The sequence below is a fragment of the Eubalaena glacialis genome, chromosome 15 (assembly GCF_028564815.1).
Source record: "Eubalaena glacialis isolate mEubGla1 chromosome 15, mEubGla1.1.hap2.+ XY, whole genome shotgun sequence".
Classification (NCBI taxonomy): domain Eukaryota; kingdom Metazoa; phylum Chordata; class Mammalia; order Artiodactyla; family Balaenidae; genus Eubalaena; species Eubalaena glacialis.
In genome coordinates this window covers 63,484,580-63,628,758 of record NC_083730.1, presented here as the reverse complement: position 1 = coordinate 63,628,758, position 144,179 = coordinate 63,484,580, and the positions used below count along the sequence as shown (strand labels likewise).

At 45.8% G+C, this 144,179-nt stretch overlaps 1 protein-coding gene across 2 annotated transcripts; it reads right to left on the bottom strand.

Moving 5' to 3' along the window:
• Positions 1-91,824: 91,824 nt before the first annotated feature.
• On the bottom strand, positions 91,825-130,345 carry VAPA (VAMP associated protein A). Of its 2 annotated transcripts, XM_061169634.1 has the most exons (7): positions 129,986-130,345; positions 111,657-111,809; positions 108,727-108,830; positions 108,128-108,208; positions 100,027-100,161; positions 95,733-95,906; positions 91,825-92,674 (listed from the first exon to the last, which is right to left on the bottom strand). In XM_061169634.1, exons 1-7 carry the CDS (start codon positions 130,062-130,064, stop codon positions 92,516-92,518), a joined length of 885 nt encoding a protein of 294 aa, XP_061025617.1. In that variant the 5' UTR covers positions 130,065-130,345; the 3' UTR covers positions 91,825-92,515. The 2 variants fall into 2 exon arrangements, with proteins under 2 accessions (XP_061025617.1, XP_061025616.1); XM_061169633.1 differs by lacking the exon at positions 100,027-100,161 and having other exon boundaries at positions 91,835-92,674; positions 129,986-130,337.
• Positions 130,346-144,179: the final 13,834 nt, after the last annotated feature.

Sequence of the window (144,179 nt, the reverse complement as noted above, 5' to 3'; positions counted from 1 at the left end):
CAAACTCACCGCATACAACTCTTCAGGGCAGCGCGGTGGGTGCATGGGGCCAACTCTTCGGGGCCTGTGGTTGTGTCGGCTTAAAGAAACCCGCAGGGTGAACACTAGCCCTCAACAGTAACCCACGAAACTGGGTAGGGGGAGGGGAGACAGATTAAATTAAGCGCACGAATTCCTTGACATGCGCCTTATGAGTTTTGACACTTTGATAGGAAGAATCTGTTACAGGGCTTGAAAGTTCCAAGCCTCACCCCGCAGGGTACGGGGGGAAAAGAGCAAGGAGTTCAAAGTGAATAATTACCTGTTATGGATGTATTACATTTAAAGACCCTGGCTAAGGATTAAAGACGCTCTCAAGGCCGTTAACAGCCTGCAGTAAGCAAATCAAGTTTCAGATGGGAGGAGGAGAAAAGAATTTCACAAGCATTTCCTCCGCCAACCTGGAACCCTCTGTAGGTAAGGCCAAGTGTACACGTGTGCATTACACGGACGGGCATATTTAGACCAGAAAAAAAAAAAAAATCACCAAACACGCCGGAGCTTCATCTTGGTCCCTGGAGTCGAGTCCTGTGAGTTTTACTCTCTTTCAAGGACTTTGTCTTATTAACAGATTCCTGGCACCACAGAGGGCTGAGCAGCCAGTAGGTGCCCAACGAACACGGCTGCTTGGTTGGTTGGTTGGCTGGTTGAACCCAATTTCTCTGTTCTTCATGCTTTCAGTAAAAAAAGAAAGATTTTCACACTGAAGTCCCTGGTCACGCACCAGACCCAGCATCATTTCCCCCGGAACCAGCATGGAGAAGGGACAGTTTCTCTGGCCAAGTCACCCGGAAGTCCCCCGGGGAGCACTTGACGATGCCCTGTTTCTGTTTCTGTTTCCCCTTTTGGGGTATCGGACCCTCTGATCTCTCAGCTGAGGACCATTATTCTAATGAAAAACACTTCCAGGAACTCAGTCCAAGACAGGCTTAATTTGACGTGGAAAAGAATTTCAAACGCACATTATGTCCATCGGAAATTACGATCAGCCTTAGCTTTCAAGTACCCAGATCTGAAGATGCCACAGTGCTTTGAGGGAAATGAGGAGGAGTACTTTTTTGTTTTTTGGTTTTTTTAATTTCTTTTAGAAAAAAAAATGAAGAAGCCAGGGTGGAAAAGACAGTCCTGCTCAACGTAATTACAACCCGTGGATGGGCAGCGCCTGGCTCCGCACTGAAGCCACGAGGCCGTGTGTACCTCCGCGAGGCTGTCGGGAGAGTCCAGCCTGCAGAGGAAGCGCCCATCTGGTCCCCGGGGGGCCGGCTCCCTCCGTCCACGCTCCCCACGGCACCGCCCTGCGCAGGAACCTTCAGTCTCTCAGGCTCAACTCTCTGAACTAAGCGTCAGGGCCTCCCTTCACTTCACTTGCTTTTCCACGTCCAGCTTCCACGTGTGTCCTCCACACCGTGTCCTGCAGCCAGGCTGGTCCCAAAGCTTGTCGCCAGGGAACACTCACCCAGTGCATGCCAGCCTTTATCTCTGCCCCTTCCACAAAGAGGGAATAAAATCCCACATTTTTTAGAGCGAAAAGGGACTAACCAACTCTGCACCTGAGTTCCAGAGTAATAAAATAAAAAGATCTCTCCATGTAATAAGATACCACTGCCTTTCAGGGCTCAGCTTTGAGACCCAGCTTCCAAACTCTCTCACTGGTCCCTCCTCTGGGCTGGACTTGGAAGCTACAGTGAAACCAGGCCTGGCTCCTGCCCCAGAAACTTCCCCCTCACAGGTGTGCACTAAGAACCACTGTGGTAAGTGTCATCCCTCCAATTGCGTTTTTGGTTGTTTTTTTAAAAACAGAAGATCTACAGCACGTGGATTTTTTTTTTTTTTTTTTTTTTTGGCTGCGTTGGGTCTTCATTGCTGTGCGCGGGCTTCTTATTGTGATGGCTTCTCTTGCTGCGGAGCAAGAGCTCTAGGCGTGCGGGCTTCAGTAGTTGTGGCGCGCGGGCTCTAGAGCGCAGGCTCAGTAGTTGTGGCGCACGGGCTTAGTTGCTCCGCGGCATGTGGGATCTTCCCGGACCAGGGCTCCAACCCATGTCCCCTGTGCTGGTAGGCGAATTCTTAACCACTGCGCCACCTGGGAAGCCCCCCAATTACGTATTTTTTTATTCTGGTGAAATATATTTATAAAATTTGCCATTTTAACCACTTTGACCTTAATTACATTCACAATGTCGTGCAACCATCAGCACGATGTGTTTCCAAAATTTTCATCATCCCCAAACAGAAACTCTGTACCCATTAAGCAATAACTTCCTACTCTTCCCTCCCCCCAGCCCCTGGGGACCTCTAATCTATTTTCTGCCTCTATGAATTTGCCTATTCTGAATATTTCATATAAGTGGACTGGTACAGTATTTGTCCCTCTGTTTCTGGCTTATTTCACGGAGCATAATGTTTTTAAAGTTTATCCGTTTTGTACACATATTGTGTTTTCATTACTTGTATGGCAGAATTATATCCCGTTGCATATTTATCCCATATTTTATTTACCCACTCTTCCGTTGATGGGCACCTGGGTTGCTTCCGTCTTCCGGCTACTGTGAATAGTGCTGCTATGAACACGGCTGTATCGGTACCTGTTGGAGTCCCTGGTTTCAGTTCTTTCAGGTAAATACCTAGGACTGGCATTGCCGGGTCATCCCTTCATTTATATTTGTTGGATGGATGGATGAGGGTTTCCAGCAGCCGCAGGAATTTGGGCACAGACACCGGGACACAGCACAGCCCGGGTTACTCTGTACCCAGAAGCTGTGTGGACCGGCTGCTCTGGGGACCCAGAGCTGAGGCCACAGGGTAGGAACTCTCCTGAAACCCCACCATCTCCATCTTCTGAATGTGCCTGACAAACTCCCAAGAACAGGACAAGATGTGATCGGTTCCCAAACTTTCCTCGTCCTTGACACCCAGGACAGGTCACTCGACGAAGCAAACTGCCCAGTGGCCTGCCAAAAAAGTGGCGTTAATGCCACCCTTTCTCGGTCACTCCAGAAAGATCTCAAACTAAGGTGATTCATGTTTTTCAGGAAAAATCATTCTAATATATTAGACCAACCTTCAGTGTTTGATATTGGATGGCTTTGTCACCCCCTCATGATCAACACTGACACAGCTCCTGGAGGTGGGTCGGTTTTCTGCGGCCTCTGTCTCACGGAAGGATCCACGGTGGATCAACTGACACTGGTGACCAGGGGATGGAGAACCTGGGAAGAGAACCTGGCCAGAGATGACATCATTCTCAGAGAAAGGCTGAGAGGCATCCCCGGGGGTGGGGTGGGGGCAGAGGTCAGGTCTCCAGGGCAACGTCAGCCTTGAGAGAAAGATGCAGGAGTCATCAGCATATAGGACGAGGTGACCCAGCCAGGGCGACAGCTTCAGAGGAAAAGACCAAGAGCAGAGTGGTGAAGAATTCTGACATTTAAGACATAAGTCGGCAGAGAGTTAGAAGAACAGCAAAATGTCACAGCGGTCAAGGGAAGCAGTTCAAGGAGGTGATAACCAGTGCCTGGTACCCCCGAGTCCTGGGCAGATTGAGGACCCCACTGGGTCTGACAACTGCTTGGACCAAGAGGTCTCAGCGCGTCTCAGGGAGCAGTGTTCACGTGTGAACTGGATTAGGAGTGAGAGGCCACACACAATAGACACTCAAATGTTTATTGCATAGGTAAATGCAGCAATAAACGCTTGGGGAAAAGCAATTAGAACCATCTATCTCTGCTGAGTATACGACTGACTGTACTGAGATTGGGAGATGGACATATTCACAACTGCTAACCAGTTACAGGAAAGACTTGAGTTGTTTTAAATTGGATAAACACTATTGATATAACTGTGAAGTCGCCCATGACTGTAATAAATGCAATAAATCAGATCATTAAATACACTAGAAGGTGATTACAAGATATTCTCGTAATATTTCTCTTTCTCACCTAAAGCTAAAGGCAGAGCCAGGAGTCTCAATACTTTGGGGTTACCTTAAATGTCTCAGAATATGGCTAACATCAAACAGAAAAGATGATGACGATACAGAGGTCGCTCAGAGAACCTCAGGAACTAGGGGCTGGTTCACTGCGGGGTAGTAAACCCAGAGCCCTCCTTCAACCCGCTCGGTGGCCAGGAGCTGTGATGGACTCCACTCCGAGCGCGGAGGTCGGGAGAAATGAAAAAAATGAAAAGAAATCGCCTACGTAATAAGACACAAATCCTCACATGCTACGTCCTGCTTTAGTTCAGAGTGGCTCCTGCCGATAACCTGTGGGCATCACTGGGAACCCTGGACAGACGGACCCACTGTGGGGTCCTGCACACCTGTCATTTCAGAAGAAGTGGGAGAGCAGGAAATAGACCCTCCAAACTGTGCCCAGGCACTCTGCCCACCCTACCCACACAGCCATCTACAGCCAGGGGTTATTTTAATGGCACACAGCAGAAGAAAATACTCCCGAACAGTGAAATGGCCTGGTCATCAGCAGCCTTTTTAAGGATCTCTGTGCAGCACGTTTCCATGTCCTCCCCGCGGCAGGACCACCAGTCCTGCCCAGAGTCACTTGGCAAAGGTAAGGGACTTGGACACTTGCCAACAACAAAGCATTTCCAACCTGAATTCTAGAGGGGACACAAGGTTATCTGTGGCCTTCCCCTGTCCTGGTCTACGCCCGGGGCTATTTTTTGAGTCAAGCATGTGGTTTGGTGCTGCCTGGTACCCACAAGCATCCTTGACTGATGGAACAGACATGTCTCCTGCATGATTTCTTTTTTGCTTGTGACCTAAAGACACCTGACCAGACTCTTCATGGTCGTGGATCTTAATCTCCCTTGTTTTAGAAACTGCACCCAAAACTGCAAGAAATCCTAACTGCACAGCATCTTGCTTTATGTGGCATTTTCCACTGACGTCTGTAAAATTCAAATCCAAAATTTAGTTTCCATCTTCAGGATCATTAAGCGTTTTCATCCGAGTTTTTTTTGTTTTTTTGTTTTTTTACTTAGTGCTTTTAAGAAAACAAAGTTTTTTAAGTGTGCTTGTGTGCAAGGGCGAGGGATCTGAATGATGTTTCTGGTGATTATCCCACTGAATCAACAAGCCCAAATGTCACCCCAGAGCATCTCACGCATTGCTAAGCCACGTGTTTGCAATCGGCAGTGGCTCTTTAAGCCCAGGCAGCATATGTTTTTGGCTTTTGAATTCAGTTTCAGCAACCTTGAGAAGGCACAGCAGAGCTGGGCTGGAATGTGAATAGTATTCGCTTAATTTGGGTCCCATGGAAGCCAGATGACCGTCCACTGTGTCTGCTCCAGGATGTTCACTTGCACATGTGCAGCCGTCGCTCACTTGGTTCTCGGTCTCCGAGGCGTGTGTGTGTAAAATGCAGGGGACGGAAAGGTCCACAGCCGTTTGACTGAAGGCCTTGGCAGCACGAAAACAAGCCAGTGAGGGCCCTGCTGGGCTGCGGCGTTTAATTGGTCCGAGTTTGATAAATTTCTCCCCATTGGGCTGTCTTCTCACATCCTCAGACATCTGGAGGAAAACTGGAAGGGAGATGTTCCGCTGGTCCCGGAGCGCCAGATGTGTGCCATCACGCAGAAGGAATGTCCAGATGCCGGACGTCCCCCGCGTTCCTGCAAGAGAGCTTTTCCCGGAGCCTTTTTGAAAGTCAGATGAAGAATTCTAACGAAGGCTTCCTCACCGTGCTACAGGGCGCTTCCTGCCACCGCAACCCTTTAGAAGAGGTAGGGGTACCAGCAAGGAAACATTTTATTGTGAGACTGAGGAGTTCTTTCTCTTTCAAATTACACTTCTGTTTTTAAATAGACTTTATTACAGAGATGCAAATGTGGGAGAGTGTTTACCCAAGTATGTGAGTGTATAAGTGTGTGTGTGTGTGTGTGCACGTGTGTGTTGGTAAGAGCCTAGATTTCAAAACAAGGCTACCAGTCATCATGAACCTGAAAAACTTTCCAGAAATACAGATCCCTGTTCCCAAACTGGACCTATTGAAGCAAAATCTCCGGTTTTGGAATTGGGAATCACTATTTCTAAAATGCACACAGTTGGTTCTGCCATCAGAGCACAGGGTGGCACCTGGGAACCAGGAAGTAGGGAATAAATAATATGAACACTGGGGCTTCCCTGGTGGCGCAGTGGTTGAGAATCTGCCTGCCAATGCAGGGGACACGGGTTCGAGCCCTGGTCTGGGAAGATCCCACATGCCGCGGAGCAACTAGGCCCGTGAGCCACAGCTACTGAGCCTGCGCGTCTGGAGCCTGTGCTCCACAACAAGAGAGGCCGCGATAGAGAGAGGCCCGCGCACCGCGATGAAGAGTGGCCCCCACTTGCCGCAACTAGAGAAAGCCCTCGCACAGAAACGAAGACCCAACACAGCCAAAAATAAAAAAAATTAAAAAAATAAAAATATGAACACTATCACTAACACTAATACTAACGGTTAACATTCCTTGAACTCCGACCAGGTGCCAGGCACTCTTCTCGGTATCTGATAGACACATGATTTAGCCATCACCAGCACTATGTCATGGAGGTACTACAGTATTTCCAGTTTAAAATTGAGGGCACTGAAGCTCGAACACAGAGCTGGCGAGTGGTGGAGCTGAGCCTCAAAGATCCTGGTCTGAAGAGTTGGTTCTCGTTAAACCACAAGCTCCAGGCAGATGTCTCTTCCAGCCCCAGCCCAGCCCAGCCCAAAGTCTCCAGTTGATTCGAGCTGCATCGGGAGATTAATTTATCCTCTGATCTAGCCCAGCCTATTTGTTTTAGAGATGAAGAAACTTTACCTAAAGAGAGTAAGTAACTCTCCTGGGAACACCCAGATGAGAACTTAGATTTTCTGGTTTTACCAGAGTTCTTAGGAAAGCGCCACGCTTCTGGTGTAGTGACTAAATTCTCTCCATGATTTAAACACTAAAAGTCCCCTTGCCCTGCAAAGAGGGACAAACTTAATGGTGCTCAATTTATTTTCTGAAAGTTCCAGACTTAAGGATCTCTGGAACTAAGACGTTCTAGAATACCACAGTGACCCTTATAAGGCCCTTGGGTTGGCTGGCTGGTTTGTTTGTTTGTTTGGGGGTTCAGGTAAGAAATATTTCCAAATTCATCTTAGAAGTCTGTTTTTACAATCCCAGCTCCATGAACATGTGCTTGGGGAGTCAAAATAGAAAAACGGTTACCTTGAGGCCTTTAGAGACGGCAAACACATTCTAACAATTTTCCCCAAGGCTCCCACTGCTGTGCTATTGGCTGCTAAACTTCCAGTTAAAGGGGCTGCTGGAGATCTGGGCCTCACGACCCGCCCACTGACGTACTCCGGAGCATCCTCTCTGCATGCATCCCACACACAGACTTTCCTGCGACCTTATTTCCTAACCGTCCTCGCACTCAGACAGGGCTGCTGCCTGGCGGAGTCTGGATCACAGCTGCCTCTCCATCCACAAGTGCACGTTGAAGGCCGGGTCACTGAGATGAAAACTCCACAGTGAAGACTGAGATTCGAGCCCACGGGGCGGCCAACAGGTGGGTCACCTCGTTCCTGAAGGGCTCCCGTTAGAAGGGCCACATCTGCTGTCCTTTCTGCAAGGATCTGGCGACTTTCTCCCTCCCAAGCTCTGGGTGTCAACAATTCTTAGTGATTATAGAAATCAAAAATAGGGAATAAGGACCCCAGAGAGGGAGTGGATAACTGCCCCTCCGGCCCCCGTGGACGAGGTCACACTGGCCAGAGTGGCCGAGTCCCCGCACGTCCACGTACGGGGCAGGGGGGATGGCAGGGAAGAGCTGGCGGAAGGCGGGCCTGGGTCACTGCTGGCCACGTCAGGAAGACAACTGGACATGGCGTGGGGCAGAGCAAGCATGGTGGACACCCCAGCGGCTCTGACTGGCGCTCACCGAGGAGGAGAGCAGCCGGGAGACCCTGTGTCTCTCACCACATGGACCCCGACCGTCCTCGGGGGCTCTGGCCTCTGCTTCCCTCCTCCCCGACCTTCCACACATCACACCCTCTCCTCCTCACGTGGGTCTACAGTTCCAGCTGAGCCCAGTGACACAGGACGAAACCACCGCAGTCCACCCCTTTGCACTAGACAGCCGTGTACACTTTTCAGCCATTTTTAATTCCCAAGTAAAGACAATAGTAAAACTATGTTTTCATCTCATGTAATGCAAGCATCCCTCATACAAACGAAGACGTGCTAAGTCTCTCCCCGAAGTAGCAGCAGAGTCCCACGCATTACTGCACCCATCGTTGGGTGACCACGTCATGCAGAATGGAGGTGAAGTTTCTCCTTCTCAGTAAACCGTCGTAGGGAATCCCTGATGAGGCCGTGGGCGGTGGAGAGAGGAGACAGATGGGGGCACCAGGGCCTGAGAGAACGGGAGGCACCTACTTGGGCATCACCTGTGCCTTCAGGACCTGCTCCAGTCCGACAGCGCACGTCTCGCTTGCACCCAGTGATGGAACCTGTGCGCCCAGCGTGGCGGTGGGATGAGCAGAAAACACCCAGTTCACGAAGGGTGGGGTGGCGTGCACGGTGGCCCATGGCCCAGTGTTCAGTCTCGTCTCTACGTGGGCTTAGAGACTCCGTCTCCGCGGCCCTGTAACCAGCCGGAAGCTGTTTCTCAAAGGAACAGTTACCTACACAATGGCGTGGCTGTACTCCAGACTCCTAGAGACATATTCTCTGATTCATCTGCAGGGGGGTGACAAAGTCTCCCGTGTCAGAGACACACCAAGCTTCACGGAACACGCTTTATCACGGGGCTGAAGGGGCAGCAAAGCGCGAACAGCTGTCTGCTGCAGACCCTTCTTTTGCTGAGAGACCCACCCAAACGGGTAGCCTTTGGGGTCACTCAGCAAACAGGTCAGAGTGACGTGGCCAAGGGAAGTATTTGTTGCCTTCGAGCTCCAAAAAGGCCCACTTGACTTTGTGTTTCCTTCTTAGTGGAGGAGGTACAAGATGTAGAAACTTACCTTCTGGCACAGTTTGGAGCACTGGACGCCTCGAAATGCTCCCTGAGATAAATGGCCCCCGAGTTTCTGTGGGATCGATTTCCACCCTCCGTCACACACAGGTCTTATCAGTCTGGGTTGTTTCTCTCCAGCTCAGTCCCTGCTCACAAGTCTGATCAGCATGGTGTCACCACGATGTCATAGGTCAGTGCGCTGTCCCTCGCGGCACAGAGACCAGCAGGAGCCCCGTGGCTCAGACTGTGGCAGAGGGATAGAGGGTGACGTTTCCCTGGGTCAGGTCAGCGAAGGTGTGTCACCAGGCCTGCTGGGAGGGCAAACTGCTTCTCGTGGTCGTTACCAACAGGTATGGAGGGAAAAGCATCTGCCAGCCTGATGGCTGCGTACCAGACGCTAGAGGATGCGGAGAGAATACACACCTGGAATAGCAACCACACTGGAGTCACCACCCGACTGGGTTTACAATAATCCACTGTTGGTTCCTAAAACCCATCCGTCTTCTGCACGGGCCGAACGGGCAAGTTAAGTGGAAATACGGCAGGATGCACGAACTCTGACTTTCAAGTCCTTGATAGTGGCACCAATCCCTGCAGGCCCCCCAGGGATGCCCCGATGCTTCTGAGGCTGTTCTAGAGTCTTCCACTCGGCCTTTCCCACCTAATAGCCTTTGGGTCATTCCATGCGTCAGAGAAACAACGTGGGGATTCTGCTGAGTGTCTCTGTCCCAGTGACGGATTCCAGAACTGGGCTACGTGTGGGGTGGGCTCAGAGACGCACCTGGCCCGCTGGGGGGGGTGACCTGAGTCAGACCCATTAATCACCCAACCCCAACAATCCCCCACCCTGGCTGACGCATCATAGTAGCGTGTGAGCCTCAGGAAGTGGTGTCATTTCACAACCAGAATCTGATAATCCCCCGCAGTCTCATCATTCCCCCTCCCCTGGTGCACAGTCACCGGGGAAATGGCCAAGAGGGAGGTTACAGGGCATGGTTACAGCCGTGTTTTGGGGTCGCCTCGCTGCAGAGTCGCTCTCAGCGACCAAGGGGGGTGGTCACCCCCTCACCCTCTGGGCTCTTCTCCAAATGTCCCCACCTCTCAGCAAAGGGCCCCCTCCTCCGGGCCTCGTGCAGCCTTACAACCCCTGAGGTGCCCCTTATTTGGGGAATCTGAGTCTCTGTGGCTCTCCAGAGACGAATAGGCTGCAGGGGCTCCGCTCCCCTCGCTTGAGGGTCTTTGGATATAAATCTGTTTGCACCTTAGAAAAAGAGGCCGCATGAGTCAGGTATTATAGATGCCCTCGGTACTCATTTCCTGGGGCCACTGGAACAAATGACCACAAACGAGGGGGCTCACACAATAGACATTTATTCTCTCACAGTCCTGGAGCCCCGAAGTTAGAAATCGAAGCGTCAGCAGGGCCGTGCCCGCTCTGAAGTCTACAGGGAGGATCCTTCCTGCCTCTTCCAGCCTTTGGCGACCCAGGCGGCCCTTGGCTCCTGGTGGCATCACGCGATCTCTCCCTCTGTCTGCCAGGCCCCCTCCTCCACGTGCATCTCTGAGTTCTCTCCTGCTCTCACCAGGATGCCAGCCATCGGACTCGGGGCTCACACTACTCTCGTGTGAACTCAACCCTTGACCTGTACGGACCCTGATTGCAAATAAGGTCACATCTGCCAGTTCTGGGGGCACGTGAACTGGGGGAACATGGCCTCTCACGGTATTTCTCAGCCCCTAACTCACCTGGCGGTCCCCTTGAAACACGAGCTGCCTGGGTCCCCCTCCCACCTCCTGAGACTCTGCTGTATTTTAGTCCTGCTGGGATGGCATCCGGGCATCAGCGCTTTTAGAGCTCCCCAGGTGACTTTTAGTAGCTGTAGCCCAGTGGTCCCCATGGTGTGGGACACTCTCCACCCAGTCTAGGTCCCGGGAGAACCCAGGTCTCTGCCTTCCTAAGCTCTGGTTCCCAATCATTGCCGACAGTCACCTGTCTAGTCCACAGGGATTCTGTAAGATCTACAGTCACAACCCTAACTTTTTGCCCTAATGGAACGCAGGACGTTGCATCCACACGGCCAGAGTGCGGTCCTACACACAGTAAGCACTGCTCAGCCCGGCTCTGCTCCATCCTTTGGGCATCTATTCTGTGTCGTCCAACAACCTCCAGGCAGTGCCTTTCTGGGAGCCTTTGTCATCTTGCCTCCCACACGTCCTAGGTACAGTAACCTCAGAAAACGCAGCGCCCCCCCCCTTACCCCTCGTGCTCCCTCGGCAGAGTATGTCTCAGGATAGGGTGTATGCTGGAGGGCAGGGCAGGCCCCGTCTGCATTCTTTCCCCTCCCAATCCACAGCGCCCAGACCTTCCCTCCTCTATCCCAGCTGTGCCCACGTACGTGAGGGTCCTCCAACATCGCCTGAGCCACGGCTCCACTTTCCCGCCTCGCCCAGTGTTTACACAACCCCCATCCCACCTTTATGGGCTTAAACTCGAACACACACACACACAAAGCCATGTGACAGGTGCCACTGAGGATAAACTCACCTGCTGCTTTCAAAGTTTTCACTCAGGATAAAAGCAAAGACTGGCGCCCCCAAAACTAAAGCATTGGTAGTAAAGCATTGGTAGTGAAGCATTGGTAGCTTTCCTGACTAGCTTAATTAAAAAAGGAAAGTCTCCTTTGTTCCATGTTAGTTAGATTTTCCAGTTATGCAATAAAGGCTGTGTTTTTCACTTTGTGCCTTGGCTTCCTAGATGAAATAAATCTACATTTATTTCAACCCTGAATGCTCACAGAACCAGGGATTTTCCATTGTGGAGTTGCCCCCCGATTGTCTTCCTAAAATAGTGCCTTGCTCACTATTTTAGGGACAAGGGACGGCTCAGCGTCTGCACGGCCTGATCACTGAGGTTCGGTCTCGTGTCCTCTTGATGCCACGATGGTGAGTTAGCAGCAGGGAGGTGGGGTCACCTTGCCGGGTGACTGGCAAACGACTGCTAACTATTCCCAACATGCTTCCTAGAATTACCAGTGAATTCTGATATGTTTAGTATCAGATAATAATATATAAAATTATAACATTTTATAAAATACAATAATCAGAAGCTACTTTTCATGTCACCTCGTGGGCCATGGAAAATCCTGGGATTATACGCTGCTTATGAAACAGACCATCGCAATCCACAGCAAAGTGCCCTGGCTTGTCTACGTTCATACTTCCCTTCTTGGCAGTGAATCCCTCTCTCTCTCTCTCTCTCTCGCTCTCTCTCTCGCTCTCCTCTTGCTCCCTCCCCACCTGATGGTTCCACCCTGGTGGTTGTTTTCCTTCGAGTGCTTTGCTTGGGGTATTAATATCTTGGTGGTGAGAAGCATATCTGCCTATTCCTGGAAAACTATATATAAAGCAGAGGAAGCTAATCAACTGCCCTGAAAAGGACACAAAGCAACTTGCCTTTGAAACAAAGTGTGTTTCCCCAAGGCTATTGAAAGCTTTCCTGCTGCTTCCTCTGGTGCCACAGGGAAGGCAGGGTGACAAGAGGCTCTAGCTCCCTCCTGGAAACAGGGCACGAACTGCCCTCACTTCTTCTAGCTCAGCTTCCAGCAAAGGCCCCAGCCTCCCGGGGCCTCACTGACAACACTGGCAGGGGGCTCCCTGATCCAGCAGGACTGCAGCCCCAGAGGAAGCCCAGGTTTGGGGCGGGGAGTCAGGGGACTCCTGCCGGATGCTGTATTTGAGGACGTGTTCCCCTCCCCTGGGCCTCGGTCACCCCATAGCTAACGGTAAAGGGTTAGATCTAATGATGTCTCCGTACATACCCTTCCAGATCCCATGATCTGACCTGCTGGGGCAATGCCAGCTGCTAACACACATCAGTAGGCCCGGCCTCTGGTCTGGCCATTTAACTCAAATTGCTGACATATGTTTAGTTTACAAAAAGGGGGCTCAGTGATTTGCACACAAATCTATAAGATTTGCACAAACAGGGAGTCTGGGCCAATTCACCAAGTTCCGCTCCCTGCCCTCCCCCAGGGCCCACATCGAAGGAACTGTCTCATTCCACTCCCTACTCCTAGGACCGTCTCAGCTTTCATCCATCCGGGAGCCAGTTCCTGGCACTACTCACGTTATTAGAAACAAGGTCGCCTCTAGGAGCTAAACTACGACATAAACGTGCATGACCCGCAGTGGAGACCAGGGGTCAGGGAAATGCCGTTCCCCATCCCACCTCCCTGCCCAGAGGGGAGGAAGACGCCTTTCTCAGCCTCCCTGAAGTTGGTGAGCGGTGGGCAGCGTCCCAAGGCTCCTCCTATCCGCGCAGCTGGCTGCAGAGTTGAGGCTGGAATCGCTGTTGTCTCCCCGCCCCAATCTGAGAAGGGCTCTAAGAGAGATGCCTGACCACCCGGGACTATGGTGTGAGCCGGAAACACACCTGATGTGCTCGACCCTGGGACGTCAGGGTTGGTGACTGTAGCAGAGGCCCTGGTACTTGGCAGGCTGGTCATAAAAGCACGGAGAAGGAGTCTCCCAAAGACGGAGTCAGCCACTGCCCGCCAAGCTCCGGTTCCCACTGGCAGAGTCTTCCAGGAGATAGAAACTGATAAGGTTAATAACAACTTGTTCAATTACCTGAAACCATTAAGTTACCAGTTCACCTAGTACCTCTTGATCTTACTCACTACTCACCAAAGAACCTGTGATTATGCTCCGGCATCCACTGTAGGCTCGACGGCAGGGAGAAGATGTCAGAGCAGAAGCGTTTGGAGTTACAGCATTCCCGTGACGGTGCTTCCTTAGACGGAGTGGGTTATGGTGTCGGCACAGGCACAGTCCCGGCAAGGAATGTTCCCACCCGGAGGCCAGGCTGAGGACCCACCTTGGACAGCCATGCTCTGGACCACAGGGTTCCCAAGCCGCATCTAGCTGTTGATTCATTAGCTCACTTATCCATTCATTCATTCAACACACATTTATGGAGCATCTCGTGTGCACCTATGACCAGCACTGGGCAAGCAGCAGTGAAGAAGCAAACTCCCTGTTCTCATGAATATTTCATTCTGGAGGGTGGAAGGCAGCTGATAAATAAGAAAATAGGTAAATCGATAACGTATCAGATGGAGATAAGTCCTCAGCAGAAAAATAACGTACGGAAAGGGGATAAGGAGTGTGAAATGGGGCGAGGCAGGGATTCACTATTTTCTAAGCCTCACGGGAAAGGCTCCTCTGGTGAGAAGATATTTGGGCAGGTTCCTGAAGAAATGAATGAGGCGGCTGTGCAGATATTCCCCAGAACAGGGGAAAGTGTGGTCCAGTGGGAGGAACAATGGTGGCAAAGATCCTGAATCGGGGAGACCGTTTGGTCAAGAAGACGCAGGCAGCCAGGGGGAGACAATGATGTGAACTGAGATCTGGGGAGACAGGGGCCTGGTGGGCACGCTGGGCTGAGTGGGATGGGACGTCATTTAAGGTTTGGAGCATTGTAAAGCAGCTATGCTCCAATAAAAATTAATTAAAAAAAAACACAAATTGTTAATGATTATAATCAGTAGATGGCAAAATTTTCAGCTGCTTTTAATTTTTTGTATATCTGTATTTTTCTTTTTTTCTGAAATAACCATGAATTACTGGAGTAATGAGAAAATGAAGACAGAAAAATTTACAGATAATGTTACCAGGGGAAACATTGATAGATAAGTCCTAACATCAAAGATTAAAACTCTCCCACACTACTATATATAAAATAGATAACTAATAAGGACCTACTGTATAGCACGGGGAAATCTACTCAATACTCTGTAATGGCCTATATGAGAAAAGAATCTAAAAAAGAGTAGATACACATATATGTATAACTGATTCACTTTGCTGTACAGCAGAAACTAACACAACACTGTAAATCAACTATACGCCAATAAAAATTTGTTTACAAGGTTGGAGCAGAGGAGTGGCATGATCTGACTTAGATTTTAGGTTTTCTTCATGGCCACCTATGAGAAGCACCCAGAGAGACTTTTAAATCTTGATGCCCAGGCCACCATCCAAACCGTTTAGGTCAGAAGCCTTGGGGGCAGGACGAGCCACAGGTAAAATTTTAAGCTCCCGTGATCCCCACGTGCAGCCAGGGCTTAGCACAGTGTCAGAGGATGGTGACACCGTGACACCTGCAAGACAGACGCGGGTGCCAATGAGTCGGGGTGGAATTCAATGCCACTGCCACGGACACTGCAGCTTCTTAGAATGAACAAACAATCTAGAAGATGGAAAACAGACCCTCCCAACCGTGTTGTGAAAGCAGGGGCTTAGTTGTCAGCACATCACAGCTGGGTCCCTCACTAACCCACACGGGACCCATTTAGTCATGAGTCACCGGGAGGCCACGGGCCCTCGGAAGGACATGTCCACAGGCAGCAGGAGGGCAGGTGGCAGCGGGTCCAGTCTGCGGGCCCCGTGAAGACAGGCCCCATCCATCGCAGGAGGTGGCACATCTCGAGTTGTGCGGGATGAAAGGAGAGGAACGCACGGGAATCTAGGCCCCGCCAGCAATTCCGTTCTGGGCTTGGGAGCAGGTGCACGGGGCCTGGCAAAAGGGGAGCCCTGCTTTTGTCTGCCTGTGTGTTGATTTTGATTGTTTGGAGAGAAAGAAAATTCATGGTGTGCTAACTTTTTTCAGAGCTGGAAACATCGAGGCACGCCCTCCACGGCCTCCCCACACCACTCGTGCGCATCCGCCCGCTCCTCTGTGTTCTTGCCTGTTCCCTCCTCTTTGCTCCCTCCTTCCTTTCCCCGCCCCCTCCTTCTTCATCCTGCCCCGCCCCGGCCCCCGCCGCCCCCTGGGATGTGAGGCAGGGGTGCCGGTCAGCTGTGGGATCCGGGTGGAAAGGGAAACCCCCCAACTCCTCTTCCTCCACCTCAGACCTGTGTTCAGATCCATCTGCAATAGGCTACGTAATTTCACCCCATTTATCGTGCATCCTTGGACACGAGCCTCCTTAAACTGAACTTGTGAACCTATTTTTTAAATTATAAAGTGAAATGTGTCTTGAGTGACTGAAGAGAATCGGGGAACCTGGTAACCATGTGCATTCCTGTCACAAGAAGTAAATTCCAATCCACTGGGCTGGCCCGGGGTGAGCTAGGACACCCCTCACTGTCGGAGTAAACAGATCAGATTGGTAGATATCTACTAAGACCCTCTCGTAAGCCAAGTATGGGGGTCTTCAGAGTTTCTGCCTCGGGCTGGCCTGGATTTGATGTCCCTGAGGAACTTCTCAGCAGGAGAGCTTGAGACAGAAGGGGAAACTGGTGCCTCCTCAGGGCCACGACCCCGCCTGGGCCGCAGTCCACCTGCCTGACCCTCCATCACCCAGGCCCACACCGGTCAGGTCTCCTCCCTGTGGGAGGAGTGGCCGCAGCAGCTTCTGGGCCCCGTGTGGCCCCACAGACTATAGTTCTGACAGGGTGGGTGCCAGCTGGCACAGGTGGGACGGGTCTGCTCCAGGGAGCCTCCCACCAGGGCCCCGGCACCCCGCCTTCTCCCAGAACCTTTGGAGCCATTGCTCCCACCCCGTGCCGCCTCTCCCTCCACCCTCTCCCCTGCCCACAGCCTTCTGCAAACCAGCCCATCCTGCGATTGTCATGCCACCTGGGACACCATCGTGCCTGCCCTCAAAGGCAAAAAGTGCTCCCACCCCACACAGATGGGCCTTTAAGAATACGAGTGATTTTTACTGGAACTTGTCTGCAAATATATAGTCACCAGAAGAATTCCATGCTCCAGGGTGCTGACTTAAGTCTTCAGATCACAGCCCTCCCGCTACACGTCAGCCTTTTCCCAGAACACCTCTGAAATGAGAGGAGTTCAATGCTGCACAGTAAGTTTTTATGAATTCAGCTATTTTGAAATGGTAATGAGAAGGGGTCTTTGAGAAATACAGCCTGGTAGAAATTTCCAGGCAGCATCCTGCTTGAGTTTGGTCTTTAAATCTTTCGAGAGATTTTTAAAAGAACCAGTCCCATTCTTTCTGCCTTGGGCGTAGGGCAGGCTGTGCGGTTGTGGCTTCTCTGGCTTTGAGATGGGAAATATCTCTCCGTCTACAAGACGATGTATGTATGCTCGTCCCTGCCTACTGCTTTCTGCAGATTCGTGCTGGCACCAGGCCTGGCCTGGCTGGGATGGGACAGAGGCAAGCCTGGTGCCCACCCCAGCCGTTTCTTACTGGACCAGCCCCCAGAGCACACTCTTGCCCCCGTTGTCACCTCTGGGGCGGAGAAGAGCCGGCCGCCGTCCTCCCCAGAGCCCTCTTCTCAGAAACAGCTAAGGTGTGTTCCAGCCGCAGACCACGCGGAGTGATGTGGAATTCAGGGTTAATTACAGGGAGGGGCCCTTCCCCCGTCGTGAGACCTGGGTGAGCCCCCTCTGGGGCTGGTACTCGGCCAGAGGTCTGTAGGGTCGGCTCCCAGGAAGGGAAGGGAGCCGTGCCAGGGAGACAGACAGGAACAGCATCACGGTCTCTCCAGCCGTGACCACCTGGGTGACCCGCAGGAGACCTGACTACAAGGAGGAGATGCCTGGGAACCGGAGCCCAGGTCTGACAGCTGCCCCTCCAACAAGGCAGCCAGCAGGTGACGGCTTTGGGCTTGACCTGCAGCAGACCGGCCCTACTCCAATCGATGAGCGTAAAAGCAGCCACCACTTCACTCCTCCTTCCAAGTCACACAGGGATTTATCCTGCAGTGAAACATGCGTACGGGTGCGTCACCCAGCACCCCAGGGACCTAGTCTGTCCACAGTTCATACCCCACAGACAGAGCCTAAAAGGATGCCCTGATTGAAGGAGGGCTGATGCCAGCCTTGGGTTAAGGTCCAAGTCTGGGCACCACAGCCTGTTTTGAAAGACTTCTTTAACACTCTCTACGATGTCCTATTTCACACCTACTTTCATGAAATTTTTCAGAAACACGCATACGTGAATAAAATAACCCTTATTTCTTGCCCAGTCAGCAAATCTTGCCCCAAAACACACTTAAAATACTGACAAACTGCAATTCACATCTTGTCGCTGATCTAGCAAACTGTGGACAGGCTTTCAAAGCAAAGGGGCTTTTACTATTCCAAAGTGTGGCTTTAAGTTTTTAAACTAATGTCACTTCTGACAGGTCCAGCCTCGGCGAGTTCATCCGTGGCATCAGAATGGTGGTCCATCCCACTCTGTACTAACGAGGGCTGCCTCGTGCCCAGATCAAAGGCAGTGCACACCAGGTTTTCTCCTAAAAGAAACAAGGCATCTCATGTGTTCCTTAAAGACTCTGCTTAATGAAACCTGGCAAGTCTTTCTTCTGTGCACACGTGTGACACACACACACTGATGAATAAAACCTGTCCAGACGGGTGAAAACTTTCTGATCTGTTATGAATAACAAATGGACCCAGAATTCAATAGATCCCCTAAGAGTGTGGTGATGATTATTTCCATTAGTCAATTGAAGTGTCCAGGCCATCCTGACTGATGGAGCTGCAGCTTCATCATGAGAGAGGAGGGGAAGTCCAGGAAACGCGTCATCCCAGGAAATGCCTGCAAGATTCCATGTCTGGTTGACTGGGCTTTCTTATGAGTTCAATATTCACCAGAACAATTTTACTGTCATCGTTTAAAATTTCAATAGAATATATTGGTCCATTTTCCTCCTTAGCGCTCTATAGCACTGGCCTAGCACAAGCTAAGTAAAAAAAAATAATAAAGTAATTAATTTTTTCATTGTTGATTCCATATCTTAAAGGCTTCAAATTCACATTCTGTATGCCACAATTTTTTTTCAATATCATAAAAACAGATGCTAGGTATAAATTATTGGCTGGCTCTCTAGCAACTTAAGAATATATCTCACGAGATTATTTTAAATAAATTCCTACTTTGAATTCGTCTTCTTAACCATTGCCTTTTTGAAGAGGGATTTCCTGCCAGAGGATATTCTGGTAAATTGAGGAAATCCATTGATTTATGAATTCAATAAATTTCTAACACCTCCTTTATTATGGACTCTGTGCTAGGCCCTGAAAAAAAAAATACAAAATCCAGCCTCTAGCCTAAAAATAATATGGTCTAATAGTTGATGTAGAGAAATAAGCCAGAAATTACAAGACAGTGGTGTAAGTTGCTGTGAGAAATGTTTTGAGTAGAGGACAGACTACAATGGACAAGGTCCACCATGGTGGGAAGGAGGATTCTATTTCTGCCCTTGTTTAGAAGTGCCAGGGCAAGGTTAGGATAAAAGGCAGCCTGACCTCTGGTTGCTTCTATCATTGTGCTGCAGACCATGCGCCCCATACTGCTCCCACCTCTCCCAGGCCACCCCCTCCTCGGTGGCCCCTGACTGGAGGGGGCCAGGTGAGTTGCCCCACCGGGCAGGGAGAAGAACACGGGCAAACCTGAGCCACAGGGGGTCAGAGATCACCCCCGGGGAGAGCTGAGGAGGACCCCAGGACAGCTGAGTTTCTGGTTCAGAGCCATCGCAATCGGGCCACAATTTGGGCATGAATCTTAATGTGAGGTTGTCTGCAGCCAGGCTGGTGGGTCATGGTGCTTTGCTGCTCAGGTAGCAAGACGGGGGTCTCCACATGGCTCAGAGGGGTCCAGAGAGACAACCTCTGTCCTGTGGTGGGTGAGGCCTCAGTAAGGACTCTGAGAAGACCGAGGTCTGTGTTACCAGGAGGTGGGTGGAGAAGGGGGTCTCTGGGCAGATGAAGAAGGCTGAGGTAAGCATGGAGCAGCCTGGAACACCAGGGGACACCTGTTGGCATAGATGGAGCTTGCGGTGGGGATGATGAGGGTCTGGGAGACAAAGAGCTTTGTACTGTCCCAGTGGATTAGGACAAAAATTTGGAATGTCCCTTGTGCTCCTCTGTCCTCCTGGACACCTCTTCAGACTTCATGTTAAGTCTCAGCACATCAGAAAGCATTTTGGGTGAAGACAGTCAAAAGCTACAAACTCCCAGTTATAAAATAAGTAAGTCCTGGCAATGGAACGTACAGCAAGGTGACTATAGTGGATAATAGTTACTGTATATTTGAAAGTTGCCAAAAGAGTAGGTCTTAAAAGTTCTCATCACAAGAAAAAAAATTGTAATTATGTGAGGGGATGAATATTAACTAGACTTGTAGTGTTGATCATTTTGCGATAGATACCAATATGGAATCATTATGTTGTACACCAGAAACAAGTATAATGTTATATGTCAATTATATCTCAATTTTAAAAATGAATTGCCATGGTCCAAAAAAAAAAAAGCTTTAAACAGTTTTTCTAATAAATCAGCACCAGGGAGTTCCCTGGCGGTCCAATGGTTAGGATTCCGAGCTCTCACTGCCGAGGACCCAGTTCGAGCCCTGGTCAGGGAACTAAGATCCTACAAGCCAGGCAGCACGGCCAAAAAGATAAATAAATAAATCAGCACCACCGGAGGGTGTTAAGCAGGGAAGAGCTATCGGGTTGCATTCTGGACTCCTCACTCTGGCTGCACCTGCCGATTCAAAGCTCTTGGAGTAAAGAGAAGCCATAGGATAGACGGGGCCACGAGGGAGGGGGGCCCTAGTTTGGGCCTGGTTTCCATCAGGAACGGTGATGGCACAGTTCACAGGGAGAGGTCCATGACTCTGAGGCCAGGGGATGGGACGAACGGGAGCAGGCGGAGTCTGAGATGCCCCAGCACGTTCTGCTGGAATCGTCTGTGGAGGTGCTCAGGTGACTGTGAGGGGCCGTCCACATTCCAGCAAAGGGGAAGGAGGACCGCATCGTGTGACCAGAGACCAGGACAGAGGACAGACTCCAGGAAGCCCCGACGTCGAGGAGTGACTGCAGAGCCCAACTGCACCCGGAAAGACGGCGGAGGGAACAAGCAGGAGCTGGCACTCAGAAGTCGAGGGAGGAGAGAGTTTCCAGGAGCAGACAGCCCCCAGCACTGCCGTCCCGATGGAAATAAGATGCCAGCTACTAAGGTTCTGCTTAGTAGCCACATTAAAAAGAAAATCAAAACAGGTGAAATCAATGTTAATAATAGTGTGTTTAACCCCACGCAGCCAAAATATTATGATTTCAAAATGTAATCAAGGTAAAAGATATTGAGAGATTCTACGCTCTTCTTTTCAAAACGGATCTCAGAAACCTAGCGTGTATTTTACCCTGCAGCACATCTCCATTCAGATGCTAAACTTTCATCAGAAATGCTTGCTCTGTATTTAGATTTCATAGCATTTACAGTTGAAAAAACTGGGTACACAGACCCAAGTTGTTGCAGTTATACTGAAAACTTTTTCAGTAACTGCTTTCAAATTTAAATTTTAAATAAAGTTAAATGAATCATGCACCTGCCTGGTGCACTGGCACCATTCAAGTGTTCAGTAACTGCCTGCCCAGTGGTCACCCTTCTGGACGGCGCGGTGGACAGCACAGACAGAGCCACGGAGGCACGTGATCCAGAGCGGCGAGGAAGCCATGGTTTCAGGGGCTGTTGGTGTCCTAGCAGTGGAGGGTCAAAGGTTGAAGGAAAGCAAGGAAAAGTCAACAGAGCAAACTTCTCGGATATTGACTGTAGGGAAGTAGAGCCATTGTATGGTAGCCACAGTGGGTGCAGAGTTTTTGTTGGTAAGACAAGAGAGCTTTAGGAATATTGACTCAGGGGGAGAACAGTCCTGGATGAGATTGCATAGAGGAGAATCACAGGTGCCATCTCGGAGGCTGTTTTTCTCTGAAATCCCTGTTTAAGCCACGTGTGATCATGAGTGTCATAGCAATAAAGTTTGCTGAGCGCCTCCTATGTGTTGGTCGTACTTGCTCCATGTATTGTCACCTGTAATCGACATGTAATTACAGAATCATAGGTTTTGCTCTGAGAAGGAAAGCAGAGGCCTGAACGATCATTCTTCAGTCGAAGTTGGACTGGCCCGTAACCACGATGGGAACTGAATCCCCAGGGCAGATGCTGCCGTTTGGGTCTTGGGCTGACACGGAGGCGTCTGCACGCTCTTTTGTGCTGGGGGCCTTGCTTCCTCGGATGTATAACTGATGCAAAGCAGCTTCTGACACAGAAGCAGTGTTGGAAACAACAGGGTGGAGGGCAGTGCGGAGCCTGTCGGCTCAGGGCGGTGAGTCCCGGGGTCACAGACCCTGCCGGAAAACGCTGCCCGCAGTGGCCTGAAGACCACTGCTCCCGGGGGGCTGAGGATCCACCTGTGAAATCCCCTTATCTGTCCCCCGCAATCAAGTCGTGTGCACAATCCGGTGGGACACTGATCCCCCAGTGATGGCTGGAAACCATAAGGAAACCGGTTTATCAGAACCAGCCCTGAGGAGACCACAGCCACTCACACATGCAGAAAACATGTCTGGCCCACTTCAAAGACGCTGTGCATGTCTTCACCACCAAAGGAAAGAATTCCAAAAAGAAAGCCATAAATAAGCCTTCGGGGCAGGGCAGGGGGAGTTCAGTATTTTGGATCGCTCTGTTTGAAAGGCAAACATTTTCCCCCTTTTTTCTTTCGCTGATCTTGAGCCAATAAAGCAATTGACATAATTTTTAAAAACTGAGCACTGAACACAAATGTATTTTTTAAAAAGTTTATCCATCTGGAATGGCAATCCTGGTGCATGAGAAAGAAGGCAGTGACCTCACCTGGTCTGCAGAATCCCGCCGCTGGCCAGCTCCTGAGAGACCCGCGAAGGGCTGGGCCACACGGCAGGTACCAGAGGGAGAACCTCAGGCGGGAAGGTGTGTCCCAGGGTTCACCCCTCAAGGGGTCGTGCTGGCTCATTGGATGCAGAGGGCAGGCGGGGGGTCAGCGTCGTCTGGCCAATGCGAAGACCCTGTTAGGACCCCACGAGGACAGCCCTCACTTATACAACACACTTGCCTTGTGCGAGCAAGGCTCTGAATGCGTTACATCCTGACATATTTAAATCCCTTCCATCTGTCTTCATAACAGCCCTTTCAGACGAGGACCCTGAGGCACAGAAAGGTTAAGTCACTTGCTCAGAGCCACACAGCTGAGAGGGGCAGAGCCAGAATCTGACCAGCGACTTGGGCTCTGAGTGTGCAGGGGACCTGCCAATCCCACGTCTCACCCGGACTCAGCTGTTCTCTGGACTGTTCCTGCATTTAAATCCCGGTGAGAGGGGAGTTGACAGTGAAGGAAAATCCCCCAGATACTCCAGGCTAAAATTCCAACCTACTCACCTGATGGATATGTAGATGCCATTTTAAGGGCTTTCTTTCTTTTTTTTTTTTGCTATTAAGATTTTTCTTTTAACGTGCCATGAGATATATTAATTGTATGTTTTCCAAAGTACTTTTCCAGCTGCCTCTCCCAAGACTTTACTCAATGAGGGCTAGATACTCCCCAACTAACATTTAAATAAAGAGCTTCTTGCTACCGTTCCCAGAGACGGGTCTTCCCAGAAGGACAGAGGGTGGTGTCTACTGGTCATTAGTCACCTCCACCCAGGTGTGAGGAAATACTGTGGTTTCTTCATTCTCAGTTTCCTGCGGAATGTTCTGGCTGCTTCCAGGGATCACAATCATCGGTGAGCACGGCAGGGAGGGCTGAGAGGTGGACGGGGCCTGTGGGGGCCTCTCGTGTTCCCATCCATGTGCTCTGACTCCCGGCACCTGGGACAAACGGCTGACCTGATGCAGACAGGCCTCCTCGGCGCCAGCTCCCAGGGTGGGAGGGGCGTCAGCGAGGAGGATAAAAGAAGCTGAACTCCAGGTTCAGAAAACCCAAGAACAAGCTCAATACCGCCTCTGAAACAGCCAGCTTTCTGGATTCGAGACGGCAAATCCCAGGAAGTACAAGCACCAGAGAGCCTGGAAAGTTCTAGAACTCCACCCTACATCAGAAGACGTGACCCCAGCCTCCCAGCTGAAGCCAATAGTGGCCGTGGAACTGAGCCAGCTAGACTCCCAGTTCCCCAAAAGGAGAGAGAGAGACTCCTGGCCCCAGTGGACAGCCTGGGTCACCCTCGCTCAGGGCAAGGCCTCCGGCGGCTGCAGAGCCTAAAGGGGCAGAGCAAACTGACTGCTTCTGGCAGCTCTGTGAGCTGGTCAGCTCCTCGCAGCCAGGACAAGCCTTGGTCATTCTCTCGTCCCTAGAGTTCTGGCCAAGCCTCAGCCACAAGAGGACAGAAACCTTGGAAGTGGCTGAGATGCCCGTTTGCATTTCTCTGGGCAACCCAACCGCAGTGGCCAGACCGTCAGAACAAGGCAGGGAAGGGGCGTGATGTTGACTACGCCCACGTGCGCCAGGCTTGCTCCACACCTTATCTCATTTAACTCTCAAAACCTGGCAGGACCAGGGTTAAAGGAACTGGAACCCAGGAAGGAGGCAGTCTCCTGCTGTAAAGCTGCTGTCTGAACCCAGTCCCGTGGACTCCAAAGCCTTTTTTCAAAAAACATTGCTACTGCATGGCACAGGGAGATCAGCTCGGTGCGGTGTCCACCTAGAGGGGTGGGATAGGGGGGGTGGGAGGGAGACGCAAGAGGGAGGGGATAGGGGGATGTAGGTATATGTATAGCTGATTCACTTTGTTATACAGCAGAAACTAGCACACCATTGTAAAGCAATTATACTCCAATAAAGATGTTAAAAAAAAAAAAACTGGTATTTTTATCAACTCAATTCATTTTAATAGTGAATCCTAGAACTCGAGGGCTGGGCAGTGTCAGGATGGCCCAGGGGCTGCAGGAGAGTGTCGGAGGTCACAGAGGCAAGGGTCCACGTCCATGTTCGCGAGCTGCCGCGACAAACTACCACCCCGCCAGCCAGATCAATCCCCATGTGTCAGCCCCAGTTTCCCTGGTCAGAAGTTGGGGCCTCTGCTGATTCTCTGCTTAGGGTGTCACAGCCCAAAATCCAGGAGTTGGCAGGGCCGCAGCCCCTCCTGGAGGCTCTGGGAAGATTCCAGTTCAAGCCCATCGAATTCAGGTCCCTGTGGTTATAGGGTCAACGTCCCCATTTCCTCGAGGGTTGTATCCGGGGGCCACTCGGCTCCTTAGAGTCACCTGCGTCCCCGCCTCATTGCCCCGTCCTCTTTAACCAGCATGTGGAATCCTTCCCACCACGCTTATCTCTCCAACTCTCCCTCTGCCCCGTCTCTCTGACTCCGGCCGGACAAAGTTCTCTGCATTTGAAGGTTTATATGATTCAAACGGGCCCACCCAGACAATTCAGGGTAATCTCCCTTCTGTAAGGTCCATAATCTTAACTACATCTGCAAACATGGAACATGACGTGGTCACAGGTCCCAGGAGCTAGGGTGTGAGCATCTCTGGGGTGCCATGCTGTCTGCAGTTCTGACCAAGGCTAGGGGTGACAGTTACAAACCCAGGACAAGTGTTTAACCACCCAAATCCAGCACCATGTGTGCCAGGAGCCTTGCAGCTCTAAGCTGCTGGGCTTCAGGCTGGGGGCTTGTACCGGCCAAGGCGATGCCCCCCATTCCCTGTTGCCCACTGGACAGCAGGGGAGCCGTGCAAGCTCTAGTTTTCTTGGTCTCCGAGGGCTGCTGTGAATCCTCAGAACATTCACAAACAGATGTGCAAATATAAATACCAAAACCCATTGCAAAATATTCATTTGTATGTCAATTTATTCAGTCATTCAATAAACATTTATGGAGAGCTCACTGCAAGCAGGCAATGTGGAAAAGATGTGTAGATCTGTAGCAGCTTTGAATTATTCACAAGGCAGCTCCCTTAATTAACATGGATAACTGAATGGGCCACATTTGGGCCTCTCCGTGGCTCAGTCTTCTCGCATCCCATGTACACTGAAAAGCCCTGGGGGCCGTGGCTGGTCTGGTGGGGAAGTGACCTGTCCCGCCCCACAGGTGGATGGAGGTGGGCGCTGAAGGTGGGGGACCCCCGCAAGCAGGGGGAGGGTCTGTGTTTGTGGTCACCGTCCATTCGGGCCCCAGCAACACGTCCTTCTGCCTGGGCGCCTGGCATGGACAGCGGGGCAGGGAGACAGTTTGCAGGGCGTGTGCCGGGCTCCTGGGCGAAGCCACAGGGCCATCCTGCTTGGGGACACACATCGTGGACCTCCATTCATACGCTTCCAGCACCCTCTGCTTCTGTAGTTCAAAGCCTCAGAGTATCAGCTCATCTCCAAACAGACTGACATGTGAAATCTGAAATGATCAGAACGACCACTTCTGGGGCAACTACTCACTTTCCAAAAAGACCCAGAGTCTATCATGTAGCATCTTTAAACCGCAAGCTTTCTCGAAGTGCGGTTCGATTTAGGAACAGATTCCGATTTGTAAAGCTGGAAGGGGCCTTGAAATCCAAACTTTTTATTTTAAAACAAGAAAACTGGGGCCCAAAGAGGCAGAGTGACTAGCCCAGGAGCCCAGCTAGTTGGCAGGCAGGACTGGGGCTCGGAACCCCTGAGCGTTTGCACTCCCTCTGCATCTACAGCACTGATTGCAAATTATGTTTATAAATTGATAAGCACGGCACATATTCAATTCCAAATTATCTTCACCATGCACATCATTTGATACAGAAGCACAGGGAAGTGGGGGAGGCTGGCTGAGAGCCAGGGGAGCTGGGGTCCAATCTCAGTTCTACAGGCCACACACACTGTGTGTGGCCTGTAGAACAGGCAAGTGACACAACCTCTCTGGGCTTCATTTCCCTCGTGTGTAAACTGACTAAAGTTTAAAGCTTTCCCATCTCCACTATCTATGACCAGATGCAAAAAGCCTTGCGGGGTTAGCCATATGTCATGAGCAAAACAGAACTAGGAAAGAAAGGGTCTGAGCTGAAAACTGCTGACTTGATTTGCTCTGTATTAAGAGCTTGAGTAAAGGAACATGGGGTCCACGAGGAAATCCCCCCAATCCACTGAGGCACGGTGTGCGAGGTAGGAAGCCACTGGGGCCGGGGGGTCGGGGGGCGAAGGAATAGATGGTTCAAAGGGAACGTGAAGGAAGCAAGGGTCCACCCACCTGCGGAGCTCACATCCCTCTGGCTGCTGCACCATGATTAGCTGCCAGCGCCCCCCATCCTAGTCAAGCTGGGGAGGGGGGCAGCCGGTCCTGGTTGTTGCACTTTTTACCTGAGCCTTAATTCTGAGACACGAGGCAAGGTGAGCAGAGGGGACCCCCCCGCCAGAGCCCAGGGGGCCCAGCTCTGTTTCCTGGCAAACCCCACCCTCACTGATAGAGAAAGCTCTGAGTGGGCCAGACGGCTCCCTACTGGACCCTCACGCTAACCCCAGGAGACGGACAGATATTACCCCCATTTTATAAATGAGAAAATAGGGGCCCTGCAAAGTGACCTAGCGGTCTTGCTCATAATCCACAGGCCCCCACCTCCACCCCGTGGAGCAGAGTCTGAGTTTATACACTGTGTATAATGAGAGAAGCCGAAAATTCACAGGAGCTGACAATCCAGCGAGAAAAGCTCATCCAAGATGCTCAAAACTAACAGAGGAGGGTAACCGAGTCCTACCTGCTTCAGCTGCACTGAGTGAGGCTTCCCGAGGTCCAGACAGGGGAGAAGGGTAGCGATGATTCCACAGCCTTACCTGTTACCTCGCTCACCATGACACCATTTGGTGTCAGTCGTGACACCATTTGCTGGGCAAAAACTGGTACGTTGAATCCCAAGTCAGTAATAAATGCTCTCTGAAGACAAAGCCCAGATATTTTTGTTACTCGGGACAGTATTGTAGTTTCCACTGGAACGTTTGCCCTGTGCTCACAAAAACAGGGCAGGGGAAGGGGACAGGCGGGACTTTTCACGCTAATTCTTCCCCAGCAACGATTGTGGCTTTTTATGATCGGTGGTGGACTCGACATTCCACCAGCACAGGTGGTAACTCTGATCTTTCCCAGCAAAAGAATTAAGCACATAAAAAGGGAACGACCTTCATAAAAGCAGAAAAAGTCTCAAAAGTTAAGCACCAAAATATTGAGAAAGGCAACTGCTTAAACAAATGGAAACTCCCCGTCAAAAGAAGAAAGGTCTCAGCCCAGATGAGTCAGAATCTAAAGATTAGCAGGGAATGGGGAGGGAGCATGTGGTTGTGAATGAAGCCGTTCCAAAGCACCGCCGTGAATGACACCCATGTGGGGTCTCTGGGGCCACCTGGCCTCCTCACGCCTTTGTCACACGCTAACTACATCCAGAATCGAGGTTCCCCTGTGTGGTTCAAACGTGCAGCTATAAGCATAAGATCACTGAGTTGGAAACCAAGGAAGGAGGCTTTTCAAGGGGGCCTGGGTCAGGATGGGATGCACAGAAAGGCAGAAACCTCCAAGGTTCTCTGGTCTGTCCCATCAACTTACAGAGAAGGAGCCTGAATCCTGAGGAGGAAGTGATAAACCGAGATCACGGTGGCGCTAGATGACAGAGCTGGGGTGAGACTCAGATCTCTGCACTCCTGGACCACGGAGGCCGGGGCACCTTCAACCACAACAGAGTGTCCAGTGCGGCCAGCTGCTTTGCCCAGTCCTGCTCCAGACTCCATAGGCTTTGCTCCATGTCCCTGTCATTTCCTCTTTGGGTGCCCTGGACCCCTCTCTCCTCCCCTCTCCACCCCCTCTGCCTCATGCAGGCGGCCTGGGGACGTCTGCCCGGGTCACCACGCTGCCCCTGCGTGCCCTGAGCCGGGTCTTCATCTCACGGGAGAGGCCTTTGCCAGTGAGGAGACAGAGGAGCGGGTGGAGGAGAAGGGGGTGTGGAGGAGGTAGTGGAGGAGGAGGGGGTGCAGAGGGGGTGGGAGGGAGAGGGTGCGGGCGGAGGGAGATGGTGCGGGCGGAGGGAGTGGGGGGAAGGAGTGGAGGGGGAGGGGTCGTGGAGGGGGTGGGGTGCGGGGGGAGGGGTGCAGGAGTGGGTCTAGGGAGGCAGGTTCCAGCCTGGGGCACAAGGAGGAGGGGTGGGGAGTTGTAAAGGAGAAGGAGGGCGTGACACTTCTGGGTCTGGCTGGTTTCACAGCAGGGATAGTGAGTGATCTTGGGCGACAGGAGTTTCAGGTCTTGTCCCCACAAGGCCAGAAAGGCCTGTGTCCTCCCAGGGCACCAGGCTGACGGGGCCTGGGGCCTTACTGTGGGTTCCAGGGGATGGGTGTGTTTCGAGGCCCCAGCCAGGAGGCAGGAAGGTTTAGGGGGGCTGCCTCCCCTTACTGGGGTGAGATGGATTTTCTGGGAGCACAGGAAGGCAGGACTTTTCCTTTCATGCCCACTAGTCTCTAAGAGCAGTGGGGAGGTGACAGTTTTATCAGCGCGCAGCTGGAATGTCTGAGCATCAGTTTTAAAAGGCTATGTCTGTTTATGAGGTGAGGTCTGAGCTCAGTGGAATTTGTACCGTGTATGGATTTGTATTTCTTGATCCTCAGAAACTATGAATGTCTGCGTGGCTTTAGACCAAATGCACAGATGCTGCTCAGTCCTTCTGATCATCTGCAAGTCCGTTTAGACCAACCTGAGGGAGTGAGTATTTCCACCTGGTTTTATGTTTGTTTTTTTTTAAATTCACTCTCCCCCTAACACTTTAAGGGATGTTGTATAAAATCACCCCCAATAATTTCAAAATGAAATTAACTTCCTCACCCTGCCGATGGCAACAGCTGGGGGTAAACTGAGTTAGAACTCCTTTGGCTACAGAACTAGCTGGCAGCAGAGCCTCAGATTACCCCAGCCTGTCGGTCCCGTGCCCGGGGAGAGACTGGCCCCAGAGGGCACCGAGTGGCTCTGGGATGGACTGAGACCTCCCTGAGTGGCCATTCTCTCTCTTCTACCTTTCACCCCAAACACGCATCCCAGCAGCCTGCCGCCTTGGCCTCTCTCTCAGCCACCGAACATCTAATTAAACAGTGTTTTGTGGCATCTGCAGATAAACCAAAAAATAAGATGCTTTGTGTACAGAGGAGAGACTCACCTTCCCTCCTTTCCAAAATGGAACCATGGGCCATAGATTTTAAATTGGTTGTAGAGGTAAAGAAATCAAAAGAAAGCTAATTTGTTCACATGTACTTTTAGGCAAGAATTTTTGCTCCCTTTAGTATGTGCAAAATGTGTGTGTGTGTGTGTGTGTGTTTTACATACACATACTGCATCAAGATGGTCCCATTCTAACAAAATCTGACAAGGTCAGCCAGCCAGCTCTGGGTCTCCGTCTCCCAACTTCCCGAGGCTTGGCATCCTGTCAAGCCTCCACATCCATCAGAGGCTGAATTATCCAGTCATCGCTGGATTAATTCCACAAGGACCTTGTATGGACCACAAGCCCAGCCAGACGGCATTGGTGCCCACAGGTGTAGCAGACACAGCCCTGCCCTCAAGGTGTTTACCCTCTGGCTGGTGTCGCGTGTTCTACCCACAAACAGCCAAGCGGGGGAGGGCTCTGGGGCAGGGGGGCAAAGGGCCGTGTTTTGTTCTTTGTTCTGACAGCACCGGTTGAAAGTCTGCTGTATCAGATGCTCCTGGGACACAATGGACACAATTTTTCCATCTGCACTGTTGATTTTGTTCTCCTTCTGGCTCGAAAATGGATCTGCTATCATTTCAAAGCCTTTCAGTGCCAGTCAGGACGGGTTTTCCTTAAATAGTTTCATCTGTTTCTGTAGTTGCCTCCCCCCGCCCCGGGCTCCACTCCCACCCTTGGCTCAGTGGCAGGCGCCATGCTAAGACCAAGCAGGGCTGATTTGAGAACCGGTGAGCACCTTAATGCCAGGACTTGAAGAACGACTTCATGCTTTGGAAGACAGCCACAGAATGCGAAAACCAGAGGATGATGGATGGCAGCCTGGGCCTAAGCCTGCCGAAGCCCACAGCTCTGGGGTTCTCGCGCCAACTCGAGGTGTTCTGAGGCTGCGGTCCTGGCTGGACCCGTGGCAAGAAACGTCTGGCGTCTTCCTCAGTCACCATCCGCTGTCTCATTCATTCAGTCAGCACACTGTGGACACGTCCACATAGCCGAGCTTACAGGGGAAGGGGCGGGCGAGAAGGAAAGGAGTGAAGCTGGGGAAATACTAAATGTTCTAGAGCAGGAAAAAACACACTGAACGCACGTCACTCCACAACAAAGTGATGAAGCGCTTTAGGAATCATGCTTATTAAAGATACACCAACAAAAATGTTGCTACAACAAAAGGGCTGGGAGAAAAAAGTCCAATCTCCACCAACAGTGGGTAAGTTGAATTAGACCAAGTAAATGCACACAACAGAGCCACTAAAAGAACAGATACCTTATCACTGACACGCAAAGTCCCCTCAGAGAGCATTGTGAAGAAAAAAGGCAAGACGGGGGCGAAAATCAGCTCATTTTTGTTTAACAAAATGCAAAGAAAATTTCTTTTCCAATGCAAAGAAAATTTCTGGAAGGACAAACAAGAAACTGTTCACAACGGCTATCTTCGGGGAATGGGACTTCCATTTGGTTTGCATTGTCTACCATGAGAATATATTAGCTTTGTTTTTAAAAAATAGTAATAAGGGCTTCCCTGGTGGCGCAGTGGTTGAGAATCTGCCTGCTAATGCAGGGGACACGGGTTCGAGCCCTGGTCTGGGAGGATCCCACATGCCACGGAGCAACTGGGCCCATGAGCCACAACTACTGAGCCTGTGCGTCTGGAGCCTGTGCTCCGCAACGAGAGAGGCCGTGACAGTGAGAGGCCCGCGCACCGCGATGAAGAGTGGCCCCCGCTCGCCACAACTGGAGAAAGCCCTCGCACAGAAATGAAGACCCAACACTGCTAAAAAAATAAATAAATAAAATAAATAAATTTATTAAAAAAAGAAAAACAAAAAAACCCAACAAACTCACCACTAAGAAAACCAGTTCGAATACTACTCCCCAGCTCCCCAGGGACCTCCTGGGCCTGGCAGGCGTACTAGATTCTCTGAAGTTTGGGGGGTTCTGGTTTCTAATTCTAACAAGACCATATTGTTTTGCTCTTCAGCCTTAGACCACACACCCTCTCTATGAACCAGCTGCACCCTCAATAAGGTAAGGATTATCAAGAGTCACTGTCACCATAAAGGATGGAAAAAGACAGTAATAAATTATAGCAGTAATAATCACAGAATATTAATGAATTAAGAGAACTAGGAGGTTATAAATTAAGTTTATTGAGTTGGCCTTAAAAGGGGTTCTCTAAAGCAAGAGGTGGCAAACGACAACCTAGGGCCACAGTACCTGCATCCCTGCCACAATGCTCCCACGCCCGCTGTAACCACAAGGCCCGACTGTCCCTTTGGCCCTGCTCCTACCGCTCGCCCACCCATTCACTCACTCAGTTCCAGCCACACTGGTCTCCCCTCTGCTCCTAAAATAGGCTAAACACATTCCTGCCAGCCGACTGCCTAGAGAGAGTTTCCAGGCTGCAAGGCAGGCAGGGAATCCAAATTGAGCCCTGTGGGGCCACTGAGTTGAGGAGACAGACTTGAGAAATCAGGCAAGCCCAGGCAGCTGGAATCACAGGGCAGAGGAGCTCAGAGGAGCCTGGGGCTACTTCACGTACCCACCAGCCAGAGTGGCAATGTCACAACATACAGGCTATCAGGTATAGTATCTCAGGAACAGAGAAAACTCAGTCCTAGACCAGGGGCTACTCTGGTCCCACCTAACAAATTTTAAAAGCAATCCTCATAAGGGCCAAATGGCTTCTAAGTAAGTCCACTGCACCCCAGAACAAAGCCCAATACTACTTAAATGAATACCAAAAACCCAGCACCCTACGAGGTAAAATGTACAGGTAAAATGTCTAGCATCCAATCAAAAATTACCAGTTGTGCAAACAAACAGGAAAATACAACCCATATTGAAAAGAAAAATCAATCAATATACGCAAACTTAGAAATGACCCAAAGGATAGAATTAGTAGACATTAAAACAGTTATTGGAACTATAGTCCATATGATCAAAAAAGCAGAGGAAGTATAAACATTTTAAGAGACATGAAAGATATAGTAAAGACTCAAGATGAAAAATAGAAATAAAAAGTATAATATCTGAAATGAAAGATACAATTTGATGAAATTAACAGCAGAACTGCAAAAAAAATTGTACCCCAGCAGCATAATCAAATATGAAACATTGAAAAAAAAAAGAAAACCAAAAAAATGATGAATAGAACATCACTGAGTTGTGAAATTCAGAGGCTTAATAAATGGGTAATTGAAATCCCTAACGGTGAAAGGCAGGAAAAGTATTGAAGAAATAATGGCCACATTTTTTCCAGAATTGATGAAAACTCTAATTCTACAGATCCAAGAAATTCAACAAACTTCAAACACAAGAAATGTGAAGAAAACTACACCAAAGCACATCATGCTGAAATTGCTCAAAACCAGTGGTAAAGAGAAAAATCTTCAAAGCAGTCAGAGAAAATTTACACATTACATGCAGAGGAAAAAAAAAAGATTAAAATGACAGCAATTTTCTCTTCAGAAACAGCACAAGTCCGAAAACAGTGGTTCAACATCTTTAAAGTACTGAAAGAAAAAAAACTGTTGACCTGGAATTCTATTTGCGGAAAATAACTTTCACAAAAACTTTCAAAAGTGAAGACAAAGTAGACTTTTTCAGACATAAAAAGAGGTGGATGAGTTCATCCCCAGCAGATCTGTACCACAAGAAATGCTAAAGGAAATCCTGTAAGCAGAAGAAAAATGATGACAGGTGGAAATCTAGATCCACACAAACGAACAAAGAGCACCCAAAATTGAAAGATAATCATGATAACATTTTGTAAGAAATTTTCTAGCAGAAGCTGACATTTTGACATCTCCTTTTCTCTTTGCATGTCCCAAAGCAAGATGGTGACACACAGAACTTTAAGAAATGTCATGAAAATGTTAATCAACTAATATTATTGAATATCCAAAAAAAGTGTTTAGTGAGCCATCATCCATATCTCAGAGGAGATGTTTATTAAATGTTGAAGGAAAAAAGAAGAAAAAGAGGAAGGGAGGGAAAACCATCAACATAGCATTGGAGCCGATTTCCAATTACCACGGAGCAGCCCGCTGCTGTCACACTTGTCCTTCACTTGGAAGAACTACCGCGTCCTTCAGGGGTCAGCAGAGACCCTGGCCTCCCTCCTGAGGGGCACTTGTCCACCAGCCCCTCATCTCCTGGGTACAAGCCGGAGAAAATAAGAATGAGCCTCAGCACTCTAGCTTTCAAAGGCTGGGGCCTCCATTCTGAGGACTTACAGGATATTGGACCAACACCCCAAAGGGGGCCCTTCACTGAATAGCTGCAGGATCAACCGAATGTTTCTCCTGCCCACAGAATCGTTCTCACACCCTGTGCCAGGCTCACAGCCCAGGACGGCTCTGTGCCCTCCCTGACGGCTGCATGTAAATTAAAGCACGCAGAGCACATTTATCAGCTCTGCCCCCAGTTCTACTCCAGACCAAAGAGACGTGATCTGGCTTGAATGTGATGAGCCATCATTAATGTCCTGTCCCCACTGAGAGCCTGGGGGCCAAGGAGTGACCCCAACCCTCCAAGCAGCCCTGTCTGTGCAATCTCAGGACAAGTCGGTCCAACAAATACCTGGTTTTCTCATCGTCTCCAAATCACACACACACACACAAAATTTCTGGCTTTTTATTTTACCTGTTACTAGTGAACTTGCTCTGTGGATCTTAACGTTTTATCTTCCTAATGCACAGAGCAGCCAGTCAAAGTCAGTCAGTCTGACAATTGCCAATTTTTGCACAGACTAAAAGTCATAACTGTGGGAATTCCCTGGCAGTCCAGTGGTTAGGACTCTGCACTTCCACTGCAGGGGTCCTGGGTTCAATCCCTGGTCGGGGAGCTAAGATCCCGCAAGCTGCACGACACAGCCAAAAAGAAAAAAAAAAAAAAAAAATTCAGAGATACCAAAGGAAAGAAGAGCACAAAATATTAGAATCATGTAGGTAAATAAAAATAACTATTTTTAAAATAAATAAATAAAAGTCATAATCGTCTGAATTTTTCACATGGTAAATTGAATAGATTTAATTCAATTTATGAATAGATGAATAGATCTATTCAATTGAATAGATCTAATGAATAGATCCTGACAAGGGCAATGTCTCGAGCGTCCAAAAGAACCACCTCAGTCGTAGCTGGAGTGAGTCCTAACCCCGCTGGTGATCTTGGGTCCCACCCTCACATTTTTATTCAGAGCTGTCCTTCGTGGGCCTTGTGTGGGCCTGAGGGGAAGGGGACCCTCATCGGGACAGAGAAGGGGCTGGCTGAGCCAAGCTTGCCTGGGCCAAAATAAACAGGCCCTTTGTGGTCATTATTTTAATGAGATAATTCAATCAGTCTTGACATGCTTTCTAAATACAGACAAGAGCACGCCCAAACTGCTACGGGGTTGGTGATCTTGAAAAGGTCTGATTTTTCCACTCTCTCCTGGATATAAAAATAAGGAAAGCTGGGAAGAGTTTTATTACCTTTTTTTTCCTTCACACAGTACCACCGAATTTTTTCCAAACGTCCGGAGAAGAAAACAAGCCTTAGAACCAATCATTTTTTTAAAGGATGTTATTCGGTTTTCCTAATCTTCATAAAACAGGGTGATTGCAAAAGACCCTCTGAGACAACCTGTATTCCCAGGCTGACCCCCGAAAGCAGGTTTCTGATTGAAGCAGCTGGGCCTTCTGGGGGTAGGGCAGGGAGGAAGGGGGCGAGGCGGGGTGATGCAAGGCAATGTTAGGATGCTTTCGTTTTTAGAAAAGCATAATTAATAGGAAAAACAATGCATATTTTAATGAGTCTCTTCTTCCTTTTCAGAAGCAACATAATACTCTTGTAGGCAAAGGGATCAAAGAAATACAGAGTCCTGAGTCCAAATTATGTTTCGGGAAGACTTCCCATTTCTGCTCATCCAAAACTTTCCTTTTACCTGTAGGGTGGTCTCCAATCTTGGCTTCCCTTAGAGGCTGTTTCAGGACACCCTCGGGGCCTGGCTCCCTCCCTCCCAGGCCACCCCAGCTGCTGTTCAAAAGCCTTATCACCTGAAACACTCTGCAGGCCCTGAACTTTCCTTTGCCTTCTTGCCACTGTAAACTCTGCAGCTCGGTGCCAGCAATCAATCCCCTCCTAACCTTTTCCCCTTAGAGGAGCTCCCACCAGACAATGGCTGTTCCGTGGAACACACTGTCCTCTTAGAAAGGTCAGACTCCAATAGTCTTTACACATTCTGGATACTAATCCTTAGTGACTTCAATGTATTACAGTCATTTTCTTCCAGATTGTGACTTGATTTTCACTTTTTTTTTAGTGTCTTTTGATGAAGCAAATTTCTAATTTTAATGGGATCAAATTTATTATGTTTTATATATTGCTCGTGCTTTTTTGTGTCTGATTTGAAAAAAAAAATTCTCTCCAGAAAACATAATGATATGTTGTTATAATCTTTTCCAGTGTTTTAATATTTTTAATTCACATTTAGTGTTTAATACAACTGGAATTCATTTTTGTTGTAGTATGTGATGGGCCATGATTTTTGTTTTCATATGGCTAACCACCTCTCCCAGCCCTTTTACTGAATAGTCCATCTTTACGTGCAATGAATTCTGTCACTTATTAAGTTTCTACCCATGTGTATCTGACCTCATGCATGTGTATTAAAGATGTGATTTGGTTCTGAGACCTCCAATTCCAACCCAACACCGTAGGGTCTACTCCAGCTTACCCTCTTAGCTTATTCATAACGCCTTTCTCCTACTGTGAGAAACACAGTTCTTGTTACCTACAACATATTCACTTTTTTGCTCTATCTTAGAATAAACACAAAGTAGTTTCAACTGTTAAAAAAGAAGAGAAAAAAAAGATCAGACCCGAGCAAAACAGAGGAGTTAATGTATGTCGCAAATGTAGGTCTGAGAGGGAAAGATGCAGTCTGCCCTCTCCGTGTCCTTGAAGGGCACTGATCTGGACCCTCAGCCCCCAGCTGTGAGCACAGCAGCCTTAGACAGATGGCCAGCACCCACCCGGGAGCAGAGCGGGATGCAGGGACCCGAGTGCAGACGGGACAGCTCAGAGCCGGGTGGGCTGCGGGGTGGTGCGGGGTGGCCTCCCCGTGTACTTGCTTCCACACGCGTCCATCCTTCTCAACAAAGAAAAATACACGAAATCCTCCTCCCGTCTCATCTTCCTGCCAAAAGGGAACCCATAGAGAATTATAACAAAGGGGATCTTGTTTCTCTGTTTAATGCTCTCTAGGGACTGGTTTGGAGGATGCATTCGCATCCTTGCCATTTTTTATCTATTCTTAAGAGTCACCTTGGGGGCTTGGAGGTGCCATCAACCCATTCAGAAGCGAGGAAACAGGGACAACGTCTTGCGGGCAGTGTAGCAATGAGACAGGGGCTCCCAGTGAACATTTGAGAGCTTTGCTTTCCACTGAAGCCTGAAATATCTGGAGGGAACCATCTGGGGGACATCTGAGGGAGGTGACGACAGCGTGGGGGAGACCAGCCCCCTCACTTCAAAGCCAGCTTCCCACCCTGCAGTGAAGGAACTTCCCTTCTTCCCACATGTCCGCCTGGCGAAATATAAATCCATCTTGGTTTATACTGTGTGGCCGCCAATTGAACCATATTCTTCACTTGTTTGATTCAGAAGCAAGAAGCCATCCTGAGCCTCCCCGGGAAGCCTGCGAGCGAGACCTCAGGGCCAGTTCCCAGCTCCTCGGGTGGGGGGTAGGCTCCAGCATCTGCCGCAGAGCACTTTGGGGGCTCAAAGGGAAGGGTGCGAGGATGGACCAGTTCTAGGAAACCATTAACATAATTCCTACATCAAGGCGTCCAGAGAAAACGTAAGCCCACGAGATGTCAAAGAGGTGTTTCAGAGCAGTAACCCTCCTCTTGATTTAACCCAAAAGTCCTAAGTAAAATCAGAACAGACAGTACGACCTTGACATGATAGAATGTCTACCTGGAGTCAGAAGCCAAGGTCAGCTGCCTCCGGGGCACTCGGGGAGCCGAAGGGCAGGAGTCAGACAAGCGGGTCCCTGTCACCCCTGGTGTCCAGAAAGACGCTGGACATGTAAAAAGAGAAAGAAGAGGGGGCTAAAGCAAAACAGTCATTTCTTGCAGATGATATGATTACATACAGAAAATCCAGGAGAATCCATTAAAAACTACAGTTAGAATTTAGTAAAAACTAGGTCATAAATCAGTACCTTAGAAGTCATAACTCTATGAGGTCTTGGGTTCTGGTTCAGTATAAGCAGTTTTCTTTCACTCGTTTGGCAACTGTTGAGCACCTCCTGTATGCCCGTGGTGGTCTGGGTGCTGGTGATTCACAGAGTAGAGCAGAGTGCCGCCCTCCTCATGCAGCTACCTCCTGGGGGTCAGACAACAAACAAGGGAATTAGCAGATACGCCAAGTCCAGGGGGTGACACGTCTATGGTGAAAAATAGGGCCAAGGAGAGGTCCAGTGACCTGGTGAGAGGCTGCTATTTTGGAGGAAAAACAGACAAGTCCTCTCTGCAGAGCTGACTTGGAGGAGTAGGGGCTCCAGCAACTGAAAATGAAATCTGGACTCTTTCAATTTCCCTCAACCCAGCAAAGCAGAAGAGCTGTCTCCAGGGCGTACTGGAGAAGGGGGTGTCTCGCAGAGGGGGCATCAGGACCCGGTGTGGGTCTCAGAAAGTGTGGGGATCAGTAGGGGATGAGGCCAGAGGCCACCGGGGGGACAGCCTCAGAGCCCAGGAGGCCATGAGGAAGACTGTGGTTCGTGCTGCTTAGAAGGTTGTCAGCAGAGAAGCAGAATGATCTGACTTTCTGTCAAAAGAGAGTAGGGCACAATGAGATACCATCTCATACCCATTAGGATGGCTACTATCCTAAACAAAAACAAAAACAGAAAATAACAAATGTTGGTCAGGATATGGAGAAACTGAAACCTTGTTCACTGTTGGTGGGAACGTAAAGTGGTGCAGCCACTATGGAAAACGGTATGGTAGTTCCTCAAACTATTAAAATAGAATTACCATATAATCCACTTATTTCACTTCTGGGTATACCCCCAAAACCATTTAAAGCAGGGACTCAAACAGGTATTTGCATACCCATATTCACAGCAGCACTAGCCACAGTAGCCAAAGAACAGAAGCAACTCAGGGGTCCATCAATAGATGAATGGATAAATAAAATGTGGTCTGTACATACATGTAAAATTATTCAGCCTAAAAAAGGGAGGACATTCTGACACAGGCTACAACATGAATGAACTTTGAGGACATTATGATGAGTGAAATAAGTCAGTCACAAAAAGACAAATACTTTACGTTTCTACTTATATGAGGGACCTAGTGAGGTCAAATCCACAGAGACAGAAAGTAGGATGGTGATTACTTATCAATGGCTGGGGGAGGGGTTGGGGAGTTGTTTTGCAACTTCAAACTTCAGTTTTGCAAGATGAAAAGAGTTTGGAGACGGATCGTGGTGATGGTTGCACAACAGTGTGAGTGTAATTAATACGACTGAACCGTACACTTAAAAATGGTTAGAAACAGGACTTCCTTGGTGATGCAGTGGTTAAGAATCCACCTGCCAATACAGGGGACACAGGTTCGATCCCTGGTCCAGGAAGATCCCACTTGCCGCGGAGAAACTGAGCCCGTGTGCCACAACTACCGAGTCGGCGCTCTAGAGCCCACGAGCCACAACTACTGAGCCCACATGCCACAACTACTGAAGCTCATGCGCCTAGAGCCTGTGCTCCGCCACAGCTAGAGAAAGCCTGCGCACAGCAACGAAGACCCAACGCAGCCAAAAATTAATTAATTAATTATTTTTTAAAGTCCTTATCTTTTAAAAAATGGTTAGAAACGTAAATTTTATGTTCTGTGTATTTTACCACAATTGAGAGAGAGAGAGACAGAGAGAGAAGGAGAAGGAGAAGGAGAAGAGGAGGAAGGGGAAGTGGGGGAGGGGGAGGAAGAAGAGGAAGAAGAAGAAGAAGAGGAGGAGGAAGAAGAGGAAGAAGAAGAAGAGGAGGAGGAAGAAGAGGAAGAAGAAGAAGGCAGCAGCCTGGGTTAAATAGTCTTTATTAAAATCTTGTTGTACACATTACACAGCCTAAGTGGTCTCTGCTGACAGTTGTGCATTAGTGCCCAAGTGTCTGCGGTGGGCACACCAGGCAGGCGGCCCCTGCAGACGCGGGGACGAGGCGCCACCTCCGAGAGGCCCCTGCGCGGCACACCTGCTTGCTGTCTCCTGGGGCCGACACAGCTCGCCCTTCCCTTCGGGGACATCGCAGGCTGACCACCAGAAGTATTTAAACAGCAACTGAAGCCTTTACAGCCATTTCTGGGAAAGTGGCAAAGGGAGGTCTCATTCATGACTCAGCAACACTTTTCACGATCCTCTGGTCCACCTCCCTCTGGGTGCCCCCCACGAGGTGGCGGCCACCCTCCGCCCTCCCCTCCTCCCAGCCCTGTCTCCCCTCTGCTCTGCCTGCAGCCCCGCCTCCTCCCTCGTGATCTGGATCCCACACAGGCAGAGCCCCGCCAGCCTGGGCTGTTTCCACTTCCCTCAACCCAACACGGCGGGGCAGAGCCAGCAAAGACAGACCTGCTTCCCACGCCGAGTCAAGGCGCTGCGAGCACTCAGGTGTCCTCCCCGTGCAGAGCACTCTGGGTGGGTCGTTTTGTTTTCCTCCAAGTGTTGGGAGTGCGGTGCTGCAAGCAAAATGCTCCAAGACCCCACAGGCTGGGCGACAAGCGAGGTGACCAATGGCCCTCTCCTGGGGTGGTGGAGGAACAGCCTGGCACCATGTCCTTTACATGAGGACGGTGTCAACCTGCAGTCGCCCCAGACTCTTCCTGCCCACGGCACTGGACAGAGCCCCCCTTGATGTCACCTGCCTCAAAGTCCCCATCCTGACCTCTCAGGCTCCAGAGAGCCCACTGCCTGCCCAGAACCCCCTGTGGTGGAGCGCGCGCTCGGCCAACTGCATTTTACCATCAGACTGCAGAATGGCCTGTCCCTCCAGAACCTGCTGATAAAGGAAGAAACATGACCACATAACAGAAAGCTCTCCTAAACCCCATCAGCCCTAGTGAAGGGCTCCAAGCCCTGAGGTGCCGTGACTCACGCCAGCTTGTAAGTTCCCGGGCCCACTTTGGAACTCATCTACCTTCCAAAGGGGTGCATGTGAGAACATTCTAAGTCTGGGGATTCGTGACTCGGGAACCGGCCTGAGCCTCTGCTATCAGGGTGTCTCCTCTCTGGGCTAAACGGGGGCACTCAGGTGAGACCAGATCCCGCTGGGTACCATCCAACAGGTCACTGCTGCTTCACGTTGTTGCAACATCTTCCGACTCGAGGCCAAACCCAGAGTTTCTGTGGTTCTGGGTTTTCCATTTGATGCGGTTTTTGAAAATACAACTAATCCTTAAAGAGCGTCTCTTATTTCAAACCACAGCTCAAGGCTATCTTCCAGAAGGAGGGTAAAATCTGCTCCCAACTTCCTCCCCCACTTTCATCTTAACGACCAGTTAACTGAATTTACCGCCCAACTGAGCCAAGGTGGCAGAGCAGAGGAGGCAGAGAGAACTGTCCCTGTCACCCACTTTCCCTCACTGAGGCCTGTCAGACCCCAGCGCGGGTGGTGGTCCCCGAGCCACGGGCTGTGTGTGTCTCAGGCAGACAGGTGCCCCTCGGGCCGGGCTCATTCATTCTCTCTCTGGGCTTCTACCTTCCACTAAATGGGGAGAAGCAGCAGCCCCTGATAAAAAGAGGAAATAAGCAATACTGGCTGATGGCCAGGCAACAGTGGAAAGTTATCAATTTGAATCTTCCCAATTCTCCGTCTTTGGATATTTGTTCTAAAAAGACACATTTTCCCTGTAAAGTGGTTTCGCACCAGCCGTTTGTCACGGCAAACGTGATGATGAAACAGACACCGATTCTCAATTTCAAGTGTGCGTTTTCACACAGTCACATGTCACACTTGTGTGCAGTGTCGCTGACGAATGCCAAGCACCAGCCCCAGGTCTTCCTGGCTGAGCCGAAGCGACATCCAGTCCCACTGCCCAGTGAACCGTGAGCTCTGCACCCTCTCCATCAGGTTGCAGCGGTGTTGGGGAGGGCCTGGAGGGTGGCGGAGGTGCCAGCAGAGCACACACCCTGCCCATGCCGTATCCAAGGTGACACCTGCCATGTGTCGAGCCGGTACCTCGCCTTGTGTTGGGTCCTTGACAAAAACTCATTTCATCCTCACAACAATTCTATGATATAGACCCTTCGTTTTCATATGATCTCTGAATTCTCTTCTGACATTCTAGATGGTAGGCATCCCCCCCTGGATGCTTGAATTGTGTTGTTCCTGGGATCCGGGCAACTCTGGTCCCATAGTAAGGATGGGCTGACGGAAGGACCCGTCTGGGCCTAAACTGCAGGGAAAACTCCTCCTAAGGGATGAAGGGGCTCAGGTGAACAAGAATGGCTCACAGCAAACGGGGCAGACTCCCAGGGATGGGGGCTGAGTACATTGCCGGGTTCCTGCCACACGGGCTGTCGCAGCTCAGGCCCGAGGCACACACCTGGGGTGGGGTGGGAGGGCTCTTCCGAGATGTCCTGGGCCACAAAGCCAGGAGCAGGAGTGCCCTGAGGGCCCGCACACAGGGTTGCTCACAGCACTGATCGGCCATGAGGAACAATCAGCATGTCCGCGGCCTTAGCGTCAGTCACCATCAGATGCCGACGGTGCATCCCCGACATGGCGCCAGCCCGGGAAGCACTCCACGTAAAACTGAAGGCAGAGGCTCAGAATTCATGCAGAAGCTTGGGACAAAAGAGTTGGGCATCTATTTCAGTTGCCCAGATGCTTTCTGAATGTTTCTTTGTGCTCCCCAGCGTCCACGGAGGCAAGTCGGAATACACCAGACACAGGCCTCCAGGCTCAGCTGCTCTCCACTCACTGAAGCCAGCCCCTCCACCGCCCTTTTGGGCATATTCCAAAAGAAATTTCTACTTTCTCTATTTTACACTTCACTGCCACTCCCAAAGAAACTCAGCGAGGGCGTGTTCTCTGGGCGCCTGCACCCCTGGCCGCCCCATGCCCGGCTTCCCCAGGCTCAGTGCCGGGCCCCCTGTTTCTCGATGTGCCTTCAGTGTGACCCAAATCACTCGCACAGCTCTCGGGATGATGCCATCCACATTCCTCTTCAAAGTGTAGCTTTGTTTTTCATCCGATTATAGAGATAACACGTGCATTCAAACAAGACAGAAAAGAAGAAAAAAGAAAGCAGAGATCCCCTGAAATCCCATTTGCTCGCGGGTAAATTAGCAAATTTTGCAATGCGAAACCAGTATTTCTACTCTCTGCCATACCCACAGCCAATGGCAACTGAAGTAGCTTTGGTTTGGCCCCGGTTCTGTCAGCCGGTCTCTGTGGAGAGGATGCACGTGGGCAGCCCCGGGATGCAGATGGGCAGTGATACCACCCCTGCCCCAGCCGTGCTGCCAGCATCCACTTTGATTCACAGAACCCAGGCTTGTGCTGCCAGACTTCTTCGGTTGCTCACATCAAATCCACAAGTTACAAACCTCAGGTGTTGCTGTGTGACCTTCACAGCCCTAGTTTATGGAGGCTGCTTTGTCCTCAGTGTCATCTGTTGTTCTCCCCAGGCTACCTCCCCCTGGCATGATTTACCTTTTGACACAGATAACTCAGCTCTTTGACAAACTTTCACTAAGACAGAATCTTCTTAGTCTCTCCTAAACCAAGAGGATTTTGCAAAAACAACAGGGTGTAAACTCTAAAGGAAGTTAATCCCAGCAGGGGAAGTTCAGTGACCTGAAATGGCCCAGCAAGCAGACCTCAGAAAATCACCTCCCACCAAGGTGACTGGACCTTAGGTGTAGAAACGGTGTCACCCCAGCGATGGCATCAGAACCCGCTATCCCAAAAGCAACTGAATGCAGCCAGGCTTTTGCACGACCTGTGAATTATGGGCCCCCCTCCTCGCAAGCATGCTTTTACAAGCATGTCTTGGGCCAAAATCCCCATATGCCTGCTGTCAGGAGGAGGGGAAGGCGGGAAATGGTTGGGCTAGTGGATCAGGAGAGGGGGGGCACCTTGAAGCTTGGGAAGGGGTGGAGTCACACCCACTGTCCCCCCTCCCCATGTGCTAGGGAGAATGAATGGGAAGAGAGTGCGGCTCTCTAATTAAAACGCACGTTTTCAGGACCTCCCTGGTGGTCCAGCAGTTAAGAATCTGCCTTCCAACGCAGGGGACGCAGGTTCCATCCCTGGTCGGGGGGAACTAAGATCCCACATGCCGCAGGGCAACTAAGTCCACACGCCACAACTACTGAGCCCACGCGCTCTGGAGCCCACAACTAGAGAAGCCCACACGCTACAACTAGAGAGAAGCCCGCACGCCGCAACAAAGATCCAACGCAGCCAGAAATAATAAATAAATAAATAAATATTTTAAAAATTATAAAATGCATATTTTCCTGGAGGAGAACCGCACAGAGGCTCTCAGCCGTACTGGTTTCGACTGGATCCCTTCTGGGGGACCGCTGAACAGGAGCATCATGGCCTGGTGGGGGGAGGGCAGCTGGCCAGGAAAGAACAGGACGGATCTGGGGTCGCTGGGCTTGGGAGGAGCAGGGAAACCTTGACCCCTCCTCTTCCCTTCTGTATCCACTCAATCACCAGACTCTGCCAACTCCAGAATTTGGATCCACCGCTGTCCCCTCTGCTCAGGCCACCATCACTCTCACGGGGTCAGAGCCGCAGCCTCTCCGGGGCCTTGGGGCTCCAGTCTTGCTCTGCAATCCATTCTTGACGCTGCAGCCGGGACGCTCCCTTGACTGAGACGTAGATGTCTGATGTCACCTACCTGCTCGATGCACCAAAGTGCCCCCCACCCATTGCCTGCACACGAGGTACAAATGCGCTGCCTTCAGAGCACCTCTGCCTGTGCCCCAGCCCCCAGTCCCGCTTCTTCCCCATCCACACACAGCGCTCCTACCAAACCCGCCGCCATCCTGCCCCTCCAGAAAGGCGTCTGTGCCCCATGTCCCGGCCCCAGGCTGCTGTCCTGTTTGGGTCCCTACGCCATCTCTTCGCCTCACTCACTGCTCAAGTCACCAGCTTGTCCTTCCTGATGCCACCTGGCTGGGTGATTGTGGTCAGAGAGAGAGTTTCTTAACTCAGCTGCTCATGAAAATCTCCTGGAGAGTTTAAACAGAAACCGTACCAATGCCCAGGCCCGCCTCCCCTGGAACAAGGAAGTCACCTCCCTGGGGTGCACCTGGACAAGGGGAGTCTGCTGAGAGCTGGGTGGGGATGCTGTGGCCCCGTCTGTGCTCCCCGAGGACCAGGCACTCTCTCTATCCCAGCGCTTATCAGATTACCGGCATCGCTTCTTCACACCGCCATTCCTAACATCATCATCCTTGCCGTGCTGTCCTAAAACCCATACTTCTCTTTTGGTTTTTTGTTTTGTTTGTTTGTTTTCATTTGGTTTTTTTGTTTTGTTTTGGCTGCGCCACACGGCATGTGGGATCTTAGTTCCCCACCCAGGGGTTGAACCCATGCCCCCTGCAGTGGAAGCACGGAGTCCTAACCACTGGACTGCCAAGGAAGTCCCCATACTTCTCCTTTGATTTTCATGTTTCAAATCTGAAGACAATGCCCATCTTCATCACCAAGCTGTCTTCCAAAGAGTGCCTGACCCATGGAGGGATCACACTGGGAGCTGCAGCTCTACTCATGTCGGTTGTTTTGACTCAGGAAACAAAGCCACCAAGTGAGGCACATATTTGGGATGTGCTTGCTGGAGGCTCTTGGGCTCTGGCTGCAGGTGCCAAAGCGTATCTGCACAGAAAGCCTCTGTTCGCCGTGGTTTGGACAGAGAACTGTTCCCGCCGTTGTTTACAATGAAGAGCCTGCAAAGATTCTCGTGGGTTCCTCAACAGCGCCTGCAACTTGGCCTCTGCTGATGGCCGGGGATACTAAAGCCGTTGTTTTCTGAGCACGGCTCGTAACATTGGCCAGAATCACTCAGGGCCAGTTAATCACAAGGAAGAGGTGATAACAGCATCTTTACGATACGCAGTGATGTGATAAGATGCAGACGTAATGAGAACTCTTTTCTTCTGGGAAAGATTAAAGACATAAAATCCTGGCTTAGGAAGAAAAGACTCTTTGTCCCGCTAAAACAAAGTGACCGGATGTCTTGATTTAGGCAGAACAGGGCCTGATGCGTTAGGACTGGCCCCCCATCTGTGGTATTTGGAGTTATTTCCCTCTGTTTCCTGGGTTTATGAGGCACCACTTAAAAGAATCTGAACTCTGCTGGGGCTGGCCTTCCTCCCCTGGGAAGCAGTGGCCCCCCTGAGAGACAGGACGAGGGGGCTGGGTCTTCCCGAACACAGGGAGGATACAGGGGGATGAGCCCTGAGATGCTCTCCTGGTGCCCATGTTTGGGGGCTGCAGCATCACCACCAGTGACCCAGAACTAGCTCCCTGCTGATCCTCCTCCAGGGAAGTTTCTCTGGTTTTCCTCCCACAGGATCCATCAAGTGGACAACATCAACCACGCCAGAGGGATAGGAGAAAAAGCCAGAGCTTTGGAACCACTGTCCAGGAAGAGACTGTGTGTTCTTCTCGTCTAATTAGAGAGAAGAGGGGTGTTGGGTGGCTTCTCTCCTCTGGGTCAGTGGCCATGGCGGCAGTGGGGCGAAGTCGGGAGTTGGAGGACCAGGGACCAGCCATTAGTGACCAGCCACCTGGCCTGTGATTTCCCGTCTCTGAACCCATTCTCCACCTGTGAACTTAGAGCATCGGATGAGGGGCTGACACTACATCCCTGTAGGAGGACTCTATCCATCACAGTTGACAGTGGGTCTCCAGCACCTTGCATGGTGCCTGGCACATGGAGGACCTTGATAAAAATTGCTGAATGAAATAAGGAATGCCTGTAGGAATAAAACAACCTCTAAAAGTCGCCTGTGCCCTCAATTCTGTGATTCTTGCCAGGTTTTTTTAAAAATCACTCAGCTTGCAAAATTTGCACTGAACCCAACCCCCAGTGACTTTGTTTACTGTCCAACGAGTCCGTGAAATCTTCCTCGATGCTGAGACCTCCGTAGGGGTCCCCAGAGAAAACCAAGCAAAATTAAGCCAAAGGGAGAAATGGAACACACTTAACAACTTCCAGTGTCTAGGCCCTATGAGACGGTAGCACACTCTAGGTATGGAGACAGAAAATATGGTCTGAAACTCACTTTTGCCAAAAGCAGGGTTTTTTGCCTTTGGATAAGCTGCTTGATCCCTCTGAGACTCAGTTTACCCATCTGTGAAGTCAGATAACAATGTCATAACCATACAGACTCACACACACACACACACACACTCACACAGGGTTGTTTTGATGATTAAATGGGAAAATATTTGTGATCATATTTGATAGCAAAAAATGCAATCACATGTCATTCTTTACTACTATATAGACGGGTTGTCTTCAAGACTGATCTAAGTGAATGGGGCGTGATCGGCACTGACCCATGCGGCCTTGAGCCCTCACTGTCAGACGCCCTCGCAGCGCTGCCACTTTAGAATTGTTGAACATCAAACAATCTCCCGGAATAACATATTGATGTATTTAGTATCCACAAATGAGGAACATGTGGGTTCAATTTCACTACATATACAACCTATGACTGCAGAGAACATCCCAGGGAGGGAATGTGAGGCTGGGGAGAGCCCTAAGGTTGAAAAAAATACAATAATTCGGAAGAAAGGAAAACTAGTATTAATGAGTGCATGGTCTTGGCCAGATGCTAACATTCATCATCTCCCTTAACCCTCACGACACCCCACGGAATGTGGACTGCTTTCCCTCATTTATAGGGAAGGCAACAAAGTTCAGAGAGGGTGAGTTACTTACAGGAAGTCACAGAGCGCACCAAAGCTCAGACTCAAATGAACCCCAGTCTGACTGAGGCTGACGCCCCCGAATTCCCCTCTACCCCTCCCCGCTTTGCCACAACGCTCAGCACAGAATGGGGTCACCACTGCCTCTCGGCACATAAATGACACCTTTCTCAGAAAATGCAGGCTGTCCCCCACGGGCTCTGTGGACCTTAAAAGATCTGGAGGTTGATAAGTTTCCTTAGTCCCAGCTGGGAATAATCCAGAAAATGGCCTCACTCTGAGAATTAATGCCAAGGGCCGCTGCACTGATGCTGAGTCAGAAACATCTCCAAGTGCATTTGCTTATTTGGTAAATATTTACAGGCCTCAGGCTCTCGGCCACATCCCAGCCCAACTCGTGAAAATACCATATTTGGGAGATTTACACTGAAGCAGAGAATCTTTGATAAACAGTGTGGAAATGACCATGAAATGAACTAGGGCTTCTTGGCTTTAGTGGAAGAATCTGGCGAATTCTCCCTGTCCATTTCCAGGAGGGCACTGCCTGGCCATCTTCCCATGGGAGCGAGAGAGACTGACCCCTTGTCCAGCCGTGTCAGAGTCTTTCCAGCAAAACAGGGCGACACACCAGTCAAGGCCTGCAAGGCGCTGGCCAGCACACGGCGAAGACCTCCTGCTCTAGGGCCCCGGGCTGCCCGCCTCCTTAGACCCACAGCCAGAGTGGACACCCAACCTTCTCAGAATCCCTAACAGACCGAGCAGGAAAAGTCAGGCTGGGTCTCATCGCTAGCACTCGTAGGGATGTCCTTCTCGTCTACCTCTTGCCCTCTTATTACTTACCATCTGGGCTGCCAGGAAGCCACACAAAACGTCTTCAGGACCTTGTGCAACCCTGGGTTCCATGACCTGTGTCTACATCCTACCTACATATAAATGTCCTGCACTCAATAAACATTTCTTGAATTCAGCCGAGGATGACTATACCCAGGACAGAGAATGTGGTTTTTCAGGGACACTGACAACCAAAACATTTGAAATTAAAATATTTTGAATTTAAAATATTTTGATGCCTTTATTTTTTCTAGTTCAATAAATTTAAAACATACAGGTTTGGTTTCAAACTGATACACTGGGGTTTAGGATTAAAGATTTTGTTCTCCTGCTTGGTTGCATTTTTTTTTTTTTTTTAATGACATTGGTTCCATTCATGGCTGGGTAAACAATGAATATTTGATTTCAGCTAAGTGTTCAGTGAATGAGCACAGCCCACTCCAGGTCTCACAGCCCAGGTGCCACGTCACCTGTGGCACCTCAGGCTGGGGCACGTCGGAGTGTCAACAACACTTTTAGGGAAAACCACCAGCCAGGATACAGCTCACATTCTTGGCCAATTTCATTTCTATGTCATCTTTATCCATCATGTATTAATATGTTTCACACATGTTTATTGAGCACCAACTATGTACTAAGCGCTATGCTAAGTGCCATTGGGGTACGACGATGAAATAAAACATGGATCCTCCCCAAGGCACCTACAGGACAAGCGTAAGTAAAAGGAAATTGTTACAGTCACGGGATTGACACTGAAAAAAATGTTTTTAAATAATAATAAGGGCAAGGACAGGTCCTTGAGAAACACCTGCGTGCTGAGGGAGGAGAGACCCCCCGGAACCCCCCTCCCTGGGGTCTGGCTTCCTCCATCCCACGCAGGACAGGCCTCGCTCGAGGCTCGGGAATGCTCGGACATGAAGCAGGGCCGGGACGAGGGCCAGTGCCCATCTCGGGGCCCGACGGTCAGCACAGGAAAGAGGTGCCAGGTCCACTGGGAAGCCCAGGACCAGCTCCGCGGGGACGGACGGACGTTAGAAACCTGCCCGGCGTCAGGAGGCTGGAGCCGGCTGCCTTGGAGATGGCTGACCAGGTTAGTTACCGGGTCAAGCTGTTGACCCTCCAGTAGCTGAAGCCCAGGCTGTGTTTGACACGTGTCTGATTGTAACCCTGGACTCTAAGGTGTGGATCACAGCTGACAAGATCTTCAGCAGTCCCTGAACGTACTTCCCGCGCTGCCCCTCTCTTACTGTCAAACCTCGACCCGACAGAAAGGCCAGCTCCTCCGTCCCAATGACAAGGACGCGTCTAGACCGACCGGCGCACGCAGGGCGGATGGCAAAGACAACACCACTGGTCCACGGCCCGCCTGCCCCAGCAGCCGTTCCCATCCCTTCTAGGACCGGCTTCCTGCCTGGGCGTCACCGTTCAATAAGAAGTGAGAGAATGAATGAGACCAACAAGATGTGACAGCAGAGGCCAGGACCGGCAGTGGCATCATCGGGACCTTAGTGAAACGTCACCAAACGGCTGTGACCATCCCGTAGCGACCACGGGGCTTCGTGCCAAGTGTTTGCTCATTTCTAAACCATGGGCAGGAGTTTTAAAACAGGACCGTCTACCCCGTGTAACCGCCTTCTGGGGAAATGGTCGGAAGTGCTGCCTGGCGTCTCCCTCCCAGGTTTCACGTGTGTAAAACACATCACATGTGTTCGTTCTCTGGCAGGAATTCTCAGTAAGATTTTCTTCACTTTACGTCATGTCAAAATGCAAACATTACAAGAAAAAGAAAAACTTAAGACTGAGTAATGCTGGCAACACCACAGGGTCAGAAGGAGACTGGCGAGGTGAGGCTTGAGGTCCGCGTGGGTGACCTGAGCGTCGAATCGGGTCCCCTGGGCACTAAGCGGACCCCAGCCGGTGCCCGGGCACTGGGAGGCTCCAACCACGAGCGCCGTGAGTCACTGTAAAGCCCACGGGTTTCCTGAAGGCAGGCAAACAAAGGGCTGTTCTTTCGCACGTTTTTGTTGGACGCCCAAGTGTCTCCAAAAAAGGATGAGTATCTCCAAGTAGATTAACACTAAGAAAAAGTCAGGATTAGGGAGAGGAAAACAATCAGAGAGGCTGTATAGCTAATGATCTGCAGCAGCTTAAAGGCTCAGCCTGACAAGCTCCCGGCCACCGAGGACTCCAGGGCCAGTGGTCGCCGGGCTCGTGGAGGGAGCAGAGGGGGACACACAGGGGCTCCGGGACAGCCACCAGTGCTGCCGCTGCCAAAGCCGCTGGGAGGACCGGGAGCTGACCACCCCCGCCCCAGCCCAGCCCCTCCCAGCCCTGCTCACCCCGTCAAGCCTGTTCCACAGTTTCTTTTCTGAAGGAGTCTCTTTGATGCAGCCTCATTTTGTGTTCGGTGACATGAAAGAGATACTGATGCTGATTATCAAAGGCTCCACACGCTAGCGGAGGAGGCCTGGGGGATGTAACTCTATCTCTTCCTCAACGTCTGCATCCTCCCGCCGTGCAGGCTGCCCTGGTGAAGTAGCACAGCCTTCCCCCCGCCCCCTCAAGTTCCCATCAGATGTTCATCTGAGTGGGGAAACCAGAGTTCATACCTGAAGCTTGTAGGTCACACTCAGGCCAACACGCTCCACAGAGCTAAAAGCCACAAATGCTGAGCGGAAGCTGACCCCGGGGCTCCCGAGGCCTCGGGTCTGGATGGAGAATCCTCTCTCCCCGCAGCATCCAGGCCCCTTCTCCGCAGGGCCCTCCCACGGAGACAGCCTGCTACCTGGTCCCTCGGAAACCTGGGCCATTTAGACATTTGAGACGTAAAGTGTGTGGCACCAGGGGTGTGAAGTAAATCAGCACAGTGACCGTGCAACAGCACACAACCACAAAAGTCATGTTAGGATGTATCTTTCCTGGCAAAAACACTCATCCTATAGCACCAAGGAAAAAACTGGGGAACAGAACAGTACTTGCGGAATGACTTCAGTTTTGTAAAAATAAAACAAGCTGAGTCGAGTCCACAGAGGAAGTTCTGAGATGAGTGATCCCAGCCGGCAGAAATGGACCTGGACGGGATTTCCTTCAGTTTTCCTGTGCTTACGTATCTTTTCCAACTTGTCCACAAAGTGCATTATTTCCTTAAGTTTTCAAAGTTTAGGATTTAACCAACGGATGCACAGTAAGGAAAAGAAAACCGTCGTTTTAAAGAAACCGTCCGAGTGTGTAGACAGAACGTGGCCACACCCACAGGGATCATTTAAATCACTTTTCATGTATTATTTCAAAGCACCAATAACATCACAGGCGTCTTTTTACCAGCTCATTCACCTGCTGGGTCACCCCCCTCGTGGCACCAGCAGCAGGAGGAGAAATCTCACGTCAGCTGTGAAAGGGAGGGAACAAAGTACTGTCCCTATGGGCATCAAAGCCGTTTTCTGTCCAGCTCTTCCTGGAGGGATGTGTCAGGACCACACAGCTTTGTGGCTCTGGTTCTGGGACGAAACCAGGTGATGGAGGGAAGCCATCAGTGTGACTCGCCACACATGCGTGCTTCTCGGTTCCACGAGCAGCTGTGAGGGACCTGGGAGCCGCTCCTGCCTCACAGCCGAGCCCTCTGCTGACTGATAGCCTTTTATGTTTGGGGGGGCGGGGCCTAAGCTTCAAACCTGCAGTGGAAGGAACGCGGGGTCAGACAGCCCCCCTCCACGGTCTCACTGAGACACCTGAGGGTAGTCTGAGAACCCAGTGTAACAACAGAAGGACACAGGCCCCTGGGGAGAAACCCAAGGAGACTCAGAGCAAAGATGGTTAATGGACAGATGAGGGTCTTCTGACCCCCTGAGGCCATCCTTATAGAGACCAGATGAAAAAGGAAGTATTCGCTGGGGGGTGTGAGAGTCACAATTTGACTAGAATTTCTTGCCATCCAGAAACTCTCTCTCTCCCTCCTGCTCTCCCTCCTTCCCTCGCTCTCTCTCTCTCTCTCTCTCTCATACACACATTCCTGATGCCCACACTATCCTCGTTCAGCAGCTGTTTGGAGAGGCTGCATCTCTGTGAGTCCTGAGCCCCCTGGGCATCCCCGCATTAAAGCATCCACAGACCCATAAACAAGCCCAAATCCTACAGGCCTGTCTAGGCCGCTGGGCCCAGGGGGTCTGATTTCCCACACGTGTGCACCAGCAGATTTACTGCAGTAAGAATGGACGTAGCAAAGAGCACTTTTCTCACCCCAGTTAAACCAATATTTGGTCTCAGGCCCCTGGAACAAAACACAGCCTCGGCGCGTCTGTTGAGGGACCTTGAGAATAGAATAGTCAGGTATGGAATTGGAGCCAAGCAGAAAAAGAAGGAAACGGAGCTCATTCCTCTTTCGCTTGAGCTTTTATAAACCCCCTCTTTGCCCTCCTGACCCTAAAAAACACACCTGGAGCCCAGGGCCTCCCCCTCTCCCCTCTCCCCTCCCCCCTCCCCTCTCTCCCTTCCCCATTCCCCCCTCCCCTCCCCACTCCCCACCCCCCACCTCCCCACTCCCCACCCCCCACCTCCCCTCCCCACTCTCCCCTCCCCACCCCCCTCCCCTCCCCCCTCCCAGGCCCCACCCCTGCCTCCTTCACACACAGGGTCCAGGTTTCCCCAGAGGCCCCTCTGGCCCCGCAGCATCAGCTGGACACGGGATAGCACTGCCCCAGCTCCTCTGCTCTGAGGGGGTCTGGCCAGAGCAGAGACACTCCCCTCGTGGGCCCAGGGCTCTGCATTCCTTCACTAAGCCCCCAGCTCAGAGCAGGGGTTCTCTGGGCCCTTCTGAGGCTGAGGCTCGTGGGCCTGCCCTGCTCCTTGGAGCAGTCCGGGTGTCTGTGGGGGGGCCCCCCTGCCCTCTGCCCAGAGGCCCCGGGCGTCTGCTGCCTTCTGCTGCCCCCAGGAGGCCAACAGCAGAGACCTGGAGTGCAGGGCCCTCACCTGCCCCCCAGCAGCCCATCAACTGCTGCAGCTGCCTGCATCCCTTTAGAAGGTCAGCAATGCCCGGATGGACCGCAGGCCAAGCCACACAACCGCACACCAACTGGCCAAGGGCGTGGCCCCTGTGGTTGCTTCTCCTCAGGAAGCTCCCTGTAGAGAAGAGGATGCACAAAACTACCAAGCAAGGGAGCCGGGCCTGGTGCTGGCCTCTCCCATCGTGGCCAGGCCCTGCCCGAGCTCCCTGAGGAAGACAGAGACGCTGACACGTTCTACCTGCTGGGAGGTGATGTGAGGTGTGCCCGGCAGTGCGGGGGCCCTTGACAGACGGAGCCCCCACGCAGGGGCGCAAGATGCGACACAAGACGCCCACACGAGTGGAGCTCAGATTCACAACCAGTAGTGTTTTGGTATAAGTACATCTCAAATGTTTCATGGGATGCACTTATACTAAAAACTTGTCATCATTAACCTGAAATCAAATGCCCCTGGGCACTTGGTTTGGGGGAGTTTTGTTTGTTTTTTGTTTGTTTTGGGGGGTTCGTTTGTTTGTTTCCAAATCTGGCAACACTCTCGCCACGTCAGCACCCCACCTTAGCAGGACTCGTGCCCTGAAACACCTGCCCCACATCTGTTCCCCAGCAACATGGTCATGCGGTGACACGCAGCTGGCACCTTCTGACTGAGGGAAGCAAAGCGAGCTCAGACCCTCCAGCTGGAGGAGGCCTGCCCGCGGGGGGCCCTTCTGCTCAAGCCGGTCGCCTTAGGACAAGGACACCAGCTGGCCTTGGGAGTTGCCTCTTATCTGATCCCAGCTGATATTTTTTTCAAAGTCAGAGATGAAAAACACTTCTAAGGCCCCACGACTCCCAAACATCTGTTGCACATTTTCTTTGGCCTTGATTTTGTCTTAATCTTGTATAAGGGCTCAAGCATGCCTTTGACTATCTGATTTGGGTTCTAAGCCGGTGGCTTTCTGGAGCTGGTATTTCTCTCTAGATAAGAGAGAGAACGCCCACCTTTGTTTCCCAAGTCCTCTGACACCCATTGCGTCATTTCATCTTCCTACCCTGGGAGACGGCCCGGCACAGAGCAGCAGGCCTCCACCTGGGCGGCACACTGGAATTACTTGGGGGTGTTATAAAACCCTGATGCCCATACCACACCTCGGACCAGTGACACAGAACTCCTGGGGGTGGGGACCCAGGTGTCAGTGTTTAGCCAGGTCTCCAGGTGACTCCCAGGTGCAAACCAGCCGAGAACACTGGTCCAGAGCAGACGGTCTCAGATGTGGTTCCAGATCCACAGCACCAGCTTCCGTAGGAACTTGTGAGAGATGCATGCCCCGGGGCTGCGTCCCCAACCTACTGAGCCAGAGACTGGGCTCGGCTCGCCAGGTGATGACTCCGACACACATGGACATTTCAGGGCCACTGGAGCGGAGGAAAGCACAGGCTTTGAAAAGTCAAACAATCTGGCCCCAGTTCCAACCCCAGAGCTACCACCAAGTCCCTCTCAAAACTCAGCTTCCATACCTGCAACATGGAGGCGATACCATCTGTCTCCTCCGTGGAGCCTATGGAGAGATGACATGAGACGAGGGCACAGCCGTCTAAACACCCTGCAAAGTCCAGTCCATGCGGCGGCCACACCCGGCTTGCTCAGGACACAGGCAGCCACTGGGACACGGGTTCCGGGGTTTGCCACCCGTCAGCACACGCCTGGGCCCTCCTAGCGCCTCTGGGAGGGATGGGGGTCAGGCAGCACAGCCTCCGCATCCCAGGTGGGGACACTAGAGGCCTGGACACTTGCCCGAGACCCCACCAAGCTGGTGCGGCGGGGCTGAGACCTCGGCCAACTGGTCTTTGTTTTAACCTGTGTGTTGTTCCCTGCGTGACACTGGTGCCCATTCTGAACTGTTAGTAACAGCGTGTCGAATCCACACAACCGGCTCAGAGGGTGACACACCATAGCCTCACCCACACGAGGAAATGAAGGCAACCGTCACCACCATCATCCCCAGAACCTTTTCATCTTCCAAACTGAGACTCTGCCTATGACACGACCCCCCAGCCACGCCCCCCAGCCCCTGGCACCCACCATTCTCCTTCTGTCTCTGTGAATTGACCACTCATGGTGGACTCATGGAGCGTTTGTCTTTTTGTGACTGGCTTATTTCACTGATCATAAGGTCCTCCTGGTTCATCCATGTTGTAGCAGGTGTCAGAATGTCTTTCCTTTCTAAGCCTGAGTAATATTCCATTGTATGAAGAGGTCACATTTTGCTTATCTGTCAGTGGACACTTGGGTTGCTTCCGCCTTCTGGCCTTTGTGAATATTGCTGCTATGAATGTGGGTGTACAAACGTTTCTCCAAGACCTGAATTTCATTTCTCTTGGATATATACCCAGAAGTATCTTCTTTAATTGGTGATTTTTATAATGGCTGAAAAACGAATAAGCACTGATGTGATTTCCTTTTGCACAAAACACACAATGACCTTTAGTGAAATGTGAAGAAGGGTGTTAAATTCTGTACATATGTGTGCTCATATGTTCCATCTATACCTCCATAGACTGAACAGGTGTTCAACTAACTGCTGATTATCAATAGCCTGAGAAGTTGTCTAAAATTCTGTGAAAAAGAAGTCTTGTCCTTTCTAACCTCTGCCTCGTCTCTCAGCATGAACATTTTAATTTAATCAATGAGGGAAATTAAAACTACAAAATCTAATGCTATGTTCACTGTCCATTGGATGTCCTCTACGATTTTTTTCAATTGTGGTAAAAACACATAACGTAAGATTTACCATCTTCCACATTTTAAGGGCACAGTTCAGTACATTCGATATATTCACATTGTTGTGCACAGAGTTCCAAAACATTTTCATCTCGCAGAACTGAACCTCTCTCCCCATTAAACAACTCCACTCCCTCCTCCTGGCAACCAATATTCTACTTCCTGTTTCTATGAATTTTGACTACTCTTGATCCCTCATACAAGTGGTATAATTTTTTAAATCAAACATTAAACAAAATGTCTAGGCCATAAAGAAAACTATTTGTTGACCATTAACCATTGTGTATACATGCATGGAGTGCTTTTTTTTTTTAACAAAACTCTCATTTGCTAATGATTTTAAGAATGCTAACTTGCCCTGAAAGAAAACTACTCAATTTTAGTCAATATTTGATAAGCAATTAAAGGTTTTATGACAGAGGCCTATCTACCTCAAGCACTAAAGGGAAAGTTATTTTGAGAAACACCAGCTATGGTTTCAGATTTCTTTAGCAGTTGATACGTCTTGGCCAGAGTTGGCCTCCCTTTCCATGGACCAGCTTACGGAGCCTGGAACACTCACTCCTGGCTAGATCTCTTCTCACTGTCTAAGATTTCTGTAGGATTCTTGCAAGAGACCGGTGGGCGAGCAGAAAAGTAAGTTGAATATCTTGCAGGTAAGGTCACGATGCTGTCCTGGCTTTGTTGAATCCCAAGTTAAAAACATCACTTGTAGCAAAGGTGACTTTCTGAAATGCCAGCTAAACCACTTGAATGTTGAACAAGAATACACACAAACATCAGTTCAATGTCCTTGCCTTGAGTATTAACTTTTTAGTTTACATAAGCATTCTCTTTAAATGAATATAGGACAAATTATGGCCGTATCTATAGACCCTGGATAAACTGGATTGACCAAGTCCACGCTCACTGCAACTCCTGCTGTTTCCCCTCTTCTACCCTGGACCACACAGCAGGGCCTTCCCCAGCCTGAGCTTCCCTCCCAGCGGCCTTCCTCCCTCTCAGGGTCCCTCCCCACCCCCACCAGCCTGGCTTCCCCTCCCCCACTTCTTAGATCCTCAAGGATGCAGATGCCTTCGAAGAACAACTTCCCAGCTTTTATTCCTTTGTGTCATGCTGTGCCACGCATATCAGATGGTAAAGGGACATTCAGTGTCTTTGAAAAATGGTCCTCTTTTCCCTTTCCATTCTTTCTCTTCCTCCCTATCACTTCCACTGGCTGGTCTACACTGGCCCCTCTGCCACTGGCTGGTCTACGCTGGCCCCGCTGGCTTCCAGGGATCCCTGCTTACCAATGAATGAGTCAACTTCGTGCTATTGATGTCTACTGAAGGCCTGCTAACAGCAGTCCAACACGAGAAAATGAAAAAAAGGGAATTGGACCAGATCTAGTGCATCACCAGGTGGCCTTCGTGACCATCATTTCTTCTTCCCGGGTCAGGTCATCTATTGATGCATAAGGTGCCACTGTGGGAAGAGCTCCGGCTAGGACTCAGGACATGGGCGTCGGGTCTAAGATGCGACTTTGCCCCACTTACCCTAACAAGTGAGGCTGAATCTGTGGTGCTGGCAGGAGATGGGAGGCTCCTGCATCAGAAGTCGGGGCTGCTCAGGACACAGTGTCCTCACTGGGCCTCTATGAGAGAGTGAAGTAGATAGAATTATTTCCATTTTAAAGACGACCCAACTCAAACACCTAGAGGCTAAAGGATGTGCCCAGGACTAGACACTCAGCAAGAGGCAAAGCTGGAATCAGACCTGGGTCTCCTGCCTCCCGGTCAAATCCATTACATACCTGTCTCTGAATCCTCTATAGTATTGTAGGAAATGCCTGAATAATCTGGTCAAAGAAGGAAAAGAAAACCAACTCAATTACTTTAAAGAAGTCCAGGCTGATGGAGATGTGCACCATATACATAGCTAGGAAGGCAGTAAGAAAGCAGATAGGTAGATTGATGGGTAGGAAGGTAAGTAGGTAGGTAGGTAGGTAAGTGGATGGGTAGGTAAGTAATTAGGCAGGTAGGTAGTGGGTAGGTAAGTAGGAAAAATCACACATGCACACATATCCATAAATATTTGCGGCAACTTGGAAAATTAACCACAATATACAACAGGAAAATGAATAATAAAAACAGAATCAGTCAGTTTGAAGGAGCAAACAAAGGGATGCCACCAGGCACCGGGATGTGGCAGGTGCTGCCATTGGGGATGAATTCAGTCCTGAGTCCCCTGTGACAGTACAGGACATGCTTGTCACTGTCAGTTCAACAGAAAGTTCATTTGGGGGAAGAAGCCTTTCTCCGCCTTACAGGTTCTTATGAAAAGGACTTCGGGTAACACGATAAATTCCTCCCTTGTCCTCCTATAAAAGACCCAGTTTTGTTCTTCAAAAGTGCATTTCTGTGTCAGCTGCCCTCTGTAAAAGCCAAAGAGGTGACATTAAATCTTACTTTTTTGGTTGCTTTTCTGTGGGGAGCTAAGGTAACAAGGTCCGGGAACATAGCTTTCGGATGATCTAACTCAGAGCCATGGGCATGGGGTCTTGCACCCTGTTTTCTGTCCTTAATGTCTATCCCCCAAGACAGGAAGAGCTCTGAGCGAGTGGGCATCCCACACCCCGTAAACATCCCAACTGAGGAGCTGCAGATGGACCAGAGTCAGATACTCAGGTGTTAAGAAGCCAGGCAGAAAAAGAGAAGGTGAAAATCAAGAGAGAAAATAACAAGGGCTGTAAATGGAAGATTCTAGATAGGGTCGTGTTTTTATAGTCCCTGTGAACGAATACAGACATAATCCAGGTGCCAATGACATCAGCTTCTCAAAGGCTTTCCTTCTTGTACCCACTTGGCAGTTTCGATGTGAACAGCACATCTCATTTCCATGCGTTTGTGTAGCTGGTTTACCTTCTTGAGCCTCTCATGGTCATTGTCTGTTTGACCCTATTCTCTGCCACCCGCCTGCTCACTCTGACACGTTTTCATTCTGTGGAAACACATTTCCTTTTCTATTCCAGCCACAACCCCGACCAGCAGGTGTGGTCTCTGAAAGAAGAAATGAGGAAAGAAGGTGCGCATTGAGTCGTGCTTGAATAAATGTATATCCAGTCCGACAAATATTTATTGAGCGTCTGCCAGGAACCGTGCTGGTGTCGCGCTTTCAGAGATGAATACGGCAAGTCCTACCCACCAGGGAGCCCACGAGTGAATAGAGAAGCGTGTGCTGTGGGTCCACGGTCCTTAACAGGGAATCGAGCCCTTCAGCAAACCCATAATCACCCTCTCTGCGGTGAGGTCCGCAACAGACTGGAAAGGCTCATTCAGAGCAGAGGAGGGGACGGTGATTGCAGAGGGACAGGACTGCCTACTCAACAGTTCCACACCCCAGTTACTTGCTGATTTAGTCTTCTTCTGTGTATTTATAGTAATATGTTCCATAAAATATTATTTTACTCAGTACATTTAAACATTTGATCAGCCCTGAACTTCCCGTCTGGCCTCTAGGTTGAGCATTAGGCCAACTGAAGCTTCTCATGATTCTATCAAGTGGATAACATCGCCCTTTTCCATTTTTTTATTCCACAGTGCAAACGTCTTAATGGCTTTATTTGCTCATCTTGGGGTCTTTGCCCATCCAAAAGTCTGAAATACATCATAAACATTGTAAGACATCCTAAATATTTTAAGTCATTGTTGATATTTTTTTAAAAGATTTTTTTGATGTGGACCATTTTTAAAGTCTTTATTGAATTGGTTACAATATTGCTTCTGTTTTATGTTTTGGTTTTTTGGCCGCGAGGCATGTGGGATCTTAACTCCCCAACCAAGGATGGAACCCACACCCCCAGAATTGGAAGGCGAAGTCTTAACCACTGGACCACCAGGGAAGTCCCACTGTTGATATTTTTAAGATGACTCAGCCTTTCAACATTTTTGTTTATTTTAGGGACCTGTTTCACCACTGGCCACATCCTCTCTCGAAGCAAACATTTAACTATAACTCATTTGCCTAACAGGGGGCAAGCTTCAAAGAAATAGAGATATCTAGGGCTTCCCTGGTGGCGCAGTGGTTGAGAGTCTGCCTGCCAATGCAGGGGACACGGGTTCGAGCCCTGGTCTGGGAAGATCCCACATGCCGTGGAGCAACTGGGCCCATGAGCCACAACTACTGAGCCTGCGCGTCTGGAGCCTGAGAGGCTCCAAGAGGCAACAAGAGAGGCCACGATAGTGAGAGGCCCGCGCACCGCAATGAAGAGTGGCCCCCACTAACCACAACTAGAGAAAGCCCTCGCACAGAAACGAAGACCCAACACAGCCAAAAATAAATAAATAAATAAATAAATAAATAAATAAAATCAACTATGCTTCAATTAAAATAAAATTTTTTTTTAAAAAGAAATAGAGATATCTAATCATTCACACCAAGTTCTTAGTTTTTCCTTTACAGACTTACCTATCGATGCTTGACTTAACTGAGCCCTAGTGTTTCCCAGGCTCAAGCAGACCTTACCTGGAGGCATCTCCCAGAACACAGCCAGTGTCAAGGCTCCTGGGATGTTTCAGAGGTGAAGCCAGCCATGCATTAAAACAAACTTTGTATCATAGCCAGGCGAATGCTTTTGACTACTAAATTTTAGAGCATAACATCAGTTTTCTGTAGCTCTTCCCAGACATCAGAAACCAAAAACCGTACCATGCTTTTATTACTGTCACCTCTGCAGCAGTTCTTTGTGTCTTTCTCCTGCAGACGTCCTGACCTACCAGGTGAGAAGTCCCAGGGCCTCTCTGCATCAAGCCGAGCACTTGCGTATTCACATGTTGGTGACAGGGACTGTCTTCCTGGCAATCAGGAAAGAGTCCACCTTAGCCACTCCTGCCTTCACGAGCAAGCATTTATGGAAGACTTTCCACAGACTAAAACTGTGCTGATCCTGGTGTACATGTTAGTCAAGGCAAGCCCTAGAACAAGGCATATAAACCGAGGATGGCAGTAGCCCACTGGCTCAATGACCATGAGGGGCAGATGCCAGGACACCGAGGGGGAGGCGGTGACTACTCCGTCCTGAGGACTTGGCGAGAGCAGCAGAGATCTTTGAACAGAACATCTCTGTTCAAAGGTGGGGAGGGGAGGAGTAAAGTCGTGTACAGGGTGTGGCGGCTGGAAAACAGGACGTGAGAGTCTAAGTGTGCGAACTTGGGTAGAGCCACCAGTAATAAGTGATAGAAGCCAAGCCTTGAGTCCAGGTCTCTGCAACCCTTCCACAACCCAGACAGAAACCTGTGCGCAGCGTCGCAAAGTCTACAAAGGACGGGGCACCTCAGACATCATGAGCATTGGGGTCCAGCGGAGGAAGCAGGGTGTTCACAGCAAGTGGGCAGCAGGGTCCCCAGCCTACTCCCTCTGCCCCATCCTGCACAGGATTCCTGAGACCATCGAGGAAACATCCCTGCTCACACCCAGACTTTCAGCTGCACGTACTGTTTCCTTCCTCCCCTCTCAGGCCCCTCCTGTCGGGACTGATGACCCTGAAGACGGAGGGAGGGCTACCCACCTTCGCACGGCCTCCTGGGCCCTCACAGACTCCTGATACTCAGGGCCACCAGCCCTTGGGTACCAGAGGATGTAGGAACCTGACAGAAGCAGAAGAGCCATTGACACAGAGCCCTGTGCCTCACATTTCACAAAATCTTCCATGAAAAGAGCTCCCTTGGCTTATGGCTCCACCCACACCCTCCTAAGAGAGCAGCCTCGCCCAGGGGCAGATGGGATCAGATGCCACATCCTCCATGACCCTCATCTCTCATCCTCACCCCTGGCCCCAGCACCCAAACCGAAACCAACACCACCTCCTTCAGGCAAACACACAAGCGCCAGGCACATCCTCATAGGGATAAGTGTCCGGAGAGGCCACTGCACCATTAACCAGCAAATAGCCACGTCTGGAATTCCAGCTCAAGCAATCAAGCCACATATATGTATATAAATGTATACATATATGTATAAGAGGATATAAAGGACATAGAAGGATAACTCAATATATAAGGCAGAATATGATAAATGTCAAAAGAGTTTTTGGTGAGAAAGCAATCTTAACAGAATGCTTTCCAGGGAAAGTGGAATGGAAGCAAGAACTTAAAGACACAGAAGCAAAGCCTTGTTTATGCAGAACGCCAGTACTTCCCAACCAGAGCACTTCTCACACAAATTGGTACTTGTCTATTTACTTCTCTGCATCTTCCAGTAAACCTGAAGATCCATGAGGGAAGGTCTTATGTATGTTTTGTTCAATATTGTAACCCAGAAGGCTTTCAGAGTGTCTGACCTGCAGTAGGTATGCAGTCAATATTGGTTGGATGGATGGATGGATGGATGGATGGATAAATGTATGCTTTCTTGGGTGGATACATGAGTGGATAGGAAGATGGGCATGAGAACTGCATGGACAAAACATGTTCTTCATGTGCATCGAGATGGAGCCTTGCTCACTTTCCTTGACACTTTTCCAAAACTACTTATCTATTTAACGTTCCTTGGAGAGTACAGGTGTAACAAAGTACAGGAAATTGTAATCACCACAATTCCTTTTTAGTGAGAGCACCACGTAACGGAGACATGAATGAAGTAGAAGGGACAGACAGTGTAAGGAGTAGGACCTGGGGAGTCTATATGCAGAGTTACTACTTGAGCAAGAACAATGGAAAACACCAAATGGGCCATCTGCATTTTGAAAAAAGTTATGGATACTCAGTCCGGAATTTCTTAGGCAACAATGCAGCATAGGGGAAAACCCCAGAATTTAGAGTCTAAACATCTGGGTTTAAGCCTGCCACTTACTTGCCCTAATACAATGGGCAACTCACTCAATCTCTCTGGTGCTTTAGTTACTGCACCTGTAACCAAAGAGCAGTACTAATAGTATGCAGTTAGTCTTCCCAGTGGGTAAGAGGGTTACAAGAGATCGTGAAGGTGAAAGCTCTCCGTCAACTGGCAGGCACCTTACAAATGCTGATGTTCATGGTCAAACCTTCCACCAACCCGTGGACATAGAAATGGCACAAAGCATCCTCCTTGCCCACATCCAAGTTAAACTGAGACACAGGGCATCCAACTCATTTACCTCATATGTTGATGCCACATAAAGCCATGAAGGACTGGCCACCATCAGACTCTGCCCCATGCCTGCCGGGGCTCCAAGTGCCAAGAGGTGGCCAGCCTGGACCTTCAAAGAACCCCAGGACGTCCCAGCTCTGGGAGGCACGTGGAAATTTCATCTACAAACTACCCCGGTGTTGCCATCTTCAGCCTCTGACGGTGCTCACTGGATCTCAGGATTCTCTAAAATAGACCAGATTTTGTCCTGAAAGGGACCTTGAAGGTCACCTAGCTCAACCTTGTCATTATAGAGATGAGACAACTGGTGCTAAAGAAGAGGAACGATTAACTGAATATTCACAAGCTGTTGGCCCTGGGGATTTTGCATCTGGCAATGAAGAAATAAGAAGGAGCATGAAATTCTAATTTATGAATTCTTTTGAGGACACAGATGGGAGGAGTATGCAAGAGAGCTGTTTATCAAGCACCTCTGCCCAGGGCCACACCAGTGTGTCTCTGGACTAACAAGGGCTTTGGGGGAAGTTATCCATTTAATCTAACTCTTGGGGGTGTTCACCACTAGTCCTCAGGCACAATCCTGGGCTGATTTTGCCAAAAGGCCAGATGGCAGGATATGGCTGCAGAGAGATGAAAATGCATCTCTTACTCAAGGACAAAGCCCTCTCATTGGACCCCCACTGTGAGCCCCTGCAGAGACGCTCCAGGCTGTGGAGGCTCACTCCCCAGAGAGCCAGCAAAGGCCTGGGGCCACTGACTGGGCAGAACTGCAGACCTCGCGCTACGAAGTAGATTGAAATAAATATTGGTAGATTCACTCTCCTGAGAGGCGGCGTCTAAAAATCAAACTGGGCGGGGGCTTGGGGGTGTGCAGCACAAAGACCCTACTGAGGGCGGGCAGGGGGATCAGGGCACCACGTGGCCTCTGAGTCAGGCGGGGTCCACGGGCAGACACACATGAAACCAGCCCTCCTCAGAGTTTCAGGAGGCGGTGAGGGGCAAGTTCCCATTGCAAACACGGAGGCCGGACCCTCTCCACACTTTGCTTTCTCCTGGGTCACGGGGGACACTGTCATCTACCTCCTTGTAACCATTATGTTCCACCTCATTATCAGCATCAGATTCACCTCTGCCTCACAGGTGAGCAGGGCACGTTTCCTTATGCCCACAAAAACAACAAGCTGAGATATCTGAGAACGTAAAGGGAAATGAAACTGAATTAAAATCAACGCACAAGTAACCCACTCCCCGCCACATGTCACGCCTTGCACCCAGCACTGTGTCCACACAGGTGGCATGAGGGCTGTGTGGTCCCGAGCAGGGTCCTTGCATCTCAGGTGACTTGTGGGTAAAGTGTCGTCCATGCAAACGAAGACCTCCCTGCGGAGTTTGAAAGGAAAAGCGGTGGTGACCATGGTGCACTGGGTTCTTGAAGCCGCTGAGGTGCAGCCTTGCCCTGGAGAAGGTCACAGGTGGGGCCGGCACCCGGACACACCTCAGGGAGGGCACTGCACACGGCATCACATGGCAGCAGGAATTTGCAGGCCCCCAAGAGACGGTCAGCATCCGCACAGGATGGGTCTGCTCTGCACCTGCCCTTCTCATGCCCTGGGGGAGGTGAGACTCCCCAGCGCACCTGGCCGTCCGAGCAACGGTAGCCGGGAGGCAGGGAGATGTAGCACGAAGTGGTCCCCTTGTGGCCCTCAGACCATCAGGGTTAGTGGGCCCATTCTATCATGTTGCTGAACCTCATTTTAATCTCCCCAGCATCGTAGCTGCAGTGAATTAGATGCAATTATACATCTCAGAACCACACACAGGGAAGAGTTTCAGAGCCTCTTCCTCCATTTGTCTGGACAAGGAAACGTTACACCTTAACAGATGGTCACTTAGGTATCAACTCAAGTCAGTTTAACTTCAACGTGGACCTGACACATGCGAGGCCCTGAGCTGCGCCCTCTACGGGCTGAGAAGTCACAGCACCTGCACCCAAGGAAAGCTCCGTACGGCACAACGTAGCCACAGACCAGCCAAGTGTCAGAAGGAAAATGCAAAGCCATCTGGGAAAGACATCAAGCAAGAAAGGACCTTTCATGTCGACTCAGGACCAGAGTGATTCTGTTTGTAATGATACCAGGATTTCATTTTTCATTCGTTATATCAGCCACGATTTCCAAGCGCAAGGTGTGCTCCCACGGGTGTCAGAGCCATGGATGTGCTTGCAGATGGGACCAGAGGAGGAGAGGCGGGTGGGCGCCGGGCACCAGGCACCTGCTTCTGGGGGACAGAGGCTCACTGATACTCCAACCCAGGGCTCATACCCGCACCCCAGATTCCCTTGAATTTCCTTTTTAGCCCAGAGTTCAAGGCCCTGTGGCCGCCACTGCTCTTGGAAATTTCATCTTGGAAATTCCACCTCAGAAGTTCTGGGAGCGAGAGCCAAAGCCCGTCCAGCTCCGCCCACGCTGGGGGGATCACAAGTTGTGGTTTCAAACCACATTTGTACAAACCGTCGTCTTCTCTTCTCGGACTTCTAGGTTCTGTTCTCATACACAGGCCAGGTCTAGGAAGTAAATTCCTCGGTAAGAAAGTGATTTATATCGTGACAGTTATAGGCCCACGGGCGGTCAGAATAAATCCAGCTCAACTTTTCTCCAAGTTCATCATTTATCTCCCCCTCAGCCCCTTCTTCTCCACCCCACCACCCACACACACGCACGCACGCACAGCCCTCAGCCCATGTGAGTCATCCCCCTGTCGCAGGCTGGGCCTGCGTTCCCACGTCTGTGGTCCCACTCACCAGCCAGCCACACCCCAGGCTGGTGACCCAGCTGGGAAGCCTGGTCTCAAATGTCAGCCCGGAGCGTGAACCCGGCTGAGAGCCTGCACAGGATGCGGGCCGTGAGCTGGCGGCTCATCCACACTGGCTGCAGTCACAGAGCCTTTCTGGGAGGCCCTGACCATCCCGACGGGATCGTGAATGAGAAGAAAGGCAACTACTAGGCAAGCACCTGTGTTTTTTTCCACATTCGGACGAGGACCAGGGTCCTGTGGGCATCCCAGCGCCCGCCGAGAGCCCAGCGGGACCCGGGGAGGCGGGCCGACGTCCAGCCTCAGGGGTGTGAGTGCCACGACCCGCAGGCAGCCGTGGGGCAGCGCGAGGGGGGCTCCCCAGATGTCTGACACTCCCTCCCTCCAAGCAGCCCTGAGACCTGTTTTAAACAGAGGGGGAGGGGAAACAGTCCACCCCAGGCTAGTTTTCCCGCCGTCCCTTCTTCTCTGGGGGCCTTAAGAAAACACACAGCCTTCAGAGAGATGTTTCTAACTGGTCGCCCTGGTGAGGACCAGGGCGACCAGCACTGACCCTCTGTTTCTCTTGCAAGAAGCCAAAGCAGGAGGATTTGCCTTTGGAGTTTAAACAGCCTGCGTTCTGGCTCCGGATCAGAAACTCAGAATGACTGGGCTTTCAACTCAGTCCTGTGTGTTAGGTTTCTTGGAGGCGGCCTGGATCCCTCTCCACACTGTCAGCCAGGACAGAGGGGCTGGCACACGCTTCCCACAGAACATGCGTTGGTTCAGACGCTCTCCCAGCCTCTGGCTTTGGGCAGCAACGTCAGAGGAGGAAAACGTATTGGGTTCTGTGTTCCGTGCTCCCTACCAACTTCTCAACGTCCAACAAATGTTATGAACAATTAATCATCCGCTCCCAGGGACACACACGACGTGGACGGCGGCGCCGTGGAGGGCGGGCCTCAAGCGCATCAGATCTCGGGGCGAGTCGAGGGTCACCTGGGGTGTCGGCTCTGGGCGCAGACAGGGCCGAAATTGCACTCGGGTTGGTGCAAGCCGCTCTTAGGGGTCACCCAGGAGCTTGATTCCTCCCAACACAATTATCAAGTTTCACTTAAACCTGTGAAAAATACAGTTTTGTCCATTTGAAAATCATAAAATCTCACAGCTGGACAAGACTTTAAAGTCACCTATTTCTACCTTCTGACTGTCGCACACGGGGTGGTATGCAGTCTCCCCGCCACGGGGTCCTCACCACCCCCAAACTCAGCCTCTCCAAGGGCTCGGCTGGAGGGTCACCACCGCGGCGTCCTGGCCCAGCCTCGTGGGAAGAGTGCCCAAACCGTCCAGCCACTCTTCAACTCTCTTAGCCGAGGTGCGTGTCCCCCTCCCCTATTTCTCATGCAGCTCAGTTTGGGGGCCCATATGGCCCTGGCTCTTCTCCTTGCAAAGCACCCCCATCAGTTATGCCCCCTGTGAAGAGAGGTGCCCCTCGCAGGAACCAGCCAGCCGCGCTCCCTGGGTGGTCCAGCTAAGCCAGAACAAGAAGATCCCTCGTTCCCCAGATACTGCACTTTTTATTAACACGGCCGTGGCTCAGATTCCTGGCAGGCACAACGCACCAGGGCAGAGTATTAACTTTATTCTCAACCAACTTTCAGCTCGTTTCACCCCCTCTTCCCGCTAAACTCCCGTCGCCCCACCCTGCACTTCTACAATTCATTTCCTGGACCCAAGGGCTGGGCCTTTTGTTTGCCGGATATTTTAATTTAAAAGTAGACAGCTAAACCACAAATCAAAATCAGGGCACACCCATCTACATCCTTTTAAAGCTGCCTCAGAACATCCAACAAACAAAATCCAACAGGAGAACAAGAATGGTCAACTTGACATGAAGCCCAGTCCACGTTTCATCTGGACAATTGCTGCCCTATCAGTTTTAGTCAATGATTCATTCAAGCCCCATGGGGTCCAGGAGGCCTGAAGGAACCAAGGCATCTGTCAAAGCAACTGGTCTGGTGACAGGGACGATGTCTTGCTTCAGCCTGTGGAGCACAGCCAGGGGCCAGGGTTGGCGGAGGGGTCCCGGTAAGTGGAGGCCTCCTGGCCCCAGGGAGGCTGCCAGAGAGCCAAGCAAATCAGTGCTCTCCCACCTGGACCAACATGCCAGCAGCCTGGCATCCAGGGCTGGGCGCGCCCGCTGGACTCCACCACCAATAAGCGTCGTCGTTACCGCTGGGTTCCCCACCTCGAGTGCTGGAGTGTGCCGAGCTTCTGTCTTGTTTTCCTTGATTCTCAGTCTCTAAACTGCAGTGGTGGGAAGAGAGGAGGAGAAGGGAAGATGAGTCCTGGGCCTCTTTTAAAATGTGGACAGAACTCCACACTCTGATGTTTTGTAGGAAAGCAAACTTTAAGAGAGACAGTGGCCACTGACCTCCCCGCTGGGGGAGAGAAGAAGTTCTCCCCTCCAACCTGCGTGGAGAAGAGGACTGCCCCGGGGCATCCAAGCCTCCGGCCAGGGTCACACCCTAGATGCGGAGTCCAGCAGGAGGGCCGGCCGAGAATTCTCTAACTGCAGCGACCCTGGGCCATGGCCCTCCCTGCTGGGGACACAGGGTCCCAGCCACTGCAGGGTGACCCGGAGTGCCTGCCAGTCACCTGGGGCCTAGAAACTGATCACCGAAGATCGTCCTCCCCGATGGCGGTCTTTTCTCTTCCCTGGCTCGTAAATCACATTTAATTACCAGCCCACAAGTCCTCCTTGGGACTCTCTGACATGGCTTTTGGTTAAAAGGAAAACCAAGCGCAGTCAGAAGCACAGTGTGAGCTTCTTCCCTGAACACTTCCGTGCCTCTGCTGCTGTGACCCCTCTGATGTGGAGGCCGCGTTGGCCAGAGACACCCACTCCACTTGCACACAGCTGGCGAACGAAAACACTATCAGAGCATCTCAGTTACACAGCAGGCCTTCCTATGGCGTGTTTCAGACTTTCCTGCAGTTTCCTTTGGAAGTGCTCAAAGCAAAGACATCTGTTTCTTTTCATTGGGATTTTTATGTTCTTCCAGCCAAAAAAGGAGAGGATAGCGTTCAGTAATTCAGCATAGTAATAATTACGATGTCCACATAAATTCTGTTGGGTTTGGTGCTTTCAAATATTGAGGGCTCCACCCCACCGCCTCCCCTCCTGCTTTCTCAGTTGAGACAAGATGACATCTTGAAGATGACAAGAAAACCGGGAAAGCTCGGGGTGAGACCCCAGAGGTCTTGCGGCCACAAGGAACTTGCCACCAGTTTCCCAAGAGGAAGGTGACATCCCCAAGACCTCGGGAGAGCACGAGGACGTGGTCGCTCAACATGCCATGGACAGAGGGAGATTCAGGATGTCCCACTTTTTACTTCCCGAAGAAGGTAAAAATCTACCACAGGTAAGCAGGGGCAGGAGAGGGGGCAGAAGGAGGCGGGGCCAGGACACAAAAAACCACATAAGTTAAGAAACTTGGACTTCTTCCTAAAAGCAGAGACTCTCCATTCCTTGAAGGTCATGACCATGTCGTACATAGTTTCTGTCGTCCCAGGCTCTAAGCCTGGCATGGAGCACAGAGTCCAAGCTCCACAGATCCCGATGAATTGATTAAGTTGATTGATGGGTTTCAATTAAGCAGTAGTGTCCCCGGAAAAAATGAAAACAACTGGCAGTGTTTGACAATGACACCAGGAAGGCTGATTATCTAGGACCTCAGAAGTTTCATAAATTTTCAACATGTGCTTCTTTTGTACTGAACAACCTAATTAGTTTTCTCATAAAAGCATCTGAGTATACATTCTGGGTGCTTCTCAGGGGGGCAGTCGCAAACTTAATAACAGGTGAGTTCATTTACCATCATTATTAGGCAGTGACAGCGGTGGCCTGAGCCGCCAGGCTAGGAGGCATGCGCACGGCCCATAGCCTCCCTACCCAGCACTCCTTCTGGAAGAACAAGCTTTCGTATTTGCGTTCCAGTCGCTTATAGCGTTTGAGCTCCTAAGTCCATGCACTCTGCCCTTGCCTAAAGAGCTGCACCACAGAGGGCAGCCTGCACTCCCAACTGCCCTGCGCTCCCTGTTAACCAACTGACAACAAGAGTCCTTCGTGCTCATCCAAAATACTAGAACAACAAACGGAAAAATAAACACATGGGACTACACCAAACCAAAAAGCTTCTACACAGCAAAAGAAACTATCAACAAAATGAAAATGCAGGGCTTCCCTGGTGGCACAGTGGTTAAGAATCCACCTGCCAATGCAGCAGACACGGGTTCGAGCCCTGGTCCAAGAAGATCCCACATGCCACAGAGCAACTAAGCCCGTGCGCCACAACTACTGACCCTGCACTCTAGAGCCCACGAGCCACAACTACTGAGCCTGTGTGCCACAACTACTGAAGTCCACGTGCCTAGAGTCCATGCTCTGCAAGAAGAGAAGCCACCACAATGAGAAGCCCGCACACCACAAAGAAGAGTAGCCCCCGCTCCTGGCAACTAGAGAAAGCCTGTGTGCAGCAACGAAAAACCCAACGCAGCCAAAAATAAATAAATAAATCAATAAATATTTTAAAAAATGAAAATGCAACCTATGGACTAAGAGAAAATATTTGCAAATCATATATATGATAAGGGGTTACTATCAAAAAAATATACAAAGAATTCAAACAACTCAAAAGCAAACAAACAGGGAGTTCCCTGGTGGTCTAGTGGTTAGGATTCAGCACCTTCACTGCCAGGCCTGGGTTCATCCCTGGTTGGGGAACTGAGATCCCGCAAGCCATGCAGCATGGCCAAAGTATATATATATATATATACACACACACATACAAATGTTCAACAAGCACATGAAATGCAAATCCCAACCACAATGAGATATCACCTCACACCTGTCAGAAGGCTACTGTCAAAGAGACAATAATAAATGTTGGTGTGGAGAAAAGGGAACCCTAATACAGTGTTGGTGGGAATGTAAATTGGTGCAGCCACTATGGAAAACAGTATGGAGGTTCCTCAAAAAATTAAACATAGAACTACCATACAACCCAGCAATTCCACTCCTGGTATATATTCAAAGAAAATGAAAACACTAATTAGAAAAGATACATGTACCCCAATGTGTATAGCAGTATTATTGACAATAGCCAAGATATGAAGACAATCTACAGGTCCATCAACAGATGAACGGATGTGTGAATACACACACACACACAGGTGTGCACGCACGTGAAATGGAATATTACTCGGCCATAAAAAAAAAAGAGTGAAATTTTGCCATTTGCAGCAACATGGATGGACCTGGAGGGTATTATGCTAAGTGAGGTAAGTCAGACCCACAAAGAAATACTGTATGTTTCATGTTTTGACTTATATGTGGAATCTAAAAAATTAAAACAAATGAATAAATATAACAAAACAGAAACAGATTCACAGATACAGAGACAGAGAACAAACTAGTTGTTACCACTGGGAAGAGGGACGTGGGAAGGGCAAGATAGGGGAAGAGAATTAAAAGGTACAAACTACTATGTATAAAATAAATAAGATACAGGTATCTAATGCACAGCACAGGGACTATAGCCAATATTTTACAATAACCTTAAATGAAGTATAAGCTATAAAAATATCAAATCACTATGTTGTATACCTGAAACTAACATAATATTGTAAATCAACTATACTTCAATAAATAAAACTTTCTTTTCAAGAACAGAGATCAGCAAACTACGGTCCATGGGCAAAGTCTGCTACCCATTTTTATAAATAAAGTTTTACTGGAACAGGCCATGCTTTCTCATTTATATATTATCTGTGGTGGCTTTTTGCTACAATAGAAGTGTTGAGTAGTTGTGAGAGAGACCATATGTCCTGTAACATCTAAAATATTTACTATCTGGCCCTTTGCAGGCAAACTTTTCCAAAAACCTCTGGTCAAAAGAGGTTATACTGTCTGTGGTAACAACTCCAAAAATCCCAGTGGATTCACACATTTATTTCTCACTCCCAAAATGCCAGCTGTGGGCCTGGACAACCTCCAGGCATGCTGTTCTCTGTGAAGTAACACAAAGTAGGCTGTCTCAATCCCGTGGCTCTGCCATCACAATGCAAAGCTTCCTGGATCCCCTGGTGAAGGAAGAGAGCAGTGTTCTCACCCCACTCCTCATGACTCCACCCATAGAATTTCAAGGGGACCAGGAAGTATAACCGTCTGGATGGCTGGAAGGAGACAGAAACCAGATATTGGTAAGAATTATAATATCTACCAAACAGACTTTATTACATCTTTGTAATTTCTTTCCATTCCTATTAAAAAGTTTTTATTTGGTTGTTAAAATTTCAACACGTATTGATAGGTTCCTATGGGTTTTCTCCACAGGAAATGCAATGTAATAAATTATGCCCATAAACCTTCTGTGAGGGACTCATTCATGTGTTGCTGCAATAAAGTCTATTTAGCAAAAGTTTTGTTGTATAACAGATGATTTTTCTATATTAATATTTTATTTTTGCAGCTATATCCATACATCAGATTAAGCTGTTATTTTCCCTTTTTGTACTATCTTTATCATATTTTATGTTAGGGAAGGTCTCAATTCTGGTACTCATTAAAATCACTTGGGGAGCTTTTGCAAAATACTGATGTCCAGGTATTTTGGATAGTTAGGCAAAATGAGGAGACAAAGGAATATGTTCCAAACAAAAACAGACAAAACTTCAGAAAAAGAACTAAACAAACCAGAGATAAGCAACTTTCTAGATAAGGAGTCAAAAATACTAGTGATAAAGCTACTCACTGAACTCAGAAGAATGGAGGAACACATTGAGAACTTCAACAAAGAGGTAGAAAATATTAAAAAAAACTAATCAGAGCTGAAGAATACAATAACTGAAATGAAAAAAATACACTAGAGGGAACTAAGAGCATATTAGATGATGCAGAAGAACAGATCAGTGACCTGGAAGACAGGCTAGTGAAAATAACCCAATCGGAATAGCAAAAAGGAAATAAATGAAGGTGTTTAAGAGACAACATCAAGCTTACTAACTCTGTAGTATGGAGGAGAAGAGAAAGATAAAGGAACATAAAACCTACTTGGAGAAATACTAGTTGAAAACATTCCTAACCTTGTGAAGGAAACAGACATCCAGGTCCAGGAAGCACAGAGAGCCTCAAACAAGATAAACCCAGAGACCCACACCAAGATACATTATAATTAAAATGTCAAAAGTTAAAGAGAGACTCTAAACAGCAGCAAGAGGAAAACAACCGGTTACACTCAGAGGAGCCTCCCAAAGACTATCAGCTGACTTTTAAGCAGAAACTTTGCAGACCAGAAGGAAGTGACATGACATATGCAAGTGCTGAAAGGAAAAAACTTACAACCAAGAATACTCTATCCAGCAAGGTTATCATTCAAAGATGAAGGAGATATAAAGAGTTTCCCAGACAAGCAAAAACTAAAGGTGTTCATCACCACTAAATCAACCTTATAAGAAATGTTAAAAGAACTTATTGAAACAGAAAAGACCATAACTAGAAATATTAAAATTATGAAAGAAAAAATTCTGACCAGTAAAGGCAAAAATATAGTAAAGATAGTGGATCAACCACCTATGTCACTAGTATGAAGTTTAAAAGACAAAACTAGTAAAATCATATATATCTACAATAATTAGTTAAGAGATATACAAAATAAAAAGATATAAAAGGTGACATCGAAGACAAAAAATGTGGTAGGGGGAGAGTAAAAATGTAGTACTTTTAGAGCACACTCAAACTTAAGCAACCATCAACTTAAAATAGACCACTATATACATAGGTTGCTATACAAGAACCTAATGGTAACCACAAACCAAAAACCAATAATAGATACACACAAAAATAAATAAATAAATAAAGAGAAAGGAATAAAACATAACACTAAACACAGTCATCAAATCACAAGGGAAGAGAGCAAAAGAAGAAAAGGACAGCAAAGAACCACAAAAATAACCAGAAAATGATTTTTTAAATGCCAATAAGTACCTATATCAATAATTACTTTAAATATAAATGGACCAAACACTCCAATCAAAAGATATAGGGTGACTGAATGAATTTAATAAAAAAAAAAAAAGAAAAACAAGACCCATATATATGCTGCCTACTTCAGATCAAAAGACACATACAGACTAAAAGTGAGGGGATGGGAAAAGATATTCCATGGAAATGGAAATGAAAGGAAAGTTAGGGTACCAATACTTATTATATCAGATAGAATAGACTTTAAAACAAGGACTATAAGAAGAGACAAAGAAGGGCATTACGTAATGATAAAGGGATCAATCCAAAAAACAGATATAACACTTATAAATATATATGCACCCAACGTATGAGCACTTAAATATATAAAGTAAATACTAACAGACATAAAAGGAGAAATTGACAATAACACAATAATAGAGTATTATGCTAAGTGAAATAAGGGTATTATGCTAAGTGAAATAAGTCAGACAGAGAAAGATAAATACAATATGATTTCACTTATATGTGGAATCAAAAGAACAAAACAAGTGAGCAAACGTAACAAAACAGAAACAGACTCACATTTACAGAGAGCGAACTGGTCTTTGCCAGAGGGGGCAGGAATGGGGAGGGGAGGTTAATTAGGTTAAATAGGTGAGGGAGATTAAGAGGTATAAACCTGCAGTTATAAAATAAATGAGTCATGGGGATATAATATACAGCATAAGGAATATGATCAACAATGTTGTAATAACCCTGTATGGTGACAGATGGTTACTAGATTTATCGGGGTAATCATTTTGTGAAGTATTTGATTGTCAAATCACTATGTTGTACACCTGAAAGTAACATAATACTGTATGTCATCTATGCTTCAATAAAAAATTTAAAATAAATAAATTTTAAAATAAATAAATAAATAAAATGTTTTTCAGGAGAGAGGTTAAGATATACAGGGAATACAATAAGGAAGTCTAACATATAAATAATTAGAAGTTCATTAGAGGAGAAGAAGGAATTTAGGTAGAAGCTGTCTTAGAAGAGATAATGGTGGAAAATATTCCCAAACTGATGAAAATATCAAGTCACAAAGTGAAGAAGTCTCTCAAATCCCAAACAAATAAACAAACAGCAACAACAACAAGCCGTCTCATTGCATGATAGTAAAACTGCTAAAAACAAAAAGACAATGAGAATACCTTAAAGAAGCCTGAACAAATAGACAAATTCCTTTAAAGGAGCAATAAATAGACTGATGGCTGACTTGTTACAGAAACAGTGGAAGCCAATGACAATGGAAGCATATTTTTAAAGGACTGAAAGAAAATAATGGCAAACCCAGATGGTACACTCAGCAAAAATATCCTTCCAGAATATAGGTGAAATGATGACATTTTCAGATAAATTTTTTAAAAGACAGGCTGTAGCAAGGGCAGGCTAGGAAGCATCAGAGCTCAGGAATACTTTTCAACCACAGCAGCATCGTTTGGGAAGCATTTCTCTCTCTGCCCGGTTTTGGAAGCAGTATGGACACCTTTGGTCAATTGTGAGGCGTGGGGAGGCTGGCAGGAGAGAAGTTCTGAGATTCTTAGTCTTTACTTCATGGTCCCAAGATGACTACTAGAGGTAAAGCCAACCAAATTCACATTTCAGTCTGGAAAATAACAACAGGAAAAAAGTGATGGGAGCAAAAATAAGAAAATGAAATGTCCCAGAAATTTCCAGCAGTCTCCCACTTACTTCTGACTGTTCAGTAGCACATGATCATCCCCCCCAACAAGAAATGTCATTGTTCTCCTCCAGCAAATGCTACTCCAAACAACAGCAGGGTCTGTGGGTGAAGAAGGAAGAGAGAGTGGGGTGGAGAAAAGGCAGGTAGGGCTGCTGCAGCCATGTCAATTTCACAGGAAATCCATTATCCTAACTTTGTAAAAACTCATTGTAATGCCTGTTGGATTTCCAAAATGTCTTTATTCAGAGCAGTAAACATCTTCTTAAAAGTTACATTCTATTCTCTGAAAGTTTGTGTGGCGTTTTATGGTTTGTTTGTTTGCTTTTTACAGATGCTTCCAGGCTGAATCTGTAGAACATGGTTTGGACACCACAAAGATTGTTTTATTCTTTCCGGTCAATAAAAATGTCCTCTTAGAAGTCAAAGAACATCATTAGAAATGGTATGCAGAGGAATAAACCTAAAACTGTTCCCCAAAGTTAAAAATCAGATTTTTTTAATTGAAAGTGTCCTGAGGCATCATTCCTTTCCATTGAGGTACGTCGAGGAAGTGTATTTACTCATCCTTACGATAAACCATATAACGGTGCTAATGAACTCCACCCAACTGTGCTCTCTGCACAGCCTAATGAGAAGCAGACGGTCCCAGTGGCCCCCGCCCTCTGCTCTCCCTTCGAGGCAGACAGCTTCAGAAGGAGCTGTTTGCAGAGGGCGCCGGTCATTCCCTTTTTCCTGGTTCTCTGTGCCAGGCAGAGGGGAAGACACCCCTTTCATTACAGCGGGGCAACACTGTCCTTCCCCTCCAGACTGGCCACAAGACCAGATTTCCACCTCTGCCCACCTGCCCATGGTGTAGGGTTTGCCCATTTGAGGACAGAGATCCAATGCCAGCTCCACCCCTGGGACAGATAAGTGCCTGACAATTAGCTTTTGATTGTGGAGGCACCCACTTCAAAGACTTCCAGTTACACAACTAGGTGAGGAGCTGGCCGCCCACCCAGGAAGGTCTCCTTTCAGAAGGCCCTGGGTGACCTGGGTAAGTGACCACTCAAGTAATCCCTCTTCTCCCTTCCTGTACCCCAGTTCCCACTCTTATGCTTTAAATTCGCCAATAAAGAGTGAACCCACAAAACCTCATGCACCCCACCTGGGACCCTAATAAAGGCAGAGCCCCAGGTCCTCACTCCCTCCACCCCGACCACGATGTGTGGCCCCGGGTGTGCTATGTGTCCTCCAGGACCTGTGAGTCGTGAATCTTTTTTCCCAAAGTTCCCTGACGGTTGTCGCTGAGGTACGTCCTGCAGTCTTAAGACCCACAAGGCCCGGTCCAGCCACATCACTGGATCCTGGTCAGGGAAATGTCTGTGGAGGCTGCTGCAGGTAGGATGGCCCAGGTGAGCGCCCCAGGCATCCCTAGCCAAGAGCATCACTATCATAGGCTGCAACTGACAGGTAACCCTCTGCTATAGAGACACGTACAGCAAATCCTAGCTTGTGCACTGCAACAGCCCACTTTAAACACCATGCTCCTCTGTGGTGTCCAGAGTGACTGGCCTGGAGCAAGAGGCCTGAAAACCAGGCTTGCTTACCTGTTGGGAAGGGTATTACAACTTCCTTCAGTTTTTAAAAAACCAAAGTTGGAGAACTCAAATCAATTTCACCCCCTCCCTGTCACTAGGACTAGACCAGAGGGGTGGGGGGGAGAGGGGAGGGTCAGCAGGTCTAGAACCTTCTGAAAGGCCACCAGAGAGGCCCAGGCCAACTTGGGACAGCCCAGCCGGCAGCCGGCAGGGTCCTCGTGGGTCACAGGTCACAGGTCACAGGTCCTGTGGTCCCAGTTGGAGCAGCATCCGTGGAGGGTGGGTGGACTTGAGGACATGCGTCTGCAGAGCCCAGCCTGCCTACGGGCACCGAGGGGCCTCAAAGACCCCTCCTCGCTGCCACCAGTCACCTCCTGCACTCACTCCACCAGGTAGAGCAGGTGACCAAGGAGGGAAGGAGAGAGTGAACAACTATAAAAAACACAGCATGGCCTGAAGGGATTTTTTTTTTTAATTACTGGATTAAGACTAGATTTCAGGAAGAACTAAAAGTGCATTTCCCTTCATCCTCTACATGCAGGTGAGGAGGTCGGTGAGAATGGTCACTCCATCTATAAAACAAAGAAATTGTCATTTCTCAGTCCTCTGAGCCAAGAGACAGCAGGAACCACCCTCCCCTGCGGGTGGAACCGGTGCAGTGTGACACCGGGCACTCGTTACCTGTGGCCGCTGTGACAACTCATGGCAATCTGACCAGCTCAAAACAACATAGATTTATTATCTCACAAGTCTGGAGGTCAGAAGTTCAAATGGGTCTCAAGGTGTTGGCAGGTGGTGTCCTGTCCAGATTCCTCAGCCTGTAGCTCCCTTCCCGTCCTCAAAGCCAGCAGCCTCGGGGGACCCCTGAGGGTCCAGGGGAGGGTCCCTAGTCCACGGGGCCCACTCGGATAATCTGGATAATCGCCCTATTTTGAATTCAGCTGACTAGCAAACTTAATTCCATCTGCAGCCTTCACACCACTTGCCATGGTCCACAGCACACCCAGTTTCCAGGGTTTACAGCCTGGACATCTCTGCGGACATTATTCTGCCTGCCGCTCTGGGGGACCTGCTTTCTCCTCTGAGAAAGCGGGGGGCATGGGCTTGTTGGAAGGATGGCATGAACCGTGAGTGAACTGACGTTCGCCCAGTTTGTGGAGGGCTCCACCCTCACCCAGTAGGGGCCTGAAGCCTGCTCTAACCCGAGCACCCCTCCAGCACCCCCATGGCCACCCCTCCAGGCAGAGAGCAGAGGAAAGCTAAAGCTTTCAAAAATCAGAAAGGTAATGAGACCACTCTCATTAGAGTTCAAAACATTAAGCTCAAGACAATTATGTATTAACACTTTTAACAATAAAAAGTGTAGGAGTTTTTGCTTTTAAATTTTCTGTTTTTAAGCCCCTGTTCAAGCTTTGCACTCCCCTTGCTAGAGGTTCAATCTGACAGTTGGTACATAGGACAGGCCTCTTACACATTAGCCCAGGGGGCAGGAGGGATACATAAGGAACCCAGAATTTATCCACTTCAATTATTAAATCAAAAAGCTGTTTGGGACTTCTCTGGCAGTCCAGTGGTTGGGACTCCGCGTTTTCACAGCTGTGGGCCCTGGTTCAATTCCTGGTCAGGGAACTAAGATCCCACATGCCTCGGGGCATGGCCAAAACATTAAAATTAAAACAAAACAAAACAAAAAAAGCTGTTCAACATTTGAGTGAAGGACCAGATACAAATCACATAACACCTTAAGCAATTGTGAGACATTATAAAAACTTAATGCTTGCAATGAAAGTTAACAATGAAATTAAAGGTATTATTCTATAGCATCTTTTCATTAAAGACATCCCAAGGGTTTACCCACATTATTGCTATAATTATCCCAATTTTATAACGGAAAAACAAACTTTACATCAACTATCCGTTGTCTTCTAAGGGAGAGGAGAGAAGTTTCATATCTACCCTTAGAATCAAGACAGACATTTCCTTCGGTTGGTAACTACACTTTGAATAAAAAACATAATAGTCCGATTTGTTTGAGATGATAAACCCACTAGCTGGGGGTTTCCGGGGTCCGGCCTCAGGACTTAAGACCGCACTGCCGGGACTTCCCTGGTGGCGCAGTGGTTAAGAATCTGCCTGCCAATGCAGGGGACACGGGTTCAAGCCCTGGTCCAGGAAGATCCCACATGCCGCGGAGCAACTAAGCCCGTGCACCACAACTACTGAACCTGTGCTCTAGAGCCCGCGAGCCACAACTACTGAGCCCACGTGCCACAACTACTGAAGTCTGTGCACCTAGAGCCCGTGCTCCACAACAAGAGAAGCCACCGCAACGAGAAGCCCACGCACCGCAACGAAGAGTAGCCCCCGCTCGCAGCAACTAGAGAAAGCCCGCGCACACCGCAGAGCAACGACGACTCAACGCAGCCAAAAATAAATAAATAATTTTTTAAAAGACCACACTGCCACCTGGTGGCAGCATCGAGTTTTACAATGATTCATTTTGAGAGCCTGCCAGACTTTGGTTTGCTATTTTAAAAATGAAAAAGTGGTTATCATTTGACTTCAAGAAAAATGAAAGGGTCTGAGGGACAGGGTGTTGGAGGTGCCGATTAAAACAAAACGTCCAAATCTTCTTAGAAAAGCCGTTGGTCCCATCCCTCCTGGGGAACAAAGCCCGACCCCACTGACACCTGGAACCCTGGAACCCGGTAAGTGGCCTCCGGGTGTCCCTGGTGGAGGACGCAGCACACTTCCAAGATCCTTCTGTTTACCTTAAAACCAGCCAAGCCATTCAGCCAAAACCAAATCGACAAGGCTCTGAGGTTAGGAAACCAAATACAGTTATTTACCTACTTTTAGAAAACCTGAAAGAAGTTCCAAGCACAGGTGTTACGTGAAGCCAATGAATTCTGGTGATCCTCATTTCAAACATGTCACAACAGTTAAAATACTGGGGCTGAGGTTTTAAGGAGAATTTCCTAAGACAAGGCGATTTAGCCAACAATTTATGGACAAGAAGAGGACGCGCTGCTGCATCTTGGGGTGAAGGTGGGGAGAAGACTCTTCCCTGAAGTCTCGGGAAAGGGCTCTTGGCAGGGGGCATCCTCAGGCTTCAGGATCCAAAACACTCCCCAAGACGATTCCTATCTCAACACAGTACAATCCACACAACTAGAGTCGGGTATAAATCTGACCAAATTATCCACGTTGAGGCCACGCTATCTCCATCACTGGATGGTGGACTTTCGCCAGGCCTGCTCCCTGAATGCTCACACGGACACCCCGGGGGGCGGGGCCGGCGGGCGCCCAGAGCCCCTGGCCTTGGCCTGCTACCCAGCCCTGCAAGGCCAGCCCTGCCCTGCTGACCTTTCAAGCCGAGCCTGAGATCAGCAAGACCAGCAAGATGGAGTGAAGGTCTTCCACTCGGTAAGCACAGCTGGTCACCGTCCCTTTCATTCTCTCCACTCTGGCGTCCTAACCCACTGAAGACTGAGAGGCAGGCGGCAGGGCAGGAGGCGGGGGTGCCACCTCGCAGGCTGGCGAGGAAGACGCTCGGGAGTGGGCGGCCGCCCAGGGACTCCTGCAGCGCGTCGAGTGATTTGTCGCCCGTGAGAAGAGCCTCGGTTCTGCTCATGGATCTACTGCCCCTGTTGGAATAGAGTTTCCAGGTCGTTGTGGTTCCCCTACAAAATCAATGGAATCAAACCCCTTCCCAAAATAAGAAGTGACATGGCTGGAGACCTAGGTGAGTTTTAAATTTGAGTATCTAAGCAAACGAGGGAGGAGAGGAACCAGACTGCTCTTGACATGCCTCTGCCTGTTCTAACGCACAGAAAGGAGGCCTCGTTCAAAAACGAAGAAAGGAATATTCCCAGCTCATCCCAGTTCTATGCAAACACACATAAAGGGAAACTACCAATTTTACCACAATGCCTGAGTGTTCATTTGGAAATTAGCACCATTCTTACACTAAAAAGCTCCAAATATTTTCCACAAATGGTCAAAGATTTATCAAAACACACTTCATGTGTTTTATCTGGTGATGCCCCCTCTGACAGCGATGGACAGAGTCCCCATTTCTCAAAAGCACCGAGGGACAGCCATGGTGTCTGCTTCTCCAGGCAGCGTGAGGGTGGGAACCACTCCCTCCACCCTTGCTCCTGGAGGTGCCACCCCTACGACACAAGGATAAACCCTCCTGACGACTTTCAAATCTACTCGGTAGAAATTAGGTGCTTCCACGGAGCTTGTAAAAACTGGAGGTGTCACGCGAATCAGGAGAGATTGGGGGTTAACTTCTGAGACTTAGAATCCTACCTGTGTGAGCTGAAACGTTCCACCTACCATTTCAGCATTTCTGAGACTTTCTTATTTAACTTTTTTTTTTTTTGTCTTTTTTTTGTTTGGGGATTTTTAAAATTTTGTATTGGAGTATAGTTGATTTACAGTGTTCTGTGAGCTTCAACTGTACAGCAAAATGATTCAGTTCTACATATACATGCATCTATCCCTTTTCCGATTCTTTTCCCATTTAGGTTATTACAGAATACTGAGTCGAGTTCCCTGTGCTATACAGTAGGTCCTTGTTGGTTATGTTTTAAATATAGTAGCGTGTCTATGTTAATCCCAAACTCCTAATTTATCCCCCCACCTTTCCGCTTTGGTGACCATATTAACTTTTCACATTAATAGGAAGAGTCAGCATCCATGACGATGGCTGTCCCATGTGGTGCTCGTCCTGGACAGCTGCTCTTTCCAACAACTTACACATATTCCCTCCCTTAATTCAAGAGCCACCTTCAGAACCACTCCTCTTTTTACAGATGAGGAAACTGAGACAGCAAAGTTGAAAGCTCATCCAAGGTCACATGGAAGCCAGTGCTCAACCCCGGCCGTCTGATGCCAGAGCCTCAACCACAAAGCCTGTGAGTCCTCTCCCCACCATCCCTTCAGTTGTATCTTTATCCACAAACAAGGGGCAGGACCTCGTGGGCCTCTGGGCACCAGACCCTGAAGAGGACAATAGCTCTGTAGTCTTCCCGCTAAGAACCCATTTCTTGAATCTAATAGTGAGGAAACAGCAAAGAAAGCCCAAATGAGCAATTTTAAAAGGTGGAGGTGAGGGATGACTGTATCTTCAGAAGCCTCAATGTCATAAAAGTCAGAGACTGAGGAACTACTTCAGGGTAAAGGAGCCTAGAGGGACGGGACGACCAAACACCACACATGAGCCCAGCCTGGATCTTGCACTGAAGCGGAGATGCTGTAAATGACGCGGACAAAGTGTCCAATCAGCGCTCGACCTCCTGAGGTTGCCAACTGCACTGCACGCCGGTAAGAGGAGAGCTTTCCCAGAAAACCACACGGAAGTGGGGAGGGATGGATCATACATGCTCCACGCCACATGCAACCTAGGCTCGGCTGGTTCAGAGAAAATAAAACGTGGGTGCATGTGTGCATGGGTATATATGCACTCATGTGAATGTGTACATGTGTGTGCACACGTGTGCCACACGCCGGGAGTGTGTGCATGTGCATGTGTGCATATAAAATGTGTATTTGTGTGTGGAGAGAGCAAGCACAAAGGCTGAAGCAAATGACGTAAAATGGTAGCAACTGACGAATCTGCCTAAAGGGTATATGAGTGGTTTTTGTGCTATTCTTACAATAATTTCAAAAACTGTTTCCAGATCAAAAGTGAATTATTTTAATAATTTTGTTAATTGGCTTACAAAGACACACATTGATTTTAACAGTGTTAATATATATTTACACTAAGTATTATGTTCATTATACATATTTGATGCTCAGCTCAGCATTAAAGAAGCTGTTAGGAAGTTGTCTCAGGAGTGGGATATCGGAATTCTACTATAGGCTTTTCCATAATTTCTAAGCTTCTATAATCAATTAGTGTTACCTCCATATTCAGAGAAAAAGAAATCAAAAAACAAAAGTGCATCACGTATAATTCTCACCGGCTGCTTACCTGTAAGAACAGCCTCCTTTAAATTTTTAAGATATTTTTACATTTTCTAACTCAAGATCATCCATTTCCACTAAGCAGCTGTTAGAAACGTCTAAACTCCTGGTGTTATCTTTCTGATACGTGACTAAAGGACAGAGTATAAATGCAATTTTAATATGTTTATTATGTTCCCCAAACTATGCTGGGTTCTTTAAAATGCCCTGCAGTCCTCACCACACCCCCTCCCTGGCTTACAGAGCAGTGTGACCAGCAGGCGTGTTGCTGACGGGGGTGCCTTGCAGAGGCTCCACTGTGTGCCAGGGCAGAGCTGAGATCCGAATCCTGGCTCGTCCCTCCTCTGAAACCCACGCTGTGGCCTGCTGCCTCTACAGGTTCAGTGAAAGGTGTCTGCATTTGGCCAGATACTGTTTCAGCTGCAGAACTGGTTCCTGACTTTATCATGTCAAGCCAATACCCACTCTCTGGATATTTCACTTGAATCCTTGACCCAAATAATCAGACAACTCGCCCACTGTCCACCTCACTTGTAGGTGGACAGTACCTGCTTCCATCTGCTAAGTGCCTGCTCTTCCAGCCCCTTCGCGCCCAGTGAAGCAGCCTTATGAGGGGAAAGCTGGGGCACAGAGAACAGAAACGCCCCGGGTCGTAACTAAGGAAGTGACCAAGCCCAAACCATAACCTATGCCCTGTCAGCCCAGGCCCCAGGCTCATTAACCTCTTTGACAGGCTTCCTTCCCAAGCCACTCATGTTTCATACTTGAAACTATAATGCTAAACACCATTTATACAGCTAGTCATCTAAGTTAGCTGGTCAAAAGCCCAGCTATAAAGAGCCTGGACTGCAAAATACCTTAAATTCTGAAACCATATTGCGGCCACGCCCCAGCTTCTAGCCACTAACGCAGTGTGTAATAAGTGTATGGTATTGCTCTTGACACCAAGATTTTCAAAAGCAGAAAATTGTTTATTTAATACTCTCAGTACTGAGTGCCTGAGACCAAAGCGAGCTCTCGTTTTTATTGAACGCCATTAGGCCACTTACACAGTTTCATCCCCCTCCTTCTCAAAGGCGCAGGGCACAGGGGAGGCCCACGCCTGGGACCCGGACTCGGCTCTACACAGTGGGCCTGGACAAGCCCGTTCCTCCCAGCTCTTCTCCTCTGTTAAAAAGTTTAAAAGTTTCTTCCGGAAAGGAGATTATATAAAGCACCTGACATACAATGGGTACCCCTGAAAGTACCTTCCGTTGCTCCTCAAATTTTAAGGCTGTTTGACCACGTTTTGGACCGTCTGGGCCCAACCACCTGTTGACTAAGGTACAAGTGTGTTTAGGGATCTTTTGCTTCCTGAGAACAGGATTCCCGTGGATCCCACCATCCAGAACTCAATCCCAATCTGGTGTCATCTCACCCCAGCCCACAGCCACCAGTGCCTGACTCAGGGAAGGAGTCAACGTCAGTAACATGTGCTGAGGACCTAAGCCAGGTTCACAAGCTCAGGTGAATCCGGGAATTGCACAGGTAACTCAGAAGTAAAACAGAGTCTGAAAAAGGAAGTCAATCTTCGCACGTGGGAACCAAATCCGTACCTTGAGGTTTTCCAAAGTACGAATCCCCAGTTTTTATGTAACATTTCTCCATTTCCAAAACATGCAAGAAAAACCACCTCCATCCAACACACACACGAACATAAGAGTCCGCAGCACGTGCACAAACACACAAACAGCAAGGACGTGCAGCCACACGAGGGTCCCTCCCCTTAGACTGACTGACCTCCTTCCCTAGTTCTGTGCGCATTATGTCCACACAGGCACACAGAGCAGGTGGCTTTTAGGGCAGCATTTGTCAACAAACCCCAACCCTGAGAGATGCAGCTTCAGCAGAAGTGGCGGGACCTTTGGGAGGTCTTGGTGTCACAATTTCCACGCTAGACTTGTCAGTGACAGAAAACATTCCTACGATGGGTCCAAGCTGGAGAGCAGAGGAGAAAACGGTGTATTAGGTCACGGAACACGTACAAGACATCCCGAGGGGATACTTGGAAGAGTGCGCGCTTCCCAGTAAGAACTTTTAGGTGAGGGGAGAACTAGAGAAATCATATTCTGAGTAAAGGACACGTTTATGTCACAGTTTAAAACATGCAAAACACTCTATATGCTGACTGTTACATACAAGCGGGGTAAAATCTTGATGCAAGGACGAGAATGGTCCACATACATTTCGGGTTAGTGGCCCGCCAGAGGGAAATGTCATCAGGGAAGGGTATAAAGGGGACGCCAGTTATTATCTTTGATGATTTATTTTAAAAGCAACCGAGAAATCTAAGGCAAATATGTAAAAATAAAACATCAAAGCTGAAGAAAACTTCACAGTGAAAAAAATAAAATCCAAGGAGGGAGGCAACCCCCTTCTGCAGGCACTACAGCTTACCTTACCCCACTGCGGGGTGGGGAACACACCAGCTTCTGCAATGTACTTTTTTAGAGTTAAGAGATCTAAGTATTGGATGGAAAGAAACATTTAAATAGTGTGAACACTACTCGTTGGGAACATTTATAGCATTTACTGCCTCAACCAAATGCAGAGATGTTACAAGACTTGTTAAAAACTCAGGAACGGCAGCTGTGTCCCTCACACGGCCTCACCATGCAAACGTTATAAAGATGAACACACAAATTTTTAGCACTTTATAAAGTTCACATCCAGAACCTAAGTATATATTCCAATGTACTTATCTCTCTGAAATTCCACCCACCACTTGTCTGACAAAGGAACACTTTACCCAATTAAAAACTAAGGTTCTTATTAAGCCATTTCCTCATTACAGAATGTAGAATCTTGATAAGAAACTGATTTCTTAAAACATGTAAGGAAATTCCCCGGTTGACAAATTCCATGGGGGGAGTGGGGCGGGTCTCACAGTGTAAGAGCATTTTTCCCTTGAGAAGATGAGAATTCATTTAATTTGATAAATTAAACATGATCATTCAACTTTTACAAGAAATTCTGAATTTTATTTCAATAATCTCATAAAACTTAGTTGATGGCAAAGTACAGAACGGCATCCAAAGAAATACTTTGCAACAAAGCTCTCCTTTGCTTCTCAAAAGTTTATCTTTAAGTTGGATTTTTCAAATTAAGTATTTCCCTAAATTTAAATCAAAGTAGCTTGATACACACCCTCATACATTTATCTATTACATATTGCACATTTAAGGATACACACTTTGGATGAAAATAGTACACAATGAAAAAGCAAGTTTGCCCCCAAAACTACATTAAACTCTTTATATAACTCCTGACAAACCTCTACTTCTTGAAACATGGAATGTACTAAAATGAGTAATTCTTATTGCTCAGAATGTAAAATAGACAATTACTTGCAATTGCAACTCTCCATAACTTGTTTTGGAACTTAATTATCAATAATTTCTCTCTCCCAAAAAAAGATCTATATTTTTTCTCAAGGTCCTTAAGTGTGTACATTACCTGACATCCTTTGTTCTCTGTAGGATTACAAACAGTATCGAGATTTTAGACCATGAATTATCAAAACTCACACACTTGGTTTAAATAATCATTAAATCTTTAAGGACCATATACAGAAAATACTGAGGTCACACTCTGTTCTCCAGCCTTGAAGGTTACATAATGAGTTCCACAGTCCCCTTCTTTTATTATAACATTAATAAAGTTGTTTAGTTATGCTCATACTGGTTTTATTAAGAGCTGAGATTGCTAATGGCCAGTTATTTCTTCTCACTTCTTTGGTAGATAAAAGCAAGAAAAAAAGTCTTAGAAAATCTAGGGCCACAAGGTTCCACAAAGAAATGTTACAGTCGGCCCTCTGTTATCTGTGGGCTTCGCATCAGTGTACACAGGGGGGCTGACTGTACTCAGCCATTTTATACACGGGACTGGGCATCCCTGGATCTTGGTTTCCACAGTGAATCTTGAAACCAATCCGCCCTTGGTCACAGAGGGACAACTGTACTGTCTTTACAGTGAATCAAAGGCATCACAAAAGGACCACACTAAAGACAGTACCCGATTTGGACAGGATAGAAAGCATCTCCTCTGCGTGGTAGATTACAGTGGTTAAGAGCCTGCGCTCTTATGACCAGACCATCGGGATCCAGAGCCTGTGCTGTTACCTAAAGTTGTGTAAACCTGAGCATACCTAACTTCCCTAAACCTGCCTGCTCGTCCCCTACAAAGGAGATAAGAACAGTACCTGTATCACAGGATCCGGGGAAGGATTATGACTTGACATAAAACTAACACCTGGCGCGCTGGGATAAGCATGTTGAAAACCATTTCACGCTTTGAGAAACACGATGGGTGAAATAAATTGCTTAGGTGGGCAATCACTTCGGGTGTCTGCTAGCAAAGTGGTAATTAAAGCTCAACCCCACATTTCTGAAATCATTTATTTTTCAACAGACAGCTCAGACCTATTTGCAAGCAAAAACCCTTTACTGGTGTTCTAGCAACGCTAACTTCACAAAGACAGCTCTTGCAATAAGCAACCCCTCAAGCTGATTCCTGCAACTTAATTTTTTTAAAAGATTAACATACAAAGAGCTCTGAAAATGCCAGGTTCCCTACAGTACAGGACTTAAGTCTTACTTGAACCTACTTGGTATCTGTCTTTTGGCATTTAAAAGCCTCTAAAGCAGTTGTCTTGGCTGCAGATTAAAATGACTGGAGCTTAAAAACAAATGACCGAGCCGGGTCTCCACCCCCGACCAATCTTCAGGCAGTATATCTGCAGGTACCGTCCAAGTGTCAGGATACTTTCTGGAGTGCATCACACGTGTTAACACACGCTGTAGCTGCATACCACCACTAAAATCTAGCATAATGAATAGTTATCTTAGTAGTTCCCTGCACCTTTTTTCAAGGTGGGTGTTACATATAGGAACAACTGGAAAACAAGAAACGCAGTTTTAAAACAAGAGAAATGTGGTAATAAGAGTGTATGCATAATGAGAAAGGGAATTACCTGGCCAATAGAGCTTTACATTGTAAATAAAATGTTCATAACCTTACGGTCACAAACATGATCATAAAAATATTTTAGGATCATAAAAAGTACTTTTGCAGTCACTTATACTTGGTTTTCAATAAACCAGAGAAAGTAGATTAAAATTTAAAAAAAAAAAGATACAAGGTTGTATGTAATTTATGATTCTGCTTAAAGAGCACCAGTATTATAAGGAAATAAATGTTCATAGAAACCGATGCAGAGTTCAGCATTTATTTTTCATAAAGTATTTTCCGAATTCCCTAAGATGCACACATTATTTCTACAAGCAGAAATGCAGGAAGCTAGAACTTTCTTTCCCTTCAAGGATCATGTTCAAACTTCTCTGCACCAGTCCCTGCAGGCTGGGCATCCCAAGAGGCCACTGTTCCTGCACAGAACTCTCCAGAAGCACAGCTTCTACCAAGGTGGGCTCTCAAGTGTGGAGCTGAAGAAGCAGGTGTCCCCATGTCCTACCCAAAAGCCCTCAACCTCCAGGTCACTAAGAAAAGACCACCTGCCAGCGGGCCTCGGGCCCCAGGGACTGGCTGCTATTACCTGACAGAACATAAATACACACACCACCACAGTCTGTTGACATCAAATTCCTTTTTGTTGCTTTTCAGAAAGGAAAATGACACTTCACCACATTTTTAAACAGTTTATTTATTCACACAATAGTTTATTTTCCTTTGAAAGCTGGAATATGAAGATCATTTATTTACCTTATTTTGTTGTTTTTCCATATGGTAAAACTGGTCTTTCCCTAATTCTCATAAAGGTGAATTTTAAAAAATCTATGCACATACCAAAATCACTGAAAGGAATGTGCAAAGCTCCGGGAAAACTAGTACTTGAATGTTTTCAAACTGGCAGATTAAAATTGGGGGATATACCCTATAAGGAACTGTATTTTTTATCTTATTGATAAAGGTTGTTTTCAAAGCGGCATATTTTGAACTAAGATAACTGAAGGAGAAATTAAGAATATTATTTTTCTCTGACGAGAACTTCCGAATTTGATACATATTTTTTTCCAAGCGTCATTTCTTCTTTTTTTTTAAGGTAACATACTGCACACTCAGAATACAATTCTTAAATTTGTCTCTTGTAAATACAAGAATGGGCAAAATTAAGGTACATTAGTTATAGAAAGAATGAAGGAAGGTAGTGCATTTAGTGTCAGATAAGAACTTAAAGGCCTTAGTTACTTGGTTGTGGCTTCAGAGATGGCAACAGTGTATATCCCTCATGCCGACATTCACAAGTAAGCAGGCAGACAAAGCAAAAATTTCTGAACATGTAAGGAATGAAGATGAATAGTTTAATCTATATATTACCAGTCAATTAATACAGTTGGACTCTGTCGGTAGTAAAATAATTTGACCACATTTCGTACAGCAGTTAAGAGTCTCCTGAACAGTCGGAGCATGTCCTGCTACGTAAAGCAGTAAAGAAGCCCATGTGGACTTTATTTTGCAGACAACACCCAGACTACATTCTAGCTCAAGACCAACCACTGCATTATGCATCTTGTGAAATGCCTACCTAAAAATGCATTTATTTATTACCAACTGGGAGGGGGGATTTCTAGCCGAAACACTAAAACCAGACATGTGCATGAGACTATTCCACAGCTGCCTGTGGTACAGTCTTATGACAGGAAATCTCACACTCGGAGCATCTTACGTCCACTATTCAGTCATATCAAATTGGGGTGCATTTTTTTCTACAAAGTTCCCAGAAACAGGCACTGAGCTAGAGTCAGGAGAGCAGGTTTCAGGTCCAGCCCTGCCTCTGCCCTTGTGAGACATGAGGAAAGTTCTCTGAGCTCTCGCGAAGGCCTCAAATCCCTCAACTATAAAACAAAGAGGTTGAACAAAATGAACTCTAAGGAGCATTCCCATAAAACGGGCTTCTACTAAATTTTTGAGAACTTAAATTGCTTAAAAACTGATAGCTATGAAATCTCAAGCCTGATGCTCATCACCGGTAATGCTGATTATAGAAAGAGACTGAAGCCAAGGAATTAGTGATTCTGCACGGATGGGACGGAAATGCAAGGCTTGTTGGCATGCTTTCCCAGGTACCAGAGAGGGAAGGAGCTTTTACAATGACTGCACCAGGCGGCACCTGCAGCACGTGCGGGGAAGTCGTGCCCTTGTTCTTACTCTTGCACTCAAGCAAGAGGTTTTCTAGAAGATAACATACAGCGCAACACCACAGTACACGGGCTCTGACGAGTTCAAAACATACTTGAAATGAAAATGCAACCAAAATACTTCAGAGCATTTCACTCCATTATAAAAGGTACACACAGCCCTGGGGCCAACATACTTCACTGCACCACGTCAAGTCCCAGAGTCCAATTTCCCTTTCAAATATAAGTGCATCTTTCACAAAACCAACACCTATTTTCAAAAATCAAAATTCGCTTGTATTAGACTGTACTTAGTAGAAAAAGTGAATCTATTTTTTCTGGTTCCAAAATTTTCTATGCCAACACAGATTAACTAAATGAGACATAAGACTAAGTACAGGAAAGTACACCAGACCCTGTCATGCATTTATAGTGCAAACGCATTTCACATGGTTGACGCAGAGATCTGCAAAGGATAAGGTCATTTTTCACAAAGGAATTCCCAAGGTTTACTCAGTAATACCAAATTTCCATAATGGAAATTACTGTGCGTGTCAAACTGGACAGGGAAAAACCTACTTTTAACTATTATTACGCAACGTTATAAAATAAAAGGAATTCTTAGGCTGGTCAAAAAGCGGTGACTAGAATCAAGGAGAATCAGTCTTTCTTGAGAAGACACTAAAAGAACCTATTTAGAATAGGATAAATTAAACACAATAGAGCCACAGGGCAGACATGTAAACTGACTGAAATTACAGCACTTTTATACTCATGGCATTTGCTTGTTTTATATTATCTTGAGGACAAATGGATTATGATCTTCCAAAATTCCAAAAATGGCCTGAAATTTTATCAATTCCTTTCCTTAAAAGAATGAGGACTTTGAACCACAAATACTCAATATCCGCAAGGGTTTCCATGATATAAATTATGCATTTTATAACCCAGATCACCACACAGCACACTCCCTGGCATCCCGTCTAATGACACGACAAACACAAGCTATCGAGCAAGAATCTGTTAACAGTTTTATTATTTTTGTGTTAAATACCATGGGACAGGGTTGGAAGGATGAAAAACTCAGTCAACAACTGCCTCACAAGGGATAAGAAAAATTCTGCCATGATATTAGCAAAGGTAAAGGAGAAAATTTACACTGTAAGAGGCACCATTTCCCCACAGAATACCTCTTGGCATTTCCTGAATGAGTGGGATTAGCAATCTAAATAAATCATATTTCAAGAGGTAACAGCAACAGATAAAATTTAAAGGGATTATTAAAATAACATTTACAAGACTCTGAACAATTCTTGAACTCTTATTAAAACCACAAAGAAAGAACAATTCTTTACTTATGAATTTCATAAAGGACTGAATGTGCAATGACACCTGCTAGGGATGGTCTGGTGACGTTCACGCTGTCCGGGAGCCCAACACTCTGCTCTTACTGTGTTTCTAACCGTGAGACTGTTACAGGCGAGGCCTATATGACGCTGTACACACAAAGAATGGTCACCGTGGGCCACACTACCAGTGAGATGGTAGGTAAACAAATCTTTTTCTGGTCAAGAGAAAAAAAAAGAAATAGCACTCTGCATGCTTCACTCTACAAGATGAATTTCCCTAGAAAGAATCCAATGAAAATGGCTGCAATTACAACAAGAAGTGAAGGAAGAGGACTGGTGACATTATCTCTGAAGGATGCAGCTGAGGTGGATCCAGGTTTATCCGAATGTGCTACCTTTCTGAGCCTTAAGCCTTCATCCTAGAAAAAAATATATGCACAAAAAGAGGTTTTAAAAACAAATATTCATAAGACTAGTGAGCTACAAACATACAGACAGAAAGCAGGTCAGTATGCATGCGACTGGGGGCGAGAGCAGGGGCGAGCTGCTACCCAGCCTAAGGAAACTTTCTAGGGTGATACAAACAGTCTAAAACCTGATTCCAGTGATGGCTGCACATTCCATAAACTTACTAAAAAAAAAATCACTGAATTGTACACTCGCAACGGGTGTCTTCATGGAATGTAAATTACACCTCAATAATGCTGATTTTAAAAACTAGAGCCAAGAAATATACTTCTAAAAAACTGAAATATCAGCTACGGTTATATTTACATAGAAGGAAAAAATCCCACTAAAATACAATCAAAGAAGAATCCTACGCGGGCACTTTCCCCAAGGTGGCTGACAGCATCTTCACGCTGGGCTCCATCAGCCAAAGACCACCAGAAACAAAGTTAGGTCATTAGTCTGACCCGCCGCAAGCAGGGCCCCACACAGCAGAGCGCAGGGAAGAGACAGGACTCTACAGGACTGGGGAGGGGGAGTGCAGGATGGAATTTAAACGCAGCGTTTCAATGTGCTCAAAGCAAAGCAGGAGGTCTTTGTGTAAAAGGGTCAGCACCAGGGTCTGGACTGTAGAGGAGAGACAGAATCGTTTCCTTGGAAACTACAAATACAACAGGGGTGGGATGCTGTAGGCAGAGCCCCGCACCTGAAGCTCTGCACCTGGACCAGAAAGGGAGGCCGCTTCTCTGCCATCACAGTGACTCCCATCCTCCAGACCAGGTGGCTGCTCCGTGCTGACTGACACAGCCTCACCCAGCGAAGTTTCTGACAGTCTATGACTTTAGGGGACCAGGTTTCTCAGTAACAGGACAGCAGTCACTCTAAGCAGGAGGTTGTTATGACACTTTACCAGCTGCAGAATGACCTTGGGGAAAATACTGACACCGGTTTACCTAGGCAGCTGGCTTTACCTGGTCCATCATCCCAAACAGATGAATACGGGGCAGGCTTTCACCTCCTCAGCACAAGCTCCTTTTTACTTTCTCACACTGATTCATTTCTCTAGTGTGTTCACTAATAACACCCAGTGGAAGAGTGCACCTGATATCATGCTGTTTTATTTGCATGACTGGATTTTCTGAGGGTTTGCGGGTTTGGGTCTTGTTCTGATTAGTCCCGTGTGGACAGAACAATGATGCTCAGTCCCGGCAAGAACTTTAAAAGCTACTCCAGGTGATTCTGCCTCACGGGGTCTCGGGAGGGCCTGAACATGTGTGTTTAAGAGCTCACGGCAGATTCCGATGCACAGGCTGGATGAAGAAGGCCAGGGTTGCGGAACATAAAGGGCAGTGATGAGACCCCTCAAGGAAGTCAACCTGGCAACCAGCGATGATGGGCCTTAGTGTGAACTGTTAAAGGTCCAGAAGTTGACTCTGTAAACCAGTGGTCTTCAAGGTTCTTTTGTTTTCTCTTTTAAACAGCAGAATGCTTTTTCAAATAACATCTACAGAACGTTGGTCCATAAAGAGTCAGGACCGGGAATCAATCTTATCACCTATCTCCCCAGCCCGGCCCGACCCAGGCACCTCTCCCTCCCAGCCAGGCGATGGGCCGTGGCTCTCAGTACACTGAGGAGCACATCTTCCATCACATACAGGACTGAGGAAGTCATGGCACATAAAGGAAAAGTAACAAAAAACAGCACCCTTAGCACTCCATAGGGCATGGGTGTGGGTGTGGGTGTAACATGAGACCACCTCTCCACTCTCCAGACAGGCGCTGGGGGCAGGGGCCTCTGCGGCGGGGCTGTGGAATAGGAATAGCCAGAAAAGCCGTCTCAGCACACATCAAGCCAAGACATGGCGTCTTTGATTCAGAGTGTAGTTTCCAGAGGCTATGAAATAATCAGATGTAGATTACGTCCCACAATTTAGCTTATTTACTTTAAGTACATTTTACTATCAATACTATCTACTTTGACATGAAAAGCTTCAAACAAAGCCTCAAAAAGCAACTTAAAGGTCTTCAGGTCTTGAAGTATTAGTAAACTCCACACTATCCCACAGCCCATTGCTCACTCACTCAAATGTGAATGAACACTGTGCACGTGTGCTGTGAACGCAGAGGCGGTGAACACAGCCCCTGCCCCCAGGACACCCCAGCCCGCTGGAGAGAGACGGACAAACGGGAGCCGGAAGAGGTAAGCGGTAGCCTGAAAACAGAGGAGGCAGCATTCCAAGACTGTTTCTCTTTTCTTTTCAGGGGAAGAGAGTCCCACAAAAGGTCATACTGACAAGGTGATGAGAACCGAGCACCATGAGACGTGTGTGCGTGTGTGCATGCCACGTGGGCAGGGACAGGGCGCCGGGCCGCCCTCGGAGGGAAGTGCTCCTGCTACAGCAGAGGAGGCTCCTCCAGGACCCCCAGCCCAGTGCTGACCGACACGATCCGAAGAGGCACTTCCAATGGGTGCCCTACATGGAGTTTTAAATTTTCTAACAGCACATTTAAAAAGGTACAAAAAATTGGCAACATTTTAATGATATATTTTATTCAATCCAATATAACCAAAATATTATTTCAACATGTAACAATACGGAAAAAAAAGAGGTTTTTTTGGTTATTTTTGGCACTATGTCACTCACAGCACATCTTAATTCCAACTAAGCACATTTCAAGCGCCCTGGACGACGGGTGCCAGTCTGGGGACAGCACTGCTGCAGCAGGTGACAGGACCAGGGCCCAGAATGCAAAGGCTGCACAAGCGAGAGAGGAAGCCAGCAAGGCCACGGCCAGACCCCAACACCAAGGCCAGCTGCTGGCAAGGGAGCACGGGACAGGAGAAGCCACAGCCAAAGTGTAAGAAGAGGCTGGCGGGAAGCCAAGGCCAGGACAGAAGCAAATTGGGGAAAAGGAAAAAGAACTGAAAAAGGGTAAATGTAAAAGCTGACAGACAAAATGGCCCAACAACGTTCACCTCCCCGCTGCCTTCACTGCAATCACGTTCCTTTCCCAGGAGCGAGCACTTACTCTCAGGTGTCGGTTTTCTTCCGATAGCTTCATCATCTCTCCCTGGAGCCTCTTGCACTCTTCCATGAGCTTTCTCGTCTCAGTATCATTGAGGGAAACACTGTGTGGCTTTGGCACGGGCCCGTCCTGCTTCGCAGCGTTCAGGGGAACGGCTTTGCTGGGTTCCATGTCGTTCTGCAGCACAAAGACAGCGGGCGGGGCGTTTTTCAACTGATTAACTCTCCTTACAGGTTTTTAAACAACAACTTAAACTCCACACATCCATCTCCAAAAAATTATTTACATGCAAAGTTTTGACAGTTTTCAATTTCATTATTAAAAAGTTTTTTAAATACCCAGTGTCTGGTCATCTGTGAACAACTGCACAGGACGACAGCAGTAAACACCAGCAGTCAGCGAGGTCAAAGCACGCGAACCACCCCTCCTCTGCGCCCGCCACCCCGTGCACTTACCTCCACCAGAGCACTGAGCACACAGCACAACACTGTACTTTTGGTGTTCTTTCCTACAACGCTTCAAAGCCTGGGTAAAGCAAGAGCCATTCCTCTTTGCATTTACCCCTAAACCCAGCACTATGGCCAACAGCAGTTACTCAATAAGTATGCTGAGTGACGCCAACCAAAATCCAAACATGAAGTTCATTTTCAGTGCTCTGATTCTGCAATTCAAATGGGGTTCTGGAGGGAAGGGGGGATGTTATTGCAAACACGCAATGAAATCAGGAGACTACCTAAGAGAAACATTTGAAAGAAAACCTAACTTCTATTCATGGGAAAAAATAACTGAAGGATATGAGCACTGAAGGGGAGATAATGAACACAAACATGTACCATGGGGAAAAAAAGAGGGGAGGGAGTCCACTTCATGACTTTAAACTCAAATATAAACGATCCCTTCAAATCATTAGTAACACTACCTGCTTTAACTCATGAAACTCAATATGGAACCACAGTGGTACTCAGGCACCTTTAAAATTATGAGCCCCCAAATCTTAACTCCTGCCAGCACTCACCCATTGGAACTAGTGGCAAAGGCAAGGAGAGAAAGGCACAGGGCAGGGCCTAAGCGTCCCTGAGCCTCAACTCAACACCCATCCACCGGAATCTCATCTCTGCCTTCACAAGCTCCCTAATAGGACTAGCACAATTCTTGTCTTTAATTAAAATTTTACTTGCTAAAAATTTAACTTTTCAAAAAGAAAGGTATAAACCGCTTTATTCAGATATAAACTTCTAACAAGAACATTTCCAAAATCAACTTTATGGCATTTTCCACAGCACTCATCAGGAAGATTTAATTATAGGTCACACACCTACCACAGCATCCCAGCTCCTGAATTTACTTTCAGTATAAACAGGGACAAAACTAGTATTTCGTATGAAGGGGCTGTGATTTGATCGCCATTGTCTAAATCCATGTAAAAATTAGTAGTACTGTACTGAGGTTCCAGTCATCATTCAGATTTTCCCACTTCTCTTCAGAAGCGTCCCCGCCGTGACAGGTTTTAGGAAGCCTGTTTCACCATCCGGCTCTGTGCTTCCTGTGCGAGCCTCTTGTTCTCCACTCTGTCCTCCCCCTCCCAACCAATCCCATCGTACTGTTACAAATCCTGTTTCAGATGTTTTTGCTCTCCACCAATTTCTTTTCCTATTCTTTTCCTTAACAGTAATTAGAATTCATTTCAAAGTGACTTCTCAAGTGTGCACTTTCCAACCTAGAACTAGTCCAGCTTCTGGGAACCAGAATGGCACATGGCCTTCCTCTGAAGACGAACAGTCAACAACATGGCAACTCAGCAATCTTTAGGTTTGGGGGAAAATATCACACTCGTACCAGAAAGTTGACTAAGAAATTACGAGGAGATACAAAAGGCCAAAAAGTGAAGACAAAAAAAATTAGAATGAGGAATCATCAAACTCTTCACAATTGGCTTTTTATTTTTAAACAAATTCCTGAAATTTCAGAAAATTGAGAATTACCTCCCATTCTCTCATCAACCTAAAATAACTATTATTTATATATTATCTTTCAATATTCTCTTTCATATGCATATTTTATAAAATCAGCATACATGTAACTTTTTAATCTTTATTCATATATATGTACATCTTTTAATTATCATTTTAAATGACACGATGTCATTAAATATTCTATTCTGTGCCTTACCAAAATTACTTCAACATTTCACTCTTGTTAGACATTTGATGGGTAGCTTCCCACTCTGGGATTTTAATTAACATGTCAATCAATATCTTCTCATGGTGGCAGAATTAGATTTCTCTTTTTATTGAAAATTTTTCTTAATGTTGATATATTGCTTTTACAAGAAAAAGGAGAAGAAATGTCATAACCAATCTGTGGAGCATAAATGTTAAGACGAGAGTGCAAATGATAACAGTGAAGCCTAAACACTGTCCAAGGTAAGCCAAGCAAGTCACAAAACAGTCACACTGAGTAAACCCACTTACCCCATGTGCTCACAACCATTCAGGCCCCTACAAACCAGGCAACATACAGAGCAGAGGCAAAAAAATCTAATTGATTGATTAATTAATTAATTTAAGTAGAAGCCTGTATAAGCTAACTGGGTGGTGGTTAAAGGGGTTGGGGTGGGGGGAGAGTCACGGGTGTGGAGACAAGCTGGGGAGCCTGGTGGGAACACTAAGGCTGCTGAGACAGCTACAGGCTTCCCTTCAGGAGCGCCACGGTGAGGTCTGGCTCCAGGAAAACAGCGTGTTCCTTGAGAGCTGCTTCAGACTGGTCCCGAAAGAGGAGACTGGCTGTTCTGAGAACCATGGAACAAGCAAACTGGAGGGACCTGACACGCTCTGACTCTGAGGCAGCTGAGGAGTGACACTGCACGCACATTATACCTAACACTGCAACTCAGAACAGACTCGATGGTCAGGCCACGGTATCGAGACAAGAGAAAACACGGTATCGCGTACATTTTCCACTCTTTTATATTATTTAGCCTACCTGCAGTAATCTCCCCCCATCTATGAGTTGAATTTACTTCTGCACTTTTTTTTAAACAACCTTTAGAATTTCAGTTCCAATATTCTAAATTATTCCTTTTGGGGGTAATTAGAAAAAGCGAGGACTTTGGAACTGTTCAGAAAAGGAAATATAAATACAAGGCAAATTCGGTTTTTGAATTGAAGCCTTGGGATGGACAAAGGAGCCAAAGAATGTAAACACGAGGCTACATTCTCGTGACTCCTGTTAAGAGTAAGGGATCAAGTGTATTACAGGGAGGTAAAAGGCAAGGCCAAGAGCCACAGCAGGAAACTGTCAGGAGGCCTGAGTAAGGCCTTAACTGGGAAGAGGTAGTATTTGAATAATAAAGTTACCGAAGATATATTTTCACTCTGAACAACCCACTTACTCTTTTTCTCTAGGATCATGATTCCCAGAAGTAAATAACTAAAATCACAAAATTTTAAAAGCATCAGACATTTAGATAAAGGATCAGGTTTTGTTTAAGCCTTAGTATACACATTCTCTGCAAAGCCAAATCAAAGTATCAGCAGCCTGTTCAAACTGTGGGGTTCCCGGAGTTCCCAACAAGCAGGAAATGAGAAAGGGAATCATACAGCACCCAGGACACCACCAGGAGGTCACTGTCATCTACTGATGTGCTGGCATTGTACTTGAGTGAATGTTAAGTGTACACACGTGCGCGTGCTCGCGCGCGCACACACACACACACACATACACACGGAGACATGAATAAATTCAAATATGACCTAAGATCTTTAGGGCTTTTGCCACAAATTCTCCTACCCCGGGGCACTGTAAATAACTAACAATGACAGTTAAAGAAGGGTTACTATTATTTGTACTGGATAAGAAAACATAAAGCAGTAATCTCATTTATCTTTTTTTTTTATATATAAACACAAATACTTGCCTGGAGAGTGATATTCACCAGCTCCCACCTTTACTGCTACACCTGCTGGTCTGTTCTCATTTTTTTTAGAGGATGCTCCCCAAATCTCAGTGACAGGGAAAATTACACCAATTTCATAATAATGTTCCCACTTACATTTGTCCTGCTCACTATACTGAGATGTTATTAAGTGTGGAATTTGTTATTTTAGAACAGAATAGTTTGTATGCCTGGTTTTTAAGTGATTGTGGTTCTACTGTAATTTTAAACATAGTTGACATTTTCAATTCTAATTCCTTCACAACACACTCAAAATAAACACTTCATACGTGCTGGGTGACCACATCACCATAACCAGTGACACTGGCAGACTTGTCTATCTGTTAGCTCCCTGAAACAAACCTTCTGTTTCTCCTGTTTGAACACACTGAGTCCCCTGGGCTCATTCTTCGCGCTATAACTGGCAGGTGCTGCGACTGTGCTGTTGATGCTGCTTGGCGGAGCGACAGCCAGGGCCGGCCCTGGCGGAGCGATACCCTGAGGTGCAGGGGAAACACATTCTCAGATTCACACCAAGCTCTGACTTCTCCTGTGTGGGACTGGGAATGACTAACACACAAATCATTAGGTTCTAAAATAATCACCTTATTCTATAAAGATGTGTTACGCATAAGAAATAATAATAATAAATAATAGCTATGTTAAAGCAAAAAATACATTTCTCAACTTTTTCTATTAATTAGCTATAATCAACTTGCATTATGTTCACTAAATGTAGAAACCTTATTAAACTTAAGCCAGCCTCATGTTGTCCTAGAATGAGTACCTTCTGTGTGGCTCTTAATTTTTGTTACTACTCAATACTTGTCAGTACCTGAAGAACAAGCACTTCATATTATCTTACCTTTGCTAACACTCAAACTGAACAATGTTTAAGTTAAATGAATTTTTTCAAGAGTTCGAAAATTGCAATGATTTATAAACCTCTCCTGTATTCAACAACACCCCTCCCCAAACACACACACACCCCACCCACCTACCCCCCAGGATCAAGAAACAAAGACACACAGAACATTCTAGTATTCCACTAGTATCTCCACAGTTCTCTTCCTATCTTCTCTAATTCCTTTAATACACATAAAAATAATACTATACAAAAAGGTTGGAGCAGACTCTGAAATAATACTTACTGAGGGCTTCCCTGGTGGTGCAGTGGTTAAGAATCCGCCTGCCAACGCAGGGGCACAGGTGCGATCCCTGGCCCGGCAAGATCCCACATGCCACAGAGCAACTAAACCCGTGTGCCACAACTACTGAGCCCGCACTCTAGAGCCCACGAGCCACAACTACTGAGCCCGAATGCCACAAGTACTGAAGCCCACACGCCTAGAGCCTGTGCTCTGCAACAAGAGAAGTCACGACAATGAGAAGCCCGTGCACCACAATGAAGAGTAGCCCCCGCTCGCTGCAACTAGAGAAAGCCCACGCACATCAACAAAGACCCAACACAACCAAAAATAAAAACAAACAAAAAAATACTTACTGATATCCAGGTCATTGTACATAACTAAGATAACTCCATCTCACTTAATAATGCACTGTCCCCAATCTGTTCTTTGTCTCAACAGAAAATAATGTATATTTCATTACAAAAAGTCTTTATACATAGGACCCCTGAAATTCCCTATTCTTAACAGTCCTTCAGGCTTCATTATGACAAGTATTTTTCCCTAGAAAATATGTCATTAACAGATGTTAAATGGAGGGCATAAATGAAATGTAATAATTTTTTAAAATTTGGAAAATGTCAAGTAGAGTTGGTGGCCTAAAATAAACCAAAAAAAATTTTTTATTTCAACATAAAGAATTGAAGAGGTTATAAAACATCATAACTAACAAGTTAATTAAAACCACACTCAATCCTAAAAAAAACAACCACTAACTAGACATTAGATTTCATAATACAGAGTTGATAATAACTAAAAAGAGCTAATAATTCACAGAACTCCAGTTTGTAAAATATAAAGTAGTCAACACTCCAGTATCATCTGCGTCCAGCTATCAACAACCCAGGGAATGTGCTGAGCGGCTCTCAGTAGTAGCCCTGAACATAACTCAGTTGAAGACTGTGGGCCATTAACTTACTGAAATGCATCCAGTCAAAGACCTGCTGTCCCCAAAGGACTAGGGGGACCACACACCTTAGTGCCTAAGGGCAGTATTCTAAAATAAAAGGGTTCTTGGACTCCTAGGTCATTCTATGTATGATCCAAATCAGAGAGCTATTTTCCAAAAAGAAGCCCGTATTCTAATGATGGTTCCAAATAAATTAGGACTGTTTTATCACAAAAATGATCTCTTTAAACCATAAAAATAAAAACATGGACTCAACCACCATACTTCTAAAGCTGGCACCTTTCTTATCCTACAAGATTACTAAAAACCTCAATCATTTTCTGAGTTATATATTCAGTATCAAGGTCCTAAAAAACCTAAAGAAATCAACAAAATAATAACACAGCCGTTTCCAACTGTCTTTAGAAACAGTAAATGCCCAAGAACTAACAGCATACCTAAAAAGATCCAGATCCTCAAACAGGTAAGGTACACTTACATAATGTACTTAACTGCCTGTCTACTTCTTTTGGGGGCTCGGGGAGGTGGGTGAGGAGCTGCGGGCAGGGGTGAGAGTGGGATGGGGTACCTAACATAAGAAACACTGAATCAACAGCACGTTTTGCTACCTGCTACCTACACCAACTCTGAGAAGAAAGTATCAATAACCATGATAGCTATTGTGCTATCTAACTGCTTTGGATGCTAACCAAATTTTTCTAAGTTGATTACTAAAGATCATAAATTCTGATGAGCAACTCTTTGGAGTAAATGTGTAACTGAACGTGGGCTTCTCCACTGCTCTGAACACTAAGGCTGAACACAAAGTACATGTGCCATCTGGAGAGAGCTGTGTATTAAAGCTGTCACCAGCAACTTAGTTAAAAACTAAACTGAAGTTTGCTTAAATTAACGAACTTTTTAAAACATATTGACAAACAAACTAAAATAAATAAGGGGTCAAACCATGTCACTATAGGAATTTACTAACAGCAATCATGACTATATAAACTAAAAAATATATTTTGTACTCTACTTCTAAAAATACAGGCTACCAACAGTTCTCATATTTCTGTGAATCTTCCACATTTAGAAATGTGTTTTCCTTGAATAAGGGCGTTTCATCTTTAATCAATTTGTGTAGTCAGGATTCAGCTTCATATGGCATCTTACCAATTTATCTGTAGTAAACTGACAAACTTTATCTAGGTAAAACACTACTCAATGATGCCCTAATTTCCTAACAGACAAAGTTCACAGTAAACTGAAGACAGACATACAGAAAAAGGATATTAAGTAATTTTGTAACTGTATCTACGGATACTAGAAAGAAACCAGCATGTCAGAAATACTATGGTCTTTAAGCAGTTTCATCAACTTCATCTGTAGACAATACTAAACCGGAAATGGCAAGATACCATTAGGGTCTTACCAACAGGGTTTTATTACCACATGAATAAAGTATTAGAAAAGAGGTGTTTTATGTGTGTGTGTGTGTGTGTGTGTGTGTATGTATAAAAGGTTTCATCTTTAATCATTATAACAAATACACAAAAACTTTATATATTTTATACTATTATAAACACTCCAGATTTGGTTACTCTGAGGTTTCACATTTTCTGTAAAGGATGCGATGCAACAGTAAGCTGATGACTTGACAGGAAGTCACTAATCAACAATTCGGACAGCACCAGGTCTGTACCAGGCTGCGCCCACTTCAGCGATCCCTCAGTAATGGGGATTTCTCGTAGAACCTGCAGGTTAGCAGCACCACAAGAATGAGTTTAAGCAGGAACAGCGTTTCCAAAAGTGTATTTTACAGAACACCGGGCATTCCGTGGGAAGTTAATTGCATTATATGAAACAAAAAAGAAATACTAGGTTAATCAGATTTTCTTTATTCAGAGCCTTTAATGTGCAAATATGCAGTGTGCTTATTTATAGCGTTTTCCCAAACTCATCTGACCACAGAGCCCTTCCAAACCAACACATTCTGGCAAACACCGCCTCATAAAAACACAGCTGTATTTCAGCCCTTCTTTTTAACATGCACATTAATCAATTAAGGCCACCTCTAGTATAGATACAAATATTTTTGCACATTTGAATTATATAAATCTGAAATACTGATATACTGAAATATTAAAAGTCTCATTTTATGTGCCAAACTTGAAATGTGAATTCCAAACACTTAAGAATGTCCATCAAGAAGCATAACAGCAAAGCTAAGAAGCCATATGAGTTGCTATATTCCAACAGCACTGCAGCTGGTGCACAAGAGGACCTGCCCATTCTTCTCAGTTAGTGTTGGATTTTACACAATTTGAATTATCCAAGAGCTTCAAGAACATAACCCAACCATTAAACACAATCACGACACCTCAAGAAATAAAAGGATGAGCATCATCTTATGTGATTTATGTGATGCTGACTAATTTCACCATTAAAATTTTACCATTAAAAGTGCCTTCAACTGACAATCAGGCCTCCACTAGAATCTTGACCAAAAGAATGGTTTGATAGGAATTCTCACAAAACTAAAAATCACTGTCTTACTCCCAGTGCCCAGCTTGTGGTCTCGAAATACCATCTCCCACTGAAAGGACCCAGGGCTTGAAGAAATGTCTAATCCCAGGTCTGAGCCTGGAAGTACCTTGCCATACTAGACATGAAGGAAATTACCAAAGACTACTAAGGTGAAAGGACCGGCTACTAGCCAATCTGAGCACCAATACGATAACTGCAAGGGGCTGAAACAGTAGTAAGTTTAAGTCCATGAGTCCATAACAACACGGCAAAGAGGGAGGGGGAGGAAAGGAAGGAGGACGGAAAGCTGACTGTACATCATCAGAGGGACACTGTGACCAACTCATTTTTTGAAAGCCTATAACTTAAGAGAAAGCTTTAGAACTCCACCATTGAATGAATCAGCAAGTATCAGATGAGCCCCAGTTACTCTCTAACTAATACAATGAAGCAGTAATGACAAAGTCACCATTACGCAACCTTGAATGAATCAATGGACTTAAACTGTATTTACTCACTTCCAACTGTACTGACATTTGGGGCTGGAGAATCTTTGTTGTGGGGACAGTCCTGTGTACCGTAGGAAGTTGAGCAGCATCCCTGGCCTCTACCCACTAGACATCTGTAGACCCCTCCACGCTAGCTGTGACAACCAAAAATGTCTCCAGACATTGACAAATGTCCCCTGGGGGGCAAACCACCCCTGGCTGGGACCACTCATCTACACACTGCACACCAACAGCTGCTAACTTCAAAACAGAAAAAACAGACATTAGGTACCTCCCTGAGAGAACAGATAACCACCTACAAAGCAGTCCTGCCTCTCCCTCACCAGCAAAAATAAGCCTCAATTTAATCAAGTCTCTATATCCAATGACAGGAAATACCAAAGACAGCAGAGAAGTTAAAAGATACCTGAAGGATGCAATCAGCAAAATCTAGTCCGTGGGAAAGTCTACAGGACAAACCCGGTTTCTTTAATAAATAATTTACAAGAGAAAAACAGGGGGGAATCTATAGATTAAGAGACTTAAGAAACATATCCAATAGCAGTATGTGGACTTTATTTTGATTTCAAATCAAACAAACTGCAAAAAAACAAATGTTTAAATGACACTTGTGAGGCAAATGTGAATGCTGCCTGAATAGTCTGATATTAATGATACATTAAGCTTTCAAAGACTAATGATAGTATTGTCATTGCTCTTTTCTTCCTTTCCTTAAAGTCCTTATCTTTGAACGATATATACTGAAACAGTTACAGATAAAATTATGTCTGAGATGTGCCTTAGAACAGTATGTGAGATGGGAAGTGGTGGGGTTTACATAAAATAAAATTAAGCATAAACTGGTCACTGTTAATAAAGCTGGCCACGGGTTCACTGTACTGTCCACTTTTCTAGGTATCTAAAGTTTTTCAAAATAAACTGCTTCAAAAAATCATTATCTTTAGCAAGTATTCCCTATAATTTAATGGGTCAATAATAACTATACTGCAAGTCCAAGTAGTTCAATTAGTGCAAATACATTCTGCAGCCAGCGCATCCAGGCTCAGAATCGGATATTCCCTGGCATACTTTGAAATTACTGAACAGACTTTGGGTTACTAACAACCTGCTATGAAAAAGTTCCCGGACCAAACTACCTCTGCTCGAGCTCCAGGGTGTGTGGGGGGCTCTGGGATCTCCATGCAGTATTTGTTCAAGCCCTTTAGCAGACGCAAAGCCACTTTGTTGGATTACTATGGGCTATACCTATGTGTTAGGTACACCTGCTACTCTCCTCTGTGAGGTAGTAAGACGGCTAGGCTCACCAATCACAGTCATATCATTTCCATCAACTTCTGATTTGGTGTCCAATCAGCAATATCAAATACTTGGGTTCCAGCCCTTTTCAGACTATAATCTCAAATTGTCTGCTATCCAGAGCATAAGAGAAGCCCAGCTGAAAGATAGCTCTATGTTTATTAAATGACTGTAAAAATGGCATAAAACTCAAAAACTGAGAAAATATCCAAATGTGTTTTTAAAGTTAAGTCAACCTTTATTCCAATGAATTCTACTTCTTGGCATACATCTGAAGGACATGAAAATACTATGTTGAAGAGAGATTTGCATTCGCATGTTCATAAAGCAGCATTATCTACAACTGCCAAGACAAGGAAACAACCTAAGTGTCCATCAAGAGATGAATGGATAAAGAAGTTATCTGGAATATACAGATACAATGGAATATTATTTCAGCCATTAAAAAAAGGAAATCCTGCCATTTGTGACAACATGGACGAAACTCTAAGGGCATTATGCTAAGTGAAATAAGTCAGAGAAAGACAAATACGGTATGAGCTCACTTATACATGGAATCTTAAAACAAAACAACAACAACAAAGCCCCAAACCTGTAGAAAGAGATCAGGTTTGTGGTTACCAGAAGCGGGGCACGGGGAGGAGGGACTGGATGAAGGGTGCCAGAAGGTACGAAATTGAAGATAAACAAAAACTGGGGATGTAATGTACCACATGCTGACTCTAGCTAACACCACTGTTCGGTATATTGACAGTTGTTAAGTGAGCAGACCCTAAGAGTTCCCATCAGAGGGGGAAAAACTTTTTTTTTGGTAGCTATATGAGATGGTGGATGTTAACTAAACTTACTGTAGTAATCATTCCACAAGATATGTAACACTAGTGTTTATGCTGACACCTTAAACTTATACAGTGCTGTATGTCAACTATAGCTCAATAAAACTAGAAATAAAATAAGTCAACCGAGACGAATGTGCTCTCTTCTTGGTTCCAATAATAAGAGCTATGCAAGCTATTAGCGTCCTGGCAGCCTAGCAAAAGAGAAAGTAAACTCCAAATGGGAAGCATCAACATGCCATCAAATCTCACTTTCCAATAACAACATATGTATTCACATTTTTTTGTTTTTGGCAAATATTTCAAAATCCCTTTAATAAGGCATTAAAAACACAATAAATGATTTGGTCAACACCTAATTACCATTCAGGCACTTCTTCATTTCAGCTTATCCTACAAGAGTAACACAACAATTGACCCCACGTATTTAATCTGCAAGTTTACTTTTCAATAGGGCAAATGGCCTCCAGATCAAAGAAAAAAGTCATGTAAAATTATAACCTGATTGTGCCAAACAATTCTATTTATCCATATTATTTTATATGTTAAATCACACACACAAAAACCTACTTACCCTTCAAGTTCCTCCTACAAACCACAGAAAAAAATTCAAATTTGCATTTCAGAAAAGGAATAAAGTGACCACAACCCATTCTATAAGACTACTTTTTAAACTCCATGCACATACACTTCAGTCCCTCAAATTTTATTTGCCTCACACTAATCAAAAAGCAACATAAAAATTATTTACTAAGGAATAAAATCAGACGTATTTTGACCAAAATCAATAGTAAACAAAACACCTGGGAATAGCCAAAGGTGGAATAAACTGTTTGTCCATGTAAGTTAAATCTTATCCCCAGACTGCAGGTATATAGTTGCCAAAAAGTGGTTTATGTCTGTAATTTAATTGTATTTATGTATACACATGTCTCATTCTAATAAAGAACTTTAAGTGGTTTAAGTAGCAAAATTTTGGTAGAATTAGGTGGTTCTTCTCCATCATCCAGCTTGTATCTAAAGTATTTTTCTTCTTGAACAAAATGTTATGAAATGAAAAGTGCATATACACATTAAGTTTTTAAAAAACGTAAACACTGAGTCTGATAAAGTGGAACAGCCATATCACACAATCACAAAGGCCAAAACCAGAAGCAGAATTCAATCTCAAAGTAACTGAGAGCTTAATAGCTTCCAATTTTCTTATATTTTCCTACTTACCAATTTATCATTTTCATTGGGCATCTCAAATACACATCTCAATTTAGAATCCATCAATTCATCGGGTTTTGCCTCTTTCCACTAAAAGCAAACAAAACCAAACAATGAGACAGATGAGATATGATGGGGACAAATAGGTTTCACCTCAAGGGACAACTGAAGGGTTAGTGTAGCTGCCATATGTGTTTGTGTATGTGTGTGAGTGCTCGCGCACGCGCGCGCACGCAGGGGGTTCCCCAGGTCAGCCAGGACTACAGCTGCCTGTACACACTGCGTTATTCTCACCCACCACAGGTACCAGCAATGCCACAGAACTTCCTATAGAACCCTACGAAGAGCTACTATCACAATCCGTTAAAATCACACTAACATCCCTAGAGATTACAGGACTTTACTCTTAATAGTAGCACTTCAAAATTGTCTCTAAGGACACTATTTCAAAATTCCTTCGTTTTTGAAATGAGTCAGGATTATCTGTAGTGAACAGATTTACAGATTTTGTTAATTTTAAAAATCAGGTTTCTCAATGGAGAACTAAACAAAACCCACAGTTTAAACAACATTCCCCCGGACAACTTCTGTTCAACTTCTCTACTCACCACGGCTTCCATATCTGAAATGTTTGGTGGAGCAAAGATGGTCTGTACCATAAACTTGTGTTTACTCTTCTCATTGGGGTCATAGTCAAAAGGCTGCAGCATTACTAAAGAAGAAGAAAGGACACATGACAGTGACTTATGCATTTGTTTGCTTCTTTGCATTCCTAGTACTCACTCACTAATTTGCAAATTTAAAGAAAACCAGGAAGGGTGCAAGAAACCACACACTGGATTATTTACAGTAAGGATCCACAACTTTATGGTTTCCAATTATTTTTAAATTGTCTACCTTTCTGATTTGCTAAGTCTTTAACAACCCACAAAATAAACAAATGTCTATTTAAAAAAAATAAATATCAATCTATGATTGCCCTCTCTAAACTTAAGTTTGGAAAATTTTCAAAACTTTGCCAACATTAACTATTAAAATGCCTATAAACTCAAAATCTAGTAAATTGTCTATTAAAACCACTTATAATATAAACAGGTTTCGCATTAGTATTTAGTGATAACAGCTCTTAAAATTAGACAACTGTAATATTTATAGGAGAAATTCTAAGTAACTTAAAAACTCACTACCATATATTAATGTTCTGATATAACTGATTTTTCTAAAATAGATTTTAAATACACACCTATTCAAGAAGAGTTTATCAATTTGTTTAAATGAGTCTAGGACAACAAAGTGTACAAGGAAACCATACAGCCTCATGATTTCTAAACTTTTTCCAGCTTCCTAATAATTATATTCAAATTTTTTTCTGAAGTATTTATGATTTTCAGTGGCCTACAAGAGGGTTTTTAGACGTTCCATGTGGTTTTAAATTATGTAATATAAATCTAATAAGAGAATATAAAGAATGAATCAGCAATTGTACACAATATGTATACAATATTGTGGAGATTACTTCCCTGCTAATATTTAGATTATTTCTAAGATAGACAGATGTCAACATTTTCAAAAAGACAGATGAAATGAAGCAAATGTAAGAAATATCAATTATGTAAGAACATCTTCTTTATAAGGTATGTCTGAGAAGTCCATTAACTCCCATCATGGTTAAAAAAAAATTTTTAAGGGCCAAATATACAGCTGTAGAAAATGCACAGGATAAACGCCCAGAACCCAGATAAAGCACAATGTATCTCCAGGAACACCCTTCACTGAACAACCACCCTACGCTATTCACTAGAAACTGGATAAAAAGAAAACTTCAAACATGGTTGTGACTTTATGACAGTCATACTTCTAAGGCTACAGACCATGTAACAAGAGGAAGACAATCTTAGCACAGATTAAAGGAGTAAATCCATAAAGCTGCATGCTAAAGGGAGAGAGGGAGAAAAGGAGTGAGTATGTAGACAGAGCCAATCAGGGAAGGCTGCTGGAGGAAGCGTGGCTGGAGTGCCTGCTCACCCGGAAAGGCACTGCACTGAAAACTGGAGTGCCGAGTTCTCAGTGGAGGAGAGGGATCAAGGGCGTGCATGGAAACAGTAACTGGTGTGTAAGGAGTTTTTAGTAAGTCAGGTGCTCAATACAAGGGGCTTATGTGGGAGAAAGGGCTTTGAGAAGTATACAGGTTCTTAAGAAACGTTAATACAGTAAAACTTCAGAAAGCTAGAATCCTAAAGAAAAAGTCCTTCTGAATGGTTCCATGGATTCCTAGGGATATAGCTGCTTGCACCAAAATCTATTTTTAACCATGTGGATAGAAATAATTTTATCTTCTTCCAATTGAGCTAAAAGGGCTTGTGGACTTAGAGAGCAACTTCCAGAACACTCGTACTCACTGCCCACTCTTCTTATTGCCCACCCATCTTCCCCATGAACTGACAGTTCGGTCAGACAAACATGAAAGCAGGCCTGCCAGGCCACCACACCACAAGACTCACTAAAAGCATCTTCTCTAGGGCCTCCTAGCTCTGAGTTTGGGAATACAGTTACTGAGGGAGGATTAAGTGCCCCAAGAACTCTGAGGTCTGTCCTTGACTGCCTCTGCAGTCAGGCTCCACTGATGAACATCTCAGTGAGCCTGCCCCGGGCGCTCACTCTTTGTATAATTTGCTGTTTTTAATCTGCTGTGGGCTTGAAAACTAGAAAACTGATACAGAATTATTTTAATATCTTAGGAATACCTATCAGGATTATGCAGGCATGTTTTGTTTTGTTTAACATACACATGTCTAGGTTGTGTCCCCAGAGATTCTAATCTGGAAAGGTCCACGTGTGTTCCTGCTCTCTGTGCAATTATGGCAGACCTTCACAGAGGTGAGAACTACTGCTAGAAAATAAGAGTAAATGGTCTCTGTGTGGGGCCTGAGAAGTTCTCCCATAAGTAAACTACATCCTCCTACTTGCTTCCTATCGCTCCGCTATGTTAGATGCTATCATGAAAGGATACCGTCAGGGAAGTCTGAGGGCATTAACTCTGGCACCAGCAGACTCCACGGCAGGAGTAAGCAATCCATACATGGAAGGAACCAAGCACACTCCCTGGACTACAAGTAAACACAAAAGGGGGTGACAAAACTGAAGTTTTCAAGTGCGGGACACTGTTGGCATTAACAATAAAAGGCAGAAAGACGCATCTAAGTTTACAGCTATTGGCAAAAAAGAGGCACTGTACATTTTTAAGCAAAAGATTTAGGATAACACCTCCATAGCCGCATGCAATACGTAACAACAGCTAGAGATGTGAATGAATGAGAATGAGAAATCACAAAAATTATACAAAATTTCAAAGACAAAATAATAAGGGCAGAGAAGGTGGTAGTAAGCTGTAGAAATAAAGAATAGATATAACATTTTTTTGAACGACAGTAACTGCTTACAAACTGACCACATACACCCTCACCCCAAGATAAGACATTTCCTGCAGCAGTTTGCATATAGTAAAAGAACAGCATAAATTCAAGACATGGTTTGCTACCTGAAACAGTCACAGTCAACCCTGGGTCAATAATTCCACTGTTGGGCCTCACACAGTACCGACGAGGTGCTGTAGTCTTCACTTTGAAACACACCTTTCTATCCGATGGATTTCGCAACTTAAGATTTGTAGTGACTACATCTGTGAAGGGGCCTGTAAGGTTTAAAAACCAAAAACAGGGAAAAAAAATTTTAATTGGATTCATACACACACACAAGCAGAATTCAAAACTGGATGCACATAACCTCAATTTTATATAGAGTATGTACTGAAAGTCTGTGTACCTAAATATACCTCCAGGTGTACACTCACAAAGGAGTTTTATTTTCTTCTTCATTCCTTACCAGACTTTATAAAATCACTACATGAACATGTATTGTTTCTATCAAATAAAATGTATTTTGAAAGTTCCAATTTATGAAATAAGCCCAAAATTGTATTCCTAGTGTATGCTCTTACCACATGACTGAAAAGATCGGGATTTTCCAGTGGTCTGCAAACCAATGCCAATCTTCAGATTCACCTGACAGAGCTGACCACAAAACCTCTCCATCAGAAGCCGACGAACCCAATGACAGGGTGCTCTTGCTTCACCTCAACTAAGTTTGATCCCTTCACTCGTTCATTCTTTCACTCACATATTTGTCAAGTGTTTATTAAGAGCACTGTGTCAAATGCTCTACATACAAAGTTTTTTTTAAGCTTTGACTCTACACCCAAACATAAAACTGCAAAACAAAGAACCCAAAAGGTGATGCAGTCCTGCCTGAATTAAATAAGTCCTAAACCATTTTTTGTTTAGAAAAGGGGGGAGTAGGGTGTGGAGAAACAGTACCGCCACTTTTGTTCTTGGCCGAAGAAAAGCCTGAAGATATTTTATACAGATTTAGACAATAAACTGAATACTTGTTAATTTGGAGACTGAAGATAAATATGTCTCAATGATAGCAACAACCACACACTTCTAACTAACCCAAAAGCAATTTTCAGTGGTTTCTGAAACAATTAATTTTAAGTTATACTTTAAAAAAAAAAAAAAAGCTAGAAGGCTGAAATCAAAGACATTATAAAGGCTATCTTTCCTTTATTAAATAAACCAGAACAAGCATGTCTTTTAAAACTTTAAAATATTTCTAGTATCGAGTCCAGACTGAGAAGATTCCCCAACTCTGCCAGATAAAGTTTCCCATTTTGCTGAATATTGGAAAATTATCTTAGACAAAGGCTTGAAGGGGAACAACAGACAATGAAGAGGCACTGGGAAGAGAGCAGGGGCTGAAAGTAGACCTGCCTGATGCAAGGAGAGGAAAAGAAGAGACTTGAAATGAAAGGCACTTATTTCAGGTCCTAGGAAATGAATTAATTTTATCCTATGCTTAAAGTTTGTGAGTTGTAAGATATTTTCTAACAAATAAAGATTTGGAACTGGGATGAAAGGGAAGAGACAGAAATAAGAGAATATTAGAAGAAAACATATAAAGGCAGAGAACCAGTTATGGAAAAAATTCTAATGTGAAATAGGCATTTAAATCAACAAGTACACATTTTTTAAAAATATATATACAATATATATAAGAACTACAATCTTTTGGACGGCTTGCTTGAATTACATGGTCAAGTTAATCACTGCATTTATATATTATTTTACGTCCTTTGCTGCTTCTTCAATCCCAATTGCTTGCATTTTTTGGCTAGCAGCTAACTATCCCACCATACACTGGCCCGGGGGAGTGAAGTGGAAAGCTCCAATCTGTCCATTTTGCTGCATGAATCCACAAAATCGTTGGCTAGAGACACATTTTAAACTGTTAAAACTACGAGTCTTAAAGACATAGATTCCATTTCTTAACATTCTGAAAATCCATAAATTACTACAGGTAACTGAGAATGTGTACATTTTTATGTGACTATTTCAACTAGGATTTTAACATTAGCACTAAGTATAAATTTATTTTTAAAAGTTCCTTAGTAAAATAACAGAAGAAACATTTTACAAAATTTTAATTTTGAACAATCCTATATTTTTATAACATAATTATGTAAGTTTTAATTTATAATTTTAAATTCAATTTTTAAAATTTCCCCAATTTTAGAGGAAAGTACCAACTATCCAAAACAAGGTAAAATAACTGATTTTTTTTTTAATTAATTTATTTATTTTGTTTTTTATTTTTGGCTGTGTTGGGTCTTCGTTTCTGTGCGAGGGCCTTCTCTAGTTGCGGCGAGCGGGGGCCACTCTTCACCGCGGTGCGCGGGCCTCTCACTGTCGCGGCCTCTCTTGTTGCGGAGCACAACAGGCTCCAGACGCGCAGGCTCAGTAGTTGTGGCTCACGGGCCTAGTTGCTCCACAGCATGTGGGATCCTCCCAGACCAGAGCTTGAACCCGTGCCCCCTGCACTGGCAGGCAGACTCTCAACCGCTGCGCCACCAGGAAAGCCCCAAAATAACTGATTTTTTAAACTGACTTAGAAAATGACCATGTGTCAATTTTCATCAACATACGAATTCTGAAACAGTACTTACATTTTATATTGCCCAAAAGGGATTATAAATCTTAAATAATAGATCGGTGGTCTTTCTAGACATAAAAATGCAAACTACCTAAAGATGAAGATAGTATGTCAAAAGAAAAAAAATTCCACCAAAAGCCAAATTCTTTACTGAATATGTTAACCTTATCAGTAAAATGTAAAATTACCTACAATAAAGCCACCTAACAAATGAATTTGAGATTTTCTACTCCACTGTGTCCCTCTAACCAAGCCTCTCAGTAAGGGTTGCCCCCAGCAGCCAGTTCAGAGTCTGAGCCCATTTTCCTGGTTAAAATGCAAAATCAGCAAGTACTAATGACCACTAGCATAATAACGAGATTTAATAGCTTGAAGAGGTCTTAGGCAGAAACATCTGTTCCACCTTTGTGGGTCACAGAAACTCTTTACAAATCTCATGAAAACTATATACTAACCCAGAAAAACATACACAGGCAAATATTCACAACAATTTTACCTTGGGTTTTTCTGGAGGGTGAGGGTGAGATGGGGCGATCTGGGGTGGGGGTGTATCGTGGATTCCTGGAGCCTGCAGGTTTAACAGACCTGATAGAATCTATCCTTACAGGCCCTCAAAAATAGAGGAAAAGTTATGTAATTTATCTGCTACAACACAAGCCTAAATCCAGGGTAATACTGCCACTGTCAGGTACTTCTGTCTGACATTAGGACTGGGTGGTGCTACTGTTGGGGGGGAAGAGGAACAGGATGTTAGACATTTCGCAACACCCGGGTAGATCCACGCAATCAAGTACAGTATTAGGCCCCCATCCCACCAGATCTTCACATACCCCTCCAGAAATCCACATTGGTTTAAAAAAAAAAACCCTCTTTCCCAGAAATACATCTATTGTGTAAAACAAGAAACCTTTTTCTCTTTCCCTAAAACTCTGAAAGGTGAGTTTACCATTACAGAAAATTATTCTACCAACAGCAATGTCACTCAGGACACTTAAATCCCTACAAACATCTGGCCCAGTCAGCACACATGTATGGGTGACACATTCACATGATTCTACCCACATGCATAAATATTCTCTTGCCCTTATTTCAAAACGTGAGAGAAAACCCTCTATCAGATAACTCCTCCCTTAACTTCCCTTGAATCCAAACTCATTTATTTAAGTAGGTTACAGGCATCTGGCTAATTCATTAGTCTTCTACTACAGTCATGCCCAAACATTTACACATTGAAATGCATATTTCATCACAAATTCACTTTCTTCTCCTTTACGTTATAGTTAGGGCATTATATTAAAAAATTTTAACTGTGTATGTTGGAAGGTAATTTTATATATGAATTTCACTTCAGGATGGAAAAATGGGCATTACAAAATATAAAATATCAAAATGGGATATCGTGTCAAACAAGGTTAAAAACCACTGCATTATATCAATAATCTCCTGCTTTACTAATATCCCCTGCAATGCTTAGGTGTTTAAACCATTAAGAAAAACAAGTAAATGGTTACCATAAAAAACAGGAGTTAGCTTTGCAGGGAGAGGGTACGAGGAGAGCTTTGCAACACACAAGTTCTATTTCTGAACCTGAGCAGTGACTGCAGAGCTACTGACTTCTTGATAATTCTTTAAACTGTACATATTTTTCTTTTATGAAAAACAGTAAAGATTTTTTTTTGTTCTTGTTTTTAAGAAAAGCTGACCCTTGGTGTAAGCTTAAAAAAATAAAACTGAAAAAAAAGTGAAAAGCAGTGTTTTGATGAAAAAGTGAAACATTCGAAGCAACTTATATAGGAAATAAATACTCATGTTTTGAGGATTTCTAAAACTTAATCCCTGTAATTGAAGACAATCCTGCCATTTGTTCAATATAAATGCTTAGTTTAACATTTAGGAACAATCACTCCAACAGTCCATTTTATGAATACTTGATTGTAAACTAGTCACCAACCACAGGTACCATCTGATACTTCCTACTTTACAGATGAAATTTCACTGTTTATATGTAAAAATATACCATATAAAACAAAATTCCACACAGATAACATTTACTTGAACTCTTTTACTGAAAAAACAAAATTAAATTTTAAAACTCCACCTTTTAATTACACAGGCTGCCCTCCTTCAATCTCCCACGCCACTTCCTGTCACTAAGTATTCTATCCTAGCTCTACTACATTATCATTCCCAGTAAGCCAAAGTCCTATTCTCAGTCCCAAATTCTAACAGATGGAAATATAACATACATAAATATGGTCCCTGTGTTAAAAAGTTTGGAAAAAACTTGGAACCTCAAACTTCAAAAATGTAGGAAAAGTTTAGGGCAGCACCCAGAAGGATGTCCTAAGTGAGACTAGCCTGACTCCTTTACCTAAAAATATATTTCCGGCATGAAACGCTGTATACCTAAAATTTAGAGCAGGACTTCCCTGGTGGCGACGTGGTTAAGAATCCGCCTGCCAATGCAGGGGACACAGGTTCGAGCCCTGGTCCAGGAAGATCCCACATGCCGCAGGGCAACTAAGCCTGTGCGCCACAACTACTGAGTCTGCGCTCTAGAGCCCGCGAGCCACAGCTAGTGAGCCCGCGTGCCAAACTACTGAAACCCGCATGCCTAGAGCCCGTGCTCTGCAACAAGAGAAGCCACCATAATGAGAAGCCCACGCACCACAACGAACAGCAGCCCCCGTTCGCCGCAACTAGAGAAAGCGCACAGCAACGAACACCCAATGCAGCCAAAAATAAATAAATAAAAAATAAATTAAAAAAAAAAATAATGTCATAAAAAAAAATTTAGAGCAATGATTTCCTTTTAAATAGTTCTCCAAACCTCCCACTCTTAAAAAGGAACACAATTAAGCTAAAAACAGCTAAAAGTAGAACCACTCTGACTAAACCATTTCTTAAATGGTTATCATATATACCTATTTTGATGTAAACTGCCGTTAAAGTTTTCTTGAAATGCCAGGCTTTGTTTAGTTGCAAAGAAAACTGACTTGGGGGAAATAAGGGGAGAGAGCACTTGGCTTTTCCCCCCGCATTTTGAAAAACTTCAAAGAAATTGAACAGTGAACAATTATGATTATACACCCATAACCTAGACTCTACAATTAACACTTTGCTGTTACTTACTTTGAGACCTATCAATCTACCTAGCCATCTCTGGCCATCCATCCATCCCATTTTGATGCATTCCAAAGTAACTGAAGACTCCTAAACACCTCAGCATGTATATCAACTTGAGTTCAACAGTATCTGCTTACTAAGAAGAAAATCAAATTTTATTTCAGGATAAGTGGTCCTGAATATAGCATGGAGCATTTAAGAAATAGAAAAGGCCTCTGGGATGCAGCTCAAGAATAAACAGGCTATGTGCACGAATGTTAACTCATGAACTCCGTAGCATCGTTTAGACCAGCAACCCAGAGGTCTGTTGGGAGACGAGTCTCCATGGGTCTCTAGCATTTCTGCACCTTTTGCCAGTTGAGGCCCTGGAGGCTTTCATACAGACTGTCTTTTCAAGGATCTACTACATAGTGAACAGTCTTGCATCTGACTGTCAGCATCTCCCTCTTGAGGAGAGGGCAGGTTTGTTTACTGTCCAGTGTGATAATGCTCAGGTCCTCTTCTGGAAAAAGGTCAGGCAGGTTTCTGTGCAGCCCATCACAAAAGATTCAGGGGCCCTAGACTCAAGGTTTCTCAGCTATGACGCAAACCCACCAGGTGGGCAGCACCCACCTGCACTGAACCCCTTTGTGTTGCCCCCATGGAATTTGAGGGGCAAAGGAAACCAACACAACTATGAAGTTGCTGCCTGCAGTGCCCTGAGAATAACATCCTTTGTCTCTAAACCCAGGAGTCCCATGTCTTCTACAGCACCCGTAACACTGAAGCAGGCTCACCTTTCAGACTCTCCGGTTCTGGACAAGCTCTGAGTTCTTGGCTACGGGGTACAGATTGAGTTAGTGACCTCGGAAGGATAACAACAGAAAGTGCAATGAACCAAAGCATGCATCTCTGAGGAGAAACAAGGGTGACCATACAACTACCATAGCACAGTGTCCCTACCTCTCTCCCCGCACGTCTCACTTTATTATTTATGTACGTCTTAAATCACCCACTAACTATAAGCTCCCTGAGAAGAAACCGGCTCATCCCTGAATGAACTGGAGTAATGCACACCGGCCTTACCTGAGTATGGCTGAGCAATCACATGGATTGTTCTTAATCAACATGCAATAACAACAAAAAATATCAGAAGTATGTACGTTCTGCTATGACTCTAGGTATTCATAAATCATTTACCCCAGCATGACATTTTCACTCCTCCATCCTATCTGTACTGAAACAGAATAGGTAAAAATCCTAATGAGGCAGGCTGGATGCTCAGCTCAAATATATAAATAATGTAGCTGTAGTGAATTCAGTGATGACTACTTCAATGTTTCCACAGGTGTTAGCAAATTAACGGCTGCATCACTGATTAAACAGCTTTCCAGTAACAAAGGGTTATGTTGCTGAATATGTCTTGCTACGTTAACTTAATCACACATCTGAATTATATGCTGTACAGTATACAGAACATCTACTAAGAACTCCCACAGTAATAGTAGCATGGCAGCAGCAGTAATAGTAAAGATAGTGATAACAGAAGTTTTTACAATCTAGCCTTTATTGGACACTCACCATGTATCAAGAACTTTGCGTGAATGTCACTAACCCTAATAACAAGCCTATGAGGCTGATACTTTTATTACTTATCCTCATTTTACAGATGAGTCAACTCTGAGTCAGAAGTTAGAATACTTGTCCAAGGTCAGACAAGCACAAAGCCATGGAAGTGGGAAGTCAGGTCTGCCTCCAGAGCCTGAATTCTCATAAATTCTCTATGTATTTTATGCAAATACCTAAGCTCTATTTATTTCCTAATTCATAAGCCATTCCAGGCGGATTTCTGCAGCGTTAAAGCATGAAACTGTAGTCAAATCAGTAATATAAGAAAAAGATTTTTATTGGATATTTTATTGTATTTTCCTTGGTTCCACAGGATGAATATTTCTGGAAACAAGTATCAAACACCAAGAAAACAGTTTTTATGTTTTACATCAAAGAAAGCCCTAAAACATCTTCATTACAAATTTTAAAGATGAAGTTACCTTAATTTATTTACTGTATTTTTTTCCCAAACACACTGAAATCTCAGACTTGAGCGAATGTAAGCTCCATGAAGACTGGGTCTCTGTTCTATTTGCAGCTGTATCCCCAGCTGGACAATCCCTGGCATAGTAGGTACTGAATAAATATTATTGTACAAACATTAGTGTAAAAATAAACAGAAGACCACTTTCCGGGAAACAAAATGAGTCATTTCTATTCAAGATGGTTTAGTTATTAAAGCACTAAACATGTCTTTTTATAAGCTTTCATTAACCTTACAAAAGTATGGACCCTGAGATTAATACAAAAGCCAAACTTGCCTATTTTATTTAAATCTTCTACTATTTAAGAAAAGCTTTGATTTCTTAAACCGCTTCACTGCCCTTGTTTATCCACATTACATAATCAACAAAGAATTTCAAAATGTATCATGAAAAAATGTCCAAAATCCACTTAACATAGTAGTGTGTCGTTATTTAAAAAAAAAAAGTTTTCCCACTCTAGGGGCTTAAAGTTATAGCTAAAAGTAACCAACAGGCAGGAACCATGTCTTTTCTTTCCTTTTCAGCACCTTCAGTTAATGCAGCAGTGTTCTGAGCACAAAGTTAAATACTCATCCATCACCTTCCTGCGGGGGGTGGGGGGGCGGGGGCGGCGGGGGCACGGGCGGGGGGGGGGGCGGTCTGCTATTGATGGTGTACGTACTGACTTTTGTAAAAAGCATAATGCAGTGTGCTGAGTTAGAGGCTCACAATCTAACACCATCAACAAGGGGACTGACCTTGAGCAAATCATGTCACTTCTCCAGCACAGTCTAACCCTCCACTCTAGCTCAGTACACAAAACCATCTCTAAGACTCCTCTCAGCCCTCAAAGTATGTGACATTTATGAACAACTTTACTTACTGCCTTAATTAGAAAACACCTACTACTCCATGGTAACATGGCCGGTAATTCAATCCTAGATGATCACAGCCTCACTGACATTTTGTATAAAGCTACTAAACATTTTAGAAGTACTTTTTCTGACCTTCTGATGCACAGACTGCTCACTCTGACCTAAACAATCTTTGTGACACAATCCTGAAAACAAGTGGGAGAGAATAAACAACATTGTCTTCACACAGAAATGAAACATTTTGATTTGTAACATTTTTATATAAATCTTATGTCCTTCCCCGGTGTAACTTTCTAGAGAAAAATAAGATGTACACACACATAAAAAAAAATTTTTTTCATGCTTGCACTCAGGATTAAACATTAAATATGCTTAAATTAACACCTTTGTTAAAACAAAAGTGTTCCATATCTGAAGAGTTTAGATTATTCTTTAAAATCTAGGTAGGCAGGATGGGAAAGAATAAAAGAGAAATGGATATCTTCGGGAGAACCTGAAATAAATGTTTTTAGCACCATTTACAGATCTAAAGCTCCTGTTAGATTAGAAGCAAAATACTTATAACATAGGAAAATTATCACAATAATATTAACTAAAAAATATAGGATATAAAAGAGTCATACACAGAAAAAATAATCAACTGTTAACAGTGATTATTTAGGGACTTCCCTGGTGGTCCAGTGGTAAGACTCTGTGCTCCCAATGCAGGGGGGCCTGGGTTTGACCTCTGGTCAGGGAACTAGATCCCGCATGCATGCCGCAACTAAGAGTTCACATGCCACAACTAAGAAGTCTGTATGCCGCAACTAAGACCTGGCGCAGCCAAAATAAATAAATAAATAATTTTTTAAAAAAGAAACTGGTTATTTATAGGTGGTAGGATTGAGTACTTTTTATTTGCTTTATACTGTTCTATGCTTTTTCAACTTTCTACATTAAGCATTGATTTTATAATCAGAAGGGACTTTTATACGTGAATTCATATTACCTTAATTTGTTCATAAAATCTTTTATTTTTAAAGTGGGGGGGGGTGGGGACTGGAAAAGATTCAGAAAAAGCTATCTTTTGAAGATGCTGTTACTGAGATTTTTGGCAGTGGGAACAGTACTTAGAAAACAAAACCAAGGGATTCATCTTCCCCTATAAGCTATAAAAGTAAAACCTGTTCACAGAGAAAACAAACAGAAAACACACTCCATGATGTAAAGGTGCTCTATACCTTTAAAGGTACAGCAGTTACTCCAATTCATGTCAGATCATCCAAGTACCAAAATAAAAATATGTATGTATATATACAAACACACACACGTGTAAATATATATGGATGAGTATATATGGAAGTGTACAGCTACAAAATAAAAGGCTGTCAAAATGTAGGCCCATAAGAAATCTGTCAATTTATATTACAAACTAGTACTTTAAAGCTCTCTCATATTAACAATTCTTTAACATAACTATTTTTTAAAATGGCCACTGAATCCAATCACATCCTTTAAAAGCTGAAACGTAAGTAACTAAACATCTCATTCATTTAAACCTGAATTTTGAAAACAGTACCAAATGTTCAAGGTAACTATCCTAGAGAACTCCCCAAATGCCAGAGAATAGTAGCTAAGCTAACTATGGTATATTGGGACTTCCCTGGTGGCACAGCGGTTAAGAATCCGCCTGCCAATGCAGGGGACACGGATTCGATCCCTGGTCCGGGAAGATCCCACATGCCGCGGAACTAAGCCTCTGCGCCACAACTACTGAGCCTGTGCTCTAGAACCCGCGAGCCACAACTACTGAGCCCACGTGCCACAACTACTGCAGCCCGCGTGCCTAGAGCCCATGTGCCACAACAAAGAGAAGCCACCGCAATGAGAAGCCCGTGCACCGCAACAAAGAGTAGCCCCTGCTCGCCGCAACTAAAGAAAGCCGGTGCGCAGCAATGAAGACCCAATGCAGCCAAAAATAAAATAAAATTAAAAAAAATAAATTTAAAAAAAACTATGGTATATTAATGACACGGCATCAAAAATGGTATTTATAAAAATTTAAGACATTAGTTGACGTTATTTTTATAAAGTGAAATATGTGTCACAGTCATAAAGTTGAACACAGTCTCATAAATGTTGAAGTCTAATTTGATTTAAGCAAGGAATTTTATTATGAAGAATAAAATCATACTTAAACGTTGATTATAAAGATGAAAGCAATCTCAGTGACACAAGACATGAGGTACAGCTGGCCTCACAAAAGGCTGCATTCAAGAGAAACTGATACTGGAACCACAAGACCTCTCTTGCCTGCTTTCCTCTCCCTGTTCTCTCTCAACTGGCTACTTCTGCTTGACATGGCCCAAATCAGCCACTGTCTCCAAGTCCCTGTGACCTTAAAAGTCTAAAACCTATCGTGTTTAAAGAGGAGGCTTCAACATTGTGACTAGCCAATCATCAGTATGTCTATATTGGCTGGCCTTGGGCGAGGTGCCCACCACTGAACCCTCAGCACTGTCTGGACAAAGAGGGATCCTGTGAACTTACACGCTGCTTAGACCTACTTGCCTCTAATACAGTCTATGGGCAGGGCCCATTCTCTGAGAAATAAATACCCCAAACTAATCTACCACGCTCTCACAAGAGACCACCAATGGATCCTAACAGTAAGAGCCCAATGAAACTTAACAGATGTATGTACAGTTAGTTATAAATTAGATTTGCTTTCAAACAAACATGATTTTCTACTTGTCTTTATATACCTTGATTTCTGAACTGCTACGGTATAGTTACAGACTTGTTTTCTATTGACCTTATATAACTGCTTTATTATTAAAAAAAAAAAAAGACTTCAGCCTGTATAAAAGGCTTAAGTTATTAATAAAAAATAAAACAAAGTATTACAGGTAGGACAAACGAGACTTTTGATATAACCTCTCAAAGTACTGAGTCTAATAACAAAATAATTTTTTTCTCTTACCATTAAAGGCACTGAATGTTCATTGCAAAAATCTTGGAAAACACAGAAAAGTAAAAACGTAAAAACAAAAGCATCCTAAAGTAGAGCTAATGACTGCTAACGTTATTTTCTTTCTGATCTTTTCCCTCACACATATTACCATAAATGCACTCATACTTATGCAACTTTTCAAGGGAGGGATAAGGCGGTCATCACCAATCAACTTAACATCACTACAAGTTGGACAACCAGACGTTATCCACACCTGATGTGACACAATTCTATCTATGCAGTATTTTTACCAAAAAAACACTGAAACCTGAATCTTCAAGCCCTTAAATCCAACTCCAAATTTACAGGAACTACATACCAGAAATATCAATATGGGACATTCCACTGGACAACGACCTGGTCTTTTCAACAAGTAAATGGCATGATAAAAAGGAAGTGGTGGAGGCACTGTTAAGATTAAGACGACCTGGATACAACAGCCACATGCAATGCACAGACTGAACAAACCAACTAAAAACCAGGACTGTAATTGGGAAGATTTCAACAGACGAAATATCAAATTATTGAAGAATTATTTTTGGTTTTATTAAGTGACAATGGTGTCATGATTCTGCAAAGAAAATTACCCTTTTTTGTTTATTAGAAATGCAAGCTCAGATATTTAAGCTTGAGATGCTAACAGCCAGAATTTGTTTAAAATACTGCGGTAACCCCACCCCCCCAAAAAAACACAGTAAAATACTAATAATCATTAAACTTAAGTATATATGAAATTATTAAATTTAAGAGTATAGAGCTTTCGTTAAGTGTATAGAGGTTTTTATAAATGTTTGAAAGTTTTCATAAGAAATTTTAAACAGAGTAATTTGAGTCACATTTCAGTTATAATAAACCCAGTAAACAAGCATTTGCAAAAATAACCCCCTCTTGCATTTAATTCTTTTTTTAACAAGAATTTTTCTTTAGTAGTTATACAAAATGATATTACATTTTGTGGTCTGTAAAGTTTAATAAACTGGCGAACATGTAATTTTCTTTTAAACCAACTTTTAATGAAGGAAAGTAGGATCCATCCTATATTAACCACTATCTCCTCTGAAAGACAGGAGTTCATTGAAGGGTCGGTCAATCAAGATAGAAAAGCAACAAGAAAAAGAGAGTCAGGAAGAGCCTCTGAGAAAATAAAAGGGTCCTTGCTAACAAACTCTCTTCACAGACCATCTCTGCATGGTTAAGGAAGGTCTTAAAGGAAATCTAACAGGTAACTAGTACAGTAAACCAACAACAAAATTACCAACACTAATAATCACAAAATACCAAACTTTGCAGAACTTAACTCAATCAAGGTCTCCCAATCATTTACATATGTAAAGAGAAAAACTGTGTTTTTTTGCAGGGAAAAATTGTGTCTTCCTTTTGCACTCAACTGTCATATACATTCACAAACCCTGACAGCCCGACCACCACCCAAGAAATCACCCAGTCCCACTTCTCACTTAACAAATGAGAAAGGTGAAGCATAAAGAATGAACAATGTATCTATCGTTAGTCAGCTCTTAACAAAATACCCTTTTCTGTAACTACAAAACTCTGAAAACACAAGTACCTACAAAGGCAGATGAAAAACCCTACTGAAAAGAGATCCAAGACAGAAAACATGAATTACAGGAGAAATCATCTGAGTCTTATCAGTGCAATCAACACTCACTGGACAATCATCCCATGCCAGATCTTGTTATTATGGACATAAAAATAAATGAGCATATCCTCAAGTACTTTACAGTACAGATTGTGAGAGAAAAGTACGTAAACATAAATACTATACAATGGTGAGTGCTGTAACTGCAGATACGCACAAGCTCGGATAGTGGCATGAAGAAGGCAGTGACCAAGTGGCCTGGGAAAATCAAAGACAGCACAAGAGGAAGGGGCTCTTGAAGTGGAGAAAGCCTGCCTGACAGGACAGAGGACAACACTCTGAAAAGAGCACCTGGAGAGGCTTGCAACAGCTGAAAGCATCTAGAGAGATGGTTTCATATAACCAAGCTACGGCAGAAGAGAAATGAAGAGGCAGGCGGTGGATGTGGAGTTTTGTCAAGTGCATACTGGGAAAATGGTGCAGGTTCTTCAACCCAGGGAGCAACGGTATCAGGTGTGCACTTTTCAAAGGGTAGTTCTTTCTAGCATCCGCGTAGACGATAGGCTGGAGGGAATGAGCCAAGCCCAGAGCTCTCCCAAGTAACACGCCAGTACCACCAAAGGCCTACGATTCACCTCCTCGTGACAACCCTGAAAGGACCTAAATGTAGCTAACCTGTCCAAGGAGATGAGGACCTTCCTCTCCCACTCCCCCTGGGTAAAACGCACCCGTTCTCATGAGACAGCCAGGGCTTGTTCTCCCCTCTCTCCAGGTGTGTAAGCCAGAAATCAGAGCCTTCAAGACACACTCTCCCAGTGCACACACCTAAGAGACCCCCGGGTCTCACCAGCTTGACGGTCTTTAACTTTTTGCATCTCCAACACCACCCCACAAGCGGTCACCTCTTGCGTGGACAGCAGCAGCTGCCTAATTCATCTCTCCCTCCCATATTACTCCATATTGCTACCAGAAGTGTGTTTCCTTAACTACAAATATGACATCACTCCACTACCTCCACACCTGTACCGTTCTCCCCCTTAACATCAATGTAAAAAACCAGTCTGGGATATGCGGAGTTTGAGATGTCTGAGCAACATTCAAATCCAAATGTCAATAAGTAATTAGTATGTATTCCAAAGGTGATTTTAAGTCTGAATTCAACACAGATTTGGGAGTGTACCAATGTGTGCAAAAAGAGAGCAAGGAGGGGAAAGAGAAGCCCTCAAAACAAGGAAGCCTGAACAAGGGAAGTTCAGAGTGAGATAAAGTTGAAACCAAGTCAGAATCTCAGACACATGAGCATTTAAGAAAAAGGTCACAAATGAGACAGTAAAGAGCAAAAAAGAAAACCAGAAGACAACTGTGTCACAGAAGGCAAAAGAATCGAGTTTTTAAAAAGACGAACTGTCAATAATGGCAAGTGCCAAGAGAGGTCAAGGCAGAGAGAAAGTGGCAGTGGTCACTGCAGCAGCGATCAGGAAGCAGGGAGGACAGTGGACAGGAGGAGAGGAACAGGGAGACGGGGAACATGAACTACTCTTCCAAGAAGTCTGACTGCAAAGGAAATGAAGCACAGGAGGGGCAAGTACCACAAGGAGCTGGGAGTCAAGGAAGTACTTTGTTGGCTTATTTGTTTTTAAAATGAAAGACTCAAATGCATTTTTATGTTTAAAGAAAGAAGCCAGTGGTTGAAAACATGACTGAGAAAATATCTGATGGAACATGGTCTGAGTCATGAAAGACTTTTACCTTAACCAGCAAAAATAACAGAACAAATAAGCTTAAATATGAGAAGGGTTTTTCTTTCTCAGGGAAGAAAGTGTGGACGTGTGCCGACGAACAGGTGTAACAAGAGGAGACAGCACATCACAGAAGGGCTTGTATGTCACACTAAGACTTAGGCTTTTATCTGGTGGGCAGTCGACAGCTCCTTGAAAACTGTTAAGGAACGGAGTAATAAGACAACCATGTCCTATTTGGGGGGGGGGGCGGAATCACCCCAGGGATTTGATGTAGCCACTGTGAAACAGGAATGATCTGAAATACCTAAAAATGTGCCAAATACCCACCAAGAGGAGAAGTATTCCCCATCCTCACTCAGGCCTCTTCATCGTCATGTGCTGCTATTCAAAGATGCTTTGGCTGACACACTGCAGGTCCCTCGTCACTCAGAGAGCTTAGTTTTCTTTACTGATGTTACTGTTATGGGCCACCTTCAATACAATGGTTTTGGTCTATTTTCCTCTTTCTCTGATCATTAGGAGGAAGAATACATTCACAATTTATTTTAGCATTTTCTAAACTTTCTTCTCCAAACTCTCCTCCAGAATTACTAACAGGCTGGAAAAATAAAATGTTGTATAATACAAAGGAAGAAATTTTATAATAGTAAATAAACATTTTAAGGACCCCCCCCCCAAAAAAGTCTCTCACATGTAATACCAAATTTCAAATCTGAATTCTAGGTCAAATTACTGCCAGGGCTTAAAAAACAGAATTTGAAAATATCTACCTCTTTTTCGTTACTAATGCAACAGAAGAACTACTTTAGAATTCATGACATCATTCTAAAAGTATTTTCATATAAACAATTGTAGAAAACAATAAACTTCAATAAAATACTGAGGTATGTAGAAAATCTATTAAACTGCTATCTGCTTCTCCACAATTGTGCAAAGTGATGATAATTCGTATCAAGATGACTTTGTTATGCATATAACAGAAAAATTCACCACCCAATCTCAGAATGATTAAATGACTCACTCTTGCAGAAACCATCTTAATCAAATGTAAAGTCAAACTAATTCAAATAAACCTACCAGCAGGTGACATTTTGCAAAACTATCCTTTAATAGACTTTTACTTAAACTGAAAATTACGGGTAATTCACGGTAAAGTTAAATGACTTTTTATACCACCATCAAATGAAGCATAAAGAGATTGCTGATTCTGAGTCTCCTCACTTACTGTTGAACTGCTCTTCGGAATACAGAGAGCCTTCTATCAGAGCAATCTATTTACCTTTGACTAAAAGAATAACTTTTATTAAGAAGTTCAAATGACACCTCCCAATTCATCCTACCCCTCCTCTTTCCCAATACTCCCCATTATCCCACTTTTAGACCAAAGCACACAGCAACCCACTGGGTATTTAAGTACAAGCCAACCTTCTCTCACATCAGTAAAGGAGCAAACCATTCCCTTGACCAGCCCTCCCCCTTCCCCACTTGAAAGCAAGCTGCTTCCTAAAGCAAGCGGGGAGGAAGGAAGAAGGGGTTTCTTTCCTCATACTTGTTTTGCCTCTGTTACAGCATCTATATGTCTTTTCCATCTAGGAGTTCTTCAAGGGCTGAGATAAAACCTAGCACATTTTACTGTTGTTAATTGTATGCTTACCCCATTAAACCAAACTAACTGTGGACCTTTCCTCCACCTTGCTTAGCACTGAATCCCCAAATGTAAGCTGATACCTGCTGAATAAATTACTCATTGTTGAATACTCTTAATCAAATATAGAGATGGCACAAAGCTTCTTTTTTTTAAGATTTTTTTTTGATGTGTACCATTTTTAAAGTCTTTATTGAATTTGTTACAATATTGCTTCTGTTTTATGTTTTTGGTTTTTTGGCGGTGAGGCATGTGGAAACCTAGCTCCCCGACCAGAGATTGAACCCGCACCCCCTGCGCTGGAAGGTGAAGTTTTAACCACTGGACCACCAAGGAAGTCCCGGCACAAAGCTTTCACTAGTGTTTGCTAAGTAAATGGCCCAAGTGAATGTGTGTCCCTATAAAATTTCCAGTGAAACTCTTTTTTTTTTAAAGTCAACTTATGTCCAAACTTTAATAGGCCCTGTGAACTACTTTCATCCATAACACAAGAACCTGTTCTATCATCATAGCTAGTAAATCTTCAATACCTGAAATGAGTTAACTATTTGGCAAGTCACTGTGTAGGATTTTTGGTTGTTTTTTTAACTTGCCTCTTCGCTATTACTAGTCTCTTACTATGGAAACATTACAACTTCTCTAAGCAGAAAGCGTCAAACTCTGCGAACATTTCCTGACCTAAAACTAGTTTTAACGGCATCCAAGTCCCTTATGGCAACACACACAGGTTAACCAGAAGAGAAAACTTCCTCTGTAAACTCGGCCTCCCAAAAAATAAAAGCAAAATACTAAAGTTCTCGGAAGAACCACACACCATAAAGGTTATTAAATTCCTCCACCCTAAGATAATAGCTATTTGAGTTAGGTATTATCTGAATCATTATATTCATGATTCCCCAAAAGTTTTTATTTTCCTTTCGCCTAAAACTATGTAAAATCATGCCGCGCACATAAACTTGCTACAATAAAATGCACTTAGCGCCTCTCAAAATATTAATATTTCGTGGAGTTGTCTTAAAACCGAATCCTTACCAAACAAGCAGCTCACTGACATTTCCATTCAAAGAAATTCGGAAAAGCACTAGAGCTTCCAAAATGAAGGCTTTATACAATACTCCTCTCATAACGTCAGAATACAACATTTTAAAACTCCTAAAGCTATTTAAAGCGTTTCCTATGGAAAGCAATCTGTTTTCCTTTCGGACTCAACCTTGGACTGCAACGAGGATTTGATTTAAGCACTAGAGCGGCCATACATCTCACAGGCTCCGTGCTCGGAACAGTCCCTGAATTAAGGACAAGATACGGACTCCTGCACAAGCGGATTCGGTCTCCCGTGACGGGAGCTGTGATGAACCCCGCTTCCCCGCAGGCTCCCCGCACACCCTCAGCATCCCCAGGAGAAACCCGCCCGAGGCGCTCCCTCGGGCCCCGCAGCCCTCGGAGTCCACGTGCAGGTGTCGCCCCGGCGCAGGTGTCGCCCGGCGCGGAGGACGTCCGGCCGCCTGTCCCCGCTGACGCAGAGCCCCGGCCCGCGCCCGGCCTCCCGCCCCGCCGCCCACGTCCGGACCCCGCCCCGGCCCGCGGGCCAAGGACGAGGCCGCCGCCGCAGCGAGGCGCCCGCGCGCCGCAAGATGGCGGCGGGCGCGCGGGGCGGGAGGAGGCAAGGGAGCGCGCACCCCCGCGGGCGGGGCCGAGCGCGGGCGGCGGGGGAGGGGGCCCACCGGGCGCGGCCGCCACCCCCCGCCCGCCAGTCCGCCCCTCCCGCCGGCCGCCCCTGCCCACCTTTGAATTTGAGGTCTGTGGGCGGGTCGAGGACCAGGATCTGCTCGTGCTTCGCCATGGCCCCGGAGGCGGACGCCATCGGAGACAGCGCAGAGCGGGGGCGCGCCCGCGGCGGGTCGCTGGCTGCGGGCGGGGGGCGGCGGCGGCGGCGGCGACTGCGGCGCGGCTCGGCCCGACTTGACGCGGGGCCAGCGCTCGGCTCCCGAACCCGACGCCCGCCGCTCTGTCGCCGGCTCGCTGGGCCGCCCGCCCGTCCGCAGCTCCGGGTCTCACAACTGACTCAACCCCACACCAGCCGCCGCGGCCACGCGCACTGCGATCCTCGGCGCCCCACGTGACGCCTCTGCGTGCATACGTGCGCGCCCCGGCGGCTGCGAGGCCTCGCTCCCGGCCCGCCCTCCACGCCGCCCCGCGCGGCCGGCTGCTGCGCCTGCGCGTCCCCGGCCCGCCGCGCTCCGAGCCCAGCCCAGCTGTCAAGGGAGCGGGTGTCGACGGGGCGGAGCTCAGCTCTGGGGCACCGATGCGGCGCGCACGGCGGGGCGGAAAGGCGCAATCCTCGGTCCCGTTTAGCCGCAGTTAGGGTTGCGAGACTGGAGAACCCGCTACGGCAGCGAATTACCATCTCCCAAGCGGGAATGCCTAATAGCAGAAGGAGGAGTGGTCAGGCTTTTGTTGACTACAACTCCCAGCATGCTCCGCGCGGGGCGGGGGCCGCCGCCGGAGCTGGTCCCCCTGCGGCGCTGCGCGGTGTTTGCTGGGAGTTGTAGTAGCGGCTGTGGACGGGCGGGAAGGAGAAGGGTCGGTTGGAGGCAGGGGTGGGGCGCGCCAACACTCATGTTGGTTGCCAGAGGGTGTCTCGTTTGCGCTAAAAAAGAAAAACAGCTTCTGGAGACTGACCCGAGGTTCACCTGGTTAGAAATATAGAAGATGCCCTGTGGAAAACATGCGTGGATCTGTCAGCGTGCTCCCTAATTCTACCCATCCCTCCGTCGGTAGAATTAAATTCTGTGGCTCTCCAGTCCAAGCTCTCCTCCTTCCTGAATTCTCTCCAGTAATGCAAAAGCCGAAGAGGAAACACGCCTCCTTTAAGAAGCAGACGCGTCGTTGGGGATCTGACGAGGCACACGTTATCAAACTGGAAATAAAAGTCAAAATCTACAACGTTTGTTGCCGTATCTGTTCTTCAGTCTTGATTGATAATGATAAGCCCAAACCAAAACAGTGTCACGTTCGCATGTTGGCAACGAATTCCATCTGCAGCATTTACGGTAGCCTGTAGTAAACTGAGTCCAAGGAGAAAAATCCCAACAGCAAAGTTGCTGACCAATCTTTAACGGATTGCCAGGGTAATCGGGGACAAGAACATGAAAAAGATGAATGTGCCGTAACTAAACCGTTACAGTGCTGCTCAAATTCAAATCCCTAGGAAGCACCACGAAACAAAGGACAAATTGATGCTGCTGCCATGAAGGAGCAGCCCAGTGGGTCTAGAAAACAAATGAGACAAATGGAACCATGGCCTAGGCGCGGGCACAAAGTCTACGTTCTCACAGCAGTCCAGCCATCGGAGCCCAACTGGGAATAGCTCTCAGAACAGCCAACCTAGCATTTGTACCAGACTGTGCCAAAGGAGAGCAATGGAAAACCTCGGAGGATGGGAGCGGTTATTAAATAGTTTGAAAAGCTTATTCTAAATTTACGTCTCCTTTGAGTTCCTTTTATTCACAAAATTATCTTAAAATTTCAGTTCTCATTAAAGAATACACAAATTCTATGTTTACCAAAAGAGGCCTTAAGGTTAAAAAAAAAAAGTTTAGGTTGACAATCCCTTCAAGGGATTTGCTCCCACGTATGTTTAGTCGTGAACAGACAACCCTAAAGCTGTCACAAACTCCTTTTTTCTTTTCTTTCTTTTTTTTTACTTGCCTAAGAACTCTTATCCATGGGCAAGTTAGCCTGGCTGGACTGGCTCCTCCACGGCCAGATGGACACTTGGCTTCCCAGCAAGCTAACTGGGAACCCCAGTTAGCAGGCCCAGCATGCTGAGGGCTTTGCCAGTCTCTCCCCTGTGGGGCAATGTCGGCGTGTTCCCCGTGAGTTCAGGAGGAAGCCGAAATTGGATGTATTCCAGTTTCCACGTCTATATCATTCAGAAACCTCTGCCCATTTCACTTTTTCTCTTCACAGTATCGCTTCAAAAATGGTATAGAGTCTAAACCTATAAGAATCTACAGATCTGGTGGTCTAAGAATACATGAAACTTCTTTGGAATAATTCGCCTATTACTATTTTAGAGCACAGCATACCCTCATTCAATAGCACACTATTTAAGTGGTTTGTGCTTTGGTATTAATACCTTTCTTCTAACAGTTCCAAGAACTTTACAAACAACACAGCTACTCAGGACAACCTTATAACAATTAGCAAGTGTTACTTTTGTTGTTAAATATGGAAATGAAAACACAGGTGAGAGCATCTTATGTCAGTAAATAGAGGGGGGAGGGAGGTGGGGAAGGGAAGTAGCCCAATTTTCTACTCTGTGCATTTTTGCTCTTCCCAAAGCCACGAAAAATGACACCCAGAAGTTATTAAGGCAACAATTTTAAATGTAATTGACATCTATTGTTTGGAATGGAGAAACAGGGGCCCAATGTTCATTGCTCTTTTTACATTGATTAATGTGGCTACATAAAGATCCCTTAATAAGGTATTAGTAAAAAATATACTCAAGCATATTTCTCTAACTCCCAAGTTTTCGTGAGTCTAAGAGGTACAAAGTCCTTGAATATTACTTCAATCTACTTGAATCATCAATAATTTTCACCTTTGCACAGATTATCTCTTGTGCATTTGGCAATAATAATAATAATAATAATAAAACCACACCAATTTCCAGTATAAATGGTAACAAAGTACAACTACCTTCTTCTCCGTAGTTAAATATGTTAACCTTTACTCTAGAGGTGGTCTATAATTATGAATTTGTTTATGATCAATCCTCTGCGTAATTCAACTCAGTAAACATTTAAATGAGCGTACCTTCAGCAGACATTCAGGCAGAAGGATACAGAGTACAGGCTGGGTTCAAGCACCATTTTCTGCTGTGTGGTCATAGCAACTTACTTCACCTCTCTGTGCCTGTTCTACATTTGTAAATTGGGAAGGATAACGAAACCTACAACCGAGGTTTGTTGTGAGAATTAAATGAGTTAATACACACAAAGAGCTTAGAATAGTGCCTTGTTCCAGCACTGTTACCTTATCAATGTTAAATGTTAAATGATTGCTGTGCCCGGCATGTGGGTGATTCAGTGGTGAGCCAGTAAACATGGTCTCTGCCCTTATAAGCTTACATCCAAGCAAGAGAGACAAACGTGAAATAGCTCCTTTGCAAGTAGGACTCTGTTCTTGGAATAAGTTCGACCAGTGAGTTACACTCCTGGGATATTTGAAAGTGAGACGGAGGCCGGCTTTCTGCCCCTGTCTGTTTTCTGCCGAGGCAGCCGGGAACCTGGAAGCTTTCTGCAGCAGCGTTCCAGCACCCAGTCACTAGCTTCCTGTATCCAGAGGCGGTAAGTTGTTGCAGGGTCAGCAGGAGCAGCGGCTCCTGCTTGAGAGCAGCTTCCAGATCCCTGGGTCAGAGGTAGGACGTGCAGCATTGGAGGGAGCAGCTGCCCTGTGGGGCGGCTCAGTCTGGCCCTGGGAGTCATTCCTGGAAATCCCGCCCCTCCTCCCCACCCCAGACTGTGTAAGCACCTAATTCCCCCTGTTGCGTTGCTTCCTGCCTGTGATAATAGAGGGCTGCGGAGAGGGAGGCATCAGGGAAGCCAGGAGCGGACCAAGAAGGAGGTCAGTGGTGTAGCAATCTGCTCAGCGGTCCTGTAAGGTGAGGACGGGAAGCCATCCACCCCACGGAGTAAAAGGGGGACGCTGGGGCTACAACGGGAAGGAAACACAGTCACTGCACACCATGGGCTCTTTCTAAAACACATAGATATGGTAGAGAGTGACAACCACCTGAAACATGCAGGAGGTCGGGAAGCATCACAGGGGTGCAGTGCTCATGGAAGTGTGGTACGATGGGGGTGCTTGTTGTAGCATATTTGTCAGACTTCCCTGAGAAATAGAGATTCCAAGAGAAGGCAGGTGGAAGCTTCACCAGATAAAATCAAGGCTGGAAGAAGAGTTAGAAAAAAACTTATCCCGGGACTTTTTCTTTGTGTGACTATGTAAAGCAGTTAAAACTATAAGATGAATAATCTTTGTTTATGAAAAATAATTTGAAGAATGTTTTCTCAATTAATCTGTTATTCTGTAAAAGCAATGTGTGATTATTGTAACAAGTGACACCACCCAAAGGCATATGAATAAAAAGTTTCCTCCTGTACCTCCCAATTTCCACTCCACTTGGAGTGACCAATGCTAACTGCCTCGGTTGTGTACCACTCCCCAACTTTATCCATACTTACGAAAACATAGCTATTTGGCTTTTGCGTTTTTTCGTAAGAATTCTTGTAAAATATGTAAAACCATATGCAGTTGCTTTATTCACCTGACAGTATATTATGGATATCTGATCAGGTCAATTGGCAAAGATCTAACTCAGTCTTTTAATAGCTGAATCCATAGAATAGATTACCCTACTATGGTACCATTTGTTCCCTTGTTGATGAACGTGTAAATTGATCTAGGCTTTTATCACAACAAACAACACTGCAATAAACGTCCTTATACACGCATTCTTATCATAGGATGCTTTTATTTCTTCAGGGAGATGCCCAGTGATGGGACCACTAGATCAAGGCTATTTCCTATTTCGATATATATTGCACACATTTTATCCAAAGGGTTGCAGCCGTTCCCACTTCCATCAGGAACTTATGAGAGTGTCCATCTCCTCTAGCCTCACCAAGTGCTAGACGCTCTTCACACCAGCAACTGAAGAAGGGGCGTGTATAAGTATCCTTGGATTGTTTGGGTCAATAGTTTTGGTCTCCAAAATTGTACACTTTCCTAAATCCATCCTTGTTCATTGAATGCACCTTCTCTTCCTGCTTATTCCATTTTCTTTCTCTAGATTACAAAGATCAGAGCACCTGTAAAGCACCAAATTCTTTGCAGTTAATAATGTGTTTTCTCCCACAAATACAGTTATTCCTAAAGGAAACCAACCAAGAAGAAATCCAAGGATGCCTATGAACAATAAATCCACATCTGACCTTATCTGACCCCTTCTAGTCTCTGAACCTATCAAAACCTGGAGTACACAGCGGGTGGAGAGCACACGTTTGTTCATCAGCAGACTGGAATCCAGGCTTCATCACTTTTTGCCCTGTTATGCAATTAAACTCATGACCTTATCTATAAAATGGCAACAGTCCAACTTATATTTAATATTGCTTATGAGTACAAAGTGTTCAGCATGGTGCTTGGCAAATAGTAAGCTTTTACTAAATGATTGTTATATGATAGATCCCACAATTTGATATCGCCTTTGAAATATCAGTCATACGTTTATATAAGTTGTTAGACATTTAAATCCACAACCAAATGTTATCTTCTTAATGAGATACTTCATAAACAGAAGAGAGTTTTCTAGGGTTTTCTGAAAATAATGGGCCTTGGTTTCTTTGTATTCATTTATTCCAATTGTTACTTGATGTCTTGTTTGGGACAAAGTGCTCTATCGCACAGGCTCGGGCAGACACAAAGGAAACCAATACTTAATTTCAGTACTGAAGAGGTTGATGGTCTAAATGGACTTAAGCAAGCATCATCCAATGCGTGACGTGCGTTAGGAGAAGGAGCTGAAAAAAATTAACTCTGGGAGAGTTAGGAAGTGCTTCAAATATATCTGACCATTTCAAGATCATGGCATTTTTTTATGGCCAGGTAAACACACATACACACACTTTTCTAAGATTTTCTACTAGAACGTTTAATTTATTTTCCTAAAACGTTTTTGTTTTTTCTTAAGAACAAAAAAGTTGGAAGCATGGGTAAGCAAAATATGGTATATACATACAACAGAATATTACTCAGCTTTGAAAAGGAAATTCTAACACATGCTACAATGCAAATGAATCTTGAAGACATTATGCTAAGTGAAAGAGGCCAGACACAAAAGAACAAATACTGTATGATTCTTGGGAATCCCTGGCAGTCCAGTGGTTAGGACTCGGCACTTTCACTGCTGAGGGCCGGGGTTCAGTCCCTGGTCGGGAAACTAAGATCCCACAAGCCGTGTGGCCAAAAAAGAAAAAAAAAAAAAAAAAAAGCAAATACTGTATGATTCCATTTACTGTAATATATGAGGGATCTAAAGTAGTCAAATTCATAGAGACAGAAAGTAGGATGGTGGTGGCCAGGGGCTGGGGGAGGGGGAGGGGGAGTTAGTGTTTAATGGGTGCAGGGTTTCATTTGAGAAGGTGAAGAAAGTTCTGAAGGTGATGATGGTGACGGGTGCACAGCAATGTGAATGTACTTAATGCCACTGAACTGTGCACTTAAAAACGGTTAAAATGGTAATTTTCATGTTAGGCATATTTTACCCCAATAAAATAAAAGAATAAAAGCATTGGTTTTGTTTAGCACACATGGTTAATCATTTCCATCTGTAACAGTGCTCTGGCTGTATCCTTCTGCCTCAAGGGCTCTTTTTACCTCACTTTTCCTGGCCATTTTAAACAATATTGGGGATCTGAGCTTAGGCTCACTCCAATCCGGGTTCAATTCCTGGCCTTTCACTTCTAAGGGGATAATACAACTAGTTACCTCCCAGGGTTGTTGTGAAAATTAAATGAGGTGATACTTGTAAATGGTTGAGCACAGTACCTGGCACTCGTAAGTGCCCAGTACATGTCACCATTGCTGTTATTAACTTCATAATTGCTCATTCTTGGGCAGGCATGAATGTCCATTTTTGGCTCCCTTTTTAGAGGTTATATAGCTTGGGATAACTAGAATCATAACTTCATCTAAAGAAAATAATCAAAAAAATTGAACTGTCACCACTGGAGACTCAATAGCACAATCTGGCAAAGAGTTACTCCCAAAGGAATTCTCTTTAGTTCTCCCGTTGAACTTCGTGCTGTCGCCTAAGTCTGGACTATATCTCATCAGCATATTAAGTTCCTAGTCATGAGATTGAAAAATAGGAATATGAATGCGTTTGGGGGGTCACCTTTTAATGCAGATATAAATAAGGACCTGTAGTCCTCAAAGAGTGGTTTACGCCTATAGCCCGAATGAAGGCTGGCTGACCCCAGGATTAAGTACAAACCCAGCCTAGCGGGGCCTGAGCAGTCACCAATCAGGAACCTGAAAAGTTCATTCTAAACATGGATGTGATGAGTTCGCTCACCACAACCAGAGCACCTGCGAGGTGGGTGGGAACCCTAGAGTCACCGTTCATTCAAGTCAGTCTGGAGGTATGGCCGGACCCCCCTGACCCCCATGGACTCACTCACCTGGAGAGTTTATACCATGAAACATGTACACCAAGTTCATAGCACAACGTGATAGAGGAAACATCCAGCACTGTAAATGTCCTTAGCACTTTACTTGGTACCATGGCTCTAGCCATTGTCTATTTGCTATATGTTTATTAGTAGTTGAAGCCAAGTATGTAGATTTAATTTTATTCCGATGCAATTACATGGCTATATCACGGAAACTCACTGAGCTGCTTCCTCAGATGGAGGATTTCTTTGGAATTAAAAGGCTCTGAGACAGATGCAAACTATTATATATAGAATGGATAAACAAGATCCTACTCTATAGCACAGGGAGCTATATTCAATATTCTATGGTAAACCATAATGGAAAAGAATATTTTTAAAAAGAATGTATATATATGTATAACTGAATCACTTTGCTGTACAGCAGAAATTAACACAACATTGTAAATCAACTATATTTCAATTTTTTAAAAAAGGCTCTGAGAAATTTAATTTATCCTAGCCTCAGTGGTTCACGAGATTTTACTTCCTTACAGATGTGATTTTAAAAACCTACTGGAACCCTTGAAAACACACACGCATGGCTTATCTTTTTCACACGCTGTTTACTTCCCCCCACCTCCCTTTAAGTGACTGACCCCCAGGGCTGGAGCCTGCTGGCAAAGACAAGTGACACACACATCTGGGCTCCACTGCAGCATCCATCCCCTGCTCTGGCCGGTTTCACCTTCAGGACAAGCGAGAGTCAGCAAGCAGGCTGAGCCGTCAACCAGGCTGCTTCTTCCCCTTTGTCCTGGCCCAGGTGATTTGACAAGCTCAGACAAATAAAACGAACACGTGACAAATGGGATATACTTATTCCTATTTTTAATCTGGCCGAAGATCAATAGAATCATGAATTTTGAAGAACTGTCAAGCTAAAGAATGGAAGTGAAATCACAATTCAGATGCGAGCTATGGATTTTAATGTGAATGGATCGTCTTTTAAGTTTCTATAGTTCCATATAAAGTACAGCCTGGATAAAGTGTGGTTTATCACTCATGCATCTTACTAGTTTGGTTCAGTTTCAGAAGAAATACATTAAGGTGAAATTAGACTGTGCCTGCCCAGACGACCTAGTAATCGTGGAAATGAGTACATAAATTCCAGAATTTATATTTACATATAAATTACTGCATGTTAGCAGTGTAGTAAATGATGCTTTGTCCCTGATTGTACATTCTCTTTTATGAAACCATGAGATGCCAATTACACACTCAGGGCCCAAGAAAATGACTGTCAGGTGGATGTGTGGCTGTAAGGGGCCAACTGTAAGGCACCCTTTAGCCAGGACTCTGAGGTGAGGAAAGGCTGAGGGGCACACACAGGTGGCATTTCAGATCTCCGGTATCCATGTCAGCTGAGACTGGCCCAACAACCCTAGAAAAGTCTGGGTACCTCCTTCTCCCCATTGTATAGTGACCCGAGTCAATGGCCAGAGGTCCCTCTGGGCAGTCCTGAGGGAATCGCACAGTGTTTCTTTCCTTCCTCCTGGGGACTTAGCCATCTCTTCTACCAGTGGATTCTGAACTGAGCACAGGAATGTGGCTTTTTATTGGGGCAGCTCCCCTCGGCTAACTGCTCCTCTGTTCCCGCACGTACCCTTTCACCCATCCAGGGTGAAGTCCTAGAAATGCCTTCTGTTCGAACACCACCTTGCAATCTCCTATTTTCCTATAGCTTTGTTTGCCTTCCAATGAATGTGTTAATGAACACTTATAGGTCATCTTTCCGAATGGATAAAGTAGATGTGGTACATATATACAATGGAACACCACTCAGCCATAAAAAAGAATAAAATAATGTCATTTGCAGCAACATGGATGGACCTAGAGATTATCATACTAAGTGAAGTAAGTCAGACAGAGAAAGACAAACTCCATATGATATCACTTATATGTGGAATCTAAAATATGACACAAATGAACTTATCTACGAAACAGACTCTCAGACATAGAGAACAAATGTGTTGTTGCCAAGGGGGAGGGGAGGTGAGGGAGGGAAGTGTTGGGAGTTTGGGATTAGCAGATGCAAACTATTATATATACGATGGATAAATAACAGTGTCCTACTGTATAGCACAGGGAACTATATTCGGTATTCTGTGGTAAACCATAATGGAAAAGAATATATATACATATATATATATATATATATATATAAATGAATCACTTTGCTGTACAGCAGAAACTAATACATTCTAAATCAACTATACTTGAATAAAATTAATTTTTAAAAAACCTTAAAATCTCCTTGTCAAAAAAAAATATTCATAGGTCATCTTTCACGTGTGATCCGGGATATTGACCAGCCTCTTTGTTCAGAAAACTGGTGTAAAGAAAGAGAAATACAGTAAAACACACAATTGTTTTTTGCATGCAATGGTTTATAGATTATGAAAAAAATAACGAACATGTCCATGCTACCTGATCCTATGATGATTGAGAAAATTAAAATATGTGTGTGAATAATATTCTCATCACTGGACAGAATACAAACTTCTAAGGCCATTAAAGAAAACATCATATTAGAAATGCTTATTACATATACATTGCCCTTAAGTGTATCCTAACACCGACCTATCATTGCTATTTTATGTTTATGCATCTTTTGCAAAAATATTTTATTCATTAGTGTATTAGTTTCCTGTGGCTGCAGTAACAAATTACCACTAAGTGTTGCTTGAAACAACAGATGTTTATTCTCCCCGAGCTCTGGAGGCCAGAAGTCCAAAATCAAGGTGTGGGCAGGGCTGCACTCCCTCTGGAGATTCTAGAGGAGAACCTGTTCTTTAATTCTTTCAACTTCCGGTGGCTGCTGGCAGTCCTTGCCTTGGGGCCCCATCACTCCAATCTCTGCCACCATCTTCACATGGCCTTCTCCTCTGTCTATGTGTGTGTGTGTGTGTGTGTGTGTGTGTTTGTGTGTGTTGAGTCTTCTTTTACCTCTCTCGCATAAGGCCACTGTGAAGGCCTTTAGGGTTCACCCAGATAATCCAGGGTTATCTCTTCATTTCAATATTCTTAACTTAATCGCATCTGCAAAGACTCTTTTTCCAAATAAGGTAACATTTACAGGTTCCTGGGGTTGGGACCTAATGTCTTTGGAGCCACCATTCAGTCCACTAGAGTTGGTACTAATAAACTTCACATCAACTTACGAATTTGGTTAAAATCGTCTCTGACAAATAACCCAATGTAGAGAAATGTAATAACATGAAGAGGTGACAATATAATTACCACTAATTGAAAATATAAAAGACATTCAATCAACAGATTGTTTTACATAATGTGAAAATTATTTCCCTGCTTCTAATTCCCTTAAAAAAATAACTGAGGCATAGTGAAAAATAGTATTTACCTAAATTATGTGTAAATTTGCCAGTGATTATTATACATATCCAGGTGTCTCTCTTTTCTTTAAATAATAAGGTTGAAAATGATCAAAAGTTGAAGTACATAGGATGCCCAAGGCAGACTCAGACCCCAAAGCTCATTCTTTTTCCCTACACATTAGTAAACTATGTTTTGTCTTTAATCAAGGGACAGCAAACCCCATTACAGGATTAAACATCTTGTATTTCAGATGGACTTTTTGGCCACCCATCCTATTACTTAATTTAGAGTGAGATTGGTAAACATAATCTAGTTACAGCCATCCAGTTTCTCAAATTTTCATAAGCAATACAATTTCAGATTTCTGGTGTAGCCCCATGATCTACTTAAGAAATCGTAAGTGTAAGTGCAATAGCCAGGGCAGCACTCAAATGCCAAGATCTTGTCCATCCTGACTCCGGCCCTTGAAACCAGGGTGACCCACCTCTGCACCATACCTGTGCCCCACTCATCCCTGGTTGTCCCAGGTGACAACCTCCTCTACTTCCCACCCCTTGCCCCGTCATCTTCCCTGAGCGCATCTTGTTCCCATGTCCGGTAACCAGGTTCTGACTTTTTCACCCACAGATCACCCTTATGGCTTCAGAAACTTCTGCAGTCCCCTCCCAGTTTCTTGGGTCTCATCTTCACCGCTTCATTTTCAGCTTGTTGGCGTCCTCTGCTGCCTGGGATGAGAGAGACCTCTGCTTGCCCTTGACCTTCAGGAACTCTCCATGCCCCTGCTGGTCAGCTCAACTCTTCCCTCCTGGAGAGCGGACGTTTGGATATGTTTCACTTGAATTGTTGGAAAGGCATCGAATCTCCATCCAAGAGGATAAACAAGGGTTATCAAGATCTCACATTTAAACAAGTCAATGAGGTAGAGAAGAATTCTGAGAATTAGAAATCAATTTATTAATTTTAATTAGAAACAGAGGAGTTTTTGGTGTCCCATGTACCTGTAAACAGTTTTCCCAGAGGACGGCCTGTGGTTTCCGAATATTCACCTCATTCAAAACAGTTTCTCTGTCAATTCTGAATAGAGCTCATTTCTGGCATATGCACCCATTTTTCTGCCTTCAACCTGAATATCAACTGTAAACATGTTTAGTGTCTGAACCACACATAATAAATCTTGGCCCCTTTCATTTTTTTTTTTTTTTTTAATTATTTATTTATTTATTTTTGGCTGCGTTGGGTCTTCGTTTCTGTGCGAGGGCTTTCTCTAGTTGCGGCAAGTGGGGGCCACTCTTCATCGCGGTGCGCGGGCCTCTCACTATCGTGGCCTCTCTTGTTGCAGAGCACAGGCTCCAGACGCGCAGGCTCAGTAGTTGTGGCTCACGGGCCCAGCTGCTCCGCGGCATGTGGGATCTTCCCAGACCAGGGCTCGAACCCGTGTCCCCTGCATTAGCAGGCAGACTTTCAACCACTGCGCCACCAGGGAAGCCCGCCCCTTTCTTTTTAAAGCACACAAGGAAAGAATCGGTACCATAGATGGGGCTTGAAGAGGAGAAACGATGGCAGCTGGTATGCAACGTATACAACTACCGATTTTATTTTAGCATTTTTACATCTATAGACATATATGAACATAGCAATCCAAAATAAAGTGGGATTATAATTTGGCTTTGTAAATGCTTTTTTAAAAACCTCAGATGCAAAAGCAGAGATTATTTGAAAGTAATCATCTTTATCATACGAGTGATTTCGCCCTCAGAGGGAGAGATCAAATTATTTAAGGGGATGAACACGGGGAGGAGCTCACCCAAATCCACAAATGTTGAATCGTTTCACTGAGAGGCTGCTCCAGTTCCAGTCATTCGTTTGTCCGTGAGAGCATGACAACACACTATAGCCTGGCCCTTGTTAACTGGCATGATTTAAAGGAAACCTTCTTTAAAGCCGTCTCTGGGAGGCGGCTAGCCTCTTCTGCCATTTCTACACTGAGAATCATTAGCTGACTGGTGACTTCCTCCAAGTTGTCCTAATGTCCCTGAAAGATATTGATCTATGAGTCATTAGACCTGCATTTAGCTTTGCCTTTCAAAGACCAAGGGGCAGGGAGAGAGAAGCAGCCCTTCTGTCCACCCGCCTCAAGCCCCACCAGTAAGTGGTCTCCGAAGGCCAGAGACCCCCGGGGTGCTTAGTGAAAGCAGCAATCAAGTCCACAGACACCTTCGATGCCAGAACGACCCTGGTCCTCTCCGAGCTTCCCACGCCAGGTCTCACTCTTGCTTGAAGTCGCCATCTTAACCTAAAAGAAGATGACTCAACATGTGAGCATAAAAGCACTACACTTCCTATCAATAGGCGATAGAATGATCACATTTTCTTTCAGTTTTCACAATTCACCTTCTTCTGTTTCAATCACTGCCCTTTTACCAACCTTAACTTCATGTGTACGGCTTTCCATTTTTTCATATTCACATCAATCATTTTTTTCCATTCTAGAATTTGAAAAATCCTGATTTTCCTAAACCGTGAAGCTTTATCTGGCTCCATGCTATGCTGACCCCAGTGTTTGTCATTGCTGCCCTGGTTGACACTTTTCACCGTGGGTGTTAAAGGATCTCCTGATTAAAGGGTCACTATTATTTCAGAATTTGCAGCCATCTTCTCCTTGCACTTTTTGGTTTATTTTGTTTTTTAGTTAACTTCTATCTCCATAGAATGTACCATTTCACAGTTCCCTTGCCCCAAATCACAATGGAATTCTCTAAGCAACAATATACCACATCTTTTCCATATTTGCTAAGTATAATTTATTTGAACATTTCTGCCTTAAAAAGACAAACGTGTTGAGCATCCAAGGAACAGTCTGTATAGATCCCCACTATGAAATCAAATTGCTCATACTTACAGAAAAATAAATTTCTAAAGCATCACTTAAACCCCAAAACTGTCTTACCTTGTTCATATCCTTTGCATCTTTCTGAGTATCTAGTTGCTAAGTGTTTCATGCTGTCTTTGGATTCATATTCCGTGTGCCATCTTTAGCGAAACTCAAGTGTTACCATAAGATAATTTGTCATTTGAATAAGGCACGAAGTATATTGATTTCTAAGTCCTATAGATACAGACTTAAGGAAATCAGACTGGATTACAATGAAATGAGAAGGGGCGTTTGAAAGGCACTGGGTAAGTGCATGGCATCTTCTTATCAGGTTGGGTTTTTCACGGGAATTGATTGATGCTGACCACATTCTTGGTGTAGCCCTTGGTCCAAGGCAGTGTGTCCAACGTCATCGCCGTCCCCTGCAGCAGACATGCTAGTCTGTCCAGCACCTCTTCCCTCCTCCCCCTCCCCCCGTGGCCCTGCT

Coding starts and splice junctions, on each gene's coding strand:
- VAPA (XM_061169634.1), bottom strand. CDS start 130,064: ATGGCGTCCGCCTCCGGGGCCATGGCGAAGCACGAGCAGATCCTGGTC. Junction 108,831..111,656: donor GTTGACTGTGACTGTTTCAG/GTAGCAAACCAT, acceptor CTTCTTCTTTAG/TAATGCTGCAGCCTTTTGAC. Junction 95,907..100,026: donor TCAAACAGGAGAAACAGAAG/GTTTGTTTCAGG, acceptor TTTGTGCTGCAG/AACGACATGGAACCCAGCAA.